This window comes from Rattus rattus, chromosome 2 (genome assembly GCF_011064425.1).
Source record: "Rattus rattus isolate New Zealand chromosome 2, Rrattus_CSIRO_v1, whole genome shotgun sequence".
Classification (NCBI taxonomy): Eukaryota; Metazoa; Chordata; class Mammalia; order Rodentia; family Muridae; genus Rattus; species Rattus rattus.
This window is the reverse complement of record NC_046155.1, coordinates 185,944,815-186,088,993: the sequence shown is the minus strand read 5'-3', so window position 1 is coordinate 186,088,993 and position 144,179 is coordinate 185,944,815. Positions and strand designations below refer to the sequence as shown.

At 38.3% G+C, this 144,179-nt stretch overlaps 5 protein-coding genes across 6 annotated transcripts; 1 reads left to right on the top strand and 4 right to left on the bottom strand.

Moving 5' to 3' along the window:
* Window positions 1-10,107: 10,107 nt before the first annotated feature.
* LOC116892794 (zinc finger protein 501-like) lies at window positions 10,108-17,137 on the bottom strand. Of its 2 annotated transcripts, XM_032894666.1 has the most exons (4): window positions 15,690-17,137; window positions 13,287-13,413; window positions 11,848-12,393; window positions 10,108-11,679 (listed from the first exon to the last, which is right to left on the bottom strand). In XM_032894666.1, exons 1-4 carry the CDS (start codon window positions 15,717-15,719, stop codon window positions 10,904-10,906), a joined length of 1,479 nt encoding a protein of 492 aa, XP_032750557.1. In that variant the 5' UTR covers window positions 15,720-17,137; the 3' UTR covers window positions 10,108-10,903. The 2 variants fall into 2 exon arrangements, with proteins under 2 accessions (XP_032750557.1, XP_032750556.1); XM_032894665.1 differs by having other exon boundaries at window positions 10,108-12,393.
* A 14,059-nt stretch (window positions 17,138-31,196) lies between these two features.
* Window positions 31,197-66,527, top strand: LOC116892795 (zinc finger protein 501-like). The gene is made up of 4 exons (XM_032894668.1): window positions 31,197-31,361; window positions 54,382-54,452; window positions 62,945-63,071; window positions 64,258-66,527. Exons 2-4 carry the CDS (start codon window positions 54,423-54,425, stop codon window positions 65,652-65,654), a joined length of 1,554 nt encoding a protein of 517 aa, XP_032750559.1. The 5' UTR covers window positions 31,197-31,361; window positions 54,382-54,422; the 3' UTR covers window positions 65,655-66,527.
* A 2,895-nt stretch (window positions 66,528-69,422) lies between these two features.
* LOC116892801 (zinc finger protein 54-like) lies at window positions 69,423-104,678 on the bottom strand. Its single transcript, XM_032894674.1, has 6 exons — window positions 104,406-104,678; window positions 103,199-103,326; window positions 93,386-93,441; window positions 91,927-92,053; window positions 81,381-81,506; window positions 69,423-69,628 (listed from the first exon to the last, which is right to left on the bottom strand). Exons 3-6 carry the CDS (start codon window positions 93,413-93,415, stop codon window positions 69,594-69,596), a joined length of 318 nt encoding a protein of 105 aa, XP_032750565.1. The 5' UTR covers window positions 93,416-93,441; window positions 103,199-103,326; window positions 104,406-104,678; the 3' UTR covers window positions 69,423-69,593.
* LOC116894761 (gastrula zinc finger protein XlCGF17.1-like) lies at window positions 79,487-81,162 on the bottom strand. Its single transcript, XM_032896425.1, has one exon. It carries the CDS (start codon window positions 81,160-81,162, stop codon window positions 80,035-80,037), a length of 1,128 nt encoding a protein of 375 aa, XP_032752316.1. The 3' UTR covers window positions 79,487-80,034.
* Window positions 104,679-133,460: 28,782 nt separating the features above from the next.
* LOC116892793 (zinc finger protein OZF-like) lies at window positions 133,461-138,721 on the bottom strand. Its single transcript, XM_032894664.1, has 4 exons — window positions 138,590-138,721; window positions 136,860-137,067; window positions 136,521-136,647; window positions 133,461-135,714 (listed from the first exon to the last, which is right to left on the bottom strand). Exons 2-4 carry the CDS (start codon window positions 136,935-136,937, stop codon window positions 134,231-134,233), a joined length of 1,689 nt encoding a protein of 562 aa, XP_032750555.1. The 5' UTR covers window positions 136,938-137,067; window positions 138,590-138,721; the 3' UTR covers window positions 133,461-134,230.
* Window positions 138,722-144,179: the final 5,458 nt, after the last annotated feature.

The following is a 144,179-nucleotide window of genomic DNA, read 5'->3' as shown; positions in this document are numbered from 1 at the left end:
TCTGGGCAGTGAGCTCTCTGTCCCACGGGTTTGGGAGCAGAGAGCTGTGGGCCAAGCTTAAGTCCAAATTCTTAATGTTTTCTAAGATTAAACATTTACTAAAGGCAAAATTTTACACATTTCTCATGTTCATAATGGTTTAGTATTTATCCTGCTTTGCTTTGTGAATACAGAGCTCTGGGTAAACAGTGTGCCACATTCCTCACCCTTGTCAGGTTTTTTTTTTTTTTTAAGTATGGATTTTATAATGTCTTTTATTATGTATAACAACTGAAAAATGACATATTTTTACTTTAATAGGATTCCTCAGTAGAGTGAATTGCCCAATGTATTTCTGCATTACAAGATGATGCTGAGAAGTGACCAGATGATCCACTGTGTCTAAAAATATCTTAAGCTCCATGGTGGTATTATTCAAAAGGCAAAAATTGCTCTGTAAGATTGTGGAGAAAAATCACCAAAGTCTGATGCTGGCCCTGTGAGCATCAATATAAAGGAGCTAGTCAAAGTATGTACATTAGTGTAATCCAACCAAGATGATTTTCTAAGTAACAGGAGAAATTTTGTTTGGATCTGAGGCTAGCTATGGAAGGAAATATAGTCAGGGCACTGCCAAAAGCCAATGTCTGGACCAAGGGTTCTAGGAAGGAACACAGTTTGCTACATGTAGAAATATTGAAGCTTCCTTTAACTAGCTCTGTTTACATTAAAGCAGTTATTTGACTGGTTCAAAAACTTTGTTTACAAAACACAAAGTAATCTCAGAAATGTATAACTGATCCAATAATAACAACTGACTGGTGCCTGGACAGCCTATAATGGGAAATCCATATCATAGTGAACATTACTGAATTAGCTATTAAATGATGGTAAGTGCTGGAGGTTGGAGATATGAACTACGAAACCTTATCATCTGAGATGACATAGAGGTACAATCATGAATGCATGGCAGCTTTCCTAACTACACAAAAGTGGCACAAAAATCAAACATGAAATACCAGGTGGAGTGATGGGGAAGAAAAAGGACAGAACAGTAGTGGTATAGTGAGAGATAAAGAGGGTAATGTTGCGTGTGAATTATCATCATAGTTCAGTGACCAATTCCATGTAATGTTTAAACATCAAGATTTATTAATGACAAAACTTAAACAATACCTATCCAAATACAACTTAAGAAGAAATACTACTGGACTGGAGAGATGGCTCAGTGGTTAAGAGCACCGACTGCTCTTCCAGAGGTCCTGAGTTCAATTCCCAGCAACCACATGGTGGCTCACAACCATCTCTAATGGGATCTGATGCCATCTTCCAGTGTGTCTGAAGACAGCTACAGTGTACTCATATACAAAATAGATAAGTAAATCTTTTTTAAAAAAAAAAAAGAAGAAATACTGCTGTGTACTTAGAAGCATATTTTTGGATACAAGTTTTCCAAGAATGCTTTTTAAACAGGGGAAATAGTATTTATCAGTAACAGAAAAATCCATATTTTCTAGAAGGGAAAAGCACCAAGAAGCACAGGACACACTAAATGCTGAGTGTCAGGGCCACTGGTTTCAAGATTTTTGAGCTCCATATCACCTGAATTCAAAACTTCACAAACTCCAAATCTAGTAACTCCTGAGGAAGCACCACAACACCTACTCTGGTACATACATGCTCCTCTAGCTCATCAGCATAGAGTTTCCTTTGGAACAGACTAACTATTCTATACAACCTTTCATGATGCAAGATTATTAACCCTGAAGAAGAGAAGGAACATGAATGTGCTATTTGAATCAGTAATTCATTCTTTATTCCAATGGTTTCTGGTGTCCAACAGTGCTCTCTAAACTTAACTAGGCTGCATTTTACAAAGTCCACCTGTATTTAGGGCCCATCCTTCTATAAGTTTGTTAGACTTAAGAATGAATCAACTCAGCAAGACATGGCTCCCTTCTCTTACCACAAATAATTATCAACCCTGTTTTACTGCATCATTTCTGTTGCACTAATGTACCATATAGGTCTTCCTTTTGAAAACAATATTTCATATAATCATTAATACAGAAAAGTATACTCCATAGAATTCAAACTATCTCTTTTGATAAAGATTTTCAGATTCCCATGACAGGGTTTATTTCAAAAGAAACATGGGAGAAAATGAAGAATCTTGAGGGCCATAAATCATGGACCCAGAGGACGTGGGCACTCTGCACCCAGGAGAAACTGCTAGTAATTATATACTAAGTGTGCTTCATGTTATGAATCGTGAATAATATTTTCATCCACAAAACTCTGAGCTTCCTTTCAGCCAGGTCAGGAACAAAAACTAATGCTGATGACAATGTATAAGGAAGAACTGCGAGAGCCAAGTGGCTTACACACCCTTTGTCCCAGGAATGTTTTAGGAATGTCAAGCCCACTTACACCCTCTGGGACATCTAGCCAGTTGTCCATTCTTAGTTCTTATCATTTTTATAGCTTCTGCCTCTAGAAAAACTGTTCTTATCAATTTATATCTGCAACTTATGGTTTAGGGCTATAGGGAGGGTGGTGACCGTAATGAAATTGGTCCTGGGCCCTGGGTGACATTCCTGCCAGCTTGTCTTTATAAGTCACTGGTTTTTTTTTTTTTCATTAAAGTTTGAGAGCTTGATCAGAACACAGACTTGCTCTCCTACTTTGTGCCTCCTGTCCCCCATTCTTTCGCCCCTCCCCTCAGATTTCCAATGAACCCCGAAAGGCCAGTGAAAAATAATGTTTTAAAAAGAGAAAATAATACAAGTTGTTCATAAAAGACAAAATTATTTCAGAAAACCATAACTGGACAAATAATGAGAACCAGTAACTTCTGTCTGCACAGCCAGTAATAGGAAATCATAAAAGCTAGAGATTTGAGATTTTGCAATGACACAGATGTACAATAATGAAAACATGACTGCATCCTTAACTCCCCAAGACTGGTATGAAATAATACATTTTATGAGAGTATCTTCACAGCTGGCAAGTTCATGGGAATATCAGTTATGTCCAGTTGATATCTTCTAAGTTGTCTCTAAGAGTCTGCAAACACAACACAGAAAAATGTCAACTTCGGAGAAACTTCACAGCTAAGAGTGATTAGGAACTGAGGGTCATTCAGGACATTCAAAACAATGTTCATTCAGAACAAACACAATAGTATTGAATCTGCCTCTAAATAGGTGCAAATAAATGTTAAAATTGATTATGCATTCCATAAAACAGAAACATTTTGTGTTAGTGAAACCAATGTATTAAATTGTGTGACAATTACTCTGTCCTTATTACCTTTGAATGTACTATCTCTCACAGCAGTAGTCCAAATTACTGTGAAAATATACTTTCAACTTCTTTCTTTTCTTAAATATTTGGACTCTATTTCTAACAGGAGTTTTGAATATGTAGAAAAGTGATATTAATGATATCTTTATTTTTTCCTAGAAAGCACAGGGTAAAATGCCATATACTGGGCCTATCACAAATGTACACAATTAAAGCCTGGTGGCTGGAGATGTGGCTCAGTAATAAGAGAACTTGCTGTTCTTCATTGGCAACTCACTAAAGTTCCAAAATCAAGTGTCTTCCTCAGACTTATACATTCACTAAAAGAGCATGCAGTGAATATAATTACATACATTATATGAGGATAATCATATCCTTAAATAATAAGTATTTTTAAAGATATAAAGAAAAACTCCTCCACCACAGCCATTTTCTTCCCAGAATCTCATTTTGAAATAAAGAACTTTTAGGTAAAGGAAGAAAAAAAGGCAGTGGTGGAGCATTCCAATTATGTCAGTGCATACCCAAAAGGATGCTGTTTGTTTTTTAATAAGTATAAAGAGAAAGAGAAAATAAACTGGCAAATTGAATTTCATGTACTGTTTCCTTTCTACTGTCACTTGACAACCACCCCACTCCTTGTGCAATTCCCCTAAAACACCTGTATCCGTCTTCACCATCCTGGGCTCTTAGTTCTGATTCACAGCTGAGCAGATCTGGCTGGACAGACAGACACCCACATGTGGGAAGGAGATTTTTGAGAAAGTACTTGGAACATTTCAGGGAACAAAAAGGAAATGCTCCCACCTACCAAACGAATAAACATGAAGGAAAGAGAAAATACCTTAACAAAGGTCTCTTTTTTTCTCTGAGGATTCCACTCTCCTGTATCAGACAGGAAACTCATTCATACACACAAGTAAAGTTGTTTACCCCAGAACATGAGAAAGAGCAAGAAAACTATTCTGATCCACAGAATCCAGACTGCTGCATGCCTCCTAAAGGAGGTCTCTGAAAAAAAAGTTGTTACTGGCATTTCCACTCCTGTAAGAAGTTTACAGTCACAGAACTCAGTGTCAAAAAATTATGCAAAGAAAACACAGCAGCTTGGCCAAACATGCATGGGCACAGTGCTTTTTTGAAATAAAGACATCTTTCTAATGTAAGTGAGCAATCATAGTTATTCAAAAAGTGCTTTGCTTTCTAATTTTGTTCTGCTTTGTATTGAGATTTCTAGCTATAAAAATAGCTTGGCCAGATATCCTCACAGCATGTATACTTGGCTGACCAAGACCTTGTTAGGTCTAAAAGAAACTCAGGGAAAATGAATAACTCAGGTTATTTCTCCAGCAATGAAATGAGACAATTCAAGCCAGATTAGAATATATTAATCAGGTTTATTGGGAAGCTGGTCCTGGACAAGTATAGTGGCCCCTAAGAATGGAGGATGACAGAAGAGTCGCCAAAGGGGGAGGGGGAATAGGGAGAGAGAAAGAAAGGGCAGGCATACAGAGAGAAAATAGAGGACAAGAAGAGGAGGAAGGGAGGAAGTGGTAGTGAAGTTGAGAGAGAGAGGAGAGAGAGAGAGAGGAGAGAGAGAGAGAGAGAGAGAGAGAGAGAGAGAGAGAGAGAGAGAGAGAGAGAGAGAGCACAAAATATAGGGAAGAGACTCTGGACAAAGTGCAACCCAACTCCTGGGCTGGAAAGTTCAGGGCTGGGCACAGCAGGGTATGTCAGATAGGGATTGAGGGATGGTGGGAGAACCTGGAGGCCAGGTCAGTTTTTATATATCCACTGTCCTGGTGTCACAAACCAAACAATATCAAAGGGGATATCTTTGGCTCTTTGCTTCTTGGCTCCTGCTCCCTTCTCCCTCTTATTCCTTTTTCCAACTCCGCCTCTCTCTTTCGACTCATGGCCTGTTTTACCCAGGACCCGTCCTTTCTGATTCAGTCAAACCTGCACTGGTTCCCCATATCACTACTATCTACAAAACTCTCTGAGGATGCCTATTTCCCAGGCTAAAGGCCACTCTCTTTGATAGGCAAATGGTAGATAAGGGGCATTAAAATGCATGGATGAACCTGAAATCAAGCTTTGTAGTTGCTGTAGCAAAGTGAACCCCGAGTGCAAACTACACATACTGCAAATGCCCTATGAGATAAAGCTGAAAAGTACTCTAGCAACCATAAGGTAAATGAAAAAGGTCAGGATAAACCCCAGTTCATAAGACCTCAAACTTCCGACAGCAGTAAGATATCCATAACAAAATTATGAGAGCTGTGTCTTTAAAAGCACCTGCAGAAAACACACCACTGCTTTTTCCCAGCTCCTTTCCAAGCCCTGCAGGTCCTCTAATCTGGGAGATTCTTGGGTCTCCTGGCTGTGGTTCACGCCTTTGTGCAATTAACTGCTGACTCTCCCAGGCCCACAGACAGGGGACTGGGTCTGAGCAGAAAGGACCAGGCCTGGGTAAAACGCCTGTGGTTAGGGACCAGGTGGCACCCTCAGGTACCAAGGGAATGGTGGATTTTTCTGTCACTCTGGCCTGGGTCTTTGAAGCAGCTCTCCTAGACCTGCCCATCACAGAACAGTTCTGGAAACTTGGTAGCTCTAAACCTATCAGTCCAAGAGCATTCTCTTCTTTTCTTACCTTTCTAGAATCTATCTCATTACATTCTTTTAACCTTCACTCTCCTGGTCCTGGTAGTATCCTGCCCCATGGAGACCAGCCAGATTCAGGCAGCCTGCTACACAGCTCCAGCCGCTAGGGTGTCGTGGGCCAGCTCTGCACAGCTTACCTCCATGCTTTCTGATGGCCTAGACAAGAACTGGATCTAGTAGGATGCTCTGTTCTGATATCTGAGACTCATAGTGAATTCTTAGGTAATCAGTCAATTCAATCCTAGTGCTGACTAAACCTGCAAAGATGTCTGTCATACTAACAACTTAGCAGTACAACTGAAAACTCTCACACACATGCCCTGGCCTGCAGGGGCTCAGAGACCTTGGTGAGGGCGAAAGAAAGAATGGGGTGACAGAAGGCATGAAGAAGGAGAGCAAGTCAGTGTTCTGATCAAGCTCTCAAACTTTAATTAAAAAAAACAAAACAAAACAAAAAAACAACAACAACAGCGGCTTATAAAGACAAGCAGGTGGGAAGGTCACCCAGGATCCAGGATCAATTTCACTACTGTCACCATCTTTCCTATACCCTAAACCGTAAGTTGCAGGTATAGACCGATAAGAACAGTTTTGCTAGAGGCAGAAGCTGTAAAAATGTTAAGAACAAACAACTGGCTAGGTGTCCCAGAGGGTGTAAGTAGGCTTAACAGTCCTGAAACATTCCTGAGATAGAGGGTGTTTAAGTAGCTTGGCTCCCGGCACACACAAAAAGGAGTAGACAATAAGAAATAATCTAACTCATGGCTCCAATCAATAAAATAGAGACATAGTGAAAAATACAAGTAATCAGTGAAAGAAAGAGTTGGTTCTTTGAAAAAAATCAACAACATAGACAAACCCTTACAAACTATAAGGCTGAAAGAAATCTCTAATCTAAAATAGGCAGGATTGGTAAAGATCTTTTCCAAATCTGTTGGTTGCCATTTTGTCCAAATGCCAGTGTCCTTTGCCTTACAGAACCTTTGAAGTTTTATGAGGTCCCTTTGTTGATTCTTGATCTTAGAGACAAAGCCATTGGTGTTTTGCTCGGGAAAATTTCCCCAGTGCCCATGTGTTTCAGGTTATTCCCTACTTTTTCTTCTATTAGTTTGAGTGTATCTGGTTTTATGTGGAGGTCCTTGATGCACTTGGACTTATGCTTTGTACAGGTTGATGAGAATGGGTCGATTTGCATTCTTCTACAAGCTGACCTCCAGTTGAACCAGCACCATTTGTTGAAAATGCTATTTTCTTTGAGTTTTATACAGTGGATTACATTGATGGCTTTCCAGATATTGAACCATCCCTGCATCCTTGGGATGAAGTCTACTTGATCATGATGGATAATTGTTTTGATGTGTTCTTGGATTTGGTTTGCAAGAATTTTATTGAATATCTTTGCGTCAATATTCATAAAGGAAATTGGTCTGAAGTTCTCTTCCTTTGTTGTGTCTTTTTCTGGTTTAGGTATAACCATAATTATGGCTTCATAGAAGGAATTGGGTAGTGATCCTTGTGTTTCTATTTTGTGGAATAGCTTAGACAGCATTGGTATGAGGTCTTCTATGAAGGTTTGATAGAATTCTGCACTAAACCCATCTGGTCCTGGGATTTTTTTGGTAGGAAGACTTTTAATATCTGCTTCTATTTCTTTAGGAGTTATGGGACTGTTTGGATGGTTTATCTGATCCTAATTTAACTTTGGAACCTGGTATCCATCTAGAATCTTACCCATTTCTTCCAGATTTTCCAGTTTTGTTGAATATAGGCTTTTGTAATAGAATCTAATGATGTTCTGAATTTCCTCAGATTTTGTTATGTCTCCCTTCCCTTTCTGATTTTATTAATTTGGATACTCTCTCTGTGTCCTCTGGTTAGTGTGGCTAAGGGTTTATCTATCTTGTTGATTTTCTCAAAGAACAAGCTCCTGGTTTTATTGATTCTTTGTATAGTTCTTTTTGTTTTTAATTGGTCGATTTTAGCCCTGAGTTTATTTCTAGTCTTTTAGTCCTCTTGGGTGCATTTGCTTCTTTTTGTTGTAGAGGTTTTAGGTGTGCTGTCAAGCTGCCAATGTATGGTCTCTCCAGTTTCTTTTTGGAGGCACCGTGAGCTTTCCTCTTAGCACTACTTTCATTGTGTCCCACTAGTTTGGTTATATTGTGCCTTCATTTTCATTAAATTCTAAAGTCTTTAATATCTTTATTTCTTCCTTGACCAAGTTATTATTGAGTAGAATGTTGTTCAGCTTCCATGTGAATGTGAGCTTTCTGTCTTTAGTGTTGTTATTGAAGAGCAGCTTTAGTTTGGTGATCTGATAGGATGGATGGGATTATTTCTATCTTCCTGTATCTGTTGAGGCCTGTTTTTTGGTCAGTTTTGGAGAAGGTACCCTGAGGTGCTGAGAAGAAGGTATACCCTTTTGTTTTAGGATGGAATAGTCTATAAATATGTTAAGTCCATTTGGTTCATGACTTCTTTTAGTCTGTCTATGTCTCTGTTTAATTTCTGTTTCCATGATCTGTCCATTGATGAGAGTGGGGTGTTGAAATCTCCTACTATTTTTGTGTGAGGTGCAATATGTGCTTTTAGCTTTAGTAAGGTTTCTTTTATGAATATAGATGCCCTTGTATTTGGAGCATAGTTATTTAGGATTGAGAGTTCATGTTGGTAGATTTTTCCTTTGATGAATATGAAGTGTCCTTCCTTATCTGTTGATAACTTTGGTTGAAAGTCCATTTTATTCGATATTAGAACGGCTACTTCAGCTTTTTTTCTCAGGACCATTTGCTTGGAAAATTGTTTTCCAGTTTCTTTTATACTTTTGTTGAAGAGATTTACTGGCCTTTTAAGTTGGGAGTCTTCTCTCTCTTCTACACCTATTATCCTTAGGTTTGATCTTCTCATTGTGTCCTGGATTTCCTGGATGTTTTGGGCTAGAAGCACTTTGGGTTTAGTTATCTTTGACGATTGTGTTCATGCTTTCTATCTTCTGCCCGAGTTCTCTCTTCTATCTCTTGTATTCTGTCAGTGATACTTGCGTCTGACTCTTGATCTCTTTTCCTGGCTTTTTTGTCTCCAGGGTTGTCTCCCTTTGTGCTTTCTTTATTGTTTCTATTTCCATTTTTAGATCCTGGATGATTTTATTCCTCTTTGGTTTTATTTTCCCGTAATTCTTTAAGGGATTTTTGTTTCCTCTTTAAGGGCTTCTATTTGTTTACCTGTGTTGTCCTGTATTTCCTTTAAGGGAAATATGTCCTTCTAAAATCTTCTATCATCATCATGAGTTAAGATTTTAAATCCAAATCCTGTGTTTTTGGTGTGTTGGGATATCTAGTATTTGCTTTGGTGGGAGAACTGGGCTCTGAGGGTGCTAAGTAGTCTTAGTTTCTGTTGCTTAGATTCTTGTGCTTGCCTCTTGCCATCTGGTTACCTTTGGTGCTAGCTGGTCTTGCTGTCTCTGAGAGTGGCTTGACCCTCCTCTAAGCCTGTGTGTCAGCACTCCTGTAGTCAGGCTTTCTCCCAGCAGGACTGGGTCCAGAGAGCTGTGGGACCACTTCAGCTCCAGGCACTTTAGGAAACCAGAGGATTTTATCCCAGACTGTTCCTGAGTTCCTGTGTCCTGAGGGCCCCAGGTGGGTCCCTGGGAGCATAACTGGTGGTCTTACCTCTGCTCTCAGTTGTGTCAGTGCTCCTGGAGAGTGGCTTTCAGCTCTGGGTACAGGATGAGACCAAAAGGATCCTTTCTCTGACTTTTCCTAGGTTCCTGTGTCCACAGAGCTCCAGGTTGGTTCCTCTTTGGCTTAGAATGAAACACAAGTGGTTCCCCCTATGCTCTTAGGATTGTCCACACTTCTGAGAGTCCAGCTCCCACAGGATCTGTGTACAGAGAGCTGTGAGACCAGGGCAGCTTTGGGTTCAGATGGAAACCCAAAAGCTTTTCCTATGGTCTCATGTAACCTGTTACAGGTTCCTAACACCCCCAAAGGACTTGCTATCCACAGGTGGAAAAAATATTGGTCTAGTATTAATTTTTTGTTACAAATATGCAGAAAATAGTAATGGGTTCAGCATGTTGCATGTGAGACATTTTCAACAGAGATGCAGCCCACATATTTATCTACCCATCCCAAGTTGAAGCTGAAAACACCCAAGTCCAACTTGTTCAACCAATGAAATTTATTGCAGTTATATACAGGACTATGGGGAAGAAGCCCAAGAGACTCAAAGACAGCTGCTATCCTGAAACTTGGAACCAGCATATGATAAAGATTATGAATACTTGACATTCATCTGTGCATCTATAGGCATATAGACAGAACATCCCATTTTGGTTGCTTAGTTTGTGTCTGTGTTTCTTCATTTGAGTTAAACATACAGAGTGCTATGGATGTCATTTCATTTTTAGACGTGTATTATCTATGTATAATCAGATTTCCTTTGCAATGGATTATTTCAGTATCCACGAAAGTGTTACACAATACCACATTCTCTGGGTTCTCTACTTTGTGTGCACTATGAAATACTTAATAGTGAACAATTTGAAAAATTTCCTTTATCCTCACATTTTCAGAGTTTCTCCAGCAAAAATACTTCGTGATTTCTAATATTTGAATATTACTTAAATGCTTTAACAAGTTCCTCATATTCATAACAGCCTCACGTGTTGCAAAGAATTCACTTGGGTAAAACGCATGCCACATTTTCTGGTGGAATCTCCTCCCCTACCCCCATTATCAATTTCCAGATATTTTGTTAGACCTTATTTTCAGGTAAAGATCTTTCCTGGTGTTACATTTGTGAGATTTTTTTCTTGTATCTATTCTCTGATATATTGTCAGAGATGAGCTAACAGTAAAAGACTTGAACATTTACATTTGAATGGTCTCTCTCCTGTGTGTATTCTTTGACAGGTTCTAAGATGATCTTTCTTGGTGAGGTGTTTGTCTCATTTGCTTCATTTGTAAATATCCTCTAATGTATGCATTCTTTGATGAGTGCTAAGACTACATTTATTTCTAAAGAAATTATTACATTCACTACATTTATAAGGTTTCTCTGCTGTATGAACTCTCTGATGAATACTAAGACTGCGTTTCTGAGTAAAGCATTTGTCACATTCGATACATTTGTATGGTTTCTCTCCTGTATGAATTCTCTGATGACCTCTAAGATCACCTCTGTGATTGAAGCATTTGTCACATTCACTACATTTGTATGGTTTTTCTCCTGTATGAATTCTCTGATGAATAGTAAGACTACATTTTTGGGAAAAACATTTGTCACATTCACTACATTTGTAAGGTTTCTCTCCTGTATGAATTCGCTGATGAATTATAAGATGGCCTTTCTGAGTAAAAGATTTGTCACATTCAATACATTTGTATGGTTTCTCTCCTGTATGAATTCTCTGATGAACTCTAAGATCAGTTTTGACGGTAAAGCATTTGTCACATTCACTACATTTGTAAGGTTTCTCTCCTGTATGAATTTTCTGATGAATGCTACGACTGCAGGTTCGAGCAAAGCATTTGTCACATTTACTACATTTGTAAGGTTTCTCTCCTGTATGAATTCGCTGATGAATTATAAGATAGCGTTTCTGAGTAAAAGATTTGTGACATTCAATACATTTGTACGGTTTCTCTCCTGTATGATTTCGCTGATGAATTATAAGATAGCCTTTCTCAGTAAAAGATTTGTCACATTCACTACATTTGTACGGTTTCTCTCCTGTATGAATTCGCTGATGAATTATAAGATAGCGTTTCTGAGTAAAAGATTTGTCACATTCAATACATTTGTATGGTTTCTCTCCTGTATGACTTCGCTGATGAATTATAAGATAGCCTTTCTCAGTAAAAGATTTGTCACATTCACTACATTTGTACGGTTTCTCTCCTGTATGAATTTTCTGATGAGTGCTATGACTGCATTTCTGGGAAAAGCATTTGTCACTTTCACTACGTTTATAAGGTTTCTCTCCTCTATGAGTTGTCTGATGTTGTCTAAGCTTGTATTTCTTGGTGAAGCATCTGGCACATTCACTACATTTGAAAGGTTTCTTTCCAGTATTGGTTTGTTTCAGTCTGAGTATTTGTTTAGAGTCAAAAACCTTATTAAGCACTGTACCACTGTGTTCTTTCTTTCCTATGTGGACTCCTTGATTTAGACCAATATGAGAACACAAATTTAAACACTTTATACAGCTTTTATATTTGGAAGGTTCTCTTGTGTTTCCAGTTTCATGTCTGTTCTGGTTTGATGACTCAACACGTGCATCCCTGAAGTTAGCTTGGTAAAGTGCACTTTGGGTGTATTCATGAATGATTTTGCCATGCTCATGATATTTGTAAGACTTCTGTTGAATATTAACATCCTTGTGGACAATATGCTGTATGTCTAGATCCAAGACATTCTCATATTTAGGACACATGCAATGATTTTCTGAAAAAAAAAAGTACAATTATAGATGATTATGATTAGTGGATAAGTGAGACAATATCCCATGTTTCCTAAAACTTTCTAACATAAATTAGTGATTCTCAAGGATAGAATTCTCAAGTGGTCTTTCTTGTTTCACAGTCATTACATGGATGCTTAGAACAACCTCAAATCTCATTTATAACAAATGACAGAAAATAATAATAGCCTCATAACTCTTATTGAAAGAGTTAATTTTGCAGGAAGTAGAAAAAATAGTTTGGACAGTAAAGAACTTTGAGAAAGTATCTCACTAAAAGATCATGTAAACAATATTTATCTATTTTTTTCGTTTCTTTTGTGACAGTGACACTGTGGAGCTCTGGTCAGCTACAAATTCATTATGTAATCTACACTGGTGTGGAACTCAGAATACAAAGACCAGTCTGTGTCAGTACTTAAACATAGAGATTGCATATCAAAACGTCAATAGGTAACAACAAAATTCTCAAACCAACAGCTCTTTCTCCATTTAAAACCTTCTTTATTTTTAAAATTTGTTTCATGAATTTTGAAAATGAAGACTTTAATGAATAGTAACATTAAAATACTTTAATCATTGTGTGTAGCAATATATTTTACTGTTCTGAATATTCAATTTTTTTGGAACTCCGAAGTTTTGGTTAAAAGTAGATAATAAGTTTTGAGAGATTACCAAGAATATAACACTGTTTCCTCTTCAAAAGAGTAGAGAGGAATGTAAAGGAAACACAATGAAAAATTATGTTGGTAACCAGTATTTCCCTTATTCTGGGAATATTTTGGCCTTTCAGAGAGATAACATAAACACATAGTAGGTAAATTCAAAAAAATTTATCAGGAATTCTATAAGAGTTTTGCAAGAAGAGTCTTCTTACCCACAAAAAATAGATTGTTATAATTCTCCAACATCACATCCATGTACAATGCTCTCTGAGCATGGTCAAGACATTCCCATTCCTCCTGTGAGAAGTCCACAGCCACATCCTTGAATGTTAACAGACTCTGTAATGGAAAACTACATGTGGTTTCCTAGGCAAAAAAGTCCTAAAGAATTCAAGGTAATTTGTGATAAAGCTGAGTCATGATAAATAGTTAAGCACAAATAACATCTAGAAGTGCTATAGAAATGTGTCATAAGGTAAGCACTGCTGCTCTTTCATAAGCCGTATATAGAATGATACACTATATTACTTAAATTATCTCCCCTTTAGTAAATGTCTAATGTTTTCTGAGACATTTCTGACAGGAGATGAAAGTTTTGCCACTATCACTTCATTTGAAAATTTGTCTGTAGTTTGGATTCTATTATCCAAAGTTGTTTCCCAGCATACATATACAACAGATTTTCAATCCCAATTCTTGGAAATGTAACAACAAACACAAAAGAAAATTGAAAATTCATTTTAATAAAAGATGCGAAATAGTCCTTATTGTATTTTCCATTTCTTTGCAACAGGATGACATAATATAATCATAATCAGCACTTTTAGGAAATATAGCACACATTTCTTGCCTTGATTGAGGAGTGTAGCTTTATCACAGATGGTCAAGTTACAATGAGTAAAACTGTACCTCTAAATTGTACAACTCTCATTCTTGCTCAACTAGGGACACTGTATCAGTCCTGCCTGTAGATGGGTCCCATATGACTCTATTCTAAAATTTTCAGTTGATATCCTGAGACCAAGGTACAAAGTTGTACCCTTTCTAGAACAAAGACGTATAATATGAAATGCAGAATTATTGGATCAATTAAAAGTCACATTTTTTCTTTAAACATAAAAGGTGTGTAACATCAGTGAACATAGTCAACATTCCAAAAGACACACACAGAATCAAATACTTTGTGAAGTTATGTTATGAGACTATATTCATGACAGTAAATAGAAAAGCCAATATTAGAGATAGCATATAATTATTGAAACTTTTCTTAAAGTTGATATATGTAATAAAGACAATAACAATGTCATAAATTACATATGATTTTTTACTACATAATAATTAGTTATGCATGTATAAATAAATGTCATATGTGACAATGTATTCAATTGAAGTAGAATAATTTTTTGATCAAATTGAGCTTTTAAAATGAGAATTATATTAATTCTACATGAATTTTTAAAAACATTATTACTCATGAGACTTACTTAACTATAAATTTTTAATCTTGTAATTTTAACTTTATCATCTATTGTTTCTACATACATCACACTTACTATCATGTGTAACTTCAATCCCAAGGGCTGGATTCGGAAATCAGGATGTAAGGAGCATAATGTATCATTCAGTGTATATAAAAATAACAAGATGAACACTTATGTACTTGAATAAAATACTATTGTAAAGAAGCATTGTCACAGCCCGTCAGAGTTTTCAACTATGTAATACATAGACTGGGGGAGAGAAAACATAGGGTAAATGAAACATTCTTTTTTTGCTAAAGAAGAAAACAATTTAAGAGGGATATTCATTTATGCTTAAAATTTGATGGCTTATGCATAGTACCAAGATAATATTTTCCAGAAAATATTTACTAATATATGGCATGTGCTGCAGTACAAAGGTACACACAGTAGTGTTTACACTACTTCTAAAAAAAATGAAACAAAAGAGAAGAAGAAAATAATCATCTGTATATTGAGAACTGACCACACTGTGCACTAGGCAATTTCTCTTCTGAGACAGATTTCAAGTGTCAACAAACCCAAGATGACTATGTGACATAAAATGCTGAAAAGAGATACAAGAATACTGCAATCTGCATCTCCTTACAAACACATCAATGTTATGGTGATAGAAAGTCACATATTCCTTCCATCATCTATGTCTCTCGGGAGGTAAAATATTTACCATCAGGTTTCAAGACAGTGAATGTCTTCTAATTCTACAGTTCCATAAATTCTTTTCTTCCATACATTGCTCAGTGATGTCAGTATCCATGTATTTGCAGATCTACATTCACAAGGTTGTTTCTGGAAACCTGATTTATTACAAATTATGTGACATAGGAGACCTTCTATCCCCAGAAATACTAAAGGACACAAGTCCATCCAATGTAGAAATTAGCCATAAACATATTCTTTGAGCATCAATCACAATACATTCTCTTTCAGAACTGCAGGTCATTGATCCTTGGAAATTTATGCCCTCACAGTATAAAACTCAGCAAAAATATAATTGGACAAGTCTGTACTTGTCCCATTATAAGTGAAAAGTAAAGTTTCAAATGGTTTAAATAAAGAAAGCAAGTTTCAAAAAAATACGGACAGGACACTGACCTGGGGAGCATTTACCAGAGAAGCATTCATTCTTCTTATTACTCTTCTCCAAGTTTCTGTCTCAGGAATATAAACTGGAAGTCTTATTGAAATTTCACATCAAGGTTTCCAAAATTAAAAGCTAAAATTAATACAACTCTGTTATGGACAATGGTAAATCATATAAACGCATAAAAAAAATTGATACCTGAAATCTTGTCAACATTCCTTCAGACAGGAGGGCATGGAATGATATATTTAATATGGCAAGGAAAATGACTACAATCTCAGGCCATTTTCAAACCTCAGCAGGCACCAGGCACAAATATAAAGTATATGTATACTTGATACAAAAATCTACTACTACTCAGGGTTATTACTGGGAAATTATGATTCAAGAACTAGAGTCAGAGGCAAATGGCTCATGGGGCCCTAAGATGGATGTCTAGCATTAAGTGGAGTTTCATTAGGTACCACACTAGAATACAATATCTGATCTGTTGGTCATGTTTCATTTTATTTTACCTGCCAGGTACAGTACGTTTATTTTCCATGTGCGTATTGTTGTCTTGATGTATAGACACAGATTCTATCTGCCAAATATCGGGTTTTGCTCAAATTGATAAACTGTTAACAGATCTAGTTACAGCCACTTTCATCATCATCCAATGTTTACATTGTTCCTCTAAAATCTGTTTCCAATTTACTCTTCTTTCAATGTGGACCTCTTTTCTAAGTCATATGCCCACCACTTTGCAAGAATATTGGTCACTTAAAATCAACATGAATACATTTCTAGGTAGAATATTACAATTACATGCCTTTAAATGGGATGTCCATGTGCTACTGTTCTAAGACAGTGGTTCTCCATCTTTTTAATACAGTACCAGGAACTCTTAAATTGCTGTAGCAGACCCATCTGTAGATTGATATAGGAGTGGTATATCAGTTTTTAAAATAATCAGTAATATGTGTTATATGGTAGGCGTGAACTCTGTGAAAGGGTCAATTGATCCCCAAGGGGTCATAAGCCACAGGCTCAGAACAACTGTTCTAGGCAATGTCAAGTCAGCATCATCAAGAAGCAGGCATGGGAGAAACACTCTGATGGCTGCTACGTATAAGAGAATGTGCAGAGATAAAGTAAATCATTTCAGGGTATGCCCTTGGAATGATTTACTCACTATGCTAGATCCACCAAAATCCTTTCACTGTTAAAAACATCTTCCTGGACATGCATATATCTATGTCTTGGTATTGTTCCAGTGAGTACTCAGGTTCCCAATTAGTAATAAATATAAACCCAGCAAGACCCTTCAGTTCCTTGATGTCATGGATTTTTCCTCTTTGATAATAACCCTTATAATTCTACATGAAAGTAAAAATGTGTAAGATGGGACTCCTGTCACACATAACTATACATATACATCCACATGCGGGCATACAAATATATGTATATATATATATATGTATATATATATATACACACTTGCACATCTCAAAAATAAGGACTCATTCTGAATATTAAAACATTACACAACTACACAAAGTTGTCATGACTATGATATAGTATACATGAAACTTATTTATCTGTCTGCCTGCCTGCCTATCTATCTATCTATCTATCTATCTATCTATCTATCTATCTATCTATCTTCCAGATTTTATTCCCCTCCTGGTCCACCATCCGATTGTTCTACATCCCATACCTCCTCCCCACCCCATCCGCATCCCATTTCCCTGAGGATATTCCCACCCACCCTACCCACCAGATTCCTAAACTCCCTGGAGTCTCTTGAGGGTTAGGTGCACACTCTCTCACTGAATCCAGACCCGGCAGTCATCTGCTGTATATGTGTTGGGGCCCTCATATCAGCTGGTGTATGCTGCCTGGTTGGTAGAAACTCTTTTTGTGTATTAAGTTGACTGTATATTTCTGTCATATCAAAATAGTTGTCCAGATATTTAATGGACACTTGGATAGTCTCTTTCTATGCCATTGCCCAAGTAGTTTAGTGTGACAATGGTAACTAGCAGATGGATGGCATGCTGTGGAGTCATAAAAAATTAAAAGAGAATTGAAGAGGAAAAGGATGATTTTCTAGAAACAAGTGACTATCAATGTTTTATGTCATAAAACTAGGCCAGGCAATGAGCAAGTGCTGACATAGTACTTCCACTAACAATGTCTGAGGACTAGACAGACTCATCAACGAATTCTCCAGTTTGTTCAGAAAAACCTGTAATAATTCTCCACTGAGAATATTGAACACAAAGCTGACTTTACCTTCATACAAAAAGAAGATGAGGAAAAAAATCATTTGCAAAGAAAAAAAAGTCAAAGACTACTTGCAAGGATATACATTGACAAAGAGATTCTCTCTAATGGATCCAGAGAAGGAACTCAAGTTGATTTCATGCCAAGGATGCGAAATCGTTTCAGCACCCACAAAACAAATAATTTAAGCCTTAAAATATGTAAAAATCAGTGACAGAAGCCATGAAACCATATCAATATATCCATGAAAGACCTTGGAAAAAACAGTGCATTGACTCAATATGAAAGCAGTGAAGAAAGAATGTGAGAACAGAAGGAACACAGCTCATGAATATCAAGATTGTAGCCAACGTCCTAAATCTGTCCTTACAAAATTTGAAGACAGCTGTCATTATTCTACTATACACAGAGGAAAGACAAAGATAGGTTATGCCTCAACACTAATTTATCACAGTGCAATAGTGTTTGCAAAGAGCAAGAAAGATATACAACATTTTCAATGTGTTAAATAAGAGAACGAGGAAGGCATGTTTTCCCAAATTTTATAATATAACTCTTCATTCTTATACTGTTATCTTGACTGCTTGTCAATATCCCCAGTTTACTGTTTCTTTTTTTAATTTTAATTTAATTTTGCACATGTATCTTTATCTCCAGGTGGTGCTGAGGACCAGCCTCATTTGGAGAGGGGTTCCTGAGGAAATGGTGTGGAAGCAATGGAAGAAAACAACTCAGTCACTAATGGGCGCAAAGCTAACAGCTCTATTTTCTACTTCAGATGGCCCTATAGACAGCTCTCTGCCTGAGATAGCTCTCCGTTCAAGTTGGCTCTCTGCTTGAGACAGGTCTCTGCCAGAAAAAAACTGAAAAATTTTCTGGATAGCTCAAGGGTTTTCTGACCAAATTCAGAAAAGCTGCTAGAAAAAAAAAAATTCTTGGATTTTCTGACCAAAGTCAGAAATTTCACTAGAAAACAATTAAAAAAAAAAAAAAAAAAAAAAAAGCTATATCAGCTCTCAAAACAGTTCTCTCTAGGTATCTCTCTCTAGCTAGCTCTGTCCACGTAGCTCTTTCTTGTAGAACAAAGCCCAATCTTTTATTTGCATAAGCTACTTCCTTAGGAATTTAAAGGTGTATACCATCATGCCTGAACCTAATCTTGCTTGGTCTTAGGCTCACTGTGAATTCAGGAATCTGCCTGCCTTTGTGTATTAAAACAATGAGCTTAACTGGGTGGGATGCCACTCTAAGATCACCATTCCCTCACTCCCTGGTACTCCTTTGACTTTTGAACCATGACCCTCGTTTTTTTTAACTATTTCTCCCTTTTACTGACTCATTAGTGCAGCTACCTCTATTCTTTTGGGTTTGTGAAACTGCTAGTGCAGTTCGTCTTTAATCCTAACATCGAGAACCCCTGTTCATATTTTATTGAATTTGTGTTTTCAGAGTTCCTTCCCACAGCTTTAAGGGCTGTCCTGAAGGCTATAGCATTTACAAAGTTACAGAGAAACATTAAACATATTCTTGCCTCCTGGACTCAATGTTGTTTCTAAATATTGTGGAGTCATTAAAATTGGGAGGGAGAACATTCCATGACTTTGGCAGAGAGAACATTTCCCGAAAAAGGAACATGAAGCAAAATATATACATTATTATTCAAATAAGCCCTATGCCTACAGAAATTGTCAGCACTTGTGAAGGGCCATGCCCTACTGGCTCTGCTCCAGGGCCAGGAAACCTTGTCACACCATCCCTTCCTGGGCCATGCAGGACTCGGAAATGTAGGTCTGTGCATGTCATGCACACAGAGCCTAGAGTAGGCCAAAGAGGGTTGGAACCTGATATGTGGATAAACATGAAGTGCCAAGGAATGGAACCTGAAAACTGGAAGAACAAATGCCCTTAACTACTGAGCTGCAATTCTTGTACTTAATTGTGCCTTAATTACCTGCTATATAGACCTAAATCAAAGAACAGTGAGACAAACTTCATGGAGCACCAAGGACCTTTTCTTAGAGTGCCAGAAGACAATTACACAGAAGTGAAGTAACAGGCATATTTAAAAGTTTGGCAAAAACAGACACTGGTGGGGATGGATGTTTGTCCACAATTACATGTCCCAGGGCTGAAAAAGGTGAAAAGCAGTTAATCCGAAATAGTACGTACAAAGATATTAGTAAGGTCATGTAGAAATTCATGAAATAGATGCAAAGATAATATAACCATTCAGTACAACACACTTGTCTCTGTGCAAAGACTAAAGTACTGACAAAGCCTTGCTCACCTACTCTAAACTAATAGAGTGACTCTCTATGTATTAAAACTAGACACTAAAAAGGGGACAGTGCAATGTATGGCAATGATGTCAGCATTACATTATGTAGTGATGGGGAAAGTCATACACGAATAAATCAGAACTGAAGAAGAAATGATGAGTTCTTAGAAAAAGTGAATGAATCAACCTCCTATACTATAAAACTACAACATGCATCAAGCAAGTGCTTAGATTGAAATAAGAAGTTTCTTTAATAGTGATTGAGGACTGGATAGATTAACATGGAATTGTCCTTTTCTTAGAAAAACCTGATACTAATGTCAAAAGGAGATTATTCCCTAAAACACAAAGAAGAGGAACAGTAGAAATTCATCATACAAAGCTGGTTTTACCTCAATGTCAAAAGCAGGGAGCTCAAACAATTATTTGCAAAGACAAATCACAGACCGATTGTCATAGACACAGAGACTATCTCTACATTCCATGGAAATCGAAGGAAAGCGGAGTTCATGCCAGAATATAAGACTCTTTCAACACCTACAAACTAATAAATGTGAGAAACAAAACATGTAGAAGCATTGAGAAGAAAAATGATCATGTCAATTGATGCATGAAAGTCCTGTGGTAAGATAAGACATTTGCTGAGTAAAAAATCTCAAGAATGTGAAGAGAACAGAAAAAACATGCCTCAGAATAATAAAAACAAAGAGAAGCACAGCTATAGAAAACAGTACAATGAAAACGGAGATCTGAACTCTTCTCTAATCTGGACAACTCAACCCAGTGTTATCAGTGAGTAAACATTTCAAGGATAGAGGAAAATTTAAAGGAGTCAATATAGTTGAGTCCAAGAGCAAGTTTTCTTGAGAAAAAATAACTCAGATCAAACCACTAACACTGTCTACAAATATCTTGGACTCCCTGGTGGTAGCATTCATAGTATTAAAAATAGCTATGCAGACTCGGGTAGGGGGCAGAGTTATCAAAGTCCATACCCAGATCTGGATCCCATGTACTACAATCCCAATCAACCAGGCAGGGGATAAACACTGGTGTCATAGTGTCAGGACTATTTTGTGAGTAAGAGAAGGCTTTCTGGTTCAATCTGAGGGCAGTTCCACAGAAAAAACGAAAAACAAAACAAAACAAAACAAAACAAAAGGGTTACACAGGGAACATGGCCAAAAGCTATGATAATAAATGTAACAGGACTTAGAAAAAAATGTGATGTGTTCTACCAAGCTCATACCTAGTGTCTTGCTACTTTCAGGTGGTGTCAAAGAAATTTCGTTTAAACGGGCAACAATTTGTTTAGAGATTCAAAACTAATCAAATACTGAGATCAACTGACTGCTTACTGTACAGCCTAATATGAGAAATCCATGTTACCATATCTACAATTTTTCTCAGTGAAATTTTCCAGAATCTTTAATGAAATAAAACCAGACAAAATGAAATTCACGCTCTCTTTTTATTATCACTTGAGGCTCATCTCACCCCTTGCTCAATCCCTCTAACATATCTGGATCCCTTGCTACAGTCTCCCCTCTCTTTACCATCCAGGGCGCTTAGTTGCTTAACAGGTGAGAATTTTACCCCAGCCTATAATATACCTAAAACAGAAAAACATGCTCCTCTCAGAGTATGCATATGCACTCACTATTCCAGTCTCTGAGGTGCACTATTAAGAACTAACCATAAGATACATTTCTCAATATTATGATGCGATATTTGCATCCTAGAACTCATATAAATTCCAGAGAATTAACTGCAGAAAAGTTTCCTTAGTAAAGGTTAATGTTTATAACCATACCTTTAAAGTGTGCTAAAATATACTTCCTGATACAATCAAGTTTACAGTGGCTACTTATGTGACTAATATCTAAAAAGTTCTCTGGGAATGCTACATCACAAGGGGGAAAGGCCACTCCCTTGAATAGGTAAATAGGAAAAGAGCAAAGTTAGAAATAATGGATGAAATTAAACTCCAGTATCTTTGTAATTGTCCCAATGTCCAATAGAACCATGTTTTTAGACAACAGATAAGGCAAATCCTCTAGCACATAATATTCCTGTGACTATCCTCAAAATTACAACATGCATGAAAACATTAGGATAAACCCCAGGTCACATGATCTAAAATCTTCGAATAGAGTTAAGATAGCCACAGCAGAATTTTAAACTCTGCTTTCTGATGAGCTGTGCCAAAGAACTAATTATACCCTTGGCCCTACTACTGCCTTGGAAGTTCCAGAGTTGCCTCCATGCAAGCTGTACCCCAACCCCGGCCTCATTCAATGGGGACGTTCCCAACCTACCTGCTGGTGTTATATGAAGATATTCCCTTTACTATATGACTCAATGTTGTGATGAAACTCCAAGAATTACTCTCCCAAGAAATTTCATTTCACAACCAACTCCAGCTGTGTTTACAAACAGAACACTGTATATTTGTGTAGCGCAAATCCCACCACACCACTATCAGAAATATTATAGGTAACTCACAGATGTGTTTCATACACATAAAGATGGCATGATGCAGATTCAGTACTTTTAAAAATTGTAAATATGGAGACATGAAGTAATATGGGGATGGGTAATGGGAGCTGAGGAAGATGTGGTAAATTTGATCAAAAACATGATGCATTCATAAATTAAATTCTCCAAACAGTAAAAAATATACATCACTGACTTGACATTTATTTCTTCAGTTTGGTCACTGGTTATCACTCATTCAGGCTCCAAATTTAACTCTCATGCTAGCAGGAACACCTTCAAATTCTTTCCTGTACCATTAACTGGAATCATTCTATAGTACCTTCAGATTGCTTACTGTTTCTTTTTCTTAAGATTTATGTAGGGGCACTCAAGAGGCAGGTCCCCTGCAGTCCAGACACCGCCCATTTCTGAAGGGACCCGATCAAAAACTCCTTGCACCCAAATCACGAGGGTTAAAGATTTAAACGTTCAGAGGGGCAGACACGCCTGGGAAGCCAGAAGTGACTACACTCTGCCCACATTTCTGACTCCACAGGAAAACACCTAATGCCATCTGGGACCCTGGTGCATGGCGCCCCAGGAAAAGGTGGCACAGGCCCTCGTCGTTGCCGCCCTCACGGAGAGCTCAAAAGCAGCCCCTCAGGAGCGACTTCAGCCTCAGGTCCACAGGTAAGACTAACTTTTCTGCTCCAAGCCACCTACCTGGTGGACTCAGGACACAGGTCACAGGAACAGCTGAAGACCAGTAGACAGAAAAGACTACACATCCGAAAGCAGAACACTCTGTCCCCATAACTGGCTGAAAGAAAACAGGAAAACAGGTCTACAGCACTCCTGACACACAGGCCTATAGGACGGTCTAGCCACTGTCAGTAATAGCAGAACAAGGTAACACCAGAGACAACCTGATGGTGAGAGGCAAGCGCAGGAACCTAAGCAACAGAAACCAAGACTACATGGCATCATCAGAGCCCAGTTCTCCCACCAAAGCAAACACTGAATACCCAAACACACCAAAAAAGCAAGTACTAGATTTAAAATCACATTTGATGATGATGATGGAGGACTTCAAGAAAGACATAAAGAACTCCCTTAGAGAAACAGAGGAAGACATAAATAAAAAAGTAGAAGCCTATAGAGAGGAATCACAAAAATCCCTGAAAGAATTCCAGGAAAACACAATCAAACAGTGGAAGGAATTAAAAATGGAAATAGAAGCAATAAAGAAAGCACAAAGGGAGACAACCCTGGATGTAGAAAAGCAAAGGAAGAGACAAGGAGCCATAGATAGAAGTATCACGAACAGAATACAAGAGATAGAAGAGAGAATATCAGGAGAAGAAGATTCCATAGAAATCATCGACACAACTGTCAAAGATTATGTAAAACGGAAAAAGCTACTGGTCCAAAACATACAGGAAATCCAGGACGCAAAGAGAAGATCAAACCTAAGGATGGTAGGTACAGAAGAGAATGAAGAATCACAGCTCAAGGACCAGTAAATATCTTCAACAAAATCATAGAAGAAAACTTCCCTAACCTAAAGAAAGAGATGCCCATAAACATACAAGAAGCCTACAGAACTCCAAATAGATTGGACCAGAAAAGAAACTCCTCCCGTCACATAATAGTCAAAACACCAAATGCACAAAACAAAGAAAGAATATTAAAAGCAGTAAGGGAAAAAGATCAAGTAACATATAAAGACACACCTATCAGAATCACACCAGAGTTTTCACCAGAGACTATGAAAGCCAGAAGACCTGGACAGATGTCATACAGACCCTAAGAGAACACAAATGCCAGTCCAGGTTACTATATCCAGCAAAACTCTCAATTAACATAGATGGAGAAACCAAGATATTCCATGACAAAACCAAATTTACACAATATCTTTCTATAAATCCAGCCATACAAAGGATAATAAATGGTAAAGCCCAACATAAGGAGGCAAGCTACACCCTAGAAAAAGCAAGAAACTAATCGTATTGGCAAAAAAACAAAGAGAAGAAAAGCACACAAACATAATCTCACATCCAAATACGAATGTAACAGGAAGAAACAATCACTATTCCTTAATATCTCTCAACATCAATGTACTCAACTCCCGAATAAAAAGACATAGATTAACAAACTGGATAGGCAATGAGGACCCTGCATTCAGCTGCCTACAGGAAACACACCTCAGAGACAAAGACGGAACTACATCAGAGTGAAAGGCTGCAAAACAACTTTACAAGCAACTGGTTTGAAGAAGCAAGCTTTCTCCAAAATCGACCATATAATTGGTCATAAAACAGGCTTCAATAGATACAAAAAGACACAAACAATCCCATGTGTCTTATCAGACCAGTATGGGCTAAAGCTGGTCTTCAACAACAGTAAGGGAAGAACGCCCACATATACATGGAAGTTGAAAAATGCTCTACTCAATGATAACCTGGTCAAGGAAGAAATAAAGAAAGAAATTAAAGACTTCTTAGAATTTAATGAAAATGAAGGTACAACATACCCAAACTTATGGGAAACAATGAAAGCTGTGCTAAGAGGAAAACTCATAGCTCTGAGTGCCTGCAGAAAGAAACAGGAGAGAGCAGCTTGACAGCACACCTACAAGCTCTAGAACAAAAAGAAGCAAATACACCCAGGAGGAGTAGAAGGCAGGAAATAATCAAACTCAGAGCTGAAATCAACCAAGTAGTAACAAAAAGGACCATAGAAAGAATCAACAGTACCAAAAGTTGGTTCTTTAAGAAAATCAACAAGAGAGATAAACCTTTAGACTAACCAGAGGACACAGAGAGTATGTCCAAGTTAACAAAATCAGAAATGAAAAGGGAGATAACTACAGAATCAGAAGAAATTCAAAAAATCATCAGACCCTACTACAAAAGCCTATATTCAACAAAACTTGAAAATTTCCAGGAAATGGACAATGTCCTAGACAGATATCAGGTACTGAAGTTAAATCAGGAACAGATAAACCATTTAAATAACCCCATAACTCCTAAATCAATAGAAGCAGTCATTAAAGGTTTCCCAACCAAAAAGAGCCCAGGTCCAGAGGAGTTCAGTGTAGAATTCTATCAGACCTTCATAGAAGACCTCATACCAATACTATCCACACTATTCCACAAATTTGAAGCAGATGGAGTACTACTGAATTTCTTCTATGAAGTCACAATTACTCTTATACCTAAACCACACAAAGACCCAACAAAGAACGAGAACTTCAGACCAATTTCCCTTATGAATACTCAATAAAATTCTTGCAAACCGAATCCAAAAGCACATCAAAACAATCATCCACCATGATCAAGTAGGCTTCATTCCAGGCACGCAGGGATGGTTTAATATACGGAAAACCATCAATGTAATCCATTACATAAACAAACTGAAAGATAAAAACCACATGATCATTTCATTAGATGCTGAGAAAGCATTTGACAAAATTGAACATCCCTTAATGATAAAAGTCCTGGAATGAATAGGAATTCAAGGCCCATACCTAAACACAGTAAAAGTCATATACAGCAAACCAATCGCTAACATTAGACTAAATCGAGAGAAACTTGAAGCAATCCCACTAAAATCAGGTACTAGACAAGGCTGCCGACTCTCTCCCTACTTATTCAATATAGTGCTTGAAGTTCTAGCCAGAGCAATCAGACAAGAAAAGGAGATCAAAGGGATACAGATTGGAAAAGAAGAAGTCAAAATATCACTATTTGCAGATGATATGATAGCATATTTAAGTGATCCCAAATGTTCCACCAAAGAACAACTAAACCTGATAAACAACTTCAGCAAAGTGGCAGGGTATAAAATTAACTCAAATAAATCAGTAGTCTTCTTCTACACAAAAGAGAAACAAGCCGAGAGAGAAATTAGGGAAACAACACTCTTCATAACAGTCCCAAATGATATAAAATACCTTGTCGTGACTCTAACGAAACAAATGAAAGATCTGTATGATAAGAACATCAAGCCTCTGAAAAAAGAAATTGAAGAAGATCATAAAAGATGGAAAGATCTCCCATGCTCATGGATTGGCAGGATTAATATAGTAAAAATGGCCATATTATCAAAAGCGACCTAGAGATTCAATGCAATCCCCATCAAAATACCAATCCAATTCTTCAGAGAGTTAGACAGAACAATTTGCAAATTCATCTGGAATAACAAAAAACACCAAATAGCTAAAACTATCTTCAACAATAAAAGGACTTCCAGGGAAATCACTATCTCTGAACTCAAGCAGTATTACAGAGCAATAGTGCTGAAAACTGCATGGTATTGGTACAGAGACAGACAGACAGACCAGTGGAATAGAATTGAAGACCCAGAAATGAACCCACACACTTATGGTCACTAGATTTTTGACAAAGAAGCCAAAACCATCCAATAGAAAAAAGATAGCATTTTCAACAAATGGTGCTGGTTCAACTGGAGGTCAACATGTAGAACAATGTAGATCAATCCGTGCTTATCACCCTGTACAAAGCTTAAGTCCAAGTGGATCAAGGACCTCCAGATCAAACCACATACACTCAAATTAATAGCAGAAAAAATGGGGAAGCATCTCAAACACATGGGCACTGGAGAAAATTTCTTGAACAAAGCACCAAAGGCTTATGCTCCAAGATCAAGAATTGACAAATGGGATCTCATAAAACTGCAAAGCTTCTACAAGGCAAAGTACACTGTTGTTAGTACAAAACGGCAACCAACAGATTGGGAAAAGATCTTTACCAATCCTACAACAGATAGAGGGCTTATATCCAAAATATACAAAGAACTCAAGAAGTTAGACTGCAGGGAGACAAATAACCCTATTAAAGAATGTGGTTCAGAGCTAAACAAAGAATTCACAGGTGAGGAATGCCGAATGGCTGAGAAACACCTAAAGAAATGTTCAACATCTTTAGTCATAAGGGAAATGCAAATCAAAACAAACCTGAGATTTCACCTCATACCAGTGAGAATGTCTAAGATCAAAAACTCAGGTGAAAGCAAATGCTGGTGAGAATGTGGAGAAAGAGGAACACTCCTCCATTGTTGGTGGGATTGCAGACTGGTACAACCATTCTGGAAATCAGTCTGGAGGTTCCTCAGAAAATTGGACATTGAACTACCTGAGGATCCAGCTATACCTTTCTTGGGCATATACCCAAAAGATGCCCGAACATATAACAAAGACACATGCTCCACTATGTTCATAGCAGCCTTATTTATAATAGCCAGAAGCTGGAAAGAACCCAGATGCCCTTCAACAGAGGAATGGATACAGAAAATGTGGTACATCTACACAATGGAATACTAGTCAGCTATTAAAAACAATGACTTTATGAAATTCATGGGCAAATGGATGGAACTGGAAAATGTCATCCTGAGTGAGGTAACCCAATCACAGAAAAACACACATGATATGTACTCATTGATAAGTGGATATTAGCCCAAATGCTTGAATTACCCTAGATGCACAGAACACATGAAACTCCAGAAGGATGACCAAAATGTGAATGTTTCACTCCTTCTTTAAAAGGGGAACAAGAATACCCTTGGGAGGGTATACGGAGGCAAAGTTTAGAACAGAGGCAGAAGGAACACCCATTCAGAGCCTGCCCTACATGTGGCCCATATACAGCCACCAAACTAGATAAGATGGATGAAGCAAAGAAGTGCAGGCAAACAGGAACCAGATGTAGATCTCTCCTGAGAGACACAGCCAGAACATGGCAAATACATAGGCGAATGCCATCATTAAACCACTGAACTGAGAATGGGACACTCGTTGAAGGAATCTTAGAAAGGACTAAAAGAGCTTGAATGGGTTTGAGACCCCATATGACCAACAATGCCAACCAACCAGAGCTTCCAGGGACTAAGCCACTACCCAACGACTATACATCGACTGACCGTGGGCTCCAACCTCATAGGTAGCAATGAATAGCCTAGTAAGAGCACCAGTGGAACGGGAAGCCCTTGGTCCTGCCAAGGCTGAACCCCCAGTGAAAGTGATTGTTGGGAGGAGGGCAGTAATGGCGGGAGTATGGGGAGGGGAACATGGATGTAGAAGGGGAGGGGGAGGTGTTAGGGGGATGTTGGCCCAGAAACGGGGAAGGGGAATAACAATTGAAATGTAAGTAAGAAATACTCAAGTTAATAAAGATGAAAAAAAAAAGTTCAGTCTGGACTCTTCAAAAGACCTTTGGTTGTTTTCTGCCTCATATTATAACCCCCCAAAATACACTGTAAGCACTCCCTGTCCAAGAACCAGGTACCTTCTTGGAATACTGGGAGTTTTAGTTCTTGGGAAAACAACTAAACCTCATAGGCTGTCCTATAGGTTTGTCTCTGTAGCATGTGACCAAAGGCTATCTCTTGGTCAGTACTTAACAGTTAATAACTCTTGCACAAATGGTGGAATTGGTTTTTTCTCCAATCGGTTTTTCTCACCGAGCATCCTCAGCCACACCTTTGGGCAGCCATCTTTTCATTTTGACTCAACCCTGAGGTGTAACCTTAATAACTAAGCAAATGAAGACACATGTCTGTATGCTGTATTTACATCTAAGAGAGCATGAGTCTAGGATGGACCTCTAACGGGGAATAAAACTTTGCTCAGTAAAACATACTTTGCAGCCATAAGTTTGGTGCTTATATTATGTATTTTCTGATTCAGTCAAATGAGCGCTGGTTCCTCATATGTCTAATATCTACAAAGCTCTCTGGGTATGCCTATTCCCCAGGCCATAGACCACCCTCTTGAATAGGCGAATGGTGGGACAGGGGAGTTAAAGCATGGATGCATTTGTAAGACCCTCAGATGGAGGAGACTCTCGCTCCAATCCTGAGGACAATGCCACCCCATGAACACACGGGACTCACATCTCGATGCAAAAGCAAGAGGTTTACTTGGGATACCAGTGCACTGGGGCTCGACATGGTCCTCATGCAGGAGGGATGTAAAGAGCCTCGAATAGCAGAAATATACAGTTTATATAGTCACTACAAGGTCATACAGCTTTATTAGCTCAGCTATTCCAGTACCAAGGATATCTGACTTGGCAAATGTTTTCTGTCCTGTAGCACAATCTATACCATCTGTTCTTGTAGGCAGCTAGCTTCCTGGGGAGTAGGTGGGAATGTACTCCCTGTGCTTCCTGGTCTATTGTCTAACGACTAGCTAAGCAGAGGTCAACGGAAAATTTTTTTTTACTCTTAAGAAATGGCTGCACTGGTGTCAAACGGGGATTTTTCACATTTAAGTTCGAGGATCTTTGGGGTTGGGGATTTAGTTCAGTGGTAGAGCCCTTGCCTAGCAAGCGCAAGGACCTGGGTTCGGTCCTCAGCTCCGGAAAAAAAAAAAAAAAAAGTTAAGAAAAAAATAGTTCGAGGATCTTTGTGACTGCTGTAGCAAATGTGCAAACTACACGTACTGCAAATGCTCTACATTATTTTAGGAAAATATTCTGGTAACCATAAGTTAAATGAGAAAACTGTGATACACCCAGTTCACCGGATCTCAAGCTACCGGACATGGGAGAACAGCGTCCTTAAGAGCAGTTGCAGGAACCATTGAACTGAGAACGGGACCCCAGTTGAAGGAATCAGAGAAAGAACTGGAAGAGCTTGAAGGAGCTCGAGACCCCATATGAATAACAATGCCAAGCAACCAGAGCTTCCAGGGACTAAGCCACTACCCAAAGACTATATGGACTGACCCTGGACTCTGACCTCATAGGTAGCAATGAATATTCTAGTAAGATCACCAGTGGAAGGGGAAGCCCTGGGTCCTGCTAAGACTGAACCCCCAGTGAACGTGATTGTTGGGGGGAGGGCGGCAATGGGGGGAGGATGGGGAGGGGAACACCCATAAAGAAGGGGAGGGGGAGGGATTGGGGGATGTTTGCCCGGAAACCGGGAAAGGGAATAACACTCGAAATGTATATAAGAAATACTCAAGTTAAAAAAAAAAAAAAAAAAAAAGCAGCTGCAGGAAACACACCGCTGCTCCGCTCCGCTCCGCTCCCGCCCGTTTCCCAACCACACAGCTCCTCTGACCTGGGAGGTTCCAGGGCGACCGGTCTGCTGTTCCCGTCGCTGCGCTGTTGACTCTCCTGGGTCCACACAGGAAAACGCATCTGAGAAGAGTTTACGGGTTTCGGAAAGAACCAGGTCAGGGTAACTCGCCTGCAGTTAGAGTAAAGACAACGTAACTCCAATATCTATCTAAGGGAATGATAGGTTTTCCAGTCTATCTAGCCAAGAAAGTTGGAGCAGCTCTCCTAGACCCGCCCAGTCCGCCACGGTTCCGGTCACGTGATAGCTCTAAACCCTTTCAGGCCGGGCGATTTCGCTTCATTGGTTACTTCTGAAGAGTCCATCCAGCTACGTTCTTCTCTTCGTCACCAGCTCCAAATATTCAGTCCAGAGTGACACGGTAATCCACCATTCCCTTGCTACCTGAGTAACCCATGTGTACACGAACTGAGTGCTGGGGTTTCGCTCCTACTTTCCTCCGGAAACCGGAAAACTCTGTTCAGACGCAGTTTCCTGGCTGCGGGCCTGGGAGAATCAGCAGTCAGCAGCACAGCAGTGGGAACCAGAGCCTGGGGACCCTGGAACCTCCCAGGTCAGAGGAGCTGCGGGGCTAAAAAAACCGGACAGAGGGGAGCAGGGGTGTGTTTTCCGCAGCTGCTCTTAAGGATGCTGCTCTCACCATTCTGTTGTGGATTTCTTACCGTTGTCAGGAAGTTGAGATACTATGAAATGGGGGTTCATCGTGATTTTTTTCATTTATCCTACAGTTAGCAGAATATTCAGTCATAAAATAACTCATTAAAAAACGGTAGAGCAGTTGCATTATCTGCTGTTTGCTGTTGTGGCCATTATAAAGCTTACGGAATGTAAATTTACTCATGCTTTCTTTTTTCCTTTTTTTTTTTTTTTTTTTTTTTCCCCGGAGCTGGTGCCAAATTCCAAGGCCTTGCGCTTGCTAGGCAAGCGCTCTACCACTGAGCTAATTCCCCAACCCCTTATTCATGCTTTCTAACTCTTGTGTTTTACTACTTGCTTATTCAAGAAAATGCCTTTTACCCTGCTTAGTAGAGCTTTGTATATATAATAATCATATGAAGAACCAGTGCGGGTTTTTTGAACAGAAAATATACGTTATGTATTGTAAACATTAATATTTACTAAGCATGAATTTTTCATCAGGGTTGTATGTAGTTTAGGATGAAAGTAAAGCATTCAGAAATATGTCTTCATATGTTGTGTTCTTACAGTACACCTCAGGTCCAGGCAAGCCCATTTCTGCTGTACAAGTGTTATCAGACTACACTATTTTTATAATTAGAAACCCACTATAGATTAAAGTTTTAGAAAGCACCTTTTGTACTATTATGATCACTCCCCTGTATCAGAAAAAATTGTCTCCTCGGTTGAAGTAAAGCACTCAGCCTATAAACATGTGGCAAAACTGTTATGGGTTTTTTTTTTTTTTTTCGTTTTGTTTTGTTTTTTTATATATTTTAGGGTTTGTTAACATTCAGTGCTGTAACTATGGACTTCTTGTAGAAGGAGTGGGAATGCCTAGACTCTGCTGACAGGGTTTTCTGCAGAGATCTCCCTTTAGATAAGTGCGACAATTTGGTTTCTGTGGGAGAAAATAGTTTTTTTGCTGTCTCCCTAGTTCCTTTCCAGGATTCCTAGGAGAATGACTCTTGTATGTGTTTAAGCTGTGTGTGAATGAGACTCACATCTCACAAAGTAAAGTGAAAATCATTAGAGTAAAAGAGTCATTTTAATTTGTGATATTTTCTCTTTCCTTCATGTTTATTCTTTTGGAGGCATCATTTATTTTTGTTCCATGAAAAGTTCTGGGTGCTTTCTGAAGACTTTCCCATATGCGGGTCACACTCTTCACGAAGTTCTGCTCACCTGTGAGTCTAAACTAAGAGCCCTGGATGGTGAAGGGAGGAAACCATAGCAAAGGATCCAGGTGTGTTAGAGGAATTGAGGAAGGGCTGGGGAAGGTCTCAAGTGACAGTAGAAAGAGAACATGAGATTGGTTTTGCTAGATTCTATTTTCGTCCAGATATTTCTGCATAATTACACTGAGAATATTCTCTTTGGAGATATTAGAAGGTTCTCTATGTAAGAATTAATAAAAAGAGGTAAATATAATTTAATTTGGTTTTGTATGTAAGGATGTCATCCCCGGTCCATTCATATAACTGATCATTTCTTCTTACCAATATTAAATATTTTCATTATTATAATGTTTGTCAGAACAATTGATGCCTCTTAATTTTTTGGAGGATTTCGCATTTCCTTTAAGTTCTCTTGTCTTTTATGGTTAATGTCTCCATTTCCTAAAATAATGCAAATAGGATTTTGATAAAATTTGATTGATATCTCTCTATAGAGTTTTAAACTCTGTTTATATTACCTTCCCATTGATATCTGCTGTTGTCTGTCTTCCTGTCAACTCTCAATGTGTTGCATTACTATAATTTTAATATATTTTAAAATCACCCTTGATTTTGATTCTTCTCTTACATATTTTAAAATTCTTCGTGGTTTCTCTTCCATGTATGTGCTTGGAAGAATTTCTCTATATTTCAAAATGTCTATAGAATTTGGTATTTCCAACTTCAAAATCATCCTTTCTTCAAATGATCGAGTGGGAACATGCTAGCAGTGACTCAGTATTCAGGTCTTTTATGTGTTCTTCGGTCTTCTGTTGATGTCAATATTCAAGGTTCTTAAAGATGAAATTTTCTAAACTTAGGACTTCACTGGATTTAAAGACTTTTTTGTTGTTGTTACTACTGTTTTTTGAGACACTTTGTCTATGTAGTCCTGGCAGTTCTGGAACTCTGTAGATAAGGCTTCTCTTGAAGTTAGAGATCTCTCTTCCCCAGCTTCTTTGAGAGCCAGGATAAAAGGTTTGTACCACCCCGCCTTCCTGACTGACATGGACAGAGGGGACAATGCTTCATGAAATTTGAGAAGATGTGTGTCTTCTGCTGTTCTGTGGAGGGTTTTCTGGAGGCCTGCTACTCATTGCTGTTTTTCTGTGCTGTTCATGCTTGTCTTTATCAATGGAGAACATTGAAGCTTAACTGTATCGCTGTCTGTCTGTTTCCTACACTTCTATTCTGTCATTGCTTGTTTTATGTATTTGAAAACTTTTGTGAAATGCATTCATGTTGATCCTACATTTTTCTGGAAATGTACCGTTTGATCATTTGTTAATATTCTTTTAATGACTGCTTCTATTTCCCTATGGATTAAATGGATATCATGTTGATTTCACTTTGAAATGTGTTGCCTATGGATAAAAAGTATCCATTTATTTTAGGTGTTTACAATTTGTTGGAATAAGGGTTTTTAAAATATGTATTATTGATTCTCTGGATTTCCTTGATATCTGTGGATTTGTTTCTATTTTCTTTGATTTTTGTTAATGTAGATATTCTTTCTCTACCTTTTAGTTAGTTTGGGTAGGGGTTTATTTATCTTGTTGATTTTTGTCACAGAACCAATTTTTTTTCCACTGATTCGTAGTATTATTCTCTGTAAGTCTGTTTTATTGATTTCAGTCCTGCGTTTTATAATTCCTTGCTGTCTACTTCCCTTGGGTGTGATTATTTTGTGTGTGTGTGTGTGTGAGAGAGAGAGAGAGTTTCAGTGTGCTGCTAATTTGCTAGGAAGCGATTTCTCCATTTAGTTTCTTTCTTGATCCATTTTTACTTCAATAGAGTTCTTCACTTTCCATGTGTTTATATGCATCCTTAGGACTGAAACCTTTATAGACGTTCCAAAATACACCATTTGCTGCCTTAAACAGCCACAAGCTTTTATACTAGCCTTTTGAGTTTAAAAGTGGACGTTCAGGTCCTGGAGAGTCAACAGTCAGCAGTCTAGAGAACCTCACAGGTATGAGAAGCTTCTGGACTGGGAAAAGGGCAAGAGTTGAGCAGATGTGTGCTCTCTGAGACTGCTCAGAAGTGCAAAGCTTTCAGACTTCTATTGTAAATATCTTTCCATTATCGATAAGGTTGAAATCCCATGGGCTACCTTTTATCATGATGTTTTTTTAAGTTTATCTTAACTGTTGCCAGATTTTTTTTCTGACATAATGTAATCTAATAGAGCATTTGACTTGCATTATCTGACATGTACAAATAAGGTTCTTTTGGCTGTTGTCCATGTCCAAAACTACTGTAATTTAAATGTCATCCATGTTTTCTACTCCTCTGTTTTGTCACTTGCCTAGTCAAGAGAATAGTCCTTGCCCCTGGTGACTAAATATCACTAGAGAACTTTATAGATAATAATTACATGACAAACCACTGCAGAAAAAGTAGTTTATCAAAGATCACAGGTGGCTCTAAATGTTAACACATACTAAGCAAACTTTTTGCTACATATAAGTTTTCCATCTGATATATCTGCACTATTGATTGCAAATACAGCTTTCAGAAATGTGTCTATAAATGCTGAATTCTTACATTACACCTTAAGGCCTAAGGCTTTATATCCATATGTATGTAAGGCTTTATATCCAGTATGTATATTGGGAGAGATTATCAGAGAATTTTATGGTTGGAAAATCATTTTAGATCTTACAAGTGTCTCCTTGGTTGGAAAGAAAAGAAAAGAAACCCATTCTACCCATGCACAAGTAGCCAGAGCGTTGTGTGTTATTTCAGGGTTTGTTGACATTCAGTGCTGTGACTGTGGACTTCTCGTAGGAAAAGTGGGCATGCCTAGACCCTGGTGACAGGATTTTTTGTAGTGATTTCTTATTAGAGACATGTAGGACTCAAATTTCTATGGGTACAAACAATTTTTTTTCTAATCTTTCTAGCTCCATCTTGGATTCCTGGGAAAATTCTTGTGTGTTTCTGTACTGTTTGGAAACGAGTGTGTGTGTGTGTGTGTGTGTGTGTGTGTGTGTGTGTGTGTGTGTGTGTGTACTGTTTTCTCTTTTCTTGTTATCCTCTTCATTGGTGTTATGTATCTTTTAGTTTTATTCTATGAAAAGTATCAGGTGCTTTCTGAAGAATCTTTTTCCAGTACCCAAATCTCAGCCAGTGCTCAGCCAGTCATGCTCCTCTCTCAATCTGAAGAAAGAGACCTGGATGGTGAACAGAGAAAACTATAGCAAATAATCCAGGTATGGTAAAGGTACTGACATACATAGGAAGGGACGGGGAGGGGCTCAAATGACAATAGAAACATGACATGAAGCAGATTTTTCCATATTCAATTTATTTAGAGATTTTTCTAGAGAATTTTACTGAGAATAATCTTAGGATTTATTCTATTGTAGGTGATTGAACACTGTATTATTAGTGTTCAGAGACAACTATGATTTTGTTTGATTTTGCATGTGAGTGACACTTTCCGTCTGCCATTCACTTCACTGGTTACGTCTTCATACCAATATTAAAAGATTTTATTATTAAAATTTTAATGAAGTGTTTAGTTAGAAAAATTGATGTCTCTTGCTTTCTCTGCTATCAGAGTTTTTGGAACATTTTGTAGTTTCATCAGATTCTATGTTTTTTTTTCCCTCCATATTTATTAACTCAGGTATTTCTTATTTACCTTTCAATTGTTATTCCCTTTCCTGGTTTTCCGGCCAACATCCCCCTTCTCCTCCCCTTCTATATAGCTGGTTCCCCCCCCATCCTCCCCCCCCCCCGCCCATTACTGCCATCCCTCCAACAATCATGTTCACTGGGGGTTCAGTCTTGGCAGGACCAAGGGCTTCCCCTTCCACTGGTGCTCTTACTAGGCTATTCATTGCTACCTATGCGGTTGGAGCCCAGGGTCAGTCCACGTATAGACTTTGGGTAGTGGCTTAGTCCCTGGAAGCTCTGGTTGGTTGGCATTGTTGTTCATATGGGGTCTCAAACCCCTTCAAGCTCTTCCAGTCCTTTCTCTCATTCCTTCAACGGGGGTCCCGTTCTCAGTTCAGTGGTTTGCAGCTGGCATTCTCCTATGTATTTGCTTATTCTGGCTGTATCTCTCAGGAGAGATCAACATCCAGTTCCTGTCAGCCTGCACTTCTTTGCTTCATCCATCTTATCTAGTTTGGTGGCTGTATATGTATGGGCCACATGTGGGGCAGGCTCTGAATGGCTGTTCCTTCAGCCTCTGTTCTAAACTTTGCTTCCCTATTCCCTCCCAAGGGTATTCTTGTTCCCCCTTTTAAAGAAGGAGTGAAGCATTCACATTTTGGTCATCCTTCTTGAGTTTCATGTGTTCTGTGCATCTAGGGTAATTCAAGCATTTGGGCTAATAGCCACTTATCAATGAGTGCATATCATGTGTGTTTTTCTGTGATTGGGTTACCTCCCTCAGGATGATATTTTCCAGTCCCCCCCCCCATTTGCCTATGAATTTCATAGAGTCATTGTTTTTGATAGCTGAGTAGTATTCCATTGTGTAGATGTACCACATTTTCTGTATCCATTCCTCTGTGGAAAGGCATCTGGGTTCTTTCCAGCTTCTGGCAATTATAAATAAGGCTGCGATGAACATAGTGGAGCACGTGTCTTTTTTATATGTTGGGGCATCTTTTGGGTATATGCCCAAGAGAGGTATAGCTGGATCCTCAGGCAGTTCAATGTCCAATTTTCTGAGGAACCTCCAGACTGATTTCCACAATGGTTGTACAACTCTGCAATCCCACAAACAATGGAGAAGTGCTCCTCTTTTTCCACATCCTCGCCAGCATATTCTGTCACCTAAGTTTTTGATCTTAGCCATTCTGACTGTTGTGAGATGGAATCACAGGGTTGTTTTGATTTGCATTTCCCTCATGGCTAAAGGTGTTGAACATTTCTTTAGGTGTTTCTCAGCCCTTTGGCATCCCTCAGCTGTGAATTCTTTGTATAGCTTTGAACCCCATTCTTTAATAGGGGTATTTGTCTCCCTGCAGTCTAACTTCTTGAGTTCTTTGTATATTTTGTATATAAGCCCTCTCTCAGTTGTAGGATTAGTGAAGATCTTTTCCCAATATGTTGGTTGCCGTTTTGTCCTAACAGTGTCCTTTGCCTTACAGAGAATTTGCAGTTTTATGAGATCCCATTTGTTGATTCTTGATCTTAGAGCATAAGCCATTGGTGTTCTTTTCAGGAAATTTTCTCCAGTGCCCATTTGTTTGAGATTCTTCCCCACTCTTTGTTCTGTTAATTTGAATGTATCTGGTTTGATGTGGAGGTCCTTGATCCACTTGGACTTAGGCTTTGTACAGGGTGATAAGAATGGTTCCATCTGCATTCTTCTACGTGCTGACCTCCAGTTGAAACAGCACCATTTGCTGAAAACGCTATCTTTTTTTCCATTGGATGGTTTTGGCTCCTTTGTCAAAATTCAAGTGACCATAGGTGTGTGGGTTCATTTCTGGGTCTTCAATTCTATTCCACTGGTCTATCTGTCTGTCTCCATACAAATAAACAGTTTTTATCACTATTGCTCTGTAATACGGCTTGAGTTCAGGGATAGTGATTGCTCCGGAAGTCTTTTCATTGTTGAGGATAGTTTTTGCTATCTTGTTTTTTTGTTTTTTGGTTTTTGTTTTGTTTTGTTTTGTTTTGTTTTTTTGTTTTTTTGTTTTTTTTTTGTTATTCCTGATGAATCTGCAAATTGTTTTGTCTAACTCTATGAACAATTGGGTTGGAATTTTGATGGGAATTGCATTGAATCTATAGATCGCTTTTGGTAAAATGGTCATTTTTACCATTTTAATCCTGCCAATCCATGAGCATGGGAGATCATTTCATCTTTTATGATCTTCTTCAATTTCTTTTTTCAGAGGCTTGACGTTCTTATCATACAGATCTTTCACTTGCTTGGTTAAAGTCACAACAAGGTACTTTATATTATTTGGGACTATTATGATGGGTGTCATTTCCCTAATTTCTTTCTCGTCTTGTTTCTCTTTTGTGTAGAGAAAGGCTACTGATTTATTTGAGTTAATTTTATACCCAGCCACTTTGCTGAAGTTGTTTATCAGCTTTAGTAGTTCTCTGGTGGGACTTTTGGGATCACTTAAGTATACAATCATATCTCTGCAAATAGGGATATTTTGACTTCTTCCTTTCATATCTGTATCCCTTTGATCTCCTTTTGTTCTCTGATTGCTCTGGCTAGGACCTTGAGAACTATATTGAATAGGTAGGGAGAGAGTGGGCACCCTTGTCTAGTCCCTGATTTTACTGGGATTGCTTCATTTTTCTCTCTATTTAGTTTAATATAAGCTACTAGTTTGCTGTATATGGCTTTTACTTTGTTTAGGTATGAGCCTTGAATTCCTGTTCTTTCCAGGACTTTTATCTTGAAGGGGTGTTGGATTTTGTCAAATGCTTTCTCAGCATCTAATGAAATGATCATATGGTTTTTATCTTTCAGTTTGTTTATATAGTGGATTACATTGATGGTTTTCTGTATATTAAACCATACCTGAATCCCTGGGATGAAGCCTACTTGGTCATGGTGGATGATTGTTTTGATGTGCTCTTGTATTCGGTTTGCAAGAATTTTATGAGTATCTTTGCGTTGATATTCATAAGGGAAATTGGTCTGAAGTTCTCTTTCTTTGTTGAGTCTTTGTGTCATTTAGGTAAAAGAGTAATTGTGGCTTCATAGAAGGAATTCGATAGGGCTCCATCTCTTTCAGTTTCCTAGAGTAGTTTGGATAGTACTGGTATGATGTTTTCTATGAAGGTCTGATAGAATTCTGTACTGAACCCATCTGGACCTGGGCTCTTTTAGGTTGGGAGTCTTTTAATGACTGCTTCTACTTCTTTAGAAGTTATGGGGTTGTTTTAAATGGTCTATTTGTTCCTGATTTAACTTCGGTACCTGGTATCTTTCTATGAAATTGTCCATTTCCTCCAGATTTTCAAGTTTTGTTGAATATAGGTTTTCATAGTAGGATCTGATGATTTTTTTAATTTCCTCTGATTCTGTAGTTATGTCTCCCTTTTCATTTCTGATTTTGTTCATTTGGACACACTCTCTGTGTCCTCTCGTTAGTCTGGATAGGGGTTTATCTATCTTGTTGATTTTCTCAAAGAACCAACTTTTGGTTCTGTTGATTCTTTCTATGGTCCTTTTTGTTTCTACTTGGTTGATTTCAGCTCTGAGTTTATTTATTTCCTGCCTTCTACTCCTCCTGGGTGTATTTGCTTCTTTTTGTTCTAGAGCTTTTAGGTGTGCTGTCAAGCTGGTGACATATGTTCTCTCCTGTTTCTTTCTGCAGGCACTCAGAGCTATGAGGTTTCTTCTTGGCACAGCTTTCATTATGTCCCATAAGTTTGGGTATGTTGTACCTTCATTTTCATTAAATTCTAAGAAGTCTTTAATTTCTTTCCTTATTTCTTCCTTGACCAGGTTATCATTGAGTAGAGCATTATTCAACTTCCATGTATATGTGGGCATTCTTTCCTTATTGTTATTGAAGACCAACTTTAGCCCGTGGTGGTCTTATAGGATGCATGGGATTATGTCTCTCTTTCTGTATCTGTTGTGGCAAGGCTATCTGCTATTTCTATATGTTCTGTATCTGTTTTATGACCGATTATATGGTCAATTTTGGAGAAAGTACCATGAAGTGGTGAGAAGAAGGTATATCCTTTTGTTTTAGGATAGAATGTTCCATAAATATCTATTAAATATATTTGGTTCATGACTTCTCTTAGTCTGTCTATGTCTCTGTTTAATTTCTGTTTCCACGATGTGTCCATTGATGAGAATGGGGTGTTGAAGTCTCCTACTATTATTGTGTGAAGTGAAATGTGTACTTTGAGCTTTAGTAAGGTTTCTTTTATGTATGTAGGTGCACTTTTATTTGGAGCATAGATATTTAGGATTGAGAGTTCATCTTGGTGGATTTTTCCATTGATTAATATGAAGTGTCCTTCCTTATCTTTTTTGATGACTTTTGATTGAAAATCGATTTTATTCCATATTAGTCTGGCTACTCCAGCTTGCTTCTTCAGACCATTTGTTTTCCAGCCTTTTACTCTGAGGTAGTGTCCGTGTTTGTCTCTGAGGTGTGTTTCCTGTAGGCAGCAGAATGCAAGGTCCTCATTGGGTATCCAGTTTGTTAATATGTATCTTTTTATTGGGGAATTGAGTCCATTGATGTTGAGAGATATTAAGGAATAGTGATTATTGCTTCCTGTTATACTCGTATTTGGATGTGAGATTATGTTTGTGTTCTTGTCTTCTCTTTGTTTTGTTGCAAAACGATTAGTTTCTTGCTTTTTCTAGGGTGTAGATTGCCTCCTTTTGTTGGGCGTTACCATTTATTATCCTTTGTAGGGCTGGATTTGTAGAAAGATATTGTGTAAATTTGGTTTTGTTGTGGAATATCTTGGTTTCTCCATCTATGTTAATTGATAGTTTTTCTGGATACCGTAACCTGGGCTGGCATTTGTGTTCTCTTAGGGTCTGTATGACATCTGTCCAGGATCTTCTGGCTTTCATAGTCTCTGGCGAAAAGTCTGGTGTGATTCTGATAGGTCTGCCTTTATATGTTACTTGACCTTTTTCCCTTACTGCTTTTAATATTCTTTCTTTATTTTGTGCGTTTGGTGTTTTGACTATTATGTGACGGAAGGAGTTTCTTTTCTGCTCCAATCTATTTGTAGTTCTTTAGGCTTCTTGTATGTTTATGGGCATCTCTTTCTTTAGGTTAGGGAAGTTTTCTTCTATGATTTTGTTGAAGATATTTACTGGAATTTTGAGCTTGGAGTCTTTACTCTCTTCTATCCCTATTATCCTTAGGTTTGATCTTCTCATTGTTTCCTGGAGTTCTTGTACATTTTCGGCCAGTATCTTTTTCCATGTTGCATTACCTTTGACCGTTGTTTCGATGATTTCTATGGAATCTTCTGCTCCTGAGATTCTCTCACCTATCTCTTGCATTCTGTTGGTAATGCTTGTATCTAAGGCTCCTTGTCTCTATATATGTTTTCTATATTCAGGGTTGTCTCCCTTTGTGCTTTCTTTATTGCTTCTATTTCCATTTTTAATTCCTTCTCCTGTTTGATTGTGTTTTTCTGTAATTATTTCAGTGATTTTTTTGTGTTTCTTCTCTATAGGCTTCTACTTGTTCATTTGTGTTTTCTTTCATTTCTCTAAGGGAGTTTTTTATGTCTTTCTTGAAGTCCTCCATCATCATGATCAAATGTGATTTAAAATGAAGATCTTGCTTTTCTGGTGTGTTTGTATATTCAGTGTTTGCTTTGTGGGAGAATTGGGCTCCAATGATGCCATGTAGTCTTGGTTTCTGTTGCTTAGGTTCCTGTGCTTGCCTCTTGCCATCAGGTTGTCTCTGGTGTTACCTTGTTCTGCTATTTCTGACAGTGGTTAGACTGTCATATAGGCCTGTGTGTCAGGAGTGCTGTAGACCTGTTTTTCTGTGTTTTTTTTTTTTTTTTTTTCCAGCCAGGTATGGGAACAGAGTGTTCTGCTTTCAGTCGTGTAGTCGTTCCTGTCTACTGATCTTCTGGTGTTCCTGTAGGCATGTGCCCTGAGTCCACCAGGCAGGTCACTTGGAGCAGAAAAGTTGGTCTTCTTTCTGGTCTCGGACCTGGAGTCAGTTCTCAGAGCCTGGTTTTAGCTCTCTGTGAGGGCAGCAACCAGAACGGCCTGCCCTGCCTTCTCTTGGAACCCTGTGCACAGGGGGCCCAGATAACACTACCGTTTTCCTCTAGAGTCAGAAATGTGGTGAGAAAGTCGTCTCCTCTGGCTTCGCAGGCATGTCTGCCCCTCTGAAGGTCTAGCTTTCCCTCCCAAGGTATTTGGGTGGAGGGAGCTCTTTGACCCGGTCCCTTCAGATCCAGGCAGTGTCTGGACCACAGCATTGAGTGCCCCTATCTTCCTGTTCCCAGAGGCCCTATACAGTTTCCTCTTGGGTCAGGGATGTGGGCAAGGTTTGGCAGTACTGGTACTCTCTCCTGCCCTGCAGTCTCAGGAGTATCCACCTGTCTGGGTGGTGAGCTCTCTCTCCCACGGGGTTTGGGAGCAGTGAGCTGTGTGCAGGGATCAGGGAGGTTCGAGTCCCAGCTAGAAACCGGAAGTGCCAGATCTATGGTTTTTAGGGTTAAATTCTCCATTTTCTAAAAATAATGCCAGTAGTATTTTGATAAGATTTACATAATGTTTGTGAATACTATAAAACTGCATCTATATTGCCTTAGCTTGATAAGCCCCCTTATGTGTCTTTGTCTTATCAGTGTATGGTTTCTGTAGCTTCATTTTTTATGTATTTTCTAATCAGCTCTGGGTTTTCTCCCTTGTAATTTTTATAGGCTTGTAGTTTCTTACAATTTTATGAATTTAAGGAAGATATTCTCTATGTATACAAAACGTGCTTATAAGATCTAGGTACAAGTTACTTAGAATTCTTTATAAAACACAAGCATGTTTTTATGTTTTTTCACATGCTAGTAGTTAGTCAATATTCACGTGTCTTTTGTGTTTTTCTGTTCTCTATCTACTGTTGATGTAAGCATTCGAGGAAAATGGAGTTCTTAGAGAAGATACTTTTTAAACACTGATTTTACTAGGTTTGTGGACTTGTTCTATTTCTAAGATATGGTCACAGTGAAGTATGGTGGTTGAAGTTGGAGTAGACTGAGCATCTTCTCAGTTGTGTGTATAATTTTCTGGAGGCCTGTTAGGCATTATTGGTTTACTGTGCTCTTCATGGTCATCTTTCTCAATGGTGGACATTGAAGCTTTGCCATATCACCATCTATCTGCTGCCTACAATTTTGTCATTAATTGTTTCGTGTATTTGGAAAGTTGTTTTTGTGAAATGCATTCATGTTGATCACATAGCTCTCTGGTCATGGAGACTGGATACATGACAGGACAGCTTACACCTTAAGTCAAAATTGGAATTATTAGGAACTATCCCTGTGTATAATAAAAAGTTGTTTGTATAAATGGAGCCCAGAGTGGCACACATTCCATGCTCATTGTAATGTAGCAAAAGATTTATCATTTGATGATATAGTTAGGTACATAGCAATAACTTTTATGAGGATCAACCCTAATTGTGGAATAATTTATATTATAATAAAATGCTGTCATCCATCATCTGCATTAGTAAAATAAGTTGGAATAATGGCTCTGTGTTAATTGTGTCCTTAGTCAAACTCAACAAACTTTTCCATTCTACATATGACAAGTGCACTGAAACCAAACACATTGAGTGATATTCTGTCATACTCATTTCAGTGCATATGTGACCTAGGCAGCCACATGATTCTGAACAGAAGAGGAGGATGTGGGCATTAGTCTCATGTTTCTGTGAATCCTCCCCACAATGCCACATGGAGACCCTGGGGAAGACTTCTCTTGATCCTCTTGTCCCATCACTTGTTACATTTTCATCCCATTTATTCCCCTTACATTTCATGTATGGTTGAGGTTTGCAGTGGGTAGCCAACTATTCAATTCCAACTACCATGTATGGGACAGTATGTATTTCCATAACTCAATCCTGAAATAGAAACTTAAGGGTTCTTTGAAAAGTCAGTTATGTTGGATTGTATTTTGCAGTCTGGAGAGGGGCTTGCTTGTTGAGCTAACTCTGCATCTTTGCTGAGAGTCAGGCAAGGAATTCCTGTTGTCCCTACTGGTCCTAATCCCTCCTGCTGATTCATGCCAATTCACCTGAGGCCAGGCTGTCTCTTCTAAGTTGTGCAATAACTGCTGATTTGTGTTTGCTGTCAGTATTCTACTGAACTATACTGATGGTATATTGGAGCTTTCTTGTGGAATGTTTGTAGGTTTTGAATTGAAGAATTATGTGTTGTAAAATTTTCATACACTCAAACTGTCACATAAAAGAATACACAACACAATAATCTTAAATCCAATTGATAAGATATAATTTTCCACTTACATAAAGCCTGATACCATCCATCCCTTAGGAACATTGATAACAACCTGGAAATACACAAAAAAAATCTTTTAACGTCACCTGTCGTATTGTCCTGCCACAGCTTTTTCTCCCTCTCCCTCCTGTCTCTTCCTCTCTCTGTTCCAGTCTCCTCCCCTTCCTTCAAAGTTTTCTCCCGCCCATCCTTCCTTCTCGTCCAATGACAGGTCTCCTTCCATCTTGTGCCTGCCTCACCTGTGACATCATCCTACAATTATGTTTCCCAAATTACATAATTTGGGGGAAAAAATGCTTTCCTTGTTCTCTTATTTGTCACATTGAAAATGTTGTAGGTCTTGCTTGCTCTTTGTAAGCAAGTATGCACTGTTACGAGTTATTATGGAGCAATTGCACATCCTTGATTTTATTCTGAGTATAATAGAATGATGATAACTATTGTCAGATTTTGTAAAGACAGGGTTAGGATTTTGGCTGCCATCTTGATTATTCTGTGGTATGTTTCTTCTGCTCTTTTGTGGGATAATGAACTGTGCAAGGAAGCTTGGTAAGGTAGAGCGGGTCTGAGACTCCAGTATTTATGTACCCACCTGAGAGATGGTGGGCGCCTCCCTGTTCCCTCCCTATGTTGGCTATCTAGCCCAAACCAGAATTCTCCATGGTAATGACATACCTAGAGGCCTTGAGGGTTTAGCCCATAAGCCTTTCTTCCTAGACATTCCTTCCTGCAAAAGGTATTGAATCTCTAGTCCACCCTGAGAGGCTGGTACAGTCACCAGTGAGCTAAGCCAGAATTCCATTTACTCCCAGCCTCGGGCTAGACACTCCTCAGCCTGCAGGCCCCTAACTCTGCTCCCAACTCCTCCCAACTCAGTGAGGCCTAGATGTCCAGGAGTTTGGGAGCCCTGGTCTGAACCTCTTCGGGGGCCTGTGGACCCCAACATATTGTTCCCAACATTTTTGTGCAGTTCTCCAGTAGCAACTAGAGGCCCAGAAGTCAGTGAACCCTAACTTCAGTTCCCCATCTTAGACTGTGTCTTCCCACCCCCAGAGCAGTGTCTCAGCACTTCCCCAAAGCCCAGCACCTGAGTGCTGTGGTGTTGGGAAAACATACATGGATCGATACTCTGATATTCTTCAGTGCTTTCATAGTGAGCTAATGTGATAATTTGCCCAAGGCCTTGTATGGATATGTTGGCATGGTTTTGTGTCTTCTGTCAATTATTACATATTGTGTGCTTTGAATTATTTGGTTTGTGTGTGTTGAAACAGTCTTGTATCCTTGGCATGAAGTCAACTTTAGTTCTCTTTCTGCATCCATTAGAAAGAATCTCTTGGTCAGTATACACCCTTGCAGCTAGTCTATGATTTGTTTGTTTTTTGTTTTTGTTGTTTTTGGTTTTGCTTATCTGCTTTCTGTATCAAGGAAAATCAGCTTTTTGTGATGAATATATAACATTCCTCTTCATTCTTTATTCTGCAATATTTTCTTCAAGATTATTATAGTTTTTTCTAAAAGAATTAAAGAATTTATTACTGAGTCTGTCCAGTCCTCAGACTTTTTTACTGGAAACACTGTGTCAGCACTTCTGTGGCCTAGTTTTATGACATAAAAAGTTTATTTTCACTTGTTTATAAGAAACTAGATTTCCCTTTTTAATTCTCAGTAATTTTGTATACCTTTTTTACAGCATGTCATCCTTCTTGTGTTTCCCACCCTAAACTATATAGACAGTGGCATAGAATGAAACCATATAAGTGTCTGTTAAATATCTGGAGAACTATTTAATATGAGAGAAATATAAGGTCATTATAATACATTGAAAGAGTTGCATATATGCTAATATCATGGTCATGACAACTTTGTGTAGTAATAGTATTTTAACATTCAGAATCAGTCCTTATCTTTGAGACATATCTAAGTCTATATGTATGTATGTATAAATATGTATGCCTGAGTGTGAATATATATGTATAAGTATATATGAGAGTAGTCCTATGTCACATATTCCTATTTTTATGTGCAACTATATGGGTTATCATCATAGAGGAAATGCATAACAGTGAGGAACTAAGGACTCTCATTTGAGTCATTACTAAATTTGGGAACCTGAGAACAGGCTGTAACAATATGCCAAGACATATATGCATGTCCAGGACGATGTTTCCAAAAGTAATAGGATTTTGATGGATCTGACATAATGAGTAAATCTTTCCCTTAAGGGCATGACTTGTAAAGATTCCCTTTATCTCTATGGACATTCTCTTATACATGGCACCCATCACAGAGTTTCTGCTATACCTGCAGATTTTGGTTTGACATTGCCTAGTACAGTTGTTTTCAGCCTGTGGGTTATGAGCCCTAGGGGCAAATTGACCCTTTTAGAAGAATCACCTAAGACTACCATAAACACATATTTCTGATGGTATTAGTAACTTATACACTGCTCTCGTAGCAATCTACAGATGTGTCTACCACATTAAAATATGAGTTCCTGGTAGTGTATTAAAAGATCATAGCATTAAAAAGATAGAGATTAACCATCTTAGAAGATTTAGCTTCTGGATATTCCATTTAAAGACATGTGTGTCCTGAATTGTAGTATTCTACTTACAAATATATTCATGTAGATTTCAAGTGATCAATATTCTTACACAAAGGAGACTTAGAAAAGATTTCAACATTGAAAGGAAAAGTAAATTGGAAAGACACATATACTTTAGGAACAATGTAAAGCTCTCTTAGATGATGATGATAATGGCTGAAACTAGATCTGATGACAATCACTTTCAGCAAAACATGGTGCTTGGCATATAGAATCTCTGTACTCGACAACAACAAAAAACACATGGAAAAATAGATGTACTGTATCTTCCAGGTAGAATGAAATGAAATTTGAATAATGGGTCAGATACTGTATTCTAGTGTGATGGCTAATCAAACTCCATTTAATGCTAGACATCCATCTTAGTACCCACGAGCCATGTGTCCCTGAGGCTGGATCTTGAATAAATTGCCAGTAATAATCGTGAATAGTAGTGTTTTGCAGCAGGTATACATTTGCTCTGTTGTGGCTCTTGACTGCTAAGGCTTGAAAAAGCCCTGAGATTGTAGTCATTTTCTTTGCCGCATTAAATGTTATTCCATGCTCTCCTGTCTGTAGGAATTTTGATAAGTGTTCTCGTATCATTTTAATTTTTGTGTCATTTTATGTGGTTTAGTATTGTCCATAACAGAGTTTTATTAATTTTTGCTTTTTTTTTATCTTTATTAACTTGAGTATTTCTTACTTACATTTTGATTGTTATTCCCTTTCCCGGTTTCCAGGCCAACATCCCCCTAACCCCTCCCCCACTCCTTCTATATTGGTGTTCCCTCCATCCTCCCCCATTACCACCTCCCCAACAATCCACGGTCACTGGGGTTCAGTCTTGGCAGGACCAAGAACCCCTTCCACTGGTGCTCTTATTGGGCTATTCATTGCTGCCCTATGAGGTCATCGAGTCCAGGGTCAGTCCATGTATTTGGGTAGTGGCTTAGTCCCTGGAAGCTGTGGTTGGTTGGCATTATTGTTCATATGGGGTCTCAAGCCCCTTCAAGCTCTTCCAGTCCTTTCTCTGATTCCTTCAACAGGGGTTGGTTCTCTGTTCAGTGGTTTGCTGCTGGCATTCGCCTATGTATTTGCTGAATTCTGGGTGTGTCTCTCAGGAGAGATCTACATCCAGGTCCTGTCGGCCTGCACTTCTTTGCTTCATCCATCTTATCTAATTGGGTGGCTGTATATGTATGGGCCACATGTGGGGCAGGCTCTGAATGGGTGTTCCTTCTGCCTCTCTTCTAAACTTTGCCTCCGTATACCCTCCGAAGGGTATTCTTGTTCCCCTTTTAAAGAAGGAGTGAAGCATTCGCATTTTGGTAACCCCTCTTAATTTTTTTTTCATGTGTTCTGTGCATCTAGGGTAATTCAAGCATTTGGGCTAATAGCCACTTATCAATGAGTGCATACCATGTGTGTTTTTCTGTGATTGGGTTACTTCACTCAGGATGATATTTTCCTGTTCCATCCATTTGCCTATGAATTTCATAGAGTCATTGTTTTTGATAGCTAAGTAGTATTCCATTGTGTAGATGTACCACATTTTCTGTATCCATTCCTCTGTGGAAGGGCATCTGGGTTCTTTCCAGCTTCTGGCTATTATAAATAAGGCTGCTATGAACATAGTGGAGCATGTGTCTTTGTTATATGTTCAGGCATCTTTTCGGTATATGCCCAAGAGAGGTATAGCTGGGTCCTCAGGTAGTTCAATGTCCAATTTTCTAAGGAACCTCCAGACTGATTTCCAGAATGGTTGTACCAGTTTGCAATGCCACCAACAATGGAGGAGTGTTCTTCTTTCTCCACATCTTCTCCAACATCTACTTTCACCTGAGGTTTTGAACTTAGCCATTCTCACTGGTGTGAGGTGAAATCTCAGGGTTGTTTTTATTTGCATTTCCCTTATGACCAAAGATATTGAACATTTCTTTAGGTGTTTCTCAGCCATTCGGCATTCCTCAGCTGTGAATTCTTTGTTTAGTTCTGAACACCATTTTTTAATAGAGTTATTTGTCTCCCTGCAGTCTAACTTCTTGAGTTCTTTGTATATTTTGGATATAAGCCCTCTATCTGTTGTAGGATTGGTAAAGATCTTTTCCCAATCTGTTGGTTGCCATATTGTCCAAACAATAGTGTCCTTTGTCTTACGAGAATTTGCAGTTTTATGAGATCCCAATTGTCGATTCTTGATCTTACAGCATAAGCCATTGGTGTTTTGTTCAGGAAATTTTCACCGGTGACAATGTGTTCGAGATGCCTCCCCACTTTTTCTTCTATTAATTTGAGTGTATCTGGTTTGATGTGGAGGTCCTTGATCCACTTGGACTTAAGCTTTGTACAGGGTGATAAGCACAGATCAATCTGCATTCTTCTACATGTTGATCTCCAGTTGAACCAGCACCATTTGCTGAAAATGCTATCTTTTTTTCCATTGGGTGGTTTTGGCTCCTTTGTCAAATATCAAGTGACCATAGGTGTGTGAGTTCATTTCTGCATCTTCAATTTTATTCCACTGGTCTGTCTGTCTGTCTCTATACCAATACCATGCAGTTTTTATCACTATTGCTCTGTAATACTGCTTGAGTTCAGGGATAGTGATTTCCCCAGAAGTCCTTTTATTGTTGAGGATAGTTTTAGCTATCCTGGGTTTTTTTTTTTATTCCAGATGAATTTGCAAATTGTTCTGTCTAACTCTGAAGAATTGGAGTGGTATTGTGATAGGGATTGCATTGACTCTGTAGATCGCTTTTGGCAAAATGGCCATTTTTACTATATTAATCCTGCCAATCCATGAGCATGGGAGATCTTTCCATCTACTGAGATCTTCTTCAGTTTCTTTCTTCAGAGGCTTGAAGTTCTTATTGTACAGACCTTTTACTTGCTTGGTTAAACTCACACTGAGGTATTTTATATTATTTGGGACTATTATGAAGGGTGTCCTTTCCCTAATTTTTTTCTCAGCTTGTTTATCTTTTGTGTAGAGGAAGGCTACTGATTTACTTGAATTAATTTTATACCCAGCCACTTTTCTGAAGTTGTTTATCAGTTTAGTAGTTCTCTGGTAGAACTTTTGGCTTAAATATACTATCATATCATCTGCAAATTGTGATATTTTGACTTCTTCTTTTCCCATCTGTATCCCCTTGATCTCCTTTTGTTGTCTGGTGGCTCTGGCTAGAACTTCAAGCACTGTATTGAATAAGTAGGGATAGAGTAGGCAGCCTTGTCTAATCCTTGATTTTAGTGGGATTGCTTCAAGTTTCTCTCCATTTAGTTTAATGTTAGCTACTAGTTTGCTATATATGGCTTTTACTATGTTTCGGTATGGGCCATGAATTCCTATTCTTTCCATGACTTTTATCATGAAAGGGTGTTGAATTTTGTCAAATGCTTTCTCAGCATCTAATGAAATGATCATGTGGTTTTGTTCTTTCAGTTTGTTTATATAATGGATTATGTTGATGGTTTTCCGTATATTAAACCATTCCTACATGCCTGGGATGAAGCCTACTTGATCATGGCGGATTATTGTTTTGATGTGCTTTTGGATTCCATTTGCAAGAATTTTATTGAGTATTTTTGCGTCGATATTCATAAGGGAAATTGGTCTGAAGTTCTCTTTCTTTTTTGGGTCTTTGTGTGGTTTAGGTATAAGAGTAATTATGACTTCATAGAAGGAATTTGGTAGTGCTCCATCCCTTTCAATTTTGTGGAAAAGTTTGGACAGTATTGGTATGATGTCTTCTATGAAGGTCTGATAGAATTCTGCACTGAAACCATCTGGACCTGGGCTCTTTTTGGTTGAGAGACCTTTAATGAATGATTCTATTTCTTTAGGAGATATGGGGTTGTTTAAATGGTTTATCTGTTCCTGATTTAACTTCATATCTGTCTATGAAAGTGTCAATTTCCTGGAGATTTTCAGGTTTTTTTGAATATAGGCTTTTGTAGTAGGATCTGATGATTTTTTGAATTTTCTGTGATTCTGTGGTTATATCTCCCTTTTCATTTCTGATTTTGTTAATTTGGACACACTCTCTGTGTCCTCTCATTAATCTGGCTAAGGGTTTATCTATCTTGTTGATTTTCTCAAACAACCAATTTTTGGTTCTGTTGATTCTTTCTATGGTCCTTTTTGTTACTACTTGGTTGATTTCAGGTCTGAGTTTGATTATTTCCTGCCTTCTACTCCTCCTGGGTGTATTTGCTTCTTTTTGTTCTAGAGATTTTAGGTGTGCTGTCAAGCTGGTGATATATGCTCTCTCCTGTTTCTTTCTGCAGGCACTCAGAGCTATGAGTTTTCCCCTTAGCACAGCTTTCATTGTGTCCCATAAGTTTGGATAGGTTGTAAGTTCATTTTCATTAAATTCTAAGTAGTCTTTAATTTCTTTATTTATTTCTTGACCAGGTTATCATTGAGTAGAGCATTGTTCAACTTCCATGTATATGTCAGCGTTCTTTCCTTATTGTTATTGAAGACCAGCTTTAGCCCTTGGTGGTCTAATAAGACACATGGGATTATTTCTACCTTTCTGTATCTATTGAGGCCTGTTTTATGACTAGCTATATGGTCAATTTTGGAGAAAGTACGATGAGGTGCTGAGAAGAATGTATATCCTTTTGTTTTAGGATAGAATGTTCTATAAATATTTGTTAAGTCCATTTGGTTCATGACTTCTCTTAGTCTGTCTATGTCTCTGTTTAATTTCTGTTTCCATGATCTGTCCATTGATGAGAGTGGGGTGTTGAAATCTCCTAGTATCATTGTGTGAGGTGCAATGTGTGTTTTGAGCTTTTGTAAGGTTTCTTTTATGTATGTAGGTGCACTTTTACTGTGGAGCATAGATATTTAGGTTTATGAGTTCATCTTAGTGGATTTTTCCTTTCATGAATATGAAGTGTCATTCCTTATCTTTTTTGATGACTTTTAGTTGAAAATCGACTTTATTCGATATTAGAATGGCTACTCCAGCTTGCTTCTCCGACCATTTGCTTGGAAAGTTGTTTTCCAGCCTTTCACTCTGAGGTAGTATCTGTCTTTGTCTCTGAGGTGTGTTTCCTGTAGGCAACAGAATGCAAGGTCCTCATTGTATATCCAGTTTATTAATCTATGTCTTTTTATTGGGGAGTTGAGACCATTGATGTTGAGAGATATTAAGGAATTGTGATTATTGCTTCCTGTTATATTCGTATTTGGATGTGAGGTTATGTTTGTGGGCTTTTCTTCTCTTTGTTTTGTTGCCAAGACGATTAGTTTCTTGCTTTTTCTAGGGTGTAGCTTGCCTCCTTATGTTGGGCTTTACCATTTATTATCCTTTGTAGGGTTGGATTTGTAGGAAGATATTGTATAAATTGGTTTTGTCATAGAATATCTTGGTTTCTCCATATGTGTTCATTCAGAGTTTTGCAGGATATAGTAACCTGGTGCTGGCATTTGTGTTCTCATAGGGTTTGTATGATATCTGTCCAGGATCTTCTGGCTTTCATAGTCTCTGGCGAGAAGTCTGGTGTGATTCTGATAGGTCTGCCTTTATATGTTACTTGACATTTTTCCATTACTGCTTTTCATATTATTTCTTTGTTTTGTGCATTTTGTGTTTTGATTATTAGGTGCTGTGAGGAATTTCTTTTCTGGTCCAAGCTATTTGGAAATCTGTAGACTTCTTGTATGTGTATGATCATCTCTTTCTTTAGGTTAGGGAAGTTTTCTTCTATAATTTTGTTGAAGATATTTATTGATCCTTTAAGTGGGTGTCTTTGCTCTCTTCTATACCTATTATCCTTAGGTTTGATTTTCTCATTGTTTCCTAGATTTCCTGGATGTGGTGGGTTAGAAGCTTTTTACGTTTTGCATTTTCTTTGATGCTTGTGTAGATGTTTTCTATGGTATCTTCTGCTCCTGATATTCTTTCTTCTATCTCTTGTTTTCTGTTGGTGATGCTTGTATCTATGGCTCCTTGCCTCTTCCTTTGTTTTTCTATATCCAGGGTTGTTTCCCTGTGTTCCTTCTTGATTGCTTCTATTTCCATTTTTAATTTCTTAAATTGATTGTGTTTTCCTGGAATTCTTTCAGGGATTTTTTGTGATTCCTCTTTTTTGTTTATGTTTTCCTGCTTTTCTCTAAGGGAGTTCTTCATGTCTTTCTTGAAGTCCTCCATCATCATGATCAAATGTGATTTTAAATCTAGATCTTGCTTTTCTGCTGTGTTTGGATATTCAGTATTTGCTTTGGTGGGAGAATTGGGCTCCGATGATGCCATGTAGTCTTGGTTTCTGTTGCTTGGGTTCCTGTGCTTGCCTTTGCCATCAGGTTGTCTCTGGTGTTACTTTGTTCTGCTATTTCTGACAGTGGCTAGACCGTCCTATAGGCCTATGTGTCAGGAGTGCTGTAGACCTTTTTTCCTCTTTTCTTTCAGCCAGTTATGGGAACAGAGTGTTCTGTTTTTAGATGTGTAGTTTTTCCTGTCTACTGGTCTTCAGCTGTTCCTGTGGGCCTGTGTCCTGAGTCTACCAGGCAGGTTGCTTGGAGCAGAAAAGTTGGTCTTACCTGTGGTCCTGCGACTGAAGTTGCTCATGGGGGGCTGCTTTTGAGCTCTTGATGAGGGCAGCAACCAGGAGGGCGTGCACTGCCTTTTCCGGGAGCCCCCATACACAGGTGTCCCAGATGGCATTAGGTGTTTTCCTCTGGAGTCAGAAATGTGGGCAGAGTGTAGTCTCTTCTTGCTTCCCAGGCGTGTCTGCCCCTCTGAAGGTTTAGCTCTCCCTCCCACAGTATTTGGGTTCAGGGAGCTGTTGACTGCATCCCTTCAATCCAGGTGGTGTCTGGACTGCAGGGGACCTGCCACTCCAGGGCCCCTATCTCCCGCTTCTCCAAGGCCGTATACAGTTTCCTCTTGGGCCAGGGATGTGAGCAGTGGTGGAGTATAGGTGGTCTCTCCTGCTCTCCAGTCTCAAGTGCCCACCTGTCGTCGGTGATTCTTCTCTCCCAAAAAGGGTTTGGGAGCAGTGGCTGTGGGCGGGATCAGCCAGAGGTTAGGCTCCTTAAAGTTAAAAACCTTAATTTTTTGCTTTTAATTTGCAACATTTGTAAAAATTTTCCATTTGAATTTCAGTCTATACTGCTGAGACAGAAACTTGGAAAACAGCAAGAAGAATGAATTCTTCTCTGGTAAATACTCCCCAGGTCAGTGTCCTGTCTACATTTCTTTCAAAATTCTTTTTATTATTTGATCTGCTCAAGACATTTGTCCTCTACCTATGATAATGTTATCTGAAGTGTTTTCTGTGATTTATCTTGTTCTTCGCCAATAAACAAAATTAACTCTTTAGGCCTTTCACTTAAAATCCCATCGGGAGAGAGCTCTCAGAAGTGTGGACAATCCTGAGAGCTCAGAAGAGACAACTACTTCTGCCCACATTCCTGACCCAAGAGGAAACTGCCTAGTGCCATCTGTCCAGAGACACCAAGGCACGCTTACACCAGAGACAAACTGATGGCAAGAGGCAAGGGCAGGAACATAAGCCACAGAAACCAAGGCCACTTAGCATCATCAGAATCCAGTTTTCCCACCAAAGCAATTACTGGATACCCCAACACATGGGAAAAGCAAGATTTGGATTTAAAATCACACTTAAGAATGATGATAGAGGACTTTAAGAAGTACAAAAAGAACTCCCTTAAAGAAATACAGAACAACACAGGTAAACAAATAGAAGCACTTAAAGAGGAAACACAAAAATCCTTTAAAGAATTACAGGAAAACACAACCATACAGGTGAAGTAATTGAGCAAAACCATCCATGATTTAAAAATGGAAATAGAAACAATAAAGAGAGCACAAAGGGAGACAACCCTGGATATAGAAAACCTAAGGAAGAGATTAGAAGGCATAGATGCAAGCATCACCAACAGAATATAAGAGAAAAATCGAGAATCTAAGGCGCAGAAGATACCATAGAAAACATCTACACAAGCATCAAAGAAAATGCAAAACATAAAAAGCTTCTAACCCACCACATCCAGGAAATCCAGGAAACAATGAGAAAATCAAACCTAAGGATAATAGGTATAGAAGAGAGCAAAGACACTCAACATAAAAGGTCAGTAAATATCTTCAACAAAATTATAGAAGAAAACTTCCCTAACCTAAAGAAAGAGATACAAGAAGTCTACAGATTTCCAAATAGCTTGGACCAGAAAAGAAATTCCTCACGGCACTTAATGATCAAAACACAAAATGCACAAAACAAAGAAATAATATGAAAAGCAGTAATGGAAAAATGTCAAGTAACATATAAAGGCAGATATATCAGAATTATACCAGACTTCTCACCAGAGACTATGAAAGCCAGAAGATCCTGGGCAAATGTCATATAGACACGGAGAGAACACAAATGCCAGCCCAGGGTACTGTATCCAGCAAAACTCTCAATTAATATAGATGGATAAACCAAGATATTCCATGACAAAACCAAATTTACACAATATCTTTCTATAAATCCAGCCCTACAAAGGATAATAAATGGAAAACTCCAAAAACTGGGTGAAACTACATCCTAGAAGAAGCAAAAAAGTAATCTCATTGCAACAAAACCAAAAGAAGAGAGACAAACTAATATAATTCGACCTTTAACAACAACAATAACATATTACAACAATCACTTTTACTTACTATATCTCTCAATATTAATGGACACAATTCCCCAATAAAAGGATATAGAAAATAGACTAGATACATTTGCAGCGTACAGGTACATTTGCACCTCAGACACAAAAACAGACACTACCTCAGAGTTAAAGGCTGGAAAGCAACTTTCCAAGCAAATGTTCTGAAGAAACAAGCTGGAGTGGCCATTATTATATTGAAAAAAATCGACTTTCAAACAAAAATTATCAAAAAATATGCAAGGACACTTCATATTTATCAAAGGAAAAATCCATCATGATGAACTTTCAGTCCTAAATATCTATACTCCAAATGCAAGGGCACCTGCATTCATAAAAGCTCAAAGAACATGTTGCACCTCACACAATAATAGTAGTAGATTTCAACAGCCCACTCTCATCAATGGACATATCATGGAAACAGAAACTAAACAGAGACATAGAGAAACTAACACATATTCTGAACCAAATGGATTTAATAGTTGTTTACAGAACATTTCATCCTAAAACAAAAGGATATACCTTTTTCTCAGTACCTCAAGATACCTTCTCCAAAATTTACCATATAATCAGTCAAAAAACAGGCCTCAAAAGATACGAAAGGATGCAAAGAAATAATTCTATGCATACTATCATATCACCACAGACTAAGGCTGGTCTTCAGTAACAACAATAACAGCAGAAAGCCGACATATACATGAAAGCTAAACAGTGCTCTACTCAATGATAACTTGGTCAAGGAAAAAATAAAGAAATTAAATAATTTTTAAAATTTAATGAAAATGAAGGCACAACATACGCAAACTTATGGGACACAATGAAAGCAGTGCTAAGAGTAACAGCCATAGTTCTGAGTGCCTGCAGAAAGAAATTGGAGAAAGCATAAACTACCAGCTTGACAGCACACCTAAAAGCAGGAAGAAAAAAAAAGAAGATTAGATGGCAGGAAATAATCAAACTCAGGGCTGAAATTCACCAAGTAAAAACAAAAAGAACTAAACAAAGAATTAACAAAACCAGGAGCGGGTTCTTTGAGAAAACCAACAAGATAAATAAAACATAAGCCAAACTAACCAGAAGGCACAGAGTGTGTATCCAAATTAACAACATCAGAAATAAAAAGGGAAACATAACAACAGAATCTTAGGAAATTCAAAGAATCATCAGATTCTACTACAAAAGCTTATATTCAACAAAACTGGAAAATCTGGTGGAATTGGACAATTTTCTAGACAAATACCAGGTAGCAAAGTTAAATCAGGATCAGATAAACGATCTAAACAATCCCATAACTCCTAAAGAGGAGTCATTAAAAGTCTCCCAATGGTCCCCCCCCCCTAAAAATGCCCAGGACCAGGTAGCTTTAGTGGAGAAATATATCAGAACGTCATAGAGGACCTAATACCAATACTGTCCAAACTATTCCACAAAATAAATGGAAGGAACACTACCCAGTTCCTTCTATGAAGCCACAATTGTGCTTATACCTAAATCATACAAAGACCCAACAAATAAAGAACTTCAGACCAATTTCCCTTATGAATATCAAAGCAAAAATACTCAATAAAATTCTTGCAAACCAAATCCAAGAACACATCAAAATGATCATCCATCATGATCAAGTAGGCTTCTTCCCAGGGATGCAAGGATGGTTCAATATATGGAAATCCATCAATGTAATCCACTAAGTAAACAAACTCAAAGAAAAAAAATCACGTGATCATTTCATTAGATGCTGAGAAAGCATTTGACAGAATTCAACACCCCTTCATGATAAAGTCTTGGAAAGATCAGGAATTCAAGGTCCATACCTTAACATAGTGAAAGCAATATACAACAAAGCAGTAGCCAAGTAATGGAGAGAAACTTGAAGAAATCCCACCTAAAATCAGGGACTAGACAAGGCTGCCATCTGTCTCCCTACTTATTCAATATAGTTCTGGAAGTACTAGCCAGAGCAATCAGACAACAAAAGGAGGTCAAAGTGATAGAAATTGGAGAGTAAGAAGTCAAAATATCACTATTTGCAGATGATATAACAGTATACTTAAGTGACCCCAAAAGTTCCGCCAGAGAACTCCTAAGCCTGAAAAACAACTTCAGCAAAGTGGCTGGATATAAAAGTATCTCAAACAAATCAGTAGCCTTCCTCTATTGAAAGGATAAACAGGCTGAGAAAGAAATTATAGAAATGAGACCCTTTACAGTAGTTACAAGTAACATAAAATATTCGGTGTGACTCTAAGGAAAGCAAGTGAAATTTCTATATGACAAGAACTTCATGTCTCTGAAGAAAAAAATTGAAGATCTCAGAAGAGGGAAAGCCCTCCCATGGTCATGTATTGGTAGAATTAACATAATAAAAACGGCCATTTTGCCAAAAGCAATGTACATATTCAATGCAATCCCCATCAAAATTGCAACTCAGTTCTTCACAGAGTTAGAGCAATTTGCAAATTTATTTGAAATAACAATAAACCCAGGATAGTGAAAAATATCCTCAGCAATAAAAGCACTTCTCAGGGAATCACCAATCCTGACCTTAAGCAGGATTACAGAGCAATAATGATTAAAAAAACAAAAAGCAAAAAGCAAAAACTATGATATTGGTACAGAGACGGGGAGGTAGATCAGTGGAATAGAATTGAATACCCAGATGTGAACCCATACACCTATGGTCACTTATTCTTTGACAAAGGAACTAAAATCATCCAGTAGAAAAAAAGAGCGTTTTCAACAAATGGTGCTGGTTCAATTGGAGGTCAGCATATAGAAGAATGCAAATTGACCCATTCTTATCACCATGTAGAACCTTAATTCCATGTGGATCAAGGACCCTCCATGTATAATCAGATACACTCAAGCCCATAGAAAAAGCCTCAAACACATGTGCACTGGGGAAAATTTCCTGAACAAAACACCAATGGCTTATGCTCTAAGATCAAGAATCGACAAATGGGACCTCAGAAAACTTAAAAGCTCTGTAAGGCAAAGGACACTATCATTAGGACAAAATAGCAACCAACAGATTGGGAAAATATCTTTACCAATCCTACATCTGATAGAGGGCTAATATCCAATATATTCAAAGAACTCAAGAAGTTAGACCCCAGAGAACCAGATTATCGGATTTAAAAAAATGGGGTACAAACCTAAACAAAGAATTCTCAGCTGAGGAATAATAAATGGCTGAGAAGTACCTAAAGAAATGTTCAACATTCTTAGTCATCAGGGAAATGCAAATCAAAACAACTCTGAGATTCTACCTCACACCAGTCAGAATGGCTAAGATCAAAATCTCGGGTGACAACAGATGCAGGCGAGGATATGTAGAAAGAGGAAAACTCCTTCATTGTTGGTGGGACTGCAAACTGGTACAACCCCCCTGGAAATCAGTCTGGAGGTTCCTCAGAAAATTGGACATTGCACTCCCTGAGGATCCAGCTATACCTCTCCTGGACATATACCCAAATGATGCTCTAACATACAATAAGGACACATGCTCCATTATGTTCATAGCAGCCTTATTTATAGTAGCTACAAGCTGGAAAGAACCCACATTCCCTTCAACAGAGGAATGGTTACTGAAAACATGCTGTATCTACACAATGGAGTACTACTCAGCTATCAAAAACAATGACCTCATGAAATTCATAGGCAAATGGATTGAACTAGAAAATATCCTGAGGGAGGTAACCCAATCACAGAAAATGCACACCTGGTATTTATTCACTGATAAGTTGATATTAACGCAAAAGCTCGAATTATCCAAGATACAATACATAGACTACATGAAGTTCAACAAGAAGGATGACCAAATTGCAGATGCTTCAGTCCTTAAAAGGGGGAACAAAAATATTCACAGGAAGAGACATGGAGACAATGTTTGGAGCAGAGACTGAAGTAATGGCCATTCAGAGCATGCTCTACCTGGCATACAGCCCATATATACAGCCACCAAAACTAGATAATATTGATGGAGCCAAAAGTACATGCTGACAAGTCTGATAGAGCTGTCTCCTGAGAGGATCAGCCAGAGTCTGTCGAATACAGAGGCAAATCCTAGCAGCAAACCATTGAACTGAAAATGGGGTCCCCGTTGAAGGAATTAGAGAAGAGATATAAGGAGCTGAAGTGGCAACCCCATAAGAACAACAATACCAACCAACCACAGCTTCCAGGGACTTAACCACTACCCAAAGACTATACATGGACAGACCCATGGCTCCAGCTTCATCTGTAACAGAGGATGGCCTTGTTGGGCATCAATGGGAGGAGAAGCCCTTGGTCCTGCCAAGGCTGGACCCCCCACCCCCAGTTTGGGGGGTAATGTCAATATGGGGTGGAAAAGGGTGGTGGTTGGGGAGGGGTAACATCCTTGTAGAAGTGGGGGGTGGGGGTGGGATAGAGGGCTTACAGCCGTGAAACTGGTAAAGGGAATAACATTTGAGATGTAAAATTTAAAAAATCCAATAAAAGTAAAATGAAAAAAAGATTTTTCATTTATAATAGGACTAACACAGCCTTGCCCCATTATGTTTTCTCTGGATGTTATACGGTGAGGACAAAAATTTCCAAGGACTGGAGACCTACAATTCTGAAAAACAATGTAATGATGTTCAAACGGTATATTTATGGCTAATTTCTACATTGGATGGACTTGTGTTCTTTAATAATAGTGGAAAAGAATGGTCCCCTGTGCTACATAAATTGCATTTCAGGAATAGTCAAGTTTCCAGAAATAACTTTATCAATGTGGATCTGCAAATACAGGGATGCTGACATCCATGGAAATATAGAGTATATGGGATAGTAGAATTATAATACACTCATGGTCTTAAATCCTAAGGGTAAATATTTCAGCTCTTTCGAGGCACAGATGATGGATGGAATATGTGGCTTTCTATGACCATAATATTGATGGGTTTGTGAGGAGATGCAGATTGCAATACTCTGGTGTCTCTTTTTATATCACAGAGGGATCATTGGTGTTTTGACACATGAAATCTGTTTGCCTTGGGAGACATTCTGTCCAGTCTCAGTGTTTGCAATGGTTTGAATATGCTTGACCCATGAAGTGGACTTGTTAGAGTAGTTGTGGCCTTGTTAGAGGAAATGTGTTACTGTTGGGGTGGGCCTTGGTATTTTTCTCCTGTCTGCTTGAAACCAGCTTACTCCTGGCTTCCTTTAGACGAAGATAGAGAAATCTTAACCTCCTCCAGCACTGTCTTAGTTAGGGTTTTACTGCTGTGAATGGACACTAAGGCAACTCTTATAAGGACAACATTTAATTGGAGCTGACTTACAGGTTCACAGGTTCAGTTCATTATTACCAAGTCAGTAATATGGCAGCATCCAGGCGGGCATGGGGCAGGAGGAGTTAAGAATTCTACATCTTCATCTGAAGGCTGTCAGCAGAATACTCACTTCCAGGCAGGTAGGATGAGGGTCTTAAAGCCCACAATGACAGATCTACTCCAACAAGGCCACACCTCCTAATTGTGCTACTCCCTGGCCTAAGCATATATAAACCATCACAATCCCATGGCTTCCTTGATTCTGCCATGGTTCCCACCATGATGATAATAACTGAACTTCAGAACCTATATGCTAGACCCAATTAAATGTTGTCCTTTATAAGAGTTGCCTTTGTCTTGGTGTCTCTTCACAGTAATAAAACTCTAAAACTATGAGGAAAGTTCTCAGTATATAGATGATTATTTTCTTTTTCTCTTTGGCTTCATTTTTTAATAAGTAGTATAAATACTATTGTCTCTAACTTTGTAGTGCAAAGTTAGAATATATTATTAAGAATTTTCTGGAGAGTATTGCCTTGGTTCTGTAGAAAAGTTATCAGTTTCAAGCATGAATAAATGTCCTTCTCATATTGTTCTCTCTCTTTTTCTTTAGCAAAAGGAATGTTCCATTCCCCTATGTTTTCCCTCTCTCCCAAGTTATGTATAACATAGGGAAAAATCTGAAGGGTTATGGTGATGTTTCTTTATAATAGTATTTTATTTGAAGTATATAAATGCTCATCTGTATATTTCCATGTACACTGAATGATACATTATGATGCCCCTGAATCCCTGAGTTCAGCATCAACCCCTTGAGACTGAAGTCACATACTGCAATAGGGCTGAAAGAAAAGAAAATATAGTTAATATTTCAAGATTCAAATTTTCCATTCAGTCAGTTTCATTAGCAATAATGTTTAAAAAAATACCTGAATAATTAGTATAATCTCTTTCAATTAAAAAATTTGATTAGATCAAATAAAATGATTCCGCATCATCTAAATGTGATGGCACACATGCCATTTATTTATACATATAGTAATTATAGTGAAATACCATATGGAATTTATGAAATTGTTAATATCTATATCACATATGGCAATGTTCAGAAAAATTTAGATAATTTTAATGCTGTCTAATACTGTTTTTTCTATTTACTTTGTTATTTGGAATATAATCTATTACTATTTTAGATAACATCTTTTATTAAAATTCAAATTTAATTTTCTTTTGTGTATGTTATCACATTTGCTTGAATGTTTGTACATGTCCTGTGCATCCCTCCAGCCTGTAGAGTTCAGAAGAGAGCATTGGATTTCGAAGACTTGGGATTAAAAATCTGTTTTGTAGTTCCTTGTGAGTGCCGGGAAACAATTTTGAATTGGAGAATCCAAATTTCAGACAGAATTTCAAATGAAGTGATGGTGGCATATCCTTCATCTGCAGCTTAGGTTGTAGAAAACATCAGAAAATTCCTGTAGGGGAGTAACATTATGAATGTAAGGAATATAGTATTTCATTCTATACATTGTCTATGTATCAGAGCAGCAATGCTTAACTTCTGACATAGTTCTTCAAAATTCATAGAAGATGTTTGTCTTGATACATTTGCCATGAATCATCATAAATTTCTTCTTATTATTTAGGTCTTTTCTACCTAGGAAAATACTTGTGTCCAGCAGAACGTGGTAAACAGGCATTTTTTCATTACAGTGTCTGTTAACATTCAAGGACGTGGCTGTGGATTTCTCACAGGACGAATGGGAATACCTTGACTGTGCTCAGAGGGCATTGTATGTGGATGTGATGTTGGAGAATTACAAAAATCTATTTTTTGTGGGTAAGAATAGTTTTCTTGTAGAATTCCTGATTCATTCATTGAATTTACTAACTACTGTGTGTTTATGTAAAATCTCTGAAATATCTAGAGACTTCCAAAATAAAGATAACTCTTGTTAGCGACAAAACATTTTCATTTTCTTTCCTTTATATTTCTCTATTAATCTCTCCAAACCATGTATCTGCTTTTTAATCAAAACTTGCCAACTGAAAAGAATTTAATATTGAGAGCAAATATATATATATATATATATATTGCCAGACACATATTAATTGAATATCTTATTTTTATTAATGTATTTAGGTATTCATTTAGTTATGAATTTATAAAACGCAGAATATTTTAAATAGAGAAAGATCTGGTGGTTGTGAGAATTTTGTTGTTGCTTATTTATTTACTTTTTGATTGACCTGTGGTCTCTATGTTTAATACCGGTACAACATGGTTTCTTTTTGGGTTTGTTTGTTTTTTTTTTATTATTATTATCTTTTCTTTTTTCAAGTCCAGTCATTACTCCTCCCTTGGTCCACCCTCCCATAGTTCCTCATCTCATTCCTCCTCTCCACTGTCTGGAATAGGATATCCCCTCCTTTGCCCCAGCCCTTCTCACTCCCTGGGGCCTCACATCTCTTGAGGATTAGTTGCATCTTCTCTCAGACACTGAGCCACCAACCAGACAACATACACGAGCTGCTCCAAGGCACCTGACACAAATACAGCAGAGGACTGCATGGTCTGGCCTCAGTGGGAGAAGATGCACAACATGGTTTTTATATCATGAGTTTCATGCCAATATGGATTACATAATGAATTCCTAGCTGACAAAGCTATACTGTGTCACTGTGTCACAACACCTAAAGAAGAAAATAGAGAAATTTTGTTTATATGATCCTTTAGTGAGTTTTTTCTCAAAGTTTTTTAGTTTGCTGTATCACCAATTAACCCTACCTTCTGCAAATACTGTGTTAAATAAGATGTAGGAGGCTTTTATATTTCTAGTCATTTGATATAGAAGAGATTTGCAGTTCATCTAAGCATCCATGTAATGATTGTAAAACAAGGAAGACCTCTCTTGAGATCCCTATCCTTGAGAATGGCTAATTTACCTTAGAAGACTTCAGTAAACACAAGACATTCTCTTACTCCTCTACTGATACTGTTCATCTCTAATTGTACTTTCTTTCAGAGAGTCATCACTTATCTCATAAATATGAGAACATCTTGGATGAAGATACGCAATGTATTGTCCATAAGCATGTGAATATTCAGTCTTATAAATGTCACGAACTTGGAAACCCCATTCCTGAATCCATCCAAAGTATATCTCATAAAACCAGTCACAGAGATATATCTCTTGAATCATCGTATATAAACAGACCTGATTCTGTAAACACCAAGGAACCTTGTAGATGTAAAAATTGTGTAAACTGTTTAAATTTGTGCTCTATCATTAGTCTTTACCAAGGAATCCACATAGGACAAAAAGAACACAACACAGAGTTTGATAAAGTTTTTGACACTAAACATGAACTCAAGCTTAAACAAACCAATAGTGGAAATAAACCTTACAAATGCAGTAAATGTGACAAATGCTTCACCCGCAAAGGAGATCTTTGGAGTCATCAGAGAATTCATACAGGAGAGAAACCTTACAAATGTAGTAAATGTGACAAATGCTTTATCCGCAAAGGAGATGTTATTATTCATGAGAGAATTCATACAGGAGAGAAACCTTACAAATGTAGTGAATGTAGTAAATGCTTTACCCACAAAGGTGGTCTTAGAAGTCATCAAAGAATTCATACAGGAGGGAAACCTTACAAATGTTGTGAATGTATCAAATCTTTTAACCGGAAACGTAATCTTAGAATTCATCAGAGAATTCATACAGGAGAGAAACCTTACAAATGTACTGAATGTGCCAAATGCTTTACACGCAAAGGAGATCTTATTATTCATCATAGAATTCATACAGGAGAGAAACCTTACAAATGTAATGAATGTGAAAAATGTTTTACTGTCAAAAGTGACCTTGGAATTCATCAGCGAATTCATACAGGGGGGAAACCTTACAAATGTAATGAATGTATCAAATCTTTTACACAGAAAGGCAACCTTAGAAGACATCAGAGAATTCATACAGGAGAGAAACCTTACAAATGTATTGAATGTGACAAATGTTTCACCCAGAAAGACATTCTTAGAAGACATCAGAGAATTCATACAGGAGAGAAACCTTACAAATGTAGCGAATGTGACAAATGCTTCACCCAGAAAGGCGATCTTAGAAGACATCAGAGAATTCATACAGGAGAGAAACCTTTTAAGTGTAGTGAATGTGATAAATGCTTTACCCTAAAAAGTGAACTGCGAATTCATCAGCGAATTCATATAGGAGGTAAATTATACAACTGTAGTGAATGTGACAAATGCTTTACCCAAAAATGCAGTCTTAGTATTCATCAGAGGACACATGCAGCAGAGAAACTGTATAAATATGATGAATGTGATAAATTCTTCACCGAGAAATGTAATATTAGCACTCATCAGAGAATGCATGCAGTAGAGAAACATAACAAGTGAGGTGAATGAGACAAATCCTTGTGAAAAAGGATCATTTTAGACCTCTTCAGAGAGTACATACAGGAGAAGACCTTACAAATGTAGTAAATGTGCAAATCCTTCACTGTTGACTTATCTCTTAGATACATCAGAGAACACATAGAGGAGAGAAAGCATACAGATAGAATGCATGATGCTCTTTTCCAGAATATCAGGTCTAAGAAAATATCTTATAATTCATGGTGGGAAAAAGTTTCCACTAGGAAAAGTGTGGCATGTGCTTCATGCAAGCAGTGTTTTTGTGTTACTTCAGGCTCTCCACTAGAGAATTGTTGTGAACATGAGAGACTCATGGAAAATTTAATGTAAATGTTCAACTCTCAGAAACTATCAAGCATTTACCCTAAGAGTACCTCTGAAATTGTGACAATAAAAGAAAATTTTCTTTAAAACTTTTAGTTGTTCACCCTTCAAATAGTTCATAATGAAAACCTAGTGGGGAAGCCAGAAAAATGTGATGATATTCTGTAACAATTCCTTGGAGACTGAAATATCCATTGTAAAGGGAATTACCTACTGAGTAAGATTAGCAATACTCTTCTCAAACTAATGACACCTATAGCATTCTGTATGTCTAATCCAAATGAAAAAAACTCAAATTATACTTTGTATAAGAGGATATGGCAAACTAAGCCACCAAGATAGGATGTTCTTTATCTGTAGATGTGCCTACAGATATGCAGTTTCCTCCAAATGTCCAGTATTCATAATCTGTATTATATGCTAGTTTCAAGTTTTAGAATAGAAACTATGTTTGAATTCTTTGGCTTTGACCACTAACTCCTTGTCTATACTCCTGTGTGTACCTCCAATAAATCTCACTGATTCAACAAGTTGGACTTGTTTGTTTTCAGTCTCCACTTGGGGCGGGTAGATGAGTATATATGTTGCATTTCCCTAGAAAATGTCTCTCATAAAACGTAGCCGAATCCACTAAGATTTTCTGCCAACTTGTAACAGAACATTAATGCTAGAGCAGTGTTTTTTCATCCTTGGGTTGGTAACCCCTTTGTGTGTAGGATGACCTTCTTATGGAGATTGGTTAAGAAAATAGGAAAACACATATTTTCAATGGTCTTAGGACTGAGATACAATTTCTTTGTCTCCATGTGTCTGCCTGCATAAGAATACATTGAGTTGTTTGACAGTGCTGTAGCATTAGGAAAGTTGAAACTACTGTACCAGAGAGAATGCATTTGTGTTAACTAAAATATGGAAGATTGTGTTCAGTGCTCCAGGCTTACTGCCAATGTGTACTAGGTAATGTTACAGTGGCTCCACACTGACAGAATGTAGAGTCTTTGGGAGCCTGAAAAATAAACCTGTTCACTTCTTTGAATTCAAATAAGGTAGAACTACCAAATGAAAATCTTCATATTCATCAGTGATAGGCATCACCCTCTGGGTTGTGTCCCTATGAGGCTCTTAACTCATAGGTCTTGATTCAACCCAAATCCAATACCTTCAGAACAGTGCTTCCCATGAGCAAATACTACAGACCATTATGGTATCCTCCTTACTGTACCTTAATACTCCACTTTATATACTACATGAAATGAATTAGATGTGTTGTTTTTGTTAAATAATTTACAGAATGCTAATAAGTACATATCGCAGCATACTTGTGAAAAAAAACTCAGTACATGACTTTACAAAGCTATTTTCTTCATTTTAATTTTATGTGTGAGTACATTCTTACAAATACCATGAGATTATGAACCTAACCTATGAACAGTGGATGAGGTACACAGTTTAGAAATCCCAACTGTTTCCTGGAAATTCATTTTTAAGAACTGAGAAAACAAGAAGAAAAGTCTTCCCTCCCAGCCAAAGCATTATATTTTAATATTAATACTAAATTCAGAAAGACTTACCAAAAAATGGTAGAGTGGTTTAATAGTGAACAAATCCATATAATTTCCTAATTTTTGCTTATTTTAAAATAATAAGGAAGTCATTTAACTCATGAGAAATCAGAAATTTTGTTGCTTCCTGTTTTGAGCGTTGAAACATGAGCTCATTTTTAGTAGAATCTTGAGTACAGAGAGACCCCACCTTTCAAATGATCATAAATAATTTCTATCAGTTGCTTCATGAGGGATGTTGAAACTCTCACACCAGGCAGTTGACAGGTGTCTGGACTGGCCCATAAACATCTTGAAATTGCAACCAGCTAGACTGTGTCTGGTGATTGAAATTTCACATATTCAATGGATCTGGTATTCACTGCTTGATAACCTTGGGATCCTTATTCTGAATCCTAAATTGTATGTTTTTCAACTTGTATATAATGAAAAGATAAGAATTTTACAGGCAAATGCATGGAACTTGAGAATATCCTGAATGAGGTAACCCAGTCAAGGATATGCATGGTATGCACTCACTTGTAAGTGGGTATTATCCTTGAAATACAGTCACCATGTTACACTCCACAGACCAAAATAAGCTGAACAAGAAGGAAGGCCCAAGGGAGGACGCTTGAATAAGCTTCTCACTTAAAAGGGGTAGTAAAATAGTCATAAGAGGCAGATGGAGGGAGGAATGTAGAGAGGAATGGAGGGTTCAAGATTAGGTGTGGGGCAGAACAGGAGAGATGGATAGATGACCATAAAAATGAATATAAAAAAATGAATGTAAATCTGCATCTGATGTGAGTAAGGAGTTAGGGGACATCTCCAGGATGAGATAGAGACCTGGGATAAAGGATGTGTCCAGGTGTCAATGGGGTTAACAGCATTGAGCATATGGAACCTGATGAGACCACAACCTGTAGGAAGACAGAAACACCAGTGGAGCAATAGAGACCCCAACCCACCCACAAAATTTTCAACCCAGGATTTATCCTGTCTACCAGTAGTGCAGGTATAGGGAATAGAACAGAATCTGAGGGAATGGCCAACTAGTAACTGGCACAACTTGAGACTTGTCCCATCGGCAAGCACCCATCTCTAACACTATTAATAGTACTTTGTCATGCTTGGATACAGGAGTACATTATCCTCTGAGATGGCCCACTAAGACATATACAGACACATAGCCAAACAGTGGATGGAGTTTGGGGACTCTTATGCAAGAACAGGAGGAAGGATTGTGGCTCCTGAAAGGGATAAGAACTTTATGGGAAGACTAACAGAGTCAACTAATCTGGACCCTTGGGGATCTCAGTGTCTGAACCACACAGAAAATATACAGGCCAAACTAGGCCTCACTGCTTATATATAGGAGATGTGCAGCTTGGTCTTCATGTTGATCTCAAATAAATAATTGGCTGTCCCAAAAGCTGTTGCCTGTACTTGGGATATGTTCTACTAGCTGGCCTGCTCTGTCTGGCCTCAATGGGAGAGGAGGTGCTTAGCCTGGCAGAGACTAGAATTATTTGGGTGGAGAGGATGCCCATGATAGCCCCCATCCACTGAGAGAAGGGGAGAGAAGGAAATTGGGGAAAGATTGTAGAAAGGGGTGACTGGGAAGGGGGCAGTGATGTTAAATGAATAAGCTAAAAAAAAAAAAAAAAGATTGTAAACCACGGGATGTCTTGACCAAGACCTAAAGTAAACAGTTGAGTTGGAACTGTAATCTAAAAAGAAGACTACCTGGTTCATTTCCCAAAACTGTTCCTGCTTCCCTTTATTGTGTAACTGTTACCCTAAAATATTAACAAAATGTTCATTCTAATTCTGCAATATTGACTAAGCTATGATTGCTCAAAAAAAAAAAAAAAAAGCCACCCAAAAGATCAAAAGCAATTACGTGATAATGCCTTGTGTAACAGAAAATCTACAGAGTTCAGACAAATGTAGTTTAGGCATTTAATAACTCCAGCCTTGGTTTTCACCTTTTGCAGCATTGCTTCAACTGGCAAAGGAAACAAAGTTGTTTTTCATCCTTTAAACTTAAGTTTCATCCTATGAGTTCTTTCTCAGAGATCTTGAAATCTGCAAGAGACGAAAGCATGAATGAATGTAAATTCTTTGTAATTGCCACAATAGCAAATAGTACTGAGTTTGCAAAGGACAGATAATACAAGTCCTTGATCCGATTATTCTTATGTAAATATCCTGGAAACTACAAATTTTATGAATGCAATCAAAATTAGTCCAGTGTATTTGATCAGAAATTTCGCAACAAGACAGTTTAAAACAGTTTTGTTCTTGGCCATTTCCAAGCCCCACTTTCTCTGACTTGGGAGATTCTAGGCCTACCACGCTTCAGCTCCTGCCACTCACTGCGCTGCTCATTGGTAACTTTCCTAGGACACTACATGACGTTCTTGTTGGTAAGGGGAATTTTCATGTCATTGCAAAATCCATGCCTTTGACATATGCCCTTGTTATGGAACAATTTGTGCCCCAAGTCCTCTGGAAATGAAGGTTTTTCCTTCTCATCCTTTCTGCTTTTAGGTCCTCTGTGCATCGTCTGGACCCACTCATCACTGGCAGTTCTGGTTACTTGGTTCCTCTAATCCCTATTCTACTTATTACTCAAGTCCAGCCAGCCTCTACCTCTTTTTCTGCCCCACTTAGATCTGTGCAACTCACTCTGTCTCCAGCTGTCTTCCACACAGCCTCAAGTGTCAGGCTGTCCTATATTTACCCTGGGGAACCTTTCCTCCACTTCTCATGCTTGCTGCCAGCCTAGAACAGAACCATATCTAATAGAATGCTATACCCTGGAACCTGGGTACTCACCTTATGAACACTTCAAATAAAGGTTAACCTACCTACTTGTTATCTTGGAATTCTAGCCTCTTGGATAAAATATACATAGCAAAAGAAAATAAGCACCCTAATTTTGATGTTCAGTTCTCATTCCCACAATACAGTATTAAAAATTAAGACAAAATAGCCTTGCCTAAAATCACACATTCCACAGTGGTTTCCCATAAGCAATACAATGCAAATTATTCCAAAGACACGGAACGAAAGAAAGACTGAAGTATATAAAGAGGTACCAAGCATATGCATGAACTCAAAGAGGACATGAACAAAATGATTGGTGGTCAAGAAAACATGAGCAAATGACTCAAGGAATTGATGACAATGAGCTTATGAAAACCTAGTTACAAGAGAGAAAGAAAGCTCAACCTAAAGGTAAATAAGAAAGGAAAAACTCACTAAATATAAAAGAAATTTTATAGAATATAAGAGATTAGGTTTGAAGACAGTGGAGGAGAAACAAGTGCCTCATTGAAAAAATTTTTAATTTAATTTTTTTAACTTACTCAGTTTACATCCTGCTCATTGCCCTGTCTTGTTCACATACTCCCACAATTCTTTCTTCAATTTTGGGAATTTTCTTCTACTTCTCTGAGCAGGTGGGAGAACAATGGATATCCCTGTACCCTGGCACTTCAAATATCTGGGAAACTAGGCACTTCCTTTCCTGTTGAGGGTAGGCAAGGCAGCCCAGCTAGAAGAACATATCCCATATACAAACAAGAGCTTTTGGGATAGCTACCCCCTCTCTGGCTACAGTTGTTCATGACATACATGAAGACCGAGCTGCACATCTGCTACATATGTGCAGGGAGGCCTAGGTGTAGCCTGTACATGTTCTTTGGTTGGTTCAGACCCTGAGAGCCCCAAGGGCCCAGTTTCATTAACTTTGTTGGCCTTCCTGTAGAGTTCCTATCCTTGTTGGGGGCCCACAATCCTGTTTTCTAGCAAATGGACCTAAGAAGCAAGCTAAAGTAGCCATTCTAATATTGAATGAAATAGACTTTCAACCAACATTAATCAAAACAGTGAAGGACACTTCATAATCATCAAATGTAAATTCTACCATGAAAAGCCTTTTTTTAAAGTGCTCAATGTAAGCAGGCTTGTTACAGCTGAAATTCCCACTGTATGTTCTACATTAATATAATATCTTCTAAAACATGTTCCAGCAAATAGCAGTGTACAGAGAATTACTGGGAAGCCAGATAATTATTTAGGTCAAAATGTAATTTTGAATTTAGTAAAGTGACACTAAAAAGCTTTCTTTATCCTTCCCTCACAGATTTCCACTATTAAGAGCCAAATATTAAATTACTTGATTGGCAACGGTGACTTTTGGGAAGACAATTCAGAAATTCTAGATTCTGTAAGGAAATAGTAAGTTGGTGGTCACCCCCACTGTTAATAGCCTAAAGCAGAATCCATCCTCCACGATCCTGACAGCACCATGAAATGATTAGTAACTCTCACACAATTTTGTCATTCAGAAGTTGTTTTAAAGGTGCTTTTAGATAAAACAGATAATTTGTTTAAAAAAAATGCATGGTGCGTGCAGACTCATGGCTGTCCAAGATACAGAAAATAAGAATATGTATGGCACATTCACTGAATAAGTAAGTTATACCATCCCACCTGTGTAGCTCTGGGAACACTGGGGAAGAGTAAGGGGGAAGAAATAGGGATAGAGAGGGAAAGGCCTTGACATGCCATCTTCCTGACTCCATACAGCTATTTTACTCGAGTCATCCCTAGCAATTGTACTTACTTTCTCTGGCCTCACTCTACACTGTCCTTAGCAACAGTCTAGAAAAGGACATGCTCATGGAGTCCTACATTTTGTGTCTATACTGTTGGCTATACACATATTTTGAGAGAATGTGTATCATTATTTTTAGTTGTGAATATTCTACTATGCCAACCAGGCTCCAACATATAGCATGAAGGTCATGATGTCAAAGACAGCCCTGGATAACCTCGGTGGGTCCAAAAAAAAAAAAAAAAAAAAAGGTGGATATGAGTTGGGAGTTTGGACCAGGTTAAAAATAGATATAGAAAGTGAGATTAGGAACCAGGAGATGTATATATACTTGAAATGTCAAAAGGAAAAAGAAAAGAAAGAAATTCAATGGATGACCAAATCAGTCTGTTAGGTCATTTGGGAGGGGGTGGTGGTAGTAGTGGTAATCTTATTTGGTTTTTTACCAGATAATACTAACTTCTTAGAATCTGGATTCCTATATTCTTATCCTATACTATTGAGTACTTAAAGTACTCTTGGTGTTCATTCTTTGATATTCTGACAGAATTCTGAAGAAAACACCAATGGCTTATGCTCTAAGATCAAGAATTGACAAATGGGATCTCATAAAACTGCAAAGCCTCTGTAAGGCAAAGAACACTATGGTTAGGACAAAATGGCAACCAACAGATTGGGAAAAGATCTTTACCAATCCTACAACTGATAGAGGGCTTATATCCAAAATATAGAAAGAACTCAAGAAGTTAGACCACAGGGAGACAAATAACCCTATTAAAAAACGGGGTTCAGAGCTAAACAAAGAATTCACAGCTGAGGAATGCTGAATGGCTGAGAAACACCTAAAGAAATGTTCAACATCTTTAGTCATAAGGGAAGTGCAAATCAAAACAACCCTGAGATTTCAGGTGACAGCAAATGCTGGTGAGGATGTGGAGAAAGAGGAACACTCCTCCATTGTTGGTGGGATTGCAGACTGGTACAACCATTCTGGAAATCAGTCTCGAGGTTCCTCAGAAAATTGAACATTGAACTACCTGAGGACCCATCTATACCTCTCTTGGGCATATACCCAAAAGATGCTCCAACATATAACAAAGACACATGCTCCGCTATGTTCACAGCAGCCTTATTTATAATATCCAGAAGCTAGAAAGAACCCAGATGCCCTTCAACAGATGAATGGATACAGAAAACGTGGTACATCTACATAATGGAATATTACTCAGCTATCAAAAACAATGACTTTATGAAATTCATAGGCAAATGCAGGGAACTGGAAAATATCATCCTGAGTGAGGTAACCCAATCACAGAAAAACACACATGATATGCACTCATTGATAAGTGGCTATTAGCCCAAATGCTTGAATTACCCTAGATGCACAGAACACATGAAACTCAAGACAGATGATCAAAATGCGAATGCTTCACTCCTTCTTTAAAAGGGGCACAAGAATACCCTTGGCAGGGAATAGGGAGGCAAAGATTAAAACAGAGGCAGAAGGAACACCCATTCAGAGCCTGCCCCACATGTGGCCCATACATATACAGCCACCCAATTAGACAAGATGGATGAAGCAAAGAAGTGCAGGACGACAGATACCAGATATACATCTCTCCTGAGAGACACAGTCAGAATACAGCAAATACATAGGTGAATGCCAGCAGCAAACCACTGAACTGAGAACGGGATCCCTGTTGAAGGAATCAGAGAAAGGACTGGAAGAGCTTGAAGGGGCTCGAGACCCCTTATGAACAACAATGCCAACCAACCAGAGCTTCCAGGACTAAGCCACTACCCAAAGACTATACATGGACTGACCCTGGACTCTGACCTCATAGGTAGCAATGAATATCCTAGTAAGATCACCAGTGGAAGGGGAAGCCCTTGGTCCTGCTAAGACTGAACCCCCAGTGAACGTGATTGTTGGGGGGAGCGCGGTAATGGGGGGAAGATGGAGAGGGGAACACCAATATAGAAGGGGAGGAGGAGGGGCCAGGGGGATGTCGGCCCGGAAATCGGGAAAGGGAATAACATTCGAAATGTAAATAAGAAATACTCAAGTTAATAAAGAAAAAAACGGGAAAAAAATATTTACCTCCCTCATGTCTAAGTCACTTTGCTGAGGTAGCTGATCTGCTTGTTTTGAGTTCCTCTGAGGCCAGAAGGTTTCAGTCTCTGGTGTTTAGCATCTCATAGTAAACTGTTGGAAATTAAGTAAAATAACCTTTATCCTGTCTGCACAGGAACTTCAAAGTTCTGACTCCCAGCCTGTCACAAATGTTCTTTGTTGCTGCATACTATTTTAGTCTGGGGTATCATTTTTTGTGAATTATGAACCCTTAGATTTGGAAGATCATCCGGGACTTGCTGAAGACTCTTGATCCAAATAGTTGAGCTTTGTTTCATCCTTTTCAAATCAGAAAGTCCAGGTTCCTGGTTGTCTACCATCTTGTCTCTCCCTGTTTGTTTAGGGATTAATCTGGAGGCCAAGAGGAGCAAAGCAGACATGTATTTTGTCACCTTGCTAGGGGCTACAGAGGATGTTCCCACATTCCCCATCTGGGAGATTTTGTTAGTTCTCATCTGATATTTGAATAGCTGTGGATCTGACAGTCTTCCATGCACAGGAAGGGAGACCATCTCACAGTTCTGTAGTCCTGAACCATTTTAAGGACTTCCACAAAGCTGTGGAAGTCTCACGTCTCGTTGTTCATCCTTGCAAACTAACCATCTTTTACAAGAATGAATGGCCCACTTATAAAGTAGGTGGCCTGAGGTGGGAACATTTTATCTCCCCACAACCTACAAGGTGAAGGCTTTTGTCTATGAGGTCAAGGACCATCCAGACCAAGTGCCATATATTACCACATGTCAGTACCAGATCAAGCACCCTGGTTGAAACCCTTTTTTTCATCAGCTGTACTGCTCCTAACTCTCCTTCCTCTGCTGAAGGGTCAGATTTAAGACCCCCCAAAACATGTTCCCTCCTCCCTCTACCCACAAGGAAGATTATAGTCCTACTTCTTATAACTCTGTTCCTGCCTTTCCCTGTTCAACCAGTGCAGAGGAAGAAGAAGTGCAGCCCCTGACTCCCCTAAGCCTCCTGACACCACATGGAGTCCAATTATACTCGGGTTTATACTGCCCAGAGGGCTGACTTTACTATGACTTTACTCATTCAACTTGTAGGACCCCCAGATGTACAAGGGGGTGTACCATTTGCTAGTAATGACCTTTAAAATTGAAAGTTGCAAAAACCCCCATTTCTTGAAAGACCGTCAGTTCTTACAGGTCTTTTAGATTCATGCTAATTCACTAGTCCTCCTGAGATGACCGTCAGCAATTGATCCATGTCCCCTTCATGACAGAATGAAAATGAGAGACTAGTGAAAGCTTCCCAGAAAATGGTTTTGGTAGCAAATGGACTGCCAGCCCACATCCAAGGGCTTGATGCAGGTTTCCCTATGGCTCAGCATGATACTGATGATGGTAAGGAGAGTGTTAGGTCTGTAGTCAGATTTTGATGAGGGCCTCTCCAAGAAACCACTGAATAGCCCTGAAATTTATCTAAGCTAAGTGAGGTAATGCAGGGAAAGAATGAGAGCCCCAAAGAATATGTAGAAAGACTTTTGGAGTCTATATGAGGCCACAGTGGGACAAGAAGACAAACTAAAATGGATGAGAGAAAGGGGACAGCAAAAGAAGTGTTCACATGGGCTGGAGAGATGGCGCAGCGTTTAAGAGCACTGATTGCTCTTCCAGAGGTCATGGTGGCTCACAACCATCTGTAATGAGATCTGGTGCCCTCTTCTGGCCTGCAGTCACATATGCAGGCAGAATGCTGTACATAAAATAAAAAAATAAAAAGGAGTGTTCGCACAAACTTTGGGCCCATGAAACAGGCTTATTTATCTAAAAAGATGGACCCAGTGGCCCAAGGATGGCCAGACTGCTTCTAGATCATAGCTGGCAGTCCTGCAGGTCAAGGACAGTAACAAGATAACCATGGTGCAGGAACTTGTTATCACCACCGAACATGCTATCAAGGATCTTCAGGAATCTACCCAGCTGATTACTGGTCAAATACCAGACTGGTGCACTTTCGGGCTATACTTCTGAATCCCCTTCACATAATATATAACCCACTGTCTTCCCTAAATGCAGCTACCCTGCTACCTGGCCCATCCTTAAATGTGCTGCATGATTAGTCTAAAGTTTTGGTGCATGTCCAGAACACCAGGCCAAGATTGACAGACATACCGTGCCTAGTTACAGAACAGCATATACTTCAAAGATGGGAACAGCTTCCTGAGAATGCAACCAGTTAAGCAAGGGTGGTAGTAGTGGACTTGGACTTTGTTGTTTGAACAACTGCTCTCTGTTACAAACATCAGAATAGAAGCCTGAGTTGACAGCTTTAACTTAAACTTTGAAGGTGGCAGAAAGAACTATGGCCAACATTTATACTGACAGCAGATATTCCTTTGCCATGGTTCATGTATATGGGTCCATATATCAAGAGAGAGGGTTATTGACTGCTGAAGACATCAAAAATAAGGAAGAAATACTTGCTTTGCTGGAAGCATTATGACACCCTATAAAAGTGACCATGATCTAATGTCCTTAGAATTAAAAAAAAGTAGATCAGATATAGCTCAAGGGAAAAGGCTAGCATCAAGGGAGGATACCCAAGCACTCACCATCTACATCCTAGTATTTTTATCATCCCCAGTGCTTCCAGCCATCCCCAAATATACTACAGAGGACAAAGAGAATCAGGCCAAATGTAAAAGGATTTATAGGAGAAATGGATGGCTACATACTAGAAAGTGGTAAGCTGACCTTACAGTCAATAAAAGGTCAAGGCATTTGTATTGGAAATCAGAAACACTCAGAATATTCATGGATCTGCAACTCCACTCCAACTATTGCCAATACAGAACATTTGTACCTATTTCCTTCAGAGGATGTTTGGTGGGGTTGTGCATCAGGATGTGGCTCATTCTTTGCATTTGTACTATAGTTCTAAATATATCATCTGATTTTTATATAGTACAGCTAGTTCTCCAAATAACTTACTATACAGGGAAAGCCATTCCCAATCAATTAGACTCCCCAGCTCAACAGGTAGAAAGAGTTGCTCTAACTGCTGTGGTGTTATCTACCCTGCTTGGTATCGGAGTAGCTCCAACAGCTGGCACAAGGGCTTCAGCACTAATACTGCAACATAAGAATTACAGAGCCTCATATATTGCAATAGATAATGATATAAGAGCTAATAGAAGAATCTATTATTGCCCTACAAGACTCCCTTTCCTCTCTAGCTGAAGTACTTTTATATAATAGAAGAGGCTTAGATTTATTACTTCATCAGCAAAGTGGTTTATGTGTAGCTCTAGGAGAATGCCATGTTTAGGCTGATCATTCATAGACAGAGAAAATATGGCTCAGCTTAGAAAAAGCTTAAATGACAAGAAATTCCAAAGAGAACCGTCTCAAGGATAATAGGAGTCCCTTTTAAACTGGTCCCTTGGTTGACCATCTTTGTCTCAGCTTTGACTGGCCCACTCAGCCTGATACTGGCCCTGATTTGTTGATCCTATATAATCAATGATTCATCAAGTTTGTCAATGAACAAATTTCCACTGTCCAACCAATGGATCTTAAATAGCAATACAAGACACTAGATACATCAAAAGGATTCAAGGTGGCCTACTATTCAAAAAGGAAGCTTTTGCGTTTCTCTTTTTCATTTCACTACATCAGATATATTATGGTATTAACACATATTATGGAAGAGAAATTAAGAAAATTGTTAATTTAAAATTTTAACAGCATTACAACATTAAAAGGCTAAAAATCACAGGATTAAGTCCATCCCCTCTTTTCAGTTTGCCTATTTTCTGGCAAGACTCTTATAGCCCAAATAGAGAGAAAAGCTCTCTCACCCAAGGACTCTGCTGTTTCAAACTTCTGTTGTCCTGACACTGGCTTCAGACTAAACGAAACTATAATGGAAACTGTTTTTTCTATTATTTAAGTCGCTATATGAAGTATGTTTTTGGGGTCAAAGAGTTTTATGTTATTACTAAAAGAGTATGCTATTAATTCAATTCAAAATTAATTTCTAAGGCTCAAACTTAACATGGATTGATAGTTCTGCTAAAAACTGACACAGATAATAATGAATTGAAGTTTTATTTAGTCTCCTGTTTTACATTTACAAAGAACAGTTTAGAACAAATGATGAAAATAAAGATTGTTTAACTCAGTTATGCTACAAGGATACTGGCCCACAAACCAATCAGAGATCTGGCATTTAATATGTTTAAACCTATTATAACAGAGACTCCCAAATGTGAGCAATCACCCCACCTCCCAGAGTTCTCCAAGAAGAAAAGGGCATGAGAGAGGACACCACCAGGATTGTGGTACAATAACTACTGGGTATAATTGCTGCAATGCCTTACCTGATGCCAGGGCCTAGTTTTAAGTAGAACCGGAAGTGGAAACGTCTGCTTTGTTTGAAAAGTCAGCTATTTCAAATGATGTTTGCTGGGGCACACAGGTGAAAGAATGTCTTACTAAAGCAGACACTGGTGAAAGGATGTCTTGCTCTAGTGGACACATGAAAGGATCCCACAGAGAGCAGGACAGGAGCATCAATTTGGTTTGCTCCGACTCTATATTCTTTGCTAACAACATGCATGTATTAGTTCACATATATAGCATTGTTGAGCTCCACTAGTGGTTATGGCCACGAGAAACTCACCAAACAACTTCTCGTGAAGTTTCTGTGGCTTTTTGCCTCTTTCCCAGCCTCACCTTGGGCCAGTTGGTGAGCCTTGTAGTTTCTTCAGGATTGAACTGCACCTGATAGTATATGGTTTCTGCCTGCCGAGAAAACTGGACTGAGGCTGTGATTCGTATTATGTGTTTTCTATACCATTGAGCTGTTCACAAAGAAGACTGCGCTTGTCCCCAAAGTACAATTGCTAAACAGATCCACCTCCCCCGTAGCCTAATAACTTTTCTCTTCTACTGCCTCTGGAGGATGGTGGGCAAGAGGGGAAGTTGAACACTTATTAAAATAGGCTGGAAAAATTTTATGCCTACAGGGAACAAATAAATGACACCAGGAGAATTGATTGGCAAGGTGAGGTCATCTCTGCTAAGTTCCGCCTCCTCAGGAGGGACTCTTAGAGTTGCCTTCCTGCCAAAGATTGATCCTACCTTGAGACCTGTGTTCCCCAAAAAGCCAACAGGAAACTAATGGGGTATCCATGTAGATAGTGGGTAAATCTGTCATTTTAACTTTATGTATAGCCAGTTTACTATAATTTATCCTTCTTCAAGTTCTCTAATCACATTGAAGGCTTCTTGTAGCTTAAGAGATGGACAACAGGCAACTATCTCCTTAAATCAAGGTAATCCAGTACTATGTTAGTTTAATGATTAATTTAATAGTTAAAACCACTAGATCTCTTGTTAAAAAAGGCAAACAGGTTTGCTTTGTGAGCAGACTCCAAATTAAAATACAAACAGGTTTCAGATGTAGCTTTTTACAGGCCTTTTATTTACACTTGCTTTGCAATAACTGTTCTTAGTAACAACTGTGTCTCTGATAAATGTTTCTCTTCAGTATGAATTCTTTGATGACATCTAAGATGGCATTTATGGTAAAAGATTTGTCCATTCACCTCATCTGTAATGTTTCTCTCCTGTATGGTTTTTCTAAGAGAGCTTTTACTGAAAATCATTTGTCACATTCACTACATTTGTAAGGTTTCTCTCATGTATGAATTCTTTCATAAACCATAAGATAATATTTCCAGCTAACAGATCTGTCACATTTATTGCATCAGTAAGGTTTCTCTCCTGTATGAAATAATTGATGACTTCTAAGACTGCCTTTCTGAGTAAGGCACTTATCATATTCACTATATTTGTATGGTTTCTCTCCTATATGAACTTTCTGATGACTTCTAAGTTTGTTGTTCTCAATAAAGCATCTGTCACATTCACTACATTTGTAAAGATTCTCTCCTGTATGAATTCTTTGATGTCTTCTAAGTTTGCTGTTCTCAGTAAAGCATTTGGCACATTCACTACATTTGTAAGGTTTCTCACCTGTATGAATTTTCTGATGTCTTCTAAGATGGCCTTTGTAGGTAAAGCCTTTGTCACACTCACTACAATTGTAAGGTTTTTCTCCTGTATGAATACTTTGATGACTTCTAAGATGGTATTTCTTCATAAAAGACATGCCACATTCACTACATTTATAAGGTTTCTCTACTGTATGAATTCTCTGATGATCTGTCAGATGGTATTTCCGAGTGAAGCATTTCTCACATTCACTACATTTGTAAGGTTTCTCTCCTGTATGAATTCTCTGATGATCTGTCAGATGGTATTTCCGGGTAAAGCATTTGTCACATTCACCACATTTGTAAGGTTTCTCTCCTGTATGGATTCTCTGGTGGACTGTCAGGTGGTATTTCCGGGTAAAGCATTTCTCACATTCGCTACATTTGTAAGCTTTCTCTCCTATATGTGGTATATAATAGTACACAGGTTGAAAGACTGTATAGAGTGACCTCAGACCTTCATTACATTCATAGTGTCTCTCTCCTCCAAAAATTTTCTGATGTTTTCTAAGACTTGAGTAGTAGATAAATGATTTGTCACAATCACTGCTTTTGTAAGTATTTACTTCAGGGTGGATGCTGTAATGTCTTTTGAAGCCAAATGTATGATAAAAGCACTTACTACATGCTGTACATTTGCAAGGATATTGTCTATAATGAATTTTGTAATGTACTTTGAGCTGTGATAAATGCAGAAAGGATTTACGACATTTTATACATTTATAGAATTTCTCTGAAGTATGATCATTCTGATATCTACTGAAGCTTGAGTATATCTTGAAGCATTGCCCATATTTCCTGAAAATGTGCGGTTTCTTTCCAGTACTTTGTTTCAGCATGACTTCATGTTTTGAGTTATAATGATTTTCATTCTCTATGGTGGTTGGTTCTTTCTCTCCTATGTAGATTCTTTGATTTTGTCTAATGACAAACGCATTCAAACAGTTTATACAGTCTTTAAATTTGCAAGGTTCATCTCCAGTATTCCCAATTTTTTGTCTATTTAGGGTTGATATTTGAACAGATGCATCTTTATGTTTAGTTTTAAAAGGTGTACCTTGGGAGGATTCATGAGTCATTTTGACAAGCTCATTACATTCATATGACTTTTCATAGATAATCACATTATGGACAATAGAATTCGGGTCTTGATCCAATACCTTCTTATATTTACAGTGATTCTCTAGAAAAAAGTCAATTAGGAAACAGAGGGATTAATACGTGTGTAAGGGATTCAATAACCTATATTTCTTCAATTTTACAAAGAATGGTAAATTAACCATTCTCAAGGAAAGAGGTCATTTCTGTCTCACAATTACTAAATGGTTGCTCAGAAGAACCTCAAATTTGATCTGTATCAAATGACTGAAAATTAAGAGCCTTCTGAATTGTACCTTGCAAAAGGTGGGAAAAAGAGGTAATCATTCAGTAAAATCCTTTGAGATAGGAAAAATCTGAAGGATCACATAAACAAGGTCAGGTAGGAATTGATTATTTAACTCAAATTTGCATGGAACTGACCATATACCCTTGCCTCTACATCTAAAGTGCTAGGAAAAAGATCAAACTGTAACAGTACTAAAGTTAGACCATGTGTCAAAAGTTGAATAAATAAGTAAAATAATTATCACTAAACAGATCTTTCTCTATTTGAAACCTTCTGCATTTTAAAATTCAGAAATGAGTGATCAGTTTAATGCAAAGGTAAATTTTTAAATTCAAATTATTATAAATAAAACAATATATTTCCTTTCTCTGAATATGCAATATCTTTGAACTTTGATATTTTGATTGAAAACTAGGTAAAAGTGTTAGAGAGACTACAGAGAATACAGAACTGGTTTATTTTTTCCTAAAAAATACATAGAGATGAAAAGGAAACTCCCTGATATGTTACGTTGGTAACTAGAATTTTCTTTATTCTCAGAGTTTCTAGACTTTTCAGAGAGTTTCCACCTACAGAAGATATGTAAATTGAAAGGATTAAATTGAAATTCTACAAGAGTATTCTCGGCACCCCAACAACATGGAGGGAGAGAGTTGAACCATCAGAAGTGCGGACACTCATGAAAAATTTGAGGAGACTACCCTTTGTACACATTACCGAACCAAGAGGGAATCCCCTAGTGTCAGCTGTGCCCCTTGGGTGCAAGGACCTAGGAGCAATCACATGCAAGACCCATCTGACTCCTGTCTGTGCAGAGAGGAGAACAACAGTCACCAGGAATGCCTACTCATCTGAGAACAGAGCGCCTGGTCCCAAAAACAGCTGAAAGGAAACAAGAAAACAGTTCTACAGGAGTGCTGAAACAAAGACCTACAGAAGGGTCAAGCCACTGTCAGAAAAAGCAAGACAATCAAATGCCAGTGACAACCCAATGGCTAGAGGCAAGCACAGGAACCTAAGAAATAGAAACAAAGGCTACATGGCATCATCAGAGCCCAGTTCTCTGACCAAAGAAGAAGCCCTTAAAGAAGAAACACAAACCCATGGGAGAGAGAGCTCACCAACCAGACAGGTGGGCAAACTTGAGACTGCAGGGCAGAAGAGATCGCCAGCACTGCCCACCCCTGGCCACATCCCTGGCCCAAGAGGAATCTGTATAAGGCCTCGGGGAAAGGAAAGACAGGGGCACTCAACGCTGCTGTCCAGACACCGCCCAGATCTGAAGGGGCCCAGTCAAATAGATCCCTGCACCCAAATACTATGGGAGGGAGAGCTAGACCTTCAGAGGGGCAGACATGCCTGGGAACCCAGAGGAGACTACTCTCTGGCCACATTACTGAATCTAGAGGAAAAGGCCTAGCACCATCTGGGCCCCCTGTGCACAGGGTCCCCAGCGAAGGCGGGGCAGGCTCTTTTGGTTGCTGCCCTCACAGAATAGAACAAATAAACCATTTAAACAACCCCATAACTCCTAAAGAATTAGAAGCAGTCATTAAAAGTCTCCCAACCAAAAGGAGCCCAGGTCCAGATGGGTTCAGTGCAGAATTCTATCAGACCTTCATAGAAGACCTAATACCAATACTATCCAAACTATTCCACGAAATTGAAACAGATGGAGCACTACCGAATTCCTTCTATGAAGCAACGATTACTCTTATACTTAAACCACACGAAGACTCAACAAAGAAAGAGAACTTCAGACCAATTTCCCTTATGAATATTGATGCAAAGGTACTCAATAAAATTCTGGCAAACCGAATCCAAGAGCACATCAAAACAATCATCCATCATGATCAAGTAGGCTTTACCCCAGGGATGCAGGGATGGTTTACTATACAGAAAATCATCAACGTAATACACTATATAAACAAACTGAAAGACAAAAACCACATGATCATTTCATTAGATGCTGAGAAAACATTTGACAAAATTCAACACACCTTCATGATAAAAGTCCTGGAAAGAATAGGAATTCAAGGTCCATACCTAAACATAGTAAAAGCCATATACAGCAAACTAGTAGCTAGTATTAAACTAAACAAAAAGAAACTTGAAGAATCTCACTAAAATCAGGGACTAGACAAGGCTGCCTACTCTCTCCCTACTTATTCAATATAATATTCGAAATCCTAGCCAGAGCAATCAGACAACAAAAGGAGATCAAAGGGATAAAGACAGGAAAGGAACAAGTCAAAATATCACTATTTGCAGATGATATGATTATATACTTAAGTGATCGCAAAAGTTCCACCAGAGAACTACTAAACCTGATAAACACATTCAGCAAAGTAGCTGGGTATAAAAATTAACTCAAATAAATCAGTAGCCTTCCTCTACACATAAGAGAAACAAGTCGAGAAAGAAATTAGGGAAATGACACCCTTCATAATAGGCCAAATAATATAAAATACCTCAGTATGACTTTAACCAAGCAAGTGAAAGATCTGTATGATGAGAACTTCAAGCCGCTGAAGAAAGAAATTGAAGAAGATCTCAGAAGATGGAAAGATCTCCCATGCTCATGGATTGGCAGGATCAATATAGTAAAAATGGCCACTTTACCAAAAACGATCTACAGATTCAATGCAATCCCCATCAAAATTCCAACCCAATTCCTAATAAAGTTAGGCAGGACAATTTGCAAATTCATCTGGAATAAAAAAACACCCAGGGTAGTTAAAACTGTCAACAATAAAAGGACTTCTGGAGGAATTACTATCCCTGAACTCAAGCAGTATTACAGAGCAAAAGTGATAAAAAAAAACTGTATGGTATTGGCACAGAGACAGACAGATAGACCAGTGGAATGGAATTGAAGACCCAGAAATGAACACCTATCATCACTTGATTTTTGACAAAGGAGCCAAAACCATCCAATGGAAAAAAAGATAGCATTTTCAGCAAAGGGTGCTGGTTCTACTGGAGGTCAGCATATAGAAGAATGCAGATCATTCCAGTCTTATCACCCTGTACAAAGCTTAAGTCTAAGTGGATCAAGGACCTCCACATCAAACCAGATACACTCAAATTAATAGAAGAAAAAGTGGGGAAGAATCTCGAATACATGGGCACTGGAGAAAATTCCCTGAACAAAACACAAATGGCTTATGCTCTAAGATCAAGAATTGACAAATGGAACCTCATAAAACTGCCAAGCTTCTGTAAGGCAAGGGACACTGTTGTTAGGACAAAACGGCAACCAACAGATTGGGAAAAGATCTTTACCAACCCTACAACTGATAGAGGGCTTATATCCAAAATATACAAAGAACTCAAGCAGTTAGACTGAAGGGAGACAAATAACCCTATCAAAAAGTGGGGTTCAGAGCTAAACAAACAATTTACAGCTGAGGAATGCCGAATGGCTGAGAAACACCTAAAGATCTTTAGTCATAAGGGAAATGCAAATCAAAACAACCCTGAGATTCTACCTCACACCAGTCAGAATGGCAAAGATCAAAAACTCAGGTGACTGAAGATGCTGGTAAGGATGTGGAGAAAGGGGAACACTCCCCCATTGTTGGTGGGATTGCAGACTGGTACAACCATTCTGGAAATCAGTCTGTAGGTTCCTCAAAAAATGGACATTGCACTGCCTGAGGACATAGCTATTCTTCTCTTGGGCATATACCCAAAAGATGCTCCAACATACAACAAAGACACATACTCCACTGTGTTCATAGCAGTCTTATTTATAATATCAAAAAGCTGGAAAGATCCCAGATGCCCTTCCACAGAAGAATGGATACAGAGAATGTGGTACATGTACACAATGGAGTACTACCCAGGTATCAAAAACAATGACTTCATGAAATTCAAAGGAAAATGGATGGAACTAGAAAATATCATCCTGAGTGAGGTAACCCAACCACAGAAAAACACACATGGTATGCACTTATTGATGAGTGGATATTAGCCCAAATACTCCAATTACCCAAGATGCACACACCACATGAAACTCAAGAAGGATGACCAAAATGTGGATGCTTTACTACTTCTTTAAAAGGGGAACAACAATACCCATAGGAGGGGATAGGGAGGTAAAATTTAGAACAGAGACTGAAGGAACGGCCATTCGGAGCTTGCCCCACATGTGGCCCATACATATACAACCACCAAACTAGTTAAGATGGATGAAGCTAAGAAGTGCAGGCTGAGAGGAACTGGGTGGAAATATCTCCTGAGAGACACAGCCAGAATATGTCAAATACAGAGCCGAGTGCCAGCAGCAAACCACTGAACTGAGAACAGGGCCCCATTGAAGGAATCACAAAAAGGACTGAAAGAGCTGAAGGGGCTTGAGACCCCATAAGAACAACAATGCCAAGCAACCAGAGCTTCCAGGGACTAAGCCACTACCCAAAGACTATACATGGACTCACCCTGGGCTCCAAATTTACAGGTAGCAATGAATAGCCTAGTAGGGGCACCAGTGGAAGGGGAAGGCCTTGGTACTGTCAAGGCTGGACCCCCAGGGTACAGGGTTGTTGGGGGGAGGGCAGTAAAGAGGGATGGATGGGGAGGGGAACGCCAATATAGAAAGGGAGGGGGAGAGGTTAGGGGGATGTTGGCCTGGAAACCAGGAAAGGGAATAACAATTGAAATGTAAATAAGAAATACCCAAGTTAACAAAGATGAAGAAAAAAAAAGAAGAAGAAACACAAAAACGCCTGAAAGAATTACAGGAAAACATAACCAAACAGATGAAGGAATTGAACAAAACCATTCAGAATTTAAAAATGGAAATAGAAACAATAAAGAAAGCACAAAGAGAGACAACTCTAGAGATAGAAAACCTAAAGAAGAGACCAGGAGTCATAGATACAAGCATCACCAACAGAATACATGAGATAGAAGAGAGAATCTCAGGGGCAGAAGATACCATAGAAAACATTGACATAAAAATCAAAGATAATGTAAAACACAAAAAGCTCCTAGTCCAAACCATTCAGGAAATACAGGACACAATGAGAAGATCAAACCTAAGGATAATAGGTATAGAAGAGAGTGAAGACTCCCAACTTAAAGGGTTAGTAAATATTCAACAAAAATATTCAACAAAATTATAGAAGAAAACTTCCCTAACCTAAACAAAGAGATAGCCAAAAACATACAGGAAGCCTACAAAATTCCAAATAGATTGAACCAGAAAAGAAACTCCTCCCATCACATAATAGTCAAAACACCAAATGCACAAAATAAAGAAATAAAGAAAGAATATTAAAGCAGTAAGGGAAAACAGTTCAAGTGACATATAAAGGCAGACTTATAAGAATTACACCAGACCTCTTCACCAGAGACTTATCAAAACCAGAAGATCCTGGACAGATGTCATACAGTCCCTAAGAGAACACAAATGTCAGCCTAGGCTACTATATCCAGCAAAACTCTCAATTAACATAGATGGAGAAATGAAGATATTCCATGACAAAACCAAATTTACAGATTATCTTTCTACATATTGAGCCCTACGAAGGATAACAGATGGAAAACTCCAAAAGAAGAAGAGAAACTATGCTTTACAAAAAGCAAGGATGTAATCTCCCTGCAAAATAACTGAAAGAGAAGACACACAAACATAATTCCACCTCTAACGACAAAAATAACAGGAAGTGACAATCACTATTCCTTAATATCTCTCAACATCAATGAATTCGAGTCCCCAATAAAAAGACATAGACTAACAGACTGGATACATAAAGAGGAACCAGCATTTTGATGCATACAGAAAACACATCTCAAAGACAAAGATAGATAGTACCTCAAAACAAAAGGCTGGAAAACAAATTTCCAAGCAAATGGTCCAAAGAAACAAGCTGGTGGTGGCATTGTAATATCAAATAAAACTGACTTTCAACCAAAAGCCATCAAAAAAGATAAGGTAGGACACTTCATAATCATTAAAGGAAAAATACACCAAGATGAACTCTCAATCCTAAATATCTGTGCCCCAAATGCAAGGGCACCTACATTCATAAATTAACCTTACTAAAGCACAAATCACACATTTCACATCACACAATAATATCAGAAGATTTTAACACCCCACTCTCATCAATGGACAGATCATGGAAACAGAAATTAAACAGAGACATAAACTAACAGAAGTTATGAACCAAATGGATTTAACAGATATTTATAGAACATTCCATCCTAAATCAAAACGATATACCGTCTTCTCATGGTACCACATACCTCATGGTACCTTCTCTAAAAATGACCATATAATCAGTCACAAAACAGGCCTCAACAGTTACAGGAAGATAGAAATAATCCCATGCTTCCGATCAGATCACCATGGACTACGGCTGGTATTTAATAACAGCAGAAAGCCCACATATACATGGAAGTTGAATAATATCTACTCAATAACAACTTGGTCAAGGAAGAAATAAAGAAAAAAATTAAAGACATCTTAGAATTTAATGAAAATGAAGATAGAACATACCCAAACTTATGGGACACAAAGAAAGCAGTGCTAAGAGGAAAATTCATAACTCTGAGTGCCTACAAAAAGAAATAGAAGAGACAATACATCAGCAGCTTGACAGTACACCTAAAAGCTCTAGAACAAAAAGAAATAAATACACCCAAGAGGAGTAGAAGGCAGGAAAAAAATCAAACTCAGGGCTGAAATCAACCACTTAGAAACACAAAGGACTATACAAAGAATCAACAAAACAAGGATCTGGTTCTTTGAGAAAAATCAACAAGATAGAAGAACTCTTAGCCAGACTAACAGAGGGCACAGAGAGTGTGTCCAAATTAACAAAATCAGAAACGAAAAGGGGAACATAACAACTGAATCAGAGAAAATTCAAAATATCATCAGAACCTACTACAAAAGCCTATATTGAACAAAACTGGAAAATCTGGAGGAAATGGACAATTTTGTAGACAGATACCAGGTACCAAAGTTAAATCAGTAACAAATAAGCCATCTAAACAACCCCATAACTCTTAAAGAAATAGTAGCAGTTATTAAAAGTCTCCCAACCAAAAAGAGCCCAGTACCAGATGGGTTTAGTATAGAATTCTATCAATCCTTCATAGAAGACCTCATAACAATATTGTCCACACTACTCTACAAAATAGAAACAGAAGGAGCACTATCAAATTCCTTTTATGAAGCCACAATTACTCTTTTACCTAAACTGCACAAAGATCCAACAAAGAAAGAGAACTTCAGACCAATTTCCTTATGAATATCGATGCAAAGGTACTCAGTAAAATTCTTGCAAACCGAATCCAAGACCACATCAAAACAATCATCCACCATGATCAAGTATGCTTCATCCCAGGCATGTAGGGATGGTTTAATATACAGAAATTCATCAACGTAATCCACTATATAAACAAACTGAAAGATTAAAAACCACATGATCATTCCATTAGACGCTGAGAAAACATTTGACAAAATTCAACACCCCTTCATGATAAATGTCCTCGAAAGACCAGAAATTCAAGGCCCATACCTAAACATAGTAAAAGCCATATATAGCAAACCAATAGCTAACATTAAACTAAATGGAGAGAAACTTCAAACAATGCCACTAAAATCAGGGACTAGACAAGTCTGCCCGCTCTCTCCCTGTTTATTCAATATAATACTTGAAGTCTTAGCCAGGGCAATCAGACAATGAAAGGAGGTCAAAGGGATACAAATTGGAAGGAAAGAAGTTAAAATATCACTATTTGCAGATCATATGATAGTATACTTAAGTGACCCCAAAAGTTCAACCAGAGAACTACTTAACCTGATAAACAATGTGAGCAACGTATTCGGGTATAAAATTAATTCAAACAAATCAGTAGCCTTCCTTTATTCAAAGTATAAACAGGATGAGAAAGAAATTAGGGAAATTACACCCTTCACAATAGTCCAAAATAATATAAAATATCTTGGTGTGACTTTAACCAAGCAAGTAAATGATCTGTATGATAAGAACTTCAAGTCTCTGAAGAAAGAAATTGAAGAAGATCTCAGAAGATGGAAAGATCTTCCATGCTCATGGATTGGCAGGATTAATATAGTAAAAATGGCCATTTTGCCAAAAGTAATCTACAGATTTAATGCAATCCCCATCAAAATTCCAACTCAATTATTTATAGAGATAGAAAGAGCAATTTGCAAATTCATTTGGAATAACAAAAAATAGAGAGGATAGGGAAAACTATACTCAACAATAAAAAGTTCCGGGGGAATCATGATCCCTGACCTCAAGCAGTATTACAGAGGAATAGTCATAAAAACTGTATTGTATTGGTACGGAGACAGGCAGCTAGATCAGTGGAACAGAACTGAAGACCCAGAAATGAAACCACACACCTATGTTCACTTGATTTTTGACAAAGGAGCTAAAACCATCCAATGGAAAAAAGATAGCATTTTCAGCAAATGGTGCTGGTTCAACTGGAGGTCAACATGTAGAAGAAATCAAATCACTCCATTCTTATTACCCTGTACAAAGCTTAAGTCAAAGTGAATCAAGGACTCCACATCAAACCAGATATCCTCAACTAATAGAAGAAAAAGTGGGGAAGAGTCTTGAAAACATGGGCACTTGGGAACATTTCCTGAACAAAAAAACCTAATGGCTTATGTTCTAAGATCAAGAATCGACAAATGGGATCTCATAAAACTGCAAAGCTTCTGTAAGGCAAAGGACACTGTTGTTAGAACAAAACAACAACCAACAGATTGGGAAAAGATCTTTACCAATCCTACAACTGATAGTGGGCTTATATCCAAAATATACAAAGAACCCAAGAAGTTAGACTGCAGGGAGACAAATAACCCTATTAAAAATTGGGTACAGAGCTAAACACAAAATTTTCAGCTGAGGAATATCCAATGACCAGAAGCACCTAAAGAAATGTTCAACATCCTTAGTCATCAGTGAAATGTAAATCAAAACAACCCTAAGATTCCACCTCACAATAGTCAGGATGGCTAAGATAAAAAAACTCGGGGTTGGGGATTTAGCTCAGTGGTAGAGCACTTGCCTAGCAAGCGCAAGGCCCTGGGTTCGGTCCCCAGCTCCGGGAAAAAAAGAAAAAAACCTCTGCAGACTGGTACAGCCATCTGCAAATCAGTCTGGAGGTTCCTCAGAAAATTGGACATTGAACTACCTGAGGACCTCTCCTTGGCATATACCGGAAAGATGCTCTAACATACAAGGACACGTGCTCCACTATGTTCATAGCAGCCTTATTTATAATAGCCAGAAGCTGGAAAGAACCCAGATGCCCTTCAACAGAGGAATGGATACAGAAAATGTGGTATATCTACACAATGGAATATTACTCAGATATCAAAAACAATGACTTTATGAAATTCATTAGTCAAATGGATGGAATTAGAAAATATTATCCTGAGTAAGGAAACCAAATCAAAGAAAAACACACTCATTGATAAGTGGATATTAGCCCAAATGCTTGAATTACCCAAGATGCAATCCATAGACCACAGGAAGCTCAAGAAGAAGCATGATCAAAATGCAGATGCTTCATTACTTCTCAAAAGAGGGAACAAAAATATACATAGGAAAGGATATGGAGGCAAAGTTTAGAACAGAGACTGAAGCAACAGAATTCAGAGCCTGCCACACGTGTGGCCCATATATATACAGTCACCAAAAGTAGGAAAGATTGATGAAGCTAAAAAGTGCATGCTGAAAGGGACCAGATATAGATTTCTCCTGAGAGACACAGCCAGAATATGTCAAATACAGAGGAGAATGCTAGCAGCAAACCACTTAACTGAGAACGGGACCCCCTTCTGGCAGAATCAGAGGAAGGATTGAAAGAGCTAAAGGGGCTTGCAACCCCATAAGATCAACAGTGCCAACCAACCAGAGCTTCCTGGGACTAAATACTACCCAAAGACTGTACATGGACTGATCCAGGGCTCCAACTGCATATGTAGCTGAGAATAGCCTTGTTGGGGCACTAGTATAAGAGCAGACCCTTGGTCCTGCTAACATTGAACCCCCAGTGCAGGGGGGGTATTGATTGGGGGAAACAGTCTTATGGGGGAGGAGGAGGAGTAAGGGGCTTATGGACAGGAAACCAGGAAAGGGAATAACATTTGAAATGTAAATAAAGAAATATATCCAATAAAAAAAAATCTAATTAAAAAAAAGATTATTCTCACCCACAAAGAATAGATTGTTGTAATTTTCCATCATCACATCTCTATACAATGTCTTCTGGGAATAGTTGAGACATTCCCATTCCTCCATTGAGAACTCCACAGCCACATCCCTGAATGTTAGCAGACACTGTAATAGAAAATTACCAATTTACCATGTGCTGTTGGACAAAAATGTTTTCCCAGTTAAGAAAGACCTAAAGAATAAGATATAATTTGTGATATGGATGAGTCATGGCAAATATTCAAGGAAAAAAATTTTCTAGAAGTGCAATAGAGATTTGTCAGAAGTTAAGCATTGCTGCTATTCCATAGATTATATATATATATATATATATATATATATATATATATATATTCACGTCTCTGCTCTTTATGACTCTGCTGATGTTCTCTAAGACTGAGCAACAGAGGATTTACCACCATTGCAATATTGGAAAACTTTGTTTGCAGTCTGGACACTATAATGTCTTTTAAAGTCCTCTAATAAGAAATTTGTTTGCCGGCACCATCATGGCAGTACACAGTGGAATTTGTGTCCAAGTTCTATGAGATCAAATGCTCTCTTCTTATCTCAACATGCAGGAAGAATACCAAGCACATACGCATAGAGTCAGTAAAATGTACCAATATACATAAAATTGAATTTTAATTTTAATCAAAGATGCGGTTAATTTTTTATGTCTGTGAAACAAGATAATAGTCTCATAATCAGCAAACTTTAAAAACATATATTGCACACATTTAAGATCTAGGTACAGGAATAAATCTTGATGAATTAAACAAAATCCAATATCACAGCACAGATGATCAAATAATGACAAGTAACACTATGGTTCAGAATTCTACAATGTCAATCTTGCTCAAATTTGGACATTAGGTCAATCTTTTCTGCAGTTTTGTCTGACCTGACTCTCCTAACATTCTCAGTTGACATCCTAAGGCCTAGGCACAATGCTGCAAATGTTCTAGGAAAAAAGAGGCAAAAACATGAAATGCAGAATTCTAACTATACTCTTTCATAAATTCAAGTCTTCCATACATTGCTCAGTGATGTCACTGTCCATGTTTGTGCAGATCCACATTCATAAGCTTGATTCTGAAAACCTGATCATTCATAAAATGTAATTTATGTAGCACAAGGGACCTTTCTTCTTCACTAATATAAAAGACACATGTCTATTTGATATTAAAGTTGGACAAAGATATATCTTTTGAGTGTCATTTACAATAGAATTGCATGTCTTAGGTCTAAAGAAATTTATGTCCTCATAGTATAATATTGAGGGAAAATATAATGGGACAAGGCTACACTACGGTAATTTTGATTATCAGAAACAAAAGTGAAGATAAGTCATAGAACATAAACCCTTTAGTTAGCATTACTAGATGTAGATAACAAAGTTTTTAATGGGCTCAATAAGATATACAATTTTCAAAGAAATGTGGACATGAGACTGACCTTGGACACATTTACCAGAGAAGCAGTCATTCTTCTTGTTGCTCTTCATTAAATTTCTGTCTCAGGAATAAAGACTAGAATTTGTGACAAAATTTCATATAAAGGTGTCAAAAATACAAAGCCACTATTAATAAAACTCTTTATGGACAATGCCAAACCATATTAAGAAGACCTCCCCAGCCCCCAAACCAAAATGGTAGCAGGGTTCTTACCAACATTCTTACAGACAGGAGAACATGAAATGATATATTTAGTGTAACAAAGAAAATCGCTACATCTGGGGCATTTTTCTACCTTCATCAGGTATGAGGCACAAATACAGAATACATGATTACCTCCTGCAAAATATTACTACTCAAGGTTATTACTGTGAAGTCACAGGAACTGGAGTCATAGAAAAATGGCTACTGTGTATCAAATTTGACACCTAGCATAAAATGAAGTTTCATTAGTCATCACACTAGAATATAATATCTGACCTTTTGATCACATTTCAATTCATTCTACCTGACAGATATTGGACATCTATTTTCCCTGTGTGTCCTGTTGACTTGGAGTACAGAATATACTTTATCTACCAAATATGATTTTACTTAAAATGATAAATTGTCACCAGATTAGTTACAGCCATTTTCATCATCATCTAAGAATATTTTACATTGTTCCTGAGGCAAGATAAATTTTATAGTTTACTGCTCTGTTTCAACATAGACCTGGTTTCTAAGTTTCATACAAATGTTTGTGTGAGAATATTGATGACTTGAAATACACATGAATTCATTTATAGGTAAAATACTATAATTCAGTCCAAATATGTTAGTAAATGGAATATCCTCACGATGAATGTTCTAAGCCAGTATACCTCCATATTTCTATGCTGTGACCTTTTAATGTAGTTAATCGTACTCTTAAGTGGATGGAGTGGATGTATCTGTTTGTGGCAGACCCATTTAGAAATTGATACAGGAGTATGGTGAGAAGTATTCAGACTACTCATTGACTCTCACAAATGATTCGGACGCACTAATGTAACATTAAATTGCTCAAAGGGCTCTGTAGGCTGCTGGGCAAGAAAACCCAGACGCTGACCCCTTGTGTTGCAATACCACCCTGTCAGGCAAGGTATGCCCATTAGTGTAATATTGCCAAGACTACTTTGTACATAACAGAAGCCCTTCTGGTTTGAACTGAGGTCTGCCCACAAATGAAATACCTAGATGGCACTCAACACTGGCCAAAAGTCAGTGACTCTAAATATCAAAGCTCCCTAAAGAGAATCTATCCTGACATATTCCTACATTTTGAAATGTTGCAAATGCCTTTCAGTGGTTCTGATCACCTAATAGCCTGGTGCTGCTTTCAGCCTAGGTGCCAATAACTTTGTTTGAAACAGGATATTTTCATTTCAGAGACTGCTGTGTGCAACGGCAGAAATTGAGGTGGTGCGCGGACTCTGAAAGCTGGAGGAAGTGGAGTGAGTTATTAAAAATGATACTGTCATATATAATGGCAGTTAGAATTATGAATACATGACATCCTGTCTACCCACATAAAACCTGCCTTAAGGCATATGTAAAATACAAAAGGGATGATTGAGATAAAAATTTGGACAAAGAGGGAAAGGACAGAAAATGATGAAGGTATCCATGCAAGCTCTTTTAGGAGCTCAGAGTGGAAAGGCCACTCCTACAAGTGGTAGAACAGGGGAGTTAGGAAGCATGGATGAAATTAAACTCCAGGAGCTGAGGAGCTTTGTAATAGCCATAACAGCAAAGAAAACAGAAAAAGCAAATACTGTACTGGAATAATCCTCTGTAAAAATATTCTAACAACCATGATGAGTTAAAAAATCAAGTTACTTCCTAGTTAATGTGATTGAAAATTCACTCACAACAGGAAGACATACACAACAGATCTTTGAGAGTCAGGATAAAATATAACGCTGTAATGATTTTACAGTGTAAGAGATTTGTGGCAAGCATCAGGATGGTAAGAAAAAGTTAGCATAGAAATGCATACATTTTCAAGGGAAATAATCAGGACATTTTACATAGCATATGTCTCCATGATTTTTACTTGTGACATACAAGCTGAGTAATGTTTTCCTTTTTTTTTTTTTTTCGGAGCTGGGGACCGAACCCAGGGCCTTGCGCTCCCTAGGCAAGCGCTCTTCCGCTGAGCTAAATCCCCAACCCCAATGTTTTCCAACCTAGCAGCAACACATCAAAATTTCCTACTCCTGTTATGCTGTGTTTTAATATCAGAAATATTAAATATGGGAATGAAATATACTCTCTGACTTAATTCTGTGCATGTCCTTAATTGGAAAGGTATGTTTTCCATTTCATGGAGTGAACAAGAGGTCATTTTGGCTAGGGATGAATAACCTATTATTTTATATGCATCCACTACGAAGTCCAGGGATTCTACACAAAAATCCAGAAGTGACATTCCTCAAATACTCAGCTACTTCTGAACAGAAATCTTTTTACACTTATGAAATTTCCATTCAAAGGACAAGATCTGCTTCAAATATCCATATATAGTGTTCAGCCACTGGGTCTACTGATTGGTAGGAGGTCATAGCAGTCTACTCTAGGATAATTTGCCAGACAAATGCTTCCAGAACTCCCACATCTATCTCGCTGTTCTCACATCTAAGTGCTGTAACAATGTGCATCTATTTTCCAGTTGTCTTCTATTCTTTAATACCAACTGAGGCTTGACAAATACAATAGTCATAAATGTTTTCCCACAGGTTGAAGTGAGGAGGGCATAGAATAATATATTTTAAAGCCCTGAGAGAATATAATTGTCAACTCTCATGGTACATTCAGAAAAGGTGACTGGTAAAATCGACAGTTTAAGAAGTGTATTTGAATGTAGTCAAAAATTAAGATCAGCCCAAACAAATATACGCCAAGAAAAAAAAATCACAGCCCAGTTGCCAGGATTGACACAAAGAGGTTGTCTCTAAATCAAATGGGAATGGAATACAAGCTTATTTAAATGTCAAGAAAGTAAGACTCTTTCAGCACCTTAATCAATGTAAGATACCAAATATGTGGAGTCAGAAGAAACATGACCATGTCAATAGATCCTTGAAAGGCTTGTGGCTAAGTATCACATTTGCTTGATATAAAAACTTTGAAGAATGGAGAGCAAGAGGCATATACCTCAGCACAATGAACACAATCAGACAGAAACCTGAACCTAAGAATGCAAAAGGACAGCTGGAATCAGTTCCCTCTAATCAGAACAACTCAATACACTTCATTAGAAGGTATACAATTCAAATACAGAGAAAATTTTAAATGAGGCAATCTGGGAAAATGTAAGAAAAGCAAGGATGCCGCTTAGTTAAGAAATAGAATTCTGCAAATTAAAGGTATAAATATCCATGAGAAGACTCACATCTGACATTCTTCTTAATAAGTTATACAACCAACTTAAGTTGACTCCCAGAAGTCTTCACAACATACTTACAACCATTCAAACTCTGCGTGCTGCTTCAGCTCCCCTTGTCCTCAACCTACCAGAAAAGGAGACCCACATTTGGCACTTGAACAGGGACTGGTGGAATGTGAGAAATTTGGAGTATCTTCCACCAAAGAAGCAGCACTTTCTCCTGACCATTCTGCCTATGGACCAATCACACCTCCCCCCCTTTTTTTTTTTTTAAATCTTTCTTTTTAAATTTGCTTTACTTTCAGTTTGTGCCTTCAAAGACCAGATACAGCTTGAGGAAAAACTGACACCTTTGGATTCTGGTGACTCCCTGACATTGTGTAACTGTCCTCTTCTTTCTTTCTGACCCAACAGCCAGACTGAGTGTAGTCAATAAATTTTTAGACTCTCATAAAACACCTGGTTTACCTAACAACAATTGAAAACTCCCTAGGACTGTTGCTAGTCTCTTAAACCTGCTGGAGGGCTCCTGCTTGACAGGGTCTTCTCAATAACTGAGCAGCAGCGGAATGGTCTCATGATCATTGAACACCAATGGTGGCACCTTCTCTCTTTTCCATGGGGAATTCCAAATTAGTTCCCTTAGGGCCTGACTTGAATCAAGAGGATGTAAAATCTCCCAGCAGAAGGGCCTGGAATTCTGGGATGAGGTGCTTCAATTCACACCATGGAACTGTAGGTATTTATTTCCAACCTAGAAGTCTTGACCCTTATTGAGTACCTGGTTTGCAATGGGAAAGTCCAAGAAGGCTATTTTTGTCACTCCCCTTCCTCCCCATAATAGCTGACATTCAGCAGTATATAATAAGACATCCTAAGCCTCAAGATGGCCTATTAGAGGAAGAAGGTCATGGAGATAAAGGGGAAGAATCAAATGAGTAGAAAGACCCTGAGGACTGTCCAGGGTCTGACTTGCCCACTTTATAAAAAACAATTGATGTAATCAAAGTTACTTCCTAAAATCACTTAATCCCTTAATCACTTCTTCCAAGTAAGAGCTTGCATTGGCTACAGAAGACAAAGAACCACAAATCAGGACCAAGGCTCCTAAAGACACTCAGATAAACCCTCCACCACACTCAGCATCACTACTTAACAGCACCAATTCCCTGGTCATAAGCATCTCTGTAATCTCAGAGAGGACAGGAACAATTATCCCCGCATGCTCAGCGTCAATGTCCCAGGCATCCAGAATCTCCACCCATATGGACCTCTGTGGTTATGTTACATGTGTCCAGACAATATCTGGTGATTTGGTATCCCCCTGCCAGCAGCAGGCTTAAAAGAATTATGACAAGCCATTCATAAGAATGTAATTCATGCCCTTTGGACCAATTCTATTTTGCAGAGTTTCAATACCAACTTTTAACTCCCCAAAGTTAAAGAGATAGATGCTGATTTAAACTCCCTGGTCCTCTGTATGTACAGTGGGAAACCCTGTTTATAGATGAATGTCAGATGCAGGCTAGGAAAAATGAATTGCTTAATGAACAATTAGGACTACAAAAAGGGCACCCTGTCCCCTTCCATATTAAATTAATAAATTGGAATTATGGCTGTTTGGCCAGAGTAACTTCCCCACAGAGATTTAGCAGGCCTTACTCCGCACTGGCTGCTTTGAACAGGTTCACTTATGTGACCTGAGACCATTTAACTCCCTTGTCCATAAAGAGGCCTCTTCACTAACCTTCGTAAAACAAAAACCAACTGAAACTTTCCTGCACTATATACTAAGGGTATAGAAAAATACAGACCCTGCAGGAAAAGTCAAGTACTTAAAAAAAAAAAAAATCTTATCTGGGAAGAAATGAACCTGGGGCATAGGCATGCCAGGGACTAGAAAATGAACATTACAATAATAGGATCATGGCTACCCATGACACTGGGACTGCATCATACCAGGTCTCGTTTGTGACACAAGCCTTTGTAGCCGCAACATGGTTAAATTCAACATGTTTTAAATATGGAGACACCAGACAGTGGATGGGAGATTCACCCCCAAAAATAACACAGCTGCCCTTAAGCTTCCTAAATCCATGTGTCCCAGCTACATGAAAGGAAGGCTTATATTGGAAAAAGAACTGCAAGTCGAAAAAGAATAAAGAAGGCAAACCCCTGCCACCTTTAAACTCCTTGCATGGCAACGCTCAATCCCAGCAGCAAGATGGAAAACCAACAACATTGGGTCACTAACATATTAGAGAAAAATAACCCTCAACGTTCAATAAAAATTGACGATAAAAGTTTTAAATGTCTAATAGACAAACACGGGGGCAGAAAAGACTATCCTAAGATGAGACAAGGTTCCTGATGGGAGTAGCTAATCTCTCCTGGGAATTTTTTGCCCAAGATTTTTATAAATGGGAAGGCACAGACAGTACGAAAGGGACCATTAGACCCCCATTGGCTAATGTAACAACAATTTTGCTGGGTATTTGAAGATTTAACTGTGGCCTTTGCCAGAGGAGAATAGGGAGAATGCTTCCAAATAAGAGGCAGTACCAAAAATATTACTATCAAAAGAATCTTCAATTCTAACAGCTGCTGTTAAATACTTTACTCCTCACTTGGAATGGATCAGGAATGGTTTCATCTGGGTTGAACAATTGTCTTAAAACAGGGAAAAATTATCAAGTTTAAAATAATCAATTAAACACCAATTAGATATGGGAACATTTGTCCCTCTAGAAGCCCATGGAATACACTAACTGATAACCTGCCTTCCCTGATTTATTTCCATCCAAACAGAATATAAAAGAATTTGATTAGTTCTTTTTAAAAATTTAAGTATCTTGCTTTTGGGCTCTTTGATGTTACCTTCTCCCCCCAAAAATTACTGCCATTTTGTTCTATTGACAGTGTCTTTTGCCTTACAGAAACTTTTCAATTTTGAGGTCCCATTTGTCTATTGTTAATATTAAAGCACAAGCCATTGGTGTTCTAATTTGGATCCCATGTGCTACGATCCAAATCAGGCAGGCCAAGCTGGCCCATTGGTGTCATATTGACAAGATTATTTTGTGGGTAACAGAAGGTTTTCCCGTGCAGTCTGAGGCTAGCTGCACAGAAAGGAAGAAAAAAATTGTGGCCTACACTAGGAACCTGGCCCAAAGTCAACAATAAGGAAGATCACAGGCCTTAGAAGGGAATCCATTAGTGACATTTGCTACATGCTCTAATGTCTCGGTTCTCACTCATATCCTAGTGATGCTTTCAGTCTGGGTCAAACAAGTTTTATTTTCAATGGGTAACAATCATTTCAGAGAATCAAAACTAATCAAAAACTGAGAAGAGCTGACTGCTTACAGTACAGCCTATAACTGGAAATCCAAAATTACTACATGTGATATTATTCTCAATGAAATTTTCTAGAATCATTAATTAAAGAGAAATTGGCAAAACCAATTTCATGTCCTCTTTGTACTATCACTTGAGACCCAACCCTTTGCTCAATCCCTCTAACATACCTGAATCCTTGGCTACTGTCTTCCCTCTTCACCATTCAGGGCTCTTAGTTCTGATTCACAGGTAAGCAGATCTGGCTGTCTGGCTGAGACCTGCACATGGGAAAGAGTCTTCAGAAAGGACAAGGAACTTTCCATGGAACAAAAAAGAAAGATGCTCCAAGGCCCTGGGTTCGATCCCCAGCTCCGAAAAAAAAAAAAAAAGAAAGAAAGATGCTCACACTTGCCAAAAGGATAAACATGAGGGAAAGAGAAAATACTATGACAAATATCTCTTTTTCTCCAAGGATTTCCTTTACTCTATGAGAGGTTTGATTCATTCACAGAGAGCTCACACACATGCACAGTTGTTTTCCCAGGAACTCTGATGAAGAGCCAGGGAGACTGCAAAAAGACTATTTTGACACAGAGTCCAGACTGTAGCACTTCTCCAAAAGGTTTCTGAAAAATCCTCTGACTGCAGGTTCTAAGAATTTCCACTCCTCCAAAGAAATCCACAGTCACAGAACTCAATGTACACAAATCATGAAATAGGAGCAGCAGCAGTTTGGCCACATGTGCATGGGCAGAGTGCTTTTCTTGAACCAAATACATTTTCTGACACAAGTGAGCAATCATAATTAGTCAAAACTGCTTTCTAATTTTGTTTTAACATATGCTGGGTATTCTAGCTATAAAAATAGCTAGAAATCATCTTTTCATAGCATTAATACTGGGGAGGCCAAGAACTTGTTAGGACTCGAAAAAACTCAGAATAAACGGCTTACTCTGGTGCCCATTAATGTATCTGATAGGTTATTTCTCCTCCAGTGAAATGAGCCAATTCAAGTCAGATTAGCACTTGTTAAAGGCAGGTTTATTAGGAAGCTGGTCTTGGTCAGGTTCACTGGGCCAAAGGATTGAGGACTGGGAAGTGCCCAATGGGAGGGGTTAGGAGAGGAGAAAGTAAGGGAAGGGACACAAAGAGAAAAGATGAGAAGAAGGAGGAGGAGGAGCAGCAGGAGAAGGAGGAGGCGGAGGGAGGGAGGGAGGGAGGGAGGGAGAGAGAGAGAGAGAGAGAGAGAGAGAGAGAGAGAGAGCATGAATGCACTAGAAAGAGAACAAAATCTCTGCATTATACAGGGAAGAGTCTCTGGGGGAAGGGCAGCCCAGCTCAAGGGCTGAAAAATTCAGAGCTAGAGGTTGGGGGGAGGGTTGCCAGGTAAGGAATTGAAGGATGCTGGGAGAATCTGGAAGTCAGGTCTGCTTTGATATGTAAAATATTCACCTCAGTCCACTTTCCTGGGGTCCTAAACCAAATAAAATCAAAGGGGACATCTCTGGCCAGGTGCTTGGTTCCTACTTTCTCTCTCAATTCCCCACTTCCCTTTTCCTTTCTCCCACCCCACCCCCAATCCCTTTCTATTCATGGCAATATTCTCTCTGGACCCTTCCTTTCTGATCCAATCAAATCTACACTGGTTCCTAAGATTACTAATAGCTACGAGGCTGAGGATTCCTATTTCCCAGGCTCAAGGACACTCTCTTGAATAGTCAAATGGTGGATCAAGGAAGTAAGAATGGATGGAATTTGAGCTTTGTAATTGCTGTAGCCAAGAAAACCCTGTGTGCGAACTACACACACTGCAAATGACCTATGAGGCAATGTTGGAAACTATAAGATACATGAAATAAATCATAAAAACTCCAGTTCATAGGATCTTAAACTTCACAACAATGATAGATATCCACAACAGAATTGTGAGAGAGGCGTCCATCCTTAAAAGCAGTTGTTGAAAACATACCACTGCTCCTCTTCCACTCCTTTACCCAAACCTCAGCTTCTCTGACACAGGAGGTTCCAGAGCCCCTGGACTGCAGTTCCTCCCTCTGGACTGCTGGTGGCTTTTGCCTGGGACTAATTAGGGAATGCTTAGCTCCCTCAGGTAGTAAAGGGAATAGTGGATTTTCCTGTCACTCTGGCCTGGATCTTTGGAGCAGCACTCCTAAACCTGCCCATTACAGTCATGTTTCTGAAGTGTATTAGTTCTAAACTCTTTCAGTCCAGGAGATTCACTTCCTTAGTCACTTTCACAGAGTCTGTCCAGCTACTTTCTTTTCCCCTTCACCCTCTTGGTGCTGATAATATATTCCTGTTCCCACGAGTCCTTCCCGCTCAGAATCAGGCAACCTGTCATAGAGTTCCAGGCTCTGTACAACCTCCCCATAAAATCGAACTGACATTTTAAAATATAGAGAATTTCTTCTGAATATTCATAAAATGAGAAACCAAAAAGAACTTTAAAAATTATGAGAGAAGGATCAAACCAAAGGGTGATTTCAAAATATATTAAAATTATACCAGGGCAAAACATCGACAGCTGACAGGAAGAGAGATATGAGCAGATATCAATGGGAAAGTAATACAGACTTAGTTTAATACTATGCAGAGATATTAAACAAATCTTATCAGAATCCTGCTGGAATTACTTTAGGAAATTAACCATAAAAGAAAACACAACTTAAAGAAAATGCAAAATGATTCAAAACTCAAAAATCAGGAAAAACTATGAGGCATCAATTTTTCTGACTAAACATTATATTAAAATTATGACAATGAAAATACTTAACGTTGGTAAGAAGATATGATCAGTGATGTCAATAGGAGAGGGACAGCATACCTCATATACAAACCAATTAAATTTCATTTGCCTCTATGCATTAATTCTTACAGAGAGAGTATTCTACCACCCACAGTGGGAATATTATGATATTAGTCTCAGTGCAATTGCCTAGAGACATAGGGAATGAAATAGAATCTGGCAAAACCAACTCCATGTTCTTTTTCCTCTGTCAACCGAGTGTCTCCATCCCCAAGTCTTCTTCAATCCCTCTAACATACCTGGATCCTTTGCTACAGTTTCCTCTCTTCATCATCCAGGGCTCTTAGTTCAGATACACAGGTGACCGAGGCTATCTGAAGAGTGTGATCCCTGCATATGGGGAAGAGTCTTCAGAAAGCACCCAGAACTTTTCATAGAAGGAAAATACATGACACCTCCAAACGGGTAAATACGAGGGAGAGAGAAAATATCACAAATAAAAATGCCTCTTTTCCAGTAAGGATTGACTATTACCTGTGAGATGTGAGACTCACTCACACACAGCTCAGACACATGCAGAGTCATTCTCCCAGGAACCCTGAGAAGGAGCTGAGGGGACTGCAAGAAAACTTCTGTCACCCACAGAAACCAGACTGCTGCACTTGTCCAAAGGGAGATCTCTACAGAAAGCCCTGCCAGCAGTGTCTAGACATTCCCACTCCTACAAGAAGTCTGCAGTCATGGCTCTGAATAGTAACAAACCCTGAAACAAAACAACTGTTTGACCACATGTGTATGGGCAGAGTGCTTTTTTTTCAACCAAGGATAATGGTGAGTGACCATAATTATTCAAAAGATGCTTCCTTAAACTTTATTTTATTCTACAGTGGCTTTTATACTTATATAACAGTGTGGTCTGATTCACTCACATAGAATACTGGATTTGCTTGGACCTAAGTACTCAGCCTACAAAGACACATTTCTGAATGTTTTACTTACATCCTAAGCTTCATAACTCAAATTAAAAATTGATAGCCACTAAAAGTCTGCCTATAAATGTTCATGTTTATACCAATAACTGTTGCACTCGATAAAGTACATTTTGTGGTCCAATGAAATCTGTAGTTTCCTGATATAATTATTATATTCAAAGGTTTCTCTATGGATGCCTCTTGGGCGGGGTCAAAGGCATTCTCTTGAATAAGCAATTAGTAAAAGAAGAAAATTGGAAAGCATGAATGAATAAACATTCCAGGAGCTTTGGAATTGCTACACAACAAACAGCATATAATACAACTTCTCTACCAGATGTTTTACGAGTTATTTTATGACTGAATATTCCCGAACTGTAGGATAAATGGGGGAAAAAAATCACGATAAATTTCAGTTCATAGGATCTCAACTTCCCGACAAAGGTAAGATATCCCCAGCAGAATTGTGAGAGCGGCGTGAGGAAAACACACCCCTGCTCCGCTCCCGCCCATTTCCCAGCACCGCAGCTCTGACCTGGGAGGTTCCAGGGCCGCAGGGTTGCGGTTCCCGCTGCTGCACTCTCCAGGGCCGCATCCAGGAAACCAGAATGAGTAGAGTTTCCCGGGATCAGAGAGAACTAAGACCCCTAGTTGAGGGTTAGGAACCACTCACGGAGCAAGAGGAATGGTGGGATTTCCTGTCACTCTCACCTGGATCTTTGGAATATCTCTCCTAGACCCGCCTACCACAGCCTGGTTCCGGTCATGTGGTTCCTCTAAACACTTTAAACCAGAAGCTTTCTCTTCCTTAAATGTTTTTGTACAACCTAGCCAGGTTTTTACTTTTTGCTGCCACTCTCGTAGTCCTTACGGTAACCCCACCCCTCCCCAGGGAATCAGGTCCTCACAACTCAGTCTCAGGCATGCTGCCCTAGACCTGCTCTGCAGGGCTCCACCAAGCAAGCTTGCTGCCAGCTAGCCCAGAACAGAATCTGGTAGGATGCCTCACCCTGATGTGTGATAGTTAGGGTTTGTTTGTTTGTTTGTTTGTTTGTTTGGTTTGGTTTTGTGGAGGGGGGGTGTTGGCTCTCTTTTCTCTTTTATTTTATTGGATATTTCTTTATTTACATTTCAAATGTTATTCCTTTTCCCTTTCCTGTCCATAAGCCCCCTATCTCCTTCTCCTCCCCTTCTTCTATAAGGATGTTTCCTTCCCCACCCACTCCCCCCTTTCTGCCCCCTCCCCCAACACACACATACACACATTCCCTTACACAGGAGGTCCAACATTGGCAGGACCAAGGGCTTCTCCTTCCATTGGTGCCCAAAAAGGCCGTCCTCTGTTATGTATGCAGTTGCAGTCAGTCTTTGGGTAGTGGTTTAGTCCCTGGAAGCTCTGGTTGGTTGGCATGGTTGTTCTGATGGGGTTGCAAGCCCCTTCAGCTCTTTCAATTCTTTCTCTAATTCCTCCAATGGGGGTCCCGTTCTCAGTTCAGTGGTTTACTGCTAGCATCCGCCTCTGTAATTGACACGCTCTGGCTGTGTCTCTCAGGAGATATCTATATCCAGTTCCTGTCAGCACGCACTTCTTAGCCTCATCAATTTTATCTAGTTTTGGTGGAGATGTGTGTGTGTGTGTGTATGTATATATGGGCCAAATGTGAGGCAGGCCCTCTTAATTTCATTCTCTGGTCTAAACTTTGCCTCCATATCCCCTCCTATGGATATTTTTGTTCCCCCTTTTAAGAAAGAGTGAAGAATCTGTATTTTGGTCTTCCTTCTTCTTGAGCTTCATGTGCTCTGTGGATTTCATCTTGGGCAATTCAAGCTTTTGGGCTAATACCCGCTTATCAGTGAGTGCATACCATATATGTTTTTCTATGATTGGATTACCTCACTTAGGATGATATTTTCTAGTTCATTCCATTTGCCGATGAATTTCATGAAGTCATTGTTTTTGATAGCTGAGTAGCATTCCATTGTGTAGATGTACCACATTTTCTGTATCCATTTCTCTGTTAAAGGACATCTGGGTTCTTTCCAGCTTCTGGCTATTATAAATAACATTGCAATAAACACAGTGGAGCATGTGTCTTTGTTGTATGTTGGAGCATCTTTTGGATATATGCCCAGCAGAGGTATAGCTAGGTCCTCAGGTAACGCAATGTCCAATTTTCTGAGGAACCTCCAGACTGATTTCCACAGTGGTTGTACCAGTTTGCAATCACACCAAAAATTAAGGAGTGTCCTCTTTCTCCACATCCTTACCAGCATCTGCTGTCACCTGTGTTTTTTATCTTAGTAATTCTGACTGGTATGAGGTGGAATCTCAGGGTTGTTTTGATTTGCATTTCCCTGGTGACTAATGATGTTGAACATTCCTCAGCTGAGAATTCTATGGTTACCTGTGTAACCCTCTTTTTAATAGAGTTATGTGGCTCTCTGGAGTCTAACTTTTTAAGTTCTTTGCAAATATTGGATATTAGCCCGCTATCAGATGTAGGATTGGTAAAGATCTTTTCCCAATCGGTTAGTTGCCCTTTTATCCTAATGACAGTGTCCTTTGCCTTACAAAAGCTTTTTAATTTTATGAAGACCCATTTGTTGATTCTTAATCTTAGAGCATAAGCCATGAGTGTTTTGTTAAGGAAATTTTCCCCAGTGCTCATGTGTTTGAGACTCTTCCCTACTTTTTCTTCTATTACTTTGAGTGCATCTAGTTTGATGTGAAAGCCCTTGATCCTCTTGGACTTAAACTTGGTACAGGGCAATAAGAATGGATCGATTTGCATTCTTCTACATGCTGACCTCCAGTTGAACCTCACCATTTGTTGAAAATGCTATCTTTTTTCCAATGGATAGTTTTAGCTCCTTTGTTAAAGATCAAATGACCCTAGATGTGTGGGTTCATATCTGGGTCTTCAATTTTATTCCACTGATCTATCTGCCTGTCTCTGTACCAATACCATACAGTTTTTATCACTATTGCTCTGAAATACTGCTTGAGATCAGAGATGATGATTCCCCCAGAAGTTGTTTTATTGTTGAGTATAGTTTTCCCTATCCTGGGTATTTTGTTATTCCAAATGAATTTGCAAATTGCTCTTTCCATCTCTATGAAGAAATGAGTTGGAATTTTGAGGGGGAATGCATTGAATCTGTAGATTGCTTTTGGCAAAATGGCCATTTTTACTATATTAATCCATGAGCATGGATTTATATATCAATCCATGAGCATGGTAGGTCTTTCCATCTTCTAAGATCTTCTTCAATTTCTTTCTTCAGAGATTTAAAGTTCCTATCATAGAGATCATTCACTTGTTTGGTTAAAGTCACATTGAGGTATTTTATATTATTTGGGACTATTGTGAAGGGTGTCATTTCCCTAATTTCTTTCTCAGCTTGTTTATCCTTTGAATAGAGGAAGGCTACTGAGTTGTTTGAGTTAATTTTATACCCAGCCACTTTGCTGAAGTTGTTTATCAGGCTTAGTAGTTCTCTTGTGGAACTTTGGGGGTCACTTAAGTATACTATCATATCTGCAAGTAGTGATATTTTGACTTCTTTACTTCCAATTTTTATCCCTTTGACCTCCTTTCATTGCTGATTACTCTGACTAGAACTTGAAATACTGTATTGAATAAGTAGGGCAAGAATGAACAGCCTTGTCTAGTCCCTGATTTTAGTGGGATTCCTTCAAGTTTCTCTCCATTTAGTTTGATATAAGCTACTGATTTGCTATTACTATGTTTAGGTATGGGCCTTGAATTCCTGTTCTTTCCAGGATTTTTATTATGAAGGGGTGTTGAATTTTGTCAATTGCTTTCTCTGCCTCTAACAAAATCATCGTGTGACTTTTATCTTTCAGTTTATTTATATAGTGGATTATATTAATGAATTTCTGAATATTGAATCATCTCTAAATTCCTGGGATGAAGCCTACTTGTTCATGATGGATGATTGTTTTGATGTGTTATTGGATTCCATTTGCAAGAAGTTTAATAGAATATTTTTTGTCAATATTCATAAGGGAAATTGGTCTGAAGTTCTCTATCTTTGTTGGATCTTTATGTGATTTAGGTATGAGAGTAATTGTGGCTTCATAGAAGGAATTTGGTAGTACTCCGTCTGTTTCTATGTTATGTAATAGTTTGCACATTAGTGGTATGAGGTCTTCTATGAATGTCTGATAAAATTCTGCAATAAACCAATCTGGTCTTGGGCTCTTTTTGGTTGGCTCTTTTAATAACTGCTTCTATTTTGTTTTTAGGAGTTATGGAGTTGTTTAGATGGTTTATCTGTTTCTGATTTAACTTTGGTACCTGGTATTTGTCTAGAAAATTGTTCATTTCCTCCAGATTTTCCAGTTTTGTTGAATATAGGCTTTTGTAATAGGAACTGATGATTTTTTTTAAAAATTTCCTCAGATATTGTTCTTATGTCTCCCTTTTCATTTCTGATTTTGTTAATTTGGCACTCTCTGTGCCCTCTGGTTAGATTGGCTAAGAGTTTATCTATCTTGTTGATTTTCTCATAGAACCAACTCCTGGTTTTGTTGATTCTTTGTATAGTCCTTTTTGTTTCTACTTTGTTGATTTCAGCCCTGAGTTTGATTATTTCCTGCCTTCTACTCCTCTTGGGCGTATTTGCTTCTTTTCATTCTAGAGCTTTTAGGTGCGCTGTCAAGCTGCTTATGTATGTTCTCTCCTGTTTCTTTTTGCAGGCATTCAGAGCTATGAGATTTCCCCTTGCACTGTTTTCATTGTGTCCTATAAGTTTGGATATGTTGTACCATCGTTTGCATGAAATTCTAGGAAGTCTTTAATTTCTTTCTTTATTTCTTCTTTGACCAAGCTATCATTGAGTAGACCATTGTTCAACTTCCCTATATATGTGGACGTTCTGTCGTTATTGTTGTTATTGAAGAGCAGCCTTAGTCCGTGGTGATCTGATAGGATGCATGGGGATATTTCTTTGTTTCTGTATCTGTTGAGGCCTGTTTTGTGACTGATTATATGGTTGATTTTTGGAGAAGATACCCTGAGGTGCTGAGAAGAAGGTATGTCCTTTTGTTTTAGGATGGAATATTCTATAAATGTCTGTTAAATCCATTTAGTTCATAATTTCTGTTAATTTCTCTATGTCTTTGTTTAATTTCTGTTCCCATAATCTGTCGATTAATGAGAGTGGGGTGTTGACATCTCCTAATATTATTGTGTGAGTTGCAATGTGTGATTTGGGCTTTAGTAAGGATTCTTTTATGAATGTAGGTGACTTTCCATTTGGAGCATAGATATTTAGGATTGAGAGTTCATCCTGTTGGATTTTTTTCTGTGATGAATATGAAGTGTCCTTCTTTATCTTTTTTTGATGACTTTTGGTGGAAAGTCGATTTTATTCCATAGAATGGCTACTCTAGCTTGTTTCTTCAGACCATTTGCTGGAAAGTTGTTTTCCAGTCTTTTACTCTGAGGTAGTGTCTTTGTCTCTGAGGTGTGTTTCCTGTATGCAGAAATATTCTGATCCTCATTACGTATCCAATCTATTAGTCTATGTCTTTTTATTGAGGAATTGAGTCCATGGAAGTTGAGAGATATTAAGCAATAATGATTGTTGCTTCCTGTTATTTTCGTCATTAGAGGTGGAATTATGTTTGTGTGTCTCTCTTCTTTTGGTTTTATTGCAAGGAGAACATTTTCTTGCTTTTCATAGGGTGTAGTTTGCCCCCTTGTGTGGGAGTTTTCCATCTATTATCCTTTATAAGGCTGGACTTACAGAAAGATATTGTGTAAATTTGGTTTTGTCATGAAATATCTTGGTTTCTCCATCTATGATAATTGAGAATTTTGCTGGATATAGTAGCTGGGGTGGCATTTGTGTTCTCTAAGGGTCTGTATGATAACCATCCAGGATCTTCTAACTTTCATAGTCTATGTTGAGAAGTCTGGTGTAATCCTTATAGATCTGCCTTTATATGTCGCTTGACTTTTTTCCTTTACTGCTTTTAATACTCTTTTTTGTTTTGCTCATTTGGTGTTTTGACTACCATGTGACAGGTGGAATTTCTCTCCTGGTCCAATCTATTGGGAGTTTCTGTAGGCTTCTTGTATGTTTATGGGCATCTTTTTCTTTATGTTAGGGAAGTTTTCTTCTATAATTTTGTTGAAGATATTTACTGGCCCTTTAAGTTGGAAGTTTTCACCCTCTTCTATACCTATTATCTTTAGGTTTGATCTTTTCACTTTGTGCTGGATTTCCTGGATGCTTTGGGCTAGGAGCTTTTTGTGTTTTATGTTTTCTTTGATGGTTGTGTTAATGTTTTCTATGGTATCTTCTGCCCCTGAGATTGTCTTTTCTCTCTCTTGTATTCTCTTGGTGATGCTTGCATATATGTCTCCTGATCTCTTCCCTGGGTTTTCTATCTCCAGGGTTGTCTCCCTTTGTGCTTTCTTTAGTGTTTTTATTTCCATTTTTAGATCCCGGACAGTTTTGTTCAATTCCTTCACTTGTTTGGTTGTGTTTTCCTGTAATTATTTCAGGATTTTTTGTGTTTCCTCTTTAAGGGTTTCTACTTGTTTACGTGTGTTGTTCTGTATTTCTTAAGGGAGTTATTTATGTCCTTCTTAAAATCCTCCATCATCATCACAAAATGTGGTTTTTAAATCTAAATCTTGCTCTCCCAGTGTGTTTGGATATCCAGTATTTGCTTTGGTAGGAGACCTGTGCTTTGATGATGCCAACTATTCTTGGTTTCTGTTGCTTAGATTCCTGCGCTTGCCTCTTGCCATCACGTTGTCTCTGGTGTTGCAGTTTCTGACAGTGGCTTGACCCTCCTTTAGCCCTGTGTGTCAGCACTCCTGTTGACCTGTTTTCCTGTTTCCTTTCATCCAGTACTGGGAACAGAGTGCTGTGCTCTCAGGTGTGTAGGTACTCCAGGCGACTGTCTTTCAGCTCTTTGCTCAGGCAGGAATTGGAAGGGTTCTGCCCCTGACTGCTCCTAGGTCCCTGTGACCAGGGGTCACAGATGGGAATTTGTGATTTCCTCTTGGGTCAGGAATGTGGGCAGAGGGTTGTCTCCTCTGATTTTTCAGGAGTGTCCTCACTTCTGAGGGTTAAGCTTTCTCCCACACGGGATTTGGATGCTGTTTGACTGGTTCAGTTCAGTTCTGGGCACAGACTGAAACCACAGGTACCTGTTGCTGACTGCTCCTATATTCTTGTGTCCAGAGGCACTACGCAGTTTCCCCTCAAGTCAGGGATGTTGGCAAGGGTATGCAGATGTGGCAGTCTGTCCTGCAGTCTCAGGATGGTCTGCACTTCTGGGTGTTCAGCTCCCTCCCCCACAGAATTTGGGAGAGGGAGCTGTAGAATGGGATCAGTTCAGTTGATAGTGATTTCTTAAACCCTCAATAATCTATAGGCAGCTTCATTCCTTACATTGGAATACAGGTCTCCTGAGCTAAAAAATGCACAGCAGAAGACAACCAGCAGCCTGGATTCTGATTTCTTTTGTTCCATTAGCAGCACAAAATACCAAAAATAAGTCAAAAAGACTTGCCGTCTCCCAAAGCCTATCTCGAAACATACATAAAGTACAGGAAGGACTAATGTTGTTAAAATGTGAATAAAAAGGATGGGACAGAGAATGTGAGATGGGAGCTGTGCAAACTATCTGGGGAGCTCCAGGGACAAAGGACACTTAGTAGAAGTAGCAAGCAGTAGAATAAGGCAGTTGGAAAGCATTGGTAAAGTTAAACTCCTTGTGGCCACAATAGCAAAGAAAGTAGATAATGCAAATACTTGTTTAGATTATTTCTTTGTAAATAGTCTAACAATCATAACATGAATGAAACAGCATAAGCTTCAGTTCATGTAAGTGAAAATATAGTGATTGTTGTGTTTTATAAAAAAGTAAGGAGAGAGGGAATATGTTTGGTGGATGTGTAGTCAGATGTAAGGGAAGGGGTCACAGGCCCATGTTGAAACATCCCTTCTCCCTGAGTGACCAGTCACAGGATGGTATAGCATAGAATAGAGTTTATTCAGGTCATGGGGAGGGGAGTTGAGAGGGTAGTAGAGACAAAGAAAGATATAGAGTAGAGGAGTAGAGGCCAGCCATGAGCACATGAAGAGACAGGGAGGAGGGGAATGGGGAGAGAAGAGGACATAGGTAGAGCAAGAAGGCAAGAAAGAGCAGAGGTGGCAAGTAGCCCCTTTTATAGTGAGTCAGGTAATCCTGGCTGTTGCCAGGTAGCTGTGTGACAGATCTTTGACAAAATGCTAACAGTGATAGCACAACAGAATTTTGAGAGCCAAGAAAAAGTAAAACACAACATGTAAAATTCGAGGCACAACGGATTCATGATCAGGATCAGAATGGTAAGGAAAATGGGCATAGAAATGCATGAATTTTCAAGGGAAAGGACATTTGGGCCTGGCACATTACTTTATAACTCTTGTCTGTACTATACTGGCTGAAATTTGGATAAAGAGTGCATTGAATATGTAGATTTCTTTTGATGGGATGGCCAGTTTTACCTATGTTAGTTCTCCTGATCCATGAGCATGGGAGATCTTTCCATATTCTCATATCTTCTTCAATATTTTTCTTCAAAGACTTGAAGTTTTTATTATACAAGTCTTTGACTTGTTTATGTAGTATTGTGGAAAATACTTAATCCCAACCATGATTTATACCTGCTCTTTGATTAGTCAGTTCCTAGATAAAAGGCACATACAATTTTTATAATGAGCCGTATCAGCACTAGAGCTGGAAAGATATCTATCCTCTATTGTGTCTACTTTTTAGATATTAGTGCCCTTTTATTTTGCCATGTTTCCTGTTGAATGGTTTTAACTCCAATTAGTCAGCCAATGTGGCCATTATTCTGTTAGGGCATAATGGCTTCCTCAGCTCCACCTTCTCCTTTCTCACCATGGTTCTTCCCTAATCCCCTCCCCCAAGCTTATCTCTCTTCTATCTATCTTCTACAGCTATTTACTGTGGGTACCTTTATTCACTAATCAGGGATAACTTGGGGGGCAAGTTATAGTGCTTCACTTGGGTACCTGCTGATCCTCTGATGCCTAGGGTCAACCAGGTATTGGGGCCACTCTTTATCATTACAATATAAGCAAAACACCAAACCTCAACAGCATGAAGTAAATACCAAGATACTTTATATTTTTTGAGGCTATTGTGAAATGTATTGTTTTCCTGATTTTTCCCCTTAGTTTGTTTGTCATTTGTATATAATAAGTCCACTGATGTATAAGCATTAAGTTTGTATTCAGCTACTTTGGGGAAAGTGTTTATGAGTTATAGAAGTTACCTCATAGAAAATTTTAGGTCACATGTATATTATCATTTAGAAATAAGGGTATTTGATTTATTCCTTTTCAGTTATCTTACTCCTCTAGCTAAGACTTCAATTATTTTATTAAATAAATATGGAGAGTGGATATCCACAGCTTATTCCTGATTTTAGTGGAATTGCTTTGAGTTTCTCTCCATTTAATTTGATCCTCGTTTTAGACTTGCTGTAAGCTCCCTGTATTATGTTTAGGCATTTCCCTTATATCTTTTATCTGTACAGACTTTTATGGAGACAGGATGTTCAATATTGTCTAAGGTTTTTTCTGCATGTAATGAGATGATCTTGTCTTTTTTTTTTTTCAATTTGTTGTATGGTGGATTATATTTTTGTATATTGAATGATCCCTTTACTTGATGATTTTTGCTCAGATTTTTCATGTGTTCTTGAATTCTCTTTTTATGAGTATTTTTCCATGTGTATTCATAAGCCAATTTGATCTATAATTCTTTTTTTAAAATTTGTCCCTTTTTATAGTTTGATTATTAATGTAACTGTAGCCTCATAAAAATGAGTTCAGTTATGTTCCTTCTGTGTCTGCTTTGTGGAACAATTTGAGGATTATTAATTTTACTAATAGTTCTTTGAAAGTTGTAGAATTCCGCTCTAAAATAATCTGGTTCTAGGATTTTTTTGGTTGAGAGACAATTAATGACTGCTTTTATTTCACAATATCACCATTTGGCATTGAAAGCAGTACAGGGCAGGATGAATTGAACACTAGGTTGGTAGCAAAGGACTGACAGACTTGTGACTTCCTGAAACACCTAAATCCTTTCAAAATTCCTTTTGTAATTCTATGTAGTCCTGCTTCTACTCAGCGTGAGGGCATGTCCTCTTGGGAAGTCGGAATGTGGGGAGTTTGACTGAGTGTATCCCAAGCTGCTTCCAGGGCAGATACTGGTCTGTAGGGAAGCACCCAGACATTGCTCCTGGGTGAGAAAGCACAGTGTTAGGTGTGGGAGTAGAAAAGCTAGAGCTGGCTCAGGGGTCCCTAATCCTGAGATGAGGCTGTGGGGTTCTTAGACTCTTGGACATCCATGTGTAGCTGAGAGATGGGAAGAGCAGAGAACAGAGTCAGCGGCTCTCTCTCATTGCCTGGGGAAGCACAAGCTGAGGGTAGAAAGGGGAGCTCCAGCTCCTCCTAGCTGAGTGATTGTTCTTAGCTTGGTGGAGGCAGGCTTAGGGGCAGTTCTGGCTAGGCATACAGAGAAACCATTTTATAGGAGAATAAAGATGCAGCTCTGTAGACAAAGGCCTTCCCCCAGGATCCTTAAGAAAGAGACTGTCATGGTTCTAAACAGTATATTGACATGGGGAAAAATGGATATGTAAAACAGTACCCAAGTTCTCAGGGTGGGGCATGAGATTAAATATCGTTTGCATGGAGAAATGTCTGGGAATGGAAGCCTATTGACTAAGCCCTCTCAACTAGGTACCTCATTAGCATGGGGAACTGTGTTTTGAGCCAACATGACCATAGGGCACGCACCTTTTATGTGAGAAACATAGCAGGTGTTCCAAGTCAGAAGTCTGCAGGGCACTGGGAGTTGCTTAAGCCTTAGGTGTGTGCTCATCTGGGTTTCACCTGCTGTACTCTACCACACTTCCTGGCACAGTTTTACTTCCCACAATTCTACATATTTGACTTATAATAGCGGAGGTCTGGGAGGGAAGAATAAGGATTTTTTTTTTACTGTCACTTAATTTGCATGGTGTAGAGAATGATTTTATTCAGCCTCCTGGTAAAGCCCTTCAGAGTCACTTCATCAAAAAGTTTAAAGTACCTCATGTAATGTAGAACACTGTGCAGGAATTGTACTTTTATCTTTATGTAGTTCTACTTGCATGGACTATATTATTTTATTTCATTAATTTTGCTGATTTATTCATCTTACATTGCAGCCCCCTTCTTCCTGTCCTACCTGTCTCCTCCCTCCCACCTCTTCTACTCAATTCACTCATTCCATTCACTTCCAAAGAATATTATATTTCCCCTTCTGACAGATTCAGGAGTCCTCCCTTGAACCCTCTTTGTTACTTAGCTTTCCTGAGTCTGGGAATTGTAGCATGATCAACCTCTACTCTTTGGCTAATATCCACTTAGAAGTGAGTACATACTATGTGTATTTATCTGGGTTTTGTGTAACCTGATTCAGGATAGTATTTTCTAGTTCTATCCATTTGCCTGCAAATTTCATGATGCCCTTCTTTTTAAAAGCTGAAAAGTATTTCATTTTGTAAATAAACTTCATTTCTTTATCCATTCTTCTGTTGAAGGATATCTGGGTTATTTCCGGTTTCTGGCTATTTTGAATAAAGATGCTATGAACTTTCCCAATGTTCTGAGAAATTACCAGATTGATTTCCAAAGTGGTTGTACAAGTTTGCACTCTATAATCGTTTAAATATTCTTGGCCCAGAGAGTGCCACTATTATGAGGTGTGGCCTTTTTTTCAGTAGGTATGGCCTCACTGGATGAAGTATGTCACTTTGAGGTTGGTCTTTGAGATCTCTTCCTATGTACGCTAAACACAAACTGATACTGGCTTCACATAAATCAAGATATAGAACTCTCAGCTCTTCCCATGCCATGCCCTCCAGAACTCTGCCATACTCCTGCCTTGATAATAATGGACTGAACTTCTGAAGCTGTAAGCCAGCCCCAATTAAGTGTTATCCTTTACAAGAGTTGCCTTGGGCATGTTGTCTGTCTACAGTGGTAAAACTAAGGCATACTCCTACCAGCAATGCAGGAGTAATCCCATTGCTCTACATCTTCCACAGTACATGCTGTCATTTGAGTTTTTGATCTTAACTATTCTGACTTATATAAGACAGATTCTTTGAGTTATTTTGATTTGCATTTCCCTGATGACTAAGGGCATTAAAAGTCTCTTTAAGTGCTTCTTGGCCATTAGAGATTTTTCTATTGAGAATTTTCTCTTCAGATGTGTACACCATTTTCTAATAGGTTACTTATTTGGTTGGTTTTTGATTTGTGTCCTTTGCCTTAAAGAATCTTCAGTTTCATAAGGTTCCATTTATTAATTGTTCATCTTAGTAACTGAGCTCTTTGTCTCTTGTTCAGGAAGTTTTCTCCTGTACCAATGCATTAGAAGCTGTTCCCCACATATTCTTTGATTAGACTGAATGTATCTATTTCTATATAGAGGCCTTTGATTCATTTGAACTTGAGTTTTGTGCAGAGTGATAAATATGGTCCTATTTGCATTCTTCTGCTTACAGACATCCAATTAAATAAGCAACATTTGTTAATGATGCTTACATTTTACATTGTATGGTCTTTGCTTCTTTGCCAAACGTCAAGTCTTCATAGGTGTATGAATTTATTTCTGGGTCTGACCAACCTCTCTGTTTGTATACCAATACTATATAATTTTGTTACTATTACTATGTAGTACATCTTGAGTTAAGGGAGGGTGATACCACCAGAAGTTCTGGTAGTGGACTAGATTGTTTTTGATATCCTGGTTTTTTCCATATGAAGTTAAGAATTGATCTTTCCAGGTCTGCAATGGATTGTGTTAGAATTTTAATGGGAATTACATTGGGTCTGTAGATTACTTTTGATAAGATGGGTGAAAGGACATAAGGAGGAAACAAACACTTGAACAAAAACGGGACAGGGACAAGCTGATTGAAGGTCAAGAGAACTCTTGCAAATGGCTGAGGAAATAATGAAGATAATGCACAATGTGAACATCGAAGTCTTCTGAGATAGAAATATAAGGAATCTGCAACCTGAAATGAAAATGAAACGGAGTGAAGAAGTCTGTAAGCCTGATGGTAGCTCTATAAAGAGCCTGTCCATCAAGTTGTAGCACATAGAAGACAAATATCAGTGTTCAATGCAAATCAAAAAAGCTGGATTGTTCAATCAAAAAAACTTCACAGGTTAAACAAATGAAAAAAATTCTTGCTGCATTCCAGCAACAATATTAGAAGACAAGTGAAATTAATGCCAGGCACAGTGGGGTATGTCTTTCATCCCAGGCCTCTGGAGGCTAAGGCAGGCAGATCTGTGAGATGAAAGCCAGCTCAGTCTCTATATCGGGTTACAAGAAAGTCCAGGCTACAGAGTGAGACTGTTTCAGAAACAAAGAGGAAACCCAAACAAGAAACTAAAGGTATACTCTGTACAATAATATCAAAATCCTCTAAAATCTGCCTTTTGGCACAATTATAACATGACTATTAGAATACTGTACTGCTTTACAGGAGAATGTCTCCCATTGGCTTTTGTATTTGATGTTAATTGCCCAGCTGGTCACAATGTTTTGGAAGGTTCAGTTGTTGAATCATTATTGATTAAAGTATGGACTGGGGGTAGGCTCTGAAAAAATAGTTCCGAGCCACCTTAGTTCTCTCTCTCCCTCCTATGACTGTTCAGCTTTCTGTTTCAACAACATGGCTGCTTGCTTTTAGGCCTCTGGGAGCATTAGCCAAAGTAACTTACTGCTTTCAGAAGTTTCCTTGGTCATTGGTGCTTTATGAAAACAGGAGACAAAAAACAATTACAATAAACCATTTTCTGATGCATGTCATGTTCTGAAATGTAATCAAGAACAGGTAGTATGCTAGGTCATGAGAACCTAGGGCCCAATTAGTGGGTTTTTTGGTTTTGTTTTTGCTTTGTTTGTTTTGCTTTTTTTTTTTTTTTAAACAAAATCTCAGTTATTTGATTTAACTGATGAAGACTAAGTAGTCTGAAGCTAGGGTGAAAGACTGGTATCTAGGAGAGGCCAAGAAAGCATACAACTGACTTTCCTCCTCACTAAATATCACAAAAGGAAAGAGGAAGTCTCCTTCTCCCCGCCATTTCAAAAATCCCTCAAAGTAGATATCCCTTCCTTCTACTTCTTGGTCTAACAATCCTCTTGACTTCATCTTACTCTGTTTTTTCTTTTTCTATTTTCACTCCTTGACTACTGATTGCTTAAGAGAGCTAGACAGGTCATGCAGAGTATGCCATTGGCTACACTTCCTGAGACACAGAAAAATAAAAATGAAGCACAATGGCATGATTATGTTGATAATCAGAATTTCCCTTTTTTCTGGAAGTCTCTAGACACCACAGAGTTTACATATACACAAAGCACATAAATACAAAGGAGTTCTATAGGAAGAGAATCCTGAGCTACAAAGAATACACTGCTGTAATTCTCCAATATGACCTCTTAGTATAATCTCTACAATGACCTCTAAGTATAATCTAAGTATTCTGATTACTCCTATGAGAATTCCTTAGCCACATCTCTGAGTATTAACAGGCCCTACAATGTACAATCACCCATTCATTATGTGCTGCTGGACAAACTTCCTTCCTAGGTAAAATATTCCTAATGAATTAGCATATTTGTGATATATCACACACACAAACACACACACGTATGTGGTTTGACAATTATTCAAATCCAAAATTTTCTAGAAATGCTACAGAAATGGCTCAGAAGTGAACCCCTACTGATCTTCTACACTCAATGTATAGAATGACTTACTATATTGCTTATATTCAGATGGTCTCTGTCCTCCATGAATTTTCTGATGTTTTTTCTAAGACCTGAGGAGGAGATAAAGGATTTGTCACCATTAATAAAGTTTTAACTTTTCTCTCTAGTTCAGATTCTGTAATGTCTTTTAAAATGCAATTCAGTTTCTAGCACTCTTCTAGCAATACAAAAAAAAAAAAACTGTTTTGTTGATTATTCTTGACACAGTTCTCTGTAAACAGCTAGCTGTCCTAAAACTCTCTCTGTAGGCTAACCTCACAGTAAACTCACAGAGATCTGCCTGCCACTGCCTTCCCAGTGCTTGGATTAAAGGCATGTACCACAAAGCATAGGTAAACAACACATTTTGACCCTAGTTGCATGGGATACAGGTCAGGGGTGGTGCTTTCTCCCAAAGTTTTTTTTATTGTTCAGGATTGTTTTGGCTATTCTGGGTTTTTTGGAAAAGGTATTGCTTCCCTAATTTCTTTATTGACTTGTTTATCATTTGTATAAAGTACAGCTACAGATTACAAAGTTAATTTTGTTTCTAGCCACACTGTTGCAGGTATTTATCAGCTGTAGTAGTTCTCTGAGTTTTTGGGATTTCTTCGGTATACACTATCATATCATCTGCAAATAATGTTGCTTTGACTTCTTTCAAATTTGTATCCCCTTGATTTCCTTTAAGTTGTCTGACTGCTCTAGTTAGAACTTTAAGTACTCTATTGAAGGATAGGGAGACAGTGGGCAAACTCACCTCTGTATTTAATAGAAATGTTTTAAGTTTCTCTTCATTTAGTTCATTTAGGCTGGCTGGATATTGCTTTAATTATGTTTAGTTATATGCCCTGTATTCCTGACTTCTGTAATAACTTTAATGTGCACGGGTGTTGGATTTTATCAAAGTTTTTTTTCAGCATCTAATAAGATAATCATGTGATCTTTTTCTTTCAATTTTTTTTATATGGTGGATTATTTTGATTGGTTTTTGGATATTGAACCATCCCTGCAGCCCTGGGGAAAAGCCTACTTGATATTCATGGATGCTATGTTTGATGTGTTCCTGGATTTGCTTTGTGAGTATTTTATTGAGTATTTTTGCATTAATGTTAATAAGAGAAATCGGTCTGAAATTCTCTTTCTTTCTTGAGTCTTTGTGTGAATTAGATATCAGGATGACTATGCCATCATAGAATAAGTTTGGCAGTGTTCTCTCTGTTTCTACTTTGTGGAAAAGTTTCAGATGTATTTATCTTAGCTCTTCCTTGAATGTCTGGTAGAATTCTACCTGAAAACCATCTCGCCCTGTTTTTTAATTTATTTTTTTTTATTTTGTTGCTGTTGTTGTTGTTGTTGTTGTGAGACTTTTAGTGACTGCTTCTACTTCTTTAAGGATCATGGGGATGCTTAAATACTTGATCTGATCTTGATTTAACTTTGGTAAGTGGTAATTGTCTAAAAAAAAAAATCATCCACTTCATTAAGATTTTCCAATTTTGTGGAGTACAGGCTTTTGAAATAAGACCTAATTATTTTTTGAACTTCATCAGTGTCAGATGTTATGTCTCCATTTCATAACTGATTTTTATTATTTGGATACTCTCTCTGTCTCTTGGTTAGTTTGAATAAGGGATTATATATCTTTTTGATTTCCTCAAAGAAATAGATCTAGTTTTCCTGGATTCTTTGCATTGTTTTCGTTGTTTCTAATTGACGGATTTCAGTCCTGAGTTTGAATATTTCCTGCCTTCTACTCCTCCTTAGAGTGCTTGCTTCTTTTTTTTTCCTAGATCTTTCAGGTGTACTTTTAAATTGCTGATATGAGAACTTTCTAATTTCTTTTTGGAGGCACTTAGAAAGCTATTGACTTTCCTTTTAGTGCTGCTTTCCTTGTGTCCCATAGATTTGTGTATGTTGTGACTTCATTTTTATTGAATTTCAAAAAGTCTTTAATGTCTTTTTATTACTTTCCTGACCCAGAGATCACTGAATAGAGAGATGTTCAGTTTCCATGAGTGTGTAGACTTTCCAGTGGTTCTGTTATTATTGAAATCCTCCCTGTTAAGGTTAATGACTCCATGGTAATTAGAAACGGCAGGAATCCAGAAGTTGAGGATATGACTAGGTTTCAGTAAAATGATAAACAATGGGACCTTTAGGACAGGTCTTAAAGCTTTAGAAAAGAGCTCTAAATGCATGAGTTACAAAATATATAATTTCTCAACTATGCAAAAAGTAAGGATGCAACAGGATTAATGAAGGGGTTCACAAATCCAAAAGAACGAAAGCAGTTGTGCTGTGAGACAACTTGTTAGAAAATTACTAAGGAGATAAAGATATTTAGGAAAGAGTGATTCCAGGAGATCCTACCCAGGTAAGTTTTTTCTGTTTATGCTTACAAAAGCAGATATACTACGGAGTTCTGGATCAGCCTAGGACAGAACAAGGCTAGTTCAGGCATGGTAGAACTGGTAATTTCAGGGCAGAGCACCACCCATCTTCTTATCTAGCTTATCTTCTGTGCTTAACAAAGTATGGAATTCTTGAATTCTTTTGCAATGTTAAGAAAAAAATGATTGAATTCAGCTCTGATTTTATTTCCTGCCTTCTATTCCTCTTTTCTGTGTTTGCTTTTTTTTTTTTTGTTCCCCTAGAGCTTCTGAGTGTATTTTTAAATTGCTGGTATAACAAATCTCTAATCTCTCTCTCTCTCTCTCTCTCTCTCTCTCTCTCTCTCTCTCTTCTTCTTTTTAATGATGTGGAAAACTTTCTAATCTCTTTATAGAGGTACTTGGTATTATGAACGTCCCTCTTAGCATTGCTTTCACTTTGTCCCATAAATTTGTGTATGTTGTACCTTTAATTTCATTGAATTTTAGAAAGTCTTTAAGTTCTTTCTTTATTTCTTCCTTGACCCAGAGATCACACAGTAGAGTCTTTCACTGTTAATGTTGTTGAAGTTCAGCTTTACTATATGGTGGTTTGAAAAGATACAAGGAGTTATGTCAATTTTCTTGTATCTGTTAATACTTGCTTTGTAGACTGGTACAAATATTCTGGAAATCAGTCTGGAGGTTCCTCAGAAAATTGGACATTAAACTACCTGAGGACCCAGCTATACTTCTCTTGGGCATATACCCAAAAGATGTCCCAACATATAACAAAGACACGTGCTCCACTACGTTCATAGCAGCCTTATTTATAATAGCCAGAAGCTGGAAAGAACCCAGGTGCCCTTCAACAGAGGAATGGATACAGAAAATGAGGTACATCTACATAATGGAATATTACTCAGCTATCAAAAACAATGACTTTATGAAATTCATAGGCCAATGGATGGAACTGGAAAATATCATCCTGAGTGAGGTAACCCAATCACAGAAAAACACACATGGTATGCACTCATTGATAAATAGATATTAGCCCAAATACTCAAATTGCCCTAGATGCACAGAACACATGAAACTCAAGAAGGATGACCAAAATGCAAATGCTTCACTCCTTCTTTAAAAGGAGAACAAGAATACCATTGGGAGGGAATAGGGAGGCAAAATTTAGAACAGAGGCTGAAGGAACAGCCATTCAGAGCCTGCCCCACATGTGGCCCATACATATACAGCCACCAAACTAGATAAGATGGATGAAGCAAAGAAGTGCAGGCCGACAGGAATGAGATGTAGATCTCTCCTGAGAGACACAGCCAGAATACAGCAAATACATAGGTGAATGCCATCATTAAACCACTGAACTGAGAACGGGACCCCCTTTGAAGGATCAGAGAAAGGACTGAAAGAGCTTGAAGGGGTTTGAGACCCCATATGAACAACAATGCCAACCAACCAGAGCTTCCAGGGACTAAGCCACTACCCAAAGACTATACATGGACTTACCCTGGGCTCCAACCTTATATGTAGCAATGAATAGCCTAGTAAGAGCTCCAGTGGAAGGGGAAGCCCTTGGTCCTGCCAAGACTGAACCCCCAGTGAACGTGATTGTTGGGTGGAGGGCGGAAATGGGGGGAGAATGGGGAGAGGAACACCCATAGAGAAGGGAAGGGGGAGGGCTTAGGGGGATGTTGGCCGGGAAACCGGGAAGGGGAATAACAATCGAAATGTAAATAAGAAATACCCAAGTTAATAAAGATGAAAAAATAAATACTTGCTTTGTGACTGACTATATGGTCAATTTTGGTAAAGGATCCTAATATTAGGTACTGAGAAGAAGGTATATTCTTTTGTGTTTGGTGAAATGTTTTATATATGTCTCTTGGGTCCATTTGATCCAAAATGTATGTTAGTTTCATTATTTTGCTGTGTAGTTTTTGTCTGAATATCCTGACAATTGGTGAGAATGGGGTGTTGAAGTCTCCCACTAATAACGTGTGGGGTTTGATGTGTAATTTAAGTATGAGCAATATTTCTTTTACAACTGTTGTGTCTCCCTGTCTTAGAGCATTGATATTCAGGCACTTTTTTTTTCTTTTTTTTCAGAGCTGGGGACCGAACCCAGGGCCTTGCACTTGCTAGGCAAGCGCTCTACCACTGAGCTAAATCCCCAGCTGGGCATGGATATTCAGAACTGAGATATCATCTTGATGAGCATGAAGTGTCCTGCCCTTTTTTTTTTTTTTTTTTTTAATCCTTGTTTTTTTTTTTTATTATTAACTTGAGTATTTCTTATATACATTTCGAGTGTTATTCCCTTTCGGTTTCGGCAAACATACCCCCCCCCTCCCCTTCCTTATGGGTGTTCCCCTCCCAACCCTCCCCCCATTGCTGCCCTCCCCCCAACAGTCTACTTCACTGGGGGTTCAGTCTTAGCAGGACCCAGGGCTTCCCCTTCCACTGGTGATCTTACTAGGATATTCATTGCTACCTATGAGGTCAGAGTCCAGGGTCAGTCCATGTATAGTCTTTGGGTAGTGGCTTAGTCCCTGGAAGCTCTGGTTGGTTGGCATTGCTGTACATATGGGGTCTCGAGCTCCTTCAAACTCTTCCAGTTCTTTCTCTGATTCCTTCAACAGGGGTCCTGTTCTCAGTTCAGTGGTTTCCTGCTGGCATACGCCTCTGTATTTGCTGTATTCTGGCTGTGTCTCTCAGGAGCGATCTGCATTCACATTTTGATCATCCGTCTTGAGTTTCATTTGTTCTAGGCATCTAGGGTAATTCAAGCATTTGGGCTAATACCCACTTATCAATGAGTACATACCATGTATGTCTTTCTGTGATTGGGTTAGCTCACTCAGGATGATATTTTCCAGTTCCAACCATTTGCCTACAAATTTCATAAAGTCATTGTGTTTGATAGCTGAGTAATATTCCATTGTGTAGATGTACCACATTTTCTGTATCCATTCCTCTGTTGAAGGGCATCTGGGTTCTTTCCAGCTTCTGGCTATTATAAATAAGGCTACGATGAACATAGTGGAGCACGTGTCTTTTTTATATGTTGGGGCATCTTTTGGGTATATGCCCAGGACAGGTATAGCTGGATCCTCAGGCAGTTCAATGTCCAATTTTCTGAGGAACCTCCAGACTGATTTCCAGAATGGTTGTACCACTCTGCAATCCCACCAACAATGGAGGAGTGTTCCCCTTTCTCCACATCCTCGCCAGCATTTGCTGTCACCTGAGTTTTTGATCTTAGCCATTCTCACTGGTGTGAGGTGAAATCTCAGGGTTGTTTTGATTTGCATTTCCCTTATGACTAATGATGTTGAACATTTCTTTAGGTGTTTCTCGGCCATTCGGCATTCCTCAGCTGTGAATTCTTTGTTTAGCTCTGAACCCCATTTTTTAATAGGGTTATTTGTCTCCCTGCTGTCTAACTTCTTGAGTTCTTTGTATATTTTGGATATAAGGCCTCTATCTGTTGTAGGATTGGTAAAGATCTTTTCCCAATCTGTTGGTTGCCTTTTGTCCTAACCACAGTGTCCTTTGCCTTACAGAAGTTTGCAGTTTTATGAGATCCCATTTGTCGATTCTTGATCTTAGAGCATAAGCCATTGGTGTTTTGTTCAGGAAATTTTTTTCAGTGCCTATGTTTTCCAGATGCTTCCCTAGTTTTTCTCCTATTAGTTTGAGTGTATCTGGTTTGATGTGGAGGTTCTTGATCCACTTGGATTTAAGCTTTGTACAAGGTGATAAGCATGGATCGATCTGCATTCTTCTACATGTTGACCTCCAGTTGAACCAGCACCATTTGCTGAAAATGCTATCTTTTTTCCATTGGATGGTTTTGGCTCCTTTGTCAAAAATCAAGTGCCCATAGGTGTGTGGGTTCATTTCTGGGTCTTCAATTCTGTTCCATTGGTCTATCTGTCTGTCTCTGTACCAATACCATGCAGTTTTTATCACTATTGCTCTGTAATACTGCTTGAGTTCTGGGATAGTGATTCCCCCTGAAGTCCTTTTATTGTTGAGGATAGTTTTAGCTATCCTGGGTTTTTTGTTATTCCAGATGAATTTGCAAATTGTTCTGTCTAACTCTTTGAAGAATTGGATTGGTATTTTGATGGGGATTGCATTGAATCTGTAGATCGCTTTTGGCAGAATGGCCATTTTTACTATATTAATCCTGCCAATCCATGAGCATGGGAGATCTTTCCATCTTCTGAGATCTTCTTCAATTTCTTTCTTCAGTGTCTTGAAGTTCTTATTGTACAGATCTTTTACTTGCTTGGTTAAAGTCACACGGAGGTACTTTATATTATTTGGATCTATTATGAAGGGTGTCGTTTCCCTAATTTCTTTCTCGGCTTGTTTCTCTTTTGTGTAGAGGAAGGCTACTGATTTATTTGAGTTAATTTTATACCCAGCCACTTTGCTGAAGTTGTTTATCAGCTTTAGTAGTTCTCTGGTGGAACTTTTGGGATCACTTAAATATACTATCATATCATCTGCAAATAGTGATATTTTGACTGCTTCTTTTCCGATCTGTATCCCCTTGACCTCCTTTTGTTGTCTGATTGCTCTGGCTAGAACTTCAAGAACTATATTGAATAAGTAGGGAGAGAGTGGGCAGCCTTGTCTAGTCCCTGATTTTAGTGGGATTGCTTCAAGTTTCTCTCCATTTAGTTTAATGTTAGCAACTGGTTTGCTGTATATGGCTTTTACTATGTTTAGGTATGGGCCTTGAATTCCTATTCTTTCCAGGACTTTTATCATGAAGGGGTGTTGAATTTTGTCAAATGCTTTCTCAGCATCTAATGAAATGATCATGTGGTTTTGTTCTTTCAGTTTGTTTATATAATGGATCACGTTGATGGTTTTCCGTATATTAAACCATCCCTGCATGCCTGGGATGAAGCCTACTTGATCATGGTGGATGATTGTTTTGATGTGCTCTTGGATTCGGTTTGCCAGAATTTTATTGAGTATTTTTGCATCGATATTCATAAGGGAAATTGGTCTGAAGTTCTCTTTCTTTGTTGGGTCTTTGTGTGGTTTAGGTATAAGAGTAATTGTGGCTTCATAGAAGGAATTCGGTAGTGCTCCATCTGTTTCAATTTTTGTGGAATAGTTTGGACAATATTGGTACGAGGTCTTCTATGAAGGTCTGATAGAATTCTGCACTAAACCCGTCTGGACCTGGGCTCTTTTTGGTTGGGAGACCTTTAATGACTTCTTCTATTTCCTTAGGAGTTATGGGGTTGTTTAACTGGTTTATCTGTTCCTGATTTAACTTCGGTACCTGGTATCTGTCTAGGAAATTGTCCATTTCTGCAGATTTTCAAGTTTTGTTGAATATAGGCTTTTATAGTAAGATCTGATGATTTTTTGAATTTCCTCTGAATCTGTAGTTATGTCTCCTTTTCATTTCTGATTTTGTTAATTTGGACACACTTCTGTGTCCTCTCGTTAGTCTGGCTAAGGGTTTATTTATCTTGTTGATTTTCTCAAAGAACCAACTTTTGGTTCTGTTGATTCTTTCTACGGTCCTTTTTGTTTCTACTTGGTTGATTTCTGCTCTGAGTTTGATTATTTCCTGCCTTCTACTCCTCCTGGGTGTATTTGCTTCTTTTTGTTCTAGAGCTTTTAGGTGTGCTGTCAAGCTGCTGACATATGCTCTTTCCTGTTTCTTTCTGCAGGCACTCAGCGCTATGAGTTTTCCTCTTAGCACAGCTTTCATCGTGTCCCATAAGTTTGGGTATGTTGTACCTTCATTTTCAATAAATTCTAATAAGTCTTTAATTTATTTCTATATTTCTTCCTTGACCAGTTTATCCTTAAGTAGGGCATTGTTCAACTTCCACCTATATGTGGGCGTTCTTTCCTTATTGTTATTGAAGACCAGCTTTAGGCAGTGGTGGTCTGATAGCATGCATGGGATTATTTCTATCTTTCTGTACCTGTTGAGGCCCGTTTTTTGACCAATTATATGGTCAATTTTGGAGAAAGTACCATGAGGAGCTGAGAAGAAGGTATATCCTTTTGCTTTAGGATAGAATGTTCTATAAATATCTGTTAAGTCCATTTGGCTCATGACTTCTCTTAGTCTGTCTACGTCTCTGTTTAATTTCTGTTTCCATGATCTGTCCATTGATGAGAGTGGGGTGTTGAAATCTCCTACTATTATTGTGTGAGGTGCAATGTGTGTTTTGAGCTTTAGTAAGGTTTCTTTTACGTATGTAGGTGCCCTTGTATTTGGGGCATAGATATTTAGGATTGAGAGTTCATCTTGGTGGATTTTTCCTTTGATGAATATGAAGTGTCCTTCCTTATCTTTTTTTTTTGATGACTTTTTAGTTGAAAATTGATTTTATCTGATATTAGAATGGCTACTCCAGCTTGCTTCTTCTGACCATTTGCTTGGAAAGTCGTTTTCCAGCCTTTCACTCTGAGGTAGTGTCTGTCTTTGTCTCTGAGGTGTGTTTCCTGTAGGCAGCAGAATGCAGGGTCCTCGTTGCGTATCCAGTTTGTTAATCTATGTCTTTTTATTAGGGAGTTGAGGCCATTGATGTTGAGAGATATTAAGGAATAGTGATTATTGCTTCCGGTTGTATTCATATTTGGATGTGAGGTTATGTTTGTGTGCTTTTCTTCTCTTTGTTTTGTTGCCAAGACGATTAGTTTCTTGCCTCTTCTAGGGTATAGCTTGCCTCCTTATGTTGGGCTTTACCATTTATTATCCTTTGTAGTGCTGGATTTGTAGAAAGATATTGTGTAAATTTGGTTTTGTCATGGAATATCTTGGTTTCTCCATCTATGTTAATTGAGAGTTTTGCAGGATACAGTAACCTGGGCTGGCATTTGTGTTCTCTTAGGGTCTGTATGACATCAGTCCAGGATCTTCTGGCCTTCATAGTTTCTGGCGAAAAGTCTGGTGTGATTCTGATAGGTCTGCCTTTATATGTTACTTGACCTTTTTCCCTTACTGCTTTTAATATTCTTTCTTTATTTTGTGCGTTTGGTGTTTTGACTATTATGTGACGGAGGTGTTTCTTTTCTGGTCCAATCTATTTGGAGTTCTGTAGGCTTCTTGTATGCCTATGGGTATCTCTTTTTTTAGGTTAGGGAAGTTTTCTTCTATGATTTTGTTGAAGATATTTACTGGTCCTTTGAGCTGGGAGTCTTCACTCTCTTCTATACCTATTATCCTTAGGTTTGATCTTCTCATTGAGTCCTGGATTTCCTGTATGTTTTGGACCAGTAGCTTTTCCGCTTTACATTATCTTTGACAGTTGAGTCAATGATTTCTATGGAATCTTCTGCTCCTGAGATTCTCTCTTCCATCTCTTGTATTCTGTTGGTAAAGCTTGTATCTACAGCTCCTTGTCTCTTCTTTTGGTTTTCTATATCCAGTGTTGTTTCCATGTGTTCTTTCTTGATTGCTTCTATTTCCATTTTTAATTCCTTCAACTGTTTGATTGTGTTTTCCTGGAATTCTTTCAGGGATTTTTGTGACTCCTCTCTATGGGCTTCTACTTGTTTATTTATGTTTTCCTGGAATTCTTTTAGGGATTTTTGTGACTCCTCTCTATGGGCTTCTACTTGTTTATTTATATTTTCCTGGAATTCTTTTAGGAATTTTTTTTTCCTGTGTTTACTTGTTTATTTATGTTTTCCTGTGTTTCTCTAAGGGAGTTCTTCATGTCTTTCTTGAAGTCCTCCAACATCATGATCAAATATGATTTTGAAACTAGATCTTGCTTTTCTGGTGTGTTTGGATATTCCGTGTTTGCTTTGGTGGGAGAATTGGGCTCCGATGATGCCATGTAGTCTTGGTTTCTGTTGCTTGGGTTCCTGCGCTTGCCTCTTGCCATCAGATTATCTCTAGTGTTACTTTGTTCTGCTATTTCTGACAGTGGCTAGACTGTCTTATAAGCCTGTGTTTCAGGAGTGCTGTAGACCTGTTTTCCTGTTTTCTTTCAGCCAGTTATGGGGACAGAGTGTTCTGCTTTCGGGCGTGTAGTTTTTCCTCTCTACAGGTCTTCAGCTGTTCCTGTGAGCCTGTGTCTTGAGTTCACCAGGCAAGTCGTTTGTAGCAGAAAAGTTGGTCTTACCTGTGGTCCCGAGGCTCAAGTTTGCTCGCAGGGTGTTGCCTATGAGCTCTCCGCGGCCTCAGCAACCAGGAAGATCTGCGCCGCCCTTTCCGGGAGGTTCCGTGCACCAGGGTTCCAGATAGCTTTTTTTGTTTTCCTCTGGGATCAGTACTGTGTGCAGCGTGCAGTCTCTTCTGGTTTCCCAGGCGTGTCTGCCTCTCTGAAGGTTTAGCTCTCCCTCCCACGGGATTTGGGTGCAGAGAACTGTTTATTCGGTCGGTCCCTTCAGGTGCGGTGTCTCAGACGCAGTGGACCTGCTGCTCCTGGGCCCTCCTCTACGGGTACCCAGAGGCCGAATAAGTTTCCTCCTGGGGCAGGGATGTGGGCAGGGGTGGGCAGCGTTGGTGGTCTCCTCCGCTCTGCTGCCTCAGGAGTGCCCGCCCGACCAGGCGGCGAGAACTCCCCTCCAGGGGGCCTGGGAGCAGAGAGCTGCTGAAGGCAGGGATCCTCCGCTGGTCCGGGACTCTGGCCAAACACCGGAAGTGTCCGGCCCCAGAGGAACTCCGCCTCTGTGTGACCTGAGTTCACCAGGCAAGTCGTTTGTAGCAGAAAAGTTTGTCTTACCTGTGGTCCCCAGGCTCAAGTTTGCTCGAGGGGTGTTGCCTATGAGCTCTCCGCGGCCTCAGCAACCAGGAAGATCTGCGCCGCCCTTTCCGGGAGGTTCCGTGCACCAGGGTTCCAGATAGCTTTTGTTTTCCTCTGGGATCAGTACTGCCCTTTCTCTTTTAATTTTGGTTGAAAGTTTGTTTTACTAGATGTTAGAATGGGTACTCTACTCTAGCTGGACACTTGGGTCCATTTGCTTGGAAAAGTTTTTTTTTTTTTTTTCTAGCCCTTTACTCTGAGGTAATGACTGAGGGGTATTTCCTGTATATAGTACAATGATGGATCCTGTTTGCCCATCCATTCTGTTATCCTATGTCATTTTATTGGGGGAGTTGAGTCCAATTGTTTGGGACCCACATGAAGACCAAGATAAACATCTGCTGCATATGTGATGGAAGCCCTAGTTCTGGCTTATGTCTGCACTTTGGTTCATGTTTCAGACTCTGAGAGGCCCAAGTATCCAGGTTAGTTAACTCTGTTGGACTTCTATGGAGTTCCTATCCTCTTTGGGCCTGAAATCCTTCCTCTTAGTCTTCCAAAACTCCCAAGCTCCATCCAATTTGGCTGTGACCATTTGTATCTGTCTCAGTTAGCTGCTAGGTGGACCTGCTAGAAGAACAACTTGGACCTATTTACAAACATAAAAAAGCATCATTAATATTGTCAAAGATTGTTTCTTGCCCATGGGATGGGTCTCAAGTTGAGCTGAATAGTGGTTCACCATACAACCATTCTCTGCTCCTTCCACCATGCTTACATTTCTTATAGTCAGGATAAATTTTTGGTTGAAAGATTTTTGGATATGTTGGTATCTCTATAGCTACACTGGGATTCCTGCCTGGATACAGGTGGTGTCCTCTTCATGATAATCACAGGGAACCATCAGTGTTTGTTTTGGCCATGCTTGGTTTCAACAATCTGTTCTGATTGCTCAGCAGCTCCTTTGACGTCCGCATTGTGGTTCCCTTCACTGCTCTGGTGACTGATGACTACCCTGAGGTCAACACACACAACTGCAGATGAGAGTTTTCACATTACCGACACCCAAGCTATTGTCCTCTCTACTCCTGGTTCGACACCATGTGACTTCCAGATTCTTCAGATAAAGGAGATTTCAGGTCCTTAGTCACTCTTCTAATTTCACCTATCGCATACCTATTCCAACCAAGTAATACTTCCTGCTCCTTACTCTGAATGTCTCCCTTCCCCAGGTTGTCTCACCAGGTGATCTGCAGCTAAGGAGTAGTTTCCTCTCACTTGCAAGGTATTGTCTAAATCCTGGTGGGTTCCTAAAATGCAGCAACTGGAAGTTCCTCTAGGAATGCTCATCAGGCTACTATAATTTGCGTTTTATTATGTTCTTCCACAAATATGCCTGAATGTTCCAATTTCAGAGACTCCTTCAATTGGCCATCAACCCTCTGATGTGTTGATTGTCTCTGCCCCATTGAATTTCATCTTTCCCAGTCTGCACATGAGCTCTTCCAAATAACTTGAGCTGTGTGTCTACCTGGATCTATTTTGTTCATCCTCACCGTATGCTTGCTGTACCATAAACAAGTATGTATATCAATGGTTACAAAATGAACAATGTTGTGTGGTGGACACCAAGTCAGATGTCTTCCATTGAGCAAGTTTGAAAACTTACCATGACACTGGAAATCTGTGATTTGTTGCTGGGAGCGATGCCCTTGAAACCCTCCATTATTGATGTTAATATTATGGTTAGAGTTAAGTATGACTGGGTTCATGGAAAATCCCCAGCCAGCTGCAGAAGACTAATACAAATCTGGTGGTCAGGATAATAATGATATGATAAAGATGTGACCCTGTTGAGAAATACATCTGATATCAAGATGCCCAATGTGATGACCTATAACCTTTCTGAGAAACCAATATCCTGCTGACTAATGATATGACAAACCTGTAACCTTTCTGAAAAACAACATTCTGTTGACATTAGCTAACCACATGAGTACTGTGTCCTTGGCCTGCATAAAGGTTTCCCACTTACCCCCTCTCTCTGATACCTGTTCTGGTATAAATCCAGCCTTGGGAAAAAAATATAATTGTCGCCTTGATCAGACTTGTGTCTTGGTGTCCTTCACGTCTCTTGTCCCCCATTCTCTTCCAGGTACCCTCTACACCCTCGTTGACAATTTATGATAATGATCTCAAGGTAATCAAGCAGTGGGGCATAGATCCACTGTACATATAAAGTTGTAATGACTGGAAACTGTCCAGCTGGTTGCAATTTCCAGGTTGTTAAGGGTCATGCCAGAAGTTTCAACTGCCTGGGATGAGCTTCAATATCCTGGATGCAGAAATTGAAAAATGTTTTGGTGTTTGTGATCATTTAAAGGAAGGGGTCACAGTATACTCAAGATACTACTATGAGATCATGTTTTCACAAACTCTTAAAACTAAGGACAACATAATGTCCTAACAGTGATTTCTCACGAGTTAAATGACTTCTGTATTTCTTAAAATCAGTGTCAAATTATGTAATGATATGGATTTGTTCACTGTAACATAACACTTTGCCTAAGGTACAAATGTTCTAAATCTTTCTGAATTTAGTATCATTGTTCAAATATAATGCTTTGGCTTGGAGTAAAGACTTTCTCTTTCTTAAGCACTTCAAAATGATTTTCCAGAACACTTTTGCAATTTCTAAGCTGTACATAAACATGCACCCTAGGTTAGTTAGCTCATTAAGGCTTTAGCCTCATTATTTGTAAAAAATGGACTCACATATGAAATTAAGATGAAGATAATACCTCAGTAAAGCCAATTACTGCGATTTCTTTTAGGATGAATGTTCTGGGGTGTGTATGGTATTACTGGCCTGTAAATTATTTTAACAAACATAACTCCAATGTAATTCATTCCTTGGGGTATATAGAGTGAAGTGTTAAGGTACAACAGGAGGATCTGTATTATTTGCCCATATGCACCACTGTTTTGACAGTTATTATAGTTTGGTCGAATCAAGGAGTATTAGTATGAGTTAAGAGCCATGCAGGGACTCAGTCCAATGGATGATGTCTCTCACCGACAACTTCGAAACCATATTTTCACTTATTCTTTGGTGAATATTTCTCTCACTCATTCTTGAATTCAAGAAGAGAACAGTCTGATCTCTCAGGCTTGCAAAGACTCTACATTCTTCTGTGTGGAGCCATTTTAGCTTAACCTAGTACTATTATGGAAAGGATTAAACACGTTAAACACAATCTTCCCTCTTTTAGTTAATATAAATGCAATCTCTCTAATACAATGATTCAAATGTTCTAATGCAACAGCAGTGTCATAAAATTCAAAGTATTCGAATGCAGGCAGACTCACCTAGATACAAAGGAATGGTGTCGCAGTCCTAAGGCCATTGGAAATAGATATTTTCCTATGGTATTAAGCAACCCATGTGAGAGGCACATTTTCCAGGGAGATGATGGATTATATATGTGTACACACACACACACACACACACACACACACACACAGTGTGTATATTCATCTAAGCAGTCCAAGTAGAAACTGAAAAACAAGTGTAATTTGTTGAAACAATGAGCTTTATTGGAATTACAGGACTATGGAAAAGGAATTGTGACCAGAGCCAAAGGGACCAAAAGAAAGTAGAAATTCTGAAATGTGAAAACATCCTATGGTACAGACTGTGAATCCTGGACATTCATAGGAAACTGCATATCTGTAAACATATTTACAGAAAAAAAGACATCGTATCTTGGTGTCTCAATTTGTCAAATCCATTTTCAAGAAAAATACCTGAGTTTTTCATTTAAGATAAACATATAGAATGCTATCGGTTTCATTATCTATTTTGAGAGGTGCATTACCTGCTTTAATCAGTTTCCCTATTCAGTGGATTAGTTCAGCCTTCTGGAAACTGTTAAAACAATTTGACATTATTCTGGGTTCCCTATTTGACTTCATAATGAATTATTTAAGGATAAACAATTAAAAAGTTGCAATAAAAATTTCATTAATGTCCGATTTTTGGTGGTTTAGTACAAGTGCAGTATAGCTTATAAGATTTGAACATAACCTAAAGATGTTCACAAGTTTCTTGTGTTCATAATAGTTCTCCGTGTGGAGCCTCAAGTGTTGCAAAGAATCATGAGTAGACAAATCACATGCCATTTTTTTCTGCTAGAAACTTTTTCCCACTGTAAATTTCTAGATATTTCCTTAGATCCGTGATAAAGGTAAAGACCTTTCCTCATATATAACATTAGTTAGGTTTCTCTTCTGTTTGTATTCTCTGATATAGTCTTGGTAGAGAATTTGTCTCACTTCATTTCTAAACTTTCTCTACTGTATGCATTCTCTGATGTGTGCGAAGACTACATTTGTGGCTAAAGAATTTACCACATTCACTACATATGTAAGGTTTCTCTTCTGTATGAGATTTCTGATGAATACTAAGACTGCATTTGTGTGTAAAGCATTTGTCACATTCACTACATTTATAAGGTTTCTCTCCCGTATGATTCCTCTGATGACTAACAAGGTAGCCTTTGTTGGTAAAGCATTTGTCACATTCACTACACTTGTAAGGCCTCTCTCCTGTATGACTTCTCTGATGAATACTAAGACTGCATTTGTGGGTAAAGGATTTGTCACATTCACTACATCTGTAAGGTTTCTCTCCTGTATGGATTCTCTGATGTCTTCTAAGATTGGATTTCTTGATAAAAGACGTGTCACATTCACTACACTTGTAAGGTTTCTCTCCTGTGTGAATTCTCTGATGAACTCTAAGATCACTTTTGAGGGTGAAGCATTTGTCACATTCACTACACTTGTGAGGATTCTCTCCTGTATGAATTCTCTGATGAAAAATAAGACTACATTTTTGGGTAAAGCATTTGTCACATTCACTACATTTGTAAGGTTTCTCTCCTGTATGAATTCTCTGATGAATAATAAGACTGCCTTTTTGGGTAAAGTATTTACCACATTCACTACATTTGTAGGGTTTCTCTCCTATGTGAATTCTCTGATGACTTCTAAGTTCACCTTTGGTGGTAAAATGTTTCTCACAGTTACTACATTTGTAAGGTTTCTCTTCTGTATGAATTCTCTGATGACTTCTAAGCTCACATTTGCGGTTAAAGCATTTGTCACATTCACTACATTTGTAAGCTTTCTCTCCTGTATGAATTCTCTGATGAATAATAAGACTGCATTTATGGGTAAAACATTTGTCACATTCACTGCATTTGTAAGGTTTCTCTCCTGTATGAATTCTCTGATGTCTTCTAAGATTGCATTTCTGGGTAAAAGATTTAAGACATTCACTACATTTGTAAGGTTTCTCTGCTTTATGAATTCTCTGATGAATACCAAGATCACATTTCTTGGTAAAACATTTGTCACATTCACTACATTTGTAAGATTTCTTTCCACTATTGGTTTGTTTCAGCATGAGTTTTTGTTTAGAGTGGAAAACCTTATCAAGTGCTGTGCCATTGTGTTTTTTCTTTCCTATGTGGATTCCTTGATTTGGACTAGTGTTAGAACACAAATTTAAACAGTTTACGCAGTTTATAGATTGGCAAGGTTCTCTGGTGTTTTCAGTTTGATGTCTGTTTTGTTTGGATGATTCAATAGATGTATCCCCAAGGTTAGTTTTATAAGATGTACATTCAGTGGATTTATGAATGATTTTGCCAAGCTTGTGACATTTATAAGACTTCTCATGGATATTCACATGCTCATCAACAATATGCTGTGTGTCTTGAACCAAGACGTTCTCACATTTATGACATATATGATGATTCTCTGAAAAAGTGTAGAGATTACAGAGATTAGTGGATATTAGTAAGACAATGTCCCATGTTTGCTGAAGTTTCCAAGGTCAATTAGTCATTTTCAAGCATAGAGCTCTCAAGAGAGGCCTTTCTTGCTTCAGTCCTTACAAGGATGATCTGAAGAACCTGAAATCTAGTCTACATGAAATGACAGCAAACAGCAATAGCCTAATAATTCTTATTTAAACACTATTTTGTAGAAAGGTTGAAAGGGAAATTGGGAATCAAAATACATTGAGAAAAGAGCTCTCTGTAGAATCACATAAACAATGTTTCTCTCTTGTTTATGTTTTGTGACAGTGTCACTGTGTAGCTTTGGTCAGGTAAGAATTCATTATGTAATCCACATTGGCATGGAACTCATGATATAAAGACCATGTTGCATCAGTACTAAATATAGAGACCACAACTTGAAAAGTAAATAAGAAACACCAAAATTCTCACAATAGCAATTCCTCTATTCAAAAGCCTCTGCACTTCTCAAATTCAAAACAAAGTGAAGACCTGAATGCAATAATAAAATTAAAATTAACCAATTGGAACTGCAGACTAAAATAGATAAGGCTTAGAGAGATCACACAAAATATAATACTGGTTTCTCTTCCAAAGACTGGAAAGAAATATAAAGGAAAAACAATGAGAAAGTTATGCTGGTAACCAGAATTGCCCTTATTTGGGAAGTCTCTAGACATTTCAAAGGGACATTACATTTCAATGTAAATACACTTAGTAAATTTATAGAATAAAGCAGGAATTCTACATGAAGACTATTCTTACCCACAAAAAATAGATTCTTGTAATTCTCCAACATGACATCCACGTACAAGTCCCTCTGAGCACAGTCAAGACATTTCCATTCTTCCTGTGAGAAGTCCACGGCCACATCCTTGAAGGTTAACTGACCCTATAATGGAAAACTACCTGTTTACCATGTACTGCCAGACAAAAGTGTTTTCCAAGGTAAAAAAAAGCCCTAAGAATATGAAGTATTTTGTGACAAAGATGAGCCATGGCAAAATAATCAAGGACAAACAACTTTTAGAAGGGCTGTAGAAATGTGTCACAAGCTAAGCACTGCTACTCTTATATACACAGATTACATACTGTATTGCTTACATTCATAAGGTCTCTCCTCTTCATGAGTTTTCTGATGTTTTCTAAGACATTATCAGCAGACGAAGGACTTGCCATCATAACACTATTTGAAAATTTTTCTGCAGTTTACGTTCTATAATCCAAAGTTGTTTCCCAGCACCTGCCTGAAACTTCACAATATATTTTCATCCCAATTTGAAATCCAGTGCTCTCTTCTGAAATCTGCAGGCTGGAGGAACACACATGCATACATTCGGTGACATGTACCAATGTAGGCAAAAGAACATTGAAATTTAATTTTAAGGAAAGATGCTATCTAAGATAGTCATATTCTTTGTTGTATTTTCCATTTCTCTGAAATAGGATGCCATAATATAATCACAGTCAACAAACCTTTACAGGATATAACATACACATTTGAGGCTAAGTTGCAGGAATGTGCCTTTATGAAGTATGGGTTGCTATCAAATAGAATACCAGTGTCATATCACAGATGGTGAAGTTACAATGAGTAACACTGGGCTTCTAAATACTACAACTTTCAGTCTTGCTGAACTATGGATATTATATAAATCCTGTTTTCAGCTAAACCTCACTTGACACAATTCTAAAATCCTCAGATGAGTACCCTTTCTATAACAAAAAGGTTGAATATGAAATGCAGAACTGTTGGATGAATTAAGAATCATAGTTTTTTTTTTTTAAAACATAAAGACGTATAATAGCAGAGAACACATTCTTCATTTCAAATGACACACAGAATCAAGTACATTGTATAGGTTGTCTTATAAGACTATATTTACTATCATAAATAGAAAAAAACTATTAGCATTAAAAGTATTTAGAGTTTTCTCCAAGTTGACATATATGCAATATAGATAATAACAATCCCATAATTTCCATACGGTTTTTCACTACAGAATAATTAGATATGTGTGTGTAAATAAATGCTGTATGAGATGGTGCATTCAGATGAAGTAGAACCATTTTCTTAGACCAAATTGGCTTTTTAAATTGAGAGAGAATTATACTAATTGTTCAGGAAATTTTAAAACATTACTGCTCATGAGATTGACTTAGGATTTGAATCTTGTAACTTTAACTTTCTTTTCTTTTGTTTCTATAAACATTGCAGCCAATTACCATCCTGACTTCAGTTCCAAGGACTTAATGCTCCACTCAGGGATTCAAGAGCATAACGAATCATTCAGAGTATAAAAAATATGCAGATGAACACTTACTTATTTAAAAAAATATTATTATAGGGGGCTGGAGAGATGGCTCAGTTGTTAAGAGCACTGACTGCTCTTCCAGAGGTCCTGAGTTCAGATCCCAGCAACCACATGGTAGCTCACAAGCATCTGTAATGGGATCTGATGCCCTCCTCTGGTATGTCTGAAGACAGCTACAATGTACTTACATATAATAAATAAATAAATCTTAAAAAAAATTATTGTAAAGAAGCAACTCTAGAACTCTTCAGAGTTTTTACCTATATAATACATAGCTTGGGGTAGAGGAAAAACTTAGTGTGGATGGAACGTTCTTTCTGCTAAAGAATAGAAGAGAAAAAGTTAAGAGGGAAATTTGATGGCTTATACAGGGTACCAAGGCAACACTCTCCAGAAAGCTCCTACTAATACATTCCATGTGTTGCCACACACAAAGGTAGAGACAGTTGTGTTTATATTTCTAAACAAAAGAAACAAAAGAGAAAAAGAAAAAAATCATCTGTACATTGACAAACTTACCACATTGAGCAATGGGCAGAATCTCTTCTAGGACAAGCAAATTTCATGTATGAAAACACTCATGATCACTGTGAGACATAAAATGCCAAAAAGATAGACCAGAATATTGAAATCTGTATCTCCTCTCAAACACATCCATTTTATAGCAAAAGAAATCTATATATTCCTTACATTATCTCTGCCACTAGGGACTGAAGTATTTATTATTAGGACTCAAGATAGTGAGTGTATTCTAATTCTACTCTTTCATAAATTCTTCTCTTCCATGCATTGTGATGTCATGTCTAGATATGTACAGATCCATATTCACAAGGTTGTTTCTGGAAACCTGACTAATCCTGAAATATACTTTATGTGGCACATGAGATGTACTTTCCCAGTGATATGAAAGAACACAAGTCCATTCAATGAAGAAATTAGCCATCAATATATTCTTTGAGTATCAATTACAATATATTCACTCTCTTTCAGAACTGCAGGTTTTCAGTCTTTGGAAATTTATGTCCTTACAGTTTAAACCCAGTGAAAATACAATAGGACAAGGCTGTGCTTATTCCATTATAAGTAAAAGATCAAAATACTTAATTTTTATTATTGGAGAAGAACAAAGATAAATCAGAGAAAACATTTTAAATACAATTACAAGAGTGAGTGAACTAATGTCTTGAATGCTTTAAAGAATAAAAGTAATTTTTAGAGAAAATGTGGACAAGACACTGACCTGGGAAGCATTTAGCATAGAAGTTCTCATTATTCTTCTTGTTCTTCTCCAAGTTTCTGCATCAGGAATATAGACTCGAATCCTTATTGAAGTTTCACATCAAGGTTTCAAAAATTAAAAGCTAATATTAATACAATTCTATTATGGAAAATGCTACCACATATGAAAAGACACAAAAATTAAAATGATACCAGAAAATTTGTCAACATTCTTATAGACAGGAGAGCATGGAATGATATATTGAATACGGCAAGGAGAATGACTACAATTTCAGCATTTTTTTCAAACCTCAGTGGATAATAGACACAAACAGAGCATATGTATGCCTGCTGCAAAACATGAGTACTCAAGATTATTACTGGAAACTTATCATTCAAGGACCAGAGTCAGGGACAATTGGTTAGTGGGTACTAAGATGGATGCCTAAAAGTAAATAGAGTTTCATTAGCCATCACTCTATAATACAATATCTGTCTTTAAATAGAATGTCCATATGCTAAATGTTCTAAGTGGTTCTCCACATTTTTAATGCTTGGACCTTTCAAAACAGTGCCAGGATATCATATGTTGATGTGGCAGACTCACCTGTATTTTGATATGAGAGTGGTGTATCAGTTCCTAAAACCATCAGAAATATGTGTTTTATACTACTGTTGGGTGACCCCCGTATGAAAGGGTCAATTGACCTCCAAGAGGTCATGACCCACAAGTTAAGAACAACTGTTCTAGACAATGTCAAGGCAGAATCATCAAGAATTGGGCATGGCAGAACCTCTCTGATGGCTGCTACATATAAGAGATTGTACATAGATATAAAGTGAATCGTTTCCAGGTATACCCTTGGAATGATTCACTCATTATGTCAAATCTGTCAAAATCCTATCATCATTGGGACCATCTTCCTGAAGATGCATATGTCTGTGTCTTGAAATTGTTTCAGGCAGTTCTCAGGTCCAAATCAGTAATAAATATTAATTCAGTGAGACTCCCCACCCCAGTTCCTGGCTGTTATGGATTTCCTCTATGATATCCCTTGCAGTTCCAAGGAAAGGAAGACTATGTGACATGGGTCTCCTATCATATATTGCTGTACATATACAATCACATACTAGTATACAAATATATGAATAGACACACATATACATACATTTATGTATGTCTCAAAAGAAAAGAACTCATTCTGAATGTTGAAATACTATTACTACAAAATGTTGTCATAACCATGATATTAGTATATATGCAACTCTTTTTATGTATAATATTGACTTATATTTCTCTAATGTCAAATAGTTCTCCAGACATTTAACAGATGCTTAATGGTCTCTTTCTATGCCACTATTCCAGTATTTTAGTGTGACAATGGGAAATAGCAGATGATGATATACTATGTAAAGTCATACATAACTATTGAGAATTGAAAATGAAAAGATGATTTCCTAGAAACAAGTGAAAATCAAACTTGCATGCCATAAAATTAGGCCAGGAAATGAGCAAGTGCTGACACAGTGTTTCCACTAACAATGTATGAGAACTGGATCTACTCAGCTATGAATTCTCCAATTATTTCAGAAAAACTTATAATAATCTTGCAAAATGAATACTGCAGAATACAGAGTGAAAAGCCATGTTAGGCAGTCATAACAGAAATCTGGCTTTACCTTGATACAGAAAGCAGATAAGCAAAAAAGTTATTTACAAAGAAAACAATCACAGATTGTTACAAGGATGCACATTAACAAAGGGATTCTCTCTAATGGATACAAAAAGGGATCTCAAGTTGACTTCATGTCAATGATGCAAGATTGTTTCAACACCTGTAAACCAGGCAACTCCCACACAAAATATATACAATTAGTGAGAGAGATACACAACTATATCCAAAGGTCTTGGGCAAATTATAACATCGGTTCACTGTGACACAGTGAAAGTGCTGAAGAATATGAGAACAGAAGGAACATACCTCAGTATAATCAAGATAGTAGCCAACATCCTGAACCTGTCATTACAAACTTTGAAACCTACTGTACTCAGAAGAAACTAACTCATCACAGTGTGGATACACTGTGCTTACAAAGATCTAGTAAGACTTAGAACATTTTCAATGTGTTAAATAAGAAAACGAGGAAGGCATATTTTCCCAAATTACATAATTTGGGAAACATAATTCTTCAATTCAAAACCTGCAAATAGTCTACAAGAATGGTCCAATCTGAAAAGACTCATGATAAGCAATATCAAAATACAAGAAAAATATCACTTGGTTTAATAAATCCCATGGGAATATGCTGAGAAGCCAGCAGACTACTCATAGTCTAAAAATGTCTTGGATATGCTAGTGTAGTACTCAAACTGCTCAAAAGGCTAATATGCAAAAAGAATCAGCATTGGATGTCCACAGATGGTGATCCCTACTGCTGCAACACCAACCTGTTAGATAAGGCATATCCACCATCGCAATAGTGCCAAGACTATTTTTGTAAGTAACTGAAGCATTTCTGGTTTAAACTGTGGTCATCCACAGTTTGGAATAATTTGGCATTGAAAGCTGGTCAAAAGTCAATGACTTTGCTGAGGTTGTTTATTAACTGTAGGAGTTCTCTGGCAGAATTTTTGGGGTCACATAAGTATACTATCATATCACTTGCATCCTTGACCTCCTTTGATTGTCTAATTGTTTTGGCAAGGACTTCAAATATCTTTTAACTCTTAAGAGACCAGCAAGAAAGAAAAGGATAGAGTGGGAAGTCTGGTCTAGTCCCTGGACTGCTTCAAGTTTCTCTCCATTTACTTTGATGTTGGCTACTGGTTCGTTGTATATTGCTTTCACTATGTTAAAGTATGGGTCTTGAATTCCTGATCTTTCCAACACTTTATCGTGAAGTGGTGTTGAATTTTGTCAAATGCTTTCTCAGCATCTATTGAAATGATCACATGGTTTTCCTTGAGTTTGCTTATATAGTGGATTAAGTTGATGGATTTTTGTATATTGAACCATCCTTGCATCCCTGGGATAAAGCCTTCTTGATCGTGCTGAATGATCGTTTTGATCTGTTCTTGGATTCAGTTTGCTAGAATTTTATTGAATATTCTTGCATTGATATTCATGACAGAAACTGGTCTGAAGTTCTCTTTCTTTGTAGGGACTTTGTGTGGTTTCGGTATACGTGTAATTGTGGCTTCAAAGAACAAATTGGTTAGTGTTCCTTTTGTTTCTATTTTGTGGAATAATTTGGACAGTATTGGTATTAGGTCTTCTTTGAAGGTCTGATAGAATTCTGCACTAAACCCAACTGGTCCTGGGTCTCTTTTGGTTGGGAGACATTTAATGACTGCTTCTATTTCTTTTGGAGTTATGGGACTGTTTATATGGTTTATCTGATCCTGATTTAACTTTGGTACCTGGTATCTGTCTAGAAAATTGTCCATTTCCTCCAGATTTTCCAGTTTTGCTGGCTATAGGCTTTTATAGTAGGATCAGTTAATTTTCTGAATTTCCTAAGTTTCTCTTGTTATGTCTCCCTTTTCATGTCTGATTTTGTTAATTTGGATATACTCTCTGTGCCCTCTAGTTAGTCTAGCTAAGGGTTTATCTATCTTGTTGATTTTTCTCAAAGAACCAGTTCCCAGTTTTGTTGATCCATTGTCATAGTTCTTTCAGTTTGTACTTGGTTGATTTCAGCCCTGAGTTTGATTATTTCCTACCTTCTACTCCTCTCAGGTGAATTTGCTTTTTTTTTGTTCCAGAGCTTTTAGGTGTGCTGTCAAGCTGCTAGTGTATGCTCTCTCCAGTTTCTTTTTGGAGGCACTCTTAGCACTGTGTCCCACAAGTTTGGGTATGTTGTGCCTTCATTTTCATTAAATTCTAAAAAGTCAATAATTTCTTTATTTCTTCCTTGAACAAGTAATTGGATAAAGCATTGTTCATTTTCCATGTATACATGGATTTCTGCTGTTTTTCTTCTTATTGAAGCCTTAGTCCTTGGTGATCTGATAGGATGCAAGGGATGACTTCAATCTTCTTGTATCTGTTGAGATCTATTTTGTGACTGATTATATGATCAATTTTGGAGACTGTACCATGAGGTGCTGAGAAGGTATATTCTTTGTTTTAGGAAGAAATGTTCCACAGATACCTGTTAAATCCATTTGGTTCATAATTTGTTAGTTTCACTCTTTCTCTGATTAGTTTGTTTCCAAGATCTGTCCATTGATGAGAGTGGTGCGTTTAAGTCTTCCATTATTATAAGTGTGCTTTTCACTTTATTAAAGTTTTGAGCTTAATAAAGTTTCTTTTATGAATGTGGGTGCCCTTGCATTTGCAGCTTAGATGTTCAGAATTGACAGTTCATCTTGGTAGATTTTTCCTTTGATGAATATGAAGTGTCCTTCCTTATCTTTTTGATAACGAAAGTTGATTTGATCTTATATTTGCTTGGAAAATTTTTTCCAGCCTTTTACTCTTAGAAAGTGTCTGTCTTTGTCACTGAAGTATGTTTCCTGTATGCAGCAAAATGCTGGGTCCTCTTTAAGTATCCAGTCTCTTAGTCTATGTCTTTTTATTGGGGAATTGGGTTCATGGATGTTGAGAGATATTTGGGACCAGTGATTATTGTTTCCTGTTATTTTTGTTGTTAGAGGTGCCATTATATTTGTGCGGCTCTCCTCTTTTGGGTTAGTTGAAAGATTATTTTCTTACTTTTCCTAGGGTGTAGTATCCTCCTTGTATTGGAGTTTTCCATCTATTATCCTTTTTGGGCTGGATTTGTGGAAAGATATTTTATAAATTTGGTTTTGTCATGGAATATCTTGGTTTCTCCATCTATGTTAAATGTGAGTTTTGCTGGATATAGCAGCCTGTGTTGGTATTTG

What these genes read in the sequence shown, in the direction of transcription:
- LOC116892794 (XM_032894665.1), bottom strand. Translation starts at nt 15,719, where the DNA reads ATGAATGCTTCTCTGGTAAATGCTCCCCAG. An exon ending in CTCTGGTAAATGCTCCCCAG is followed by an intron (nt 13,414 to 15,689) that starts GTCAGTGTCCTG and finishes TTTCCATTACAG; the next exon opens with AGTCTGTTAACATTCAAGGA. An exon ending in TAACAATCTATTTTTTGTGG is followed by an intron (nt 12,394 to 13,286) that starts GTAAGAAGACTC and finishes TTTTTTTTTCAG; the next exon opens with AAAATCATTGCATGTGTCCT.
- LOC116892795 (XM_032894668.1), top strand. Translation starts at nt 54,423, where the DNA reads ATGAATTCTTCTCTGGTAAATACTCCCCAG. An exon ending in CTCTGGTAAATACTCCCCAG is followed by an intron (nt 54,453 to 62,944) that starts GTCAGTGTCCTG and finishes TTTTCATTACAG; the next exon opens with TGTCTGTTAACATTCAAGGA. An exon ending in CAAAAATCTATTTTTTGTGG is followed by an intron (nt 63,072 to 64,257) that starts GTAAGAATAGTT and finishes ACTTTCTTTCAG; the next exon opens with AGAGTCATCACTTATCTCAT.
- LOC116894761 (XM_032896425.1), bottom strand. Translation starts at nt 81,162, where the DNA reads ATGCTGAAACAAAGTACTGGAAAGAAACCGCACATTTTCAGGAAATAT.
- LOC116892801 (XM_032894674.1), bottom strand. Translation starts at nt 93,415, where the DNA reads ATGACTGCTTCTCTGGTAAATGTGTCCAAG. An exon ending in CAACAATCTATTCTTTGTGG is followed by an intron (nt 81,507 to 91,926) that starts GTGAGAATAATC and finishes ACTTTTTTCTAG; the next exon opens with AGAATCACTGTAAATATAAG. An exon ending in GACTCATGAATCCTCCCAAG is followed by an intron (nt 69,629 to 81,380) that starts GTACACCTTTTA and finishes CGTCTCTTGCAG; the next exon opens with ATTTCAAGATCTCTGAGAAA.
- LOC116892793 (XM_032894664.1), bottom strand. Translation starts at nt 136,937, where the DNA reads ATGATGGCAAGTCCTTCGTCTGCTGATAATGTCTTAGAAAACATCAGA. An exon ending in AGAGGAGAGACCTTATGAAT is followed by an intron (nt 136,648 to 136,859) that starts GTAAGCAATACA and finishes TTTCCATTATAG; the next exon opens with GGTCAGTTAACCTTCAAGGA. An exon ending in CAAGAATCTATTTTTTGTGG is followed by an intron (nt 135,715 to 136,520) that starts GTAAGAATAGTC and finishes ACACTTTTTCAG; the next exon opens with AGAATCATCATATATGTCAT.